Genomic DNA, 144179 nt, shown 5'->3' with positions numbered 1-144179 from the left:
AAAGCGTCAGCAGCGAGAAGACAATCGAAAGAGAAACACATAAAAGCTTAAGAAGTTGTTAATTATAAATGTGAAATTTATAGCGCCACTCTCGGCTAGAAAAATTCCTCAAATTGATCAAATTGGAGGGGGCTCTCTCTGTCTCGATGACAACCCGAAATCGAAATCAAAATCGAAATCTGGTTTCGTTTTGGGCCCAGGTTCGTCTTGATCAAAGTGTATTTTTAATGGCCAAAAGCCGAACAATTCGGATCGTAAAACATTTATTCAAATTATGACGAAGGCGATCGCAAAGATTTCGCTTTTCGACCGGTGGCCAAATTAATTAATGCCAAAAACTCACACTAAACCGAAGACCATTAAAACAAATACGTCTATATATGTGTCTGGCCAGATCTGTTTCGGTTTAAATAGCCGAATAGCGAGCATTAATTTCTAAACACCGCCAAGAGAAAGATCCGCCGCGAGTTTGGCACTTAAGACTAAAGGTTCGTAAATGGTCATCATTAGATAGAAATTTGTTCCAAGTATCGGGTTTTATGGGAGCTAGCAGGTTGCCCGCTAATGTGACAAATTTAAATAAGCTCAGACTGAAATTAGATCCAGACCGGATGAGCTTTGTTATCTAATACCCCAGTTAGTTCTACAGGTTAATGCTAAACTGCATTCTGGCATAACAAATCTATTTATGTACCTTAAACAAACTGCAAAAGAGCAACCCAAACAGCGGAAATTTGTGACCGCAAATTGACGATGAAAACTGTTTTCCATTTTATGGCTGGGATTAAGGGTTTCACTGGCAATATGGCATCAGCGCTTCCGGAAAAATAGTTAAACCGAAATGTAAAAAAAACAAAGAGCTGCCTGCAAAGTTATGAGCGGCAGAGTTAAGCTCTGCGGGATCAGTTGACAGACTGAACGGTAAATTAAGCAGCGCGAAACAGATGGGCAGTCTGGCAACCCTATAGAGGGGGACGAACCGGACAAAAGGGATTTCAGGATATTCCGATTCTTTATAGTTTGGGCTTGAAAAGTGCCTGCGAAAGTTTACGACTCTCTCTCTCTGGGAGCGGTTATTGCAGTTATTGGGTTCAGCAGTGCCGCGTTCTGGTTAATGGCAATAATCAATTTTAATTTAAGGCCACGATTTCGGACTAAATGTGAAGCCGGTTCAGTGTTGTCAACTTGCTGTAGACTTGGGTATACATTTCGATCAGCTCTTCGAGGTTTTTAATTTATCACTAAAGTCTATTTTGGTAGCATTGAGTCACCTTTTCGTGAATGAAGGTTACTTGGGGGGATATATCTGATAGTGACTGATTTTTATCAAATTTAGCAAGGCTGTTGACGGCCAAAGGGCACTCTATGTTGGGATCCAAAAATATTCTCTATACTCGTTGACTTATCAATGTTCATAAATGAATAAGTAAGTAACTTGTAAAACTTTCATTTTTCTTACAATAAGACTCTCTTTCAAACTGTGTAAACTTGTAATAGTTTGTTTGCAATATAAACAAGAATATATACATATATATCTGATCAGCAACTAAATCAAGTGCCGAGGATCATCAGCCACAAACATCCACATCCTCAATGCCAAGCGACGATGACAAGATGTCGAGTTTGTGCCGCGCCTGCGCGCCTTCTTGCAACTTCGTCAGTTTCCTTTTAGTCGCAGGTCTCTTTCTGGCTTCGATTTGGCTGGCTGGATAACTGACTGGCTGCTGGCTGGCTTTGTTCTTGGCCCGAGCGTTATTTATGTGCATCATTATAAAGTTGCCCATTTTATTGGGTCGCCCTCGAATAAATAAGGTTCAATAAAGTTGTTACTTTATATTGACACTCGCAGGCGGCAATCGCTCGTCACTTTCGGCGATCGAGTCCCTTCCTGTGGATCTCGGGCCTGCTGTTTGTTTATGGGAAAGTCTCGAGAAAGTATTTCCCCTTGTGCTGTGTGCGATGTGCGATGTCGTGTTTAGTGCGGTCGTAAAATCTGGAAATGTCTCCAATATGTTTGGCTTTTTATCAAAGCCCATCTGGTTACGCCCCAGAATCGGACCTGCTATGTAAGTCCGATTTTACGATCTTGTTCATTCGCCTCGGTCAAAACGAAACTCCGAAACGAAAATTGTGATATGATTTCATTTATTGCTCGGCTTTATGATGTGTTTCCCCCCTCCGGCTGTGTTTAGACCAGCCGATTACCATCTCAAGTTTATTTGGCTTGTTAACCAAAGTTGTCCAACACACAAAATCAAACATAAACATTTTATGGCAGATCAGTTATTCTTGAAAGTTAGATCTCAGTGCTAGAGACATAAAAGTGTCTTCGGCTCTCGAGTTCAGAATTAGCCTTTTATTGTTTCATCATTTATATGGTGGTTTATGGGTCTGAGAGTTAGTCACTCTGCATTAAGACATATCTGATCTATATTTTAACATTCTTTAAGAATGGTTAGGTAGGTCTCTGACCCAGGTTATACCACAACTATCAACTATAGGCATCGATTTCTAGTGTTAGTAAGCTAATTTGCCTCTTTTCAATACAAGAAATAAAGTAATAGAATAAAGTGCAATCTTTTTCCAAATACTCTTATTAGATTTTGTAAAATTTTTTGCCTTCCTTTTGATAGTGCAGGCGGTCACACTGCTAGTGTAACAAACAGTCACACTATCTCATCTATACACGCTTAGTTGTAAGCACAATGTATTCCAATTGTAATCCATGCACAAATCAGGCTAGGATAGAATAAGATAAAGGAACAAGAAACACTTCGTTTTGGACCACAGAAGAGAAAAGCATGTTCGTTAAGACGGCACAAACAAACATACAGTGGCTCCAAGCTTATTTCGTGCAAGAATAAATCGAAGTTTAAATTTGATACTGCTACTAAACCGTAGTAATGTTAAGAATGTCGCATATTATTAAAATAATAACAAAAGTTTTTACTAATATAAAAAACAAAATAATTTTTCTTACAAAAACTAAAAATTATGGCAATTCTGACGCACAAGCTTATTTCCTGCAAGCACTTTAACGGTTAATAACTCTAAACTAGGACTTTTAAATCTATTTTGTTCTCTTAATACTAGTAAAAAAATATTTACAAAAGCATATTTATAAGTTTTCGAGGCTGGGGGCACCCAAAAATTACGGATTAACGAGGATTTTCAAACTATTGCGCCACGAACAACTATTGAGAAAAGCGAATTAGTCCTTAAACATTAAATTAGTCCTTAAAAATTGTATTCGGAGCACCACGGCCCTTATCTGCCACCCGATTTTCGCAAAAAAAACCTTTCAGTTATTTAAGTATGTACATTTGTATGTTCATAAGTAATAAGTAAGTAACATTTTTTAGTTTCTTGTTTCCTAACCTAAACCTATGTACATATATTTTTGTGATGATCATGATTTTCCCTCAGATATTCGGGCTCTACAAAGTTAATCAACCTGACGTTCTTTGGGAAAATTCCCCGCAACATTTGGCCGACGAAAATACAAAAATATTTCACAATCTACTCTATTTTTCGTTGTCGGAAAGTATGCGGCAATAATAACTCAGATTTCGTGGTTGTTAATTTTTGACACCGCCATCAGCCGCAAACACAGCAATATTTTGGGGCGCGGGGCTGTGGCAGGGGCAGGGTCGGGGATTGTTTGTTTTAAATCAACGCCTAGCGCCGCCAATTATCGATGAAGCGATAAAGATACAAAGGAAAAACTATGAAGTAGTGACCCGATAATTATGACGTCAGCCCGTGTATGCGTTTGGGCTTGTGTGCTGCGGTTTTTTGGCTTTTTGGTCAAAGTGCAAATAGCGGCAGATGCAAATCCAGCCGAAACTCAGATCGGATTGCAGGAGATGTACATAGGTGAAAGCAGAGCTGTCTATAAGGAGAGGGGGTGGGAGGGCAGTGGGGCGCCAGCGGTGCGGCAATGGCTCAAAGGTGAAAGCGGCACGAAACCCTTTGATCACCGCTGACTGGCCTGACTGGCCTGACTGGCTAATTGGTCCGATTGTGGGCGCTGCCTCTTTGTAATTGATAACAGGCACATTGCTTTATATGGCATTTGCCAGCGGCACATCCATCAACGGTCTTAGCGCCTTAAATCACTTAATTTGCCTCGTTTTATGTTACGGGCTCTGCTGGTCTTTCGCTGACCAGTGGCCAGCCAAGCAAAGGCTTGCGGAAGGTTTTACCGCTGCTGACCGCTGCTGGCCGCTGCTGAGCGCTCTTTACCGCCAGCAAAGGCCCATTGATCGATTGTGAATTTGGCAATAGGGCCGTGCCGGCCGCGCACCAGCCGGGTTTTGACGGATTAATTCTCGATTCGGGCCTAAACCGCATTATGATGGATGATAGATGGATCACGGACGATCGCTCTTTCATTCACCGGTTCGGTTCGCCGTCGGTTGCTGAGCTTAACTTTTCGCCCGCTCGGAAAATTGATTGAGCCACGCGTTCACCTTTTAGCAGGTGATATCTCCGTAGAAATAATTCATTTCCACCTCCAGCACAGCCGCCCCACAAACTTGATTGATGTCTCAACAAAAGAAGCCAACGGCCAGGGGCAAGTGCGAACGGAGGTGAATTTATGAAATAAAATTAAGCAAATAAACTGTCTCGCTGTGACGCTGATGTATGAATGGGTTATTGTTTTAGGCTTCTGCCGTGATTTGTGGGCGAGCATATAAACAGGGAGCTTCTAAGTGGGTGGTGGCAGTGATCAATTGCCCTGGACTCGTACTCGTACTCGTACTGGTACTCATTCAAACGCAATTGCAATCGGATGTATTAGCCAATCGTTTGTTTATTGTTCTCTGGAGATTTATATTCTTTTGATACCTCTTTAGTTTAGGTTACTAGCTTGTTAAATATTATCTTTCCAATCTTAAGCATGGCTCGGTACCCCAATAACAGAGTCCCGGTGTCAACCTCACATCTACTTGAAAATTCCGCAGTGTTCACTGCAAGATACATTATCTCCCGATCCCGATCTCAATCCTCACATCAATATGGCCCGGCAATATAGAAAACATATTTCAAATTCAAGTCGATTTTCAATTGGCCGCCACGAGATGCGGATCGCGATGGGTGTTCCACCATTTCGATGGCGTTAATTGGCCCAAACAGAGGCCCACGGCCCCTGCGTGCCACCAATCTCCTCTGGAGAGTGCCGGCCAGGTAATGATTTCTGATCTGATTCCGCTCTTTATTTATTTTCACTCGCTTGCGAAAACAACAAACATGCAACATGTTTCAAGTTTTTTAGTTAGCTTCGAGTTTTATGCGCTTTTAATGGGCCACAGCTCTAGCCCTCCCCCCTCGAGGCTCTTGGAAATAACTTAAGAGCGGGCCATAAATACCAGAAGCATTGCTCATAAATCTTTCACTGATTTCGCCGGCCAGCGATTCAATTGGATGCTTAGGCGTTTTATTTTTCGATATTTGTTTTGATTTGAAGAGGCGCTGGCTGCGCGTCTCGGGATACCAAATACCATTTACCATCTAGCAGATACAGATACATATTCGGATATGTGTATCTGACTCCACTGAGATACAGCAACGAACTGGGGCAAATGGGTTTTCGCCCCCTCACAAATCAAAACATCTGTCAGTCAACGCTCGCGGCCTGACAACAATGTTGAGATACAAATTATCTAAATTGTATCTGCACAGAGCAAATGCATCTTGTGGATTTGTTTCTTTGTTTGTTTGTTTTCCACTCGGATTTGCCTGGCTTTTTGACTACATGCATCCCCCCTCGTTTGTCTGGCTTTCGTTGATTGGCCCAGCAGCACACTGGGTTTTCCATTTCCATTTTCCCGATCTCCAGCAATTACTCAGTGCTGGCACTTCAAGCCCGAGCGGGCTCCGTGGTGAGAGATTTCAATTTAAACATTAAACTGACAGATTTATCAGGTATTAGACGATACATGCGTCAACGCTGAGCCATCGCACTCTCGGCCCTGATATCGCTATATATCGCTATATGTCTGATTCCAGTTCTGAGTCCCGGGCCCCCGCAACCATCTGAAGAATGTGTAAAAGCCAAGTTGGCATTGAATGGCCTCAAAAGTCACACTGTTTAATGGCCTTCCGTAATGGCTGAGGGTGTGAATGAAGAGTGCTCTTCGTTCTCCCCCCGATCGTTATTCTCCAATGGCTTTCAGAATCTGATCATGTGCTTCTAATCGCTGCAAATTGCGAAGAGTGTTAATGAACAGTAGTATCATTCTTGTTACGTTTTTGAATGATTCATTATTTAGTCATATGGGTAAGTGCATTTTTATATCTCTGGATTAATCATCGTGAAAACATGAACATGTAAGTGTCGTTAATCTAAACAATAAAATGCATATTTGCTTAGAATTATTGGATAATATATATAAAATAGTTTGACCAGATTGTCAATGTCCGACAACCCTCAGCCAAGACTTCTTTGTCTTCTGTAGGATGATCACATCGCCTCTTCCAACTCATTTGTCTTCTAAAAATGTTTATCAAAATAAGTTATTATTATTATACACTTATCATTAGTACTTTTGTACACCTTCCAGTTATTTATATTACTGATTAATCTGGAACTTACCAAGAACTTAGTCTTAAGGGCAGGAAGTAAAAGTCTAGCAGCATTTTCTCGTAAGTACATACATATTGAGATTTTATCAATAAGTGAGGGTATGAATGGGTATTCATGACTAATTTTCCCACATGTTAGAGTTCATGGAAACAGTTTACCAAACGATCTGAAAACTTTGCGATAACAAGCTGATGTGTACAATAGGAAGCCCTAATAAAGCATTCAAGATTAGTATTGGAATTTCAGGAAACATAGAGAAACTTTTAATATTCAGTTTGTTTTAAGTCAATGTAGTTAGAATATGTTTTATATCTAAGTTAACCAAGGGAATATATATTTGCAAAGCTGAAATAAAATATGCATACTAAACCAGTATAAGGATTAACTACTTGAAAGAACCACTTCAGGCAGCCTTTGTAGGGGCAGTTACTTTCACCTAACCTTTGCAAACATTACGGCTAAATCGATCACAAGTGCCACCTCAGAGCAATGCCTCTGAGCTTTCGCGGGGCTGGATGGATCAAGTGGTTCGTCGACCCACTTTAGGTGGCTATCTGAATCTGTGAGCCGGTGAGCGCCTAGCCGCAATCGTCATCATCCATCAATCAAAAGCGCTGGCGGATGTCCAAATGACTGTCTCGCTGGCTGGCTCCTTTTCCCGTTGCGTGTGCTTGGATGACGCAGCGCACTTGCCCCTCCAACTGCCCCTCCCTCGGCCCACCACTTGTGGCGTAGGTTCGTGGCCTAATCAGTCGAAGGCCCTCCGACATTTGGCCAAATGTCGGGCGATCGATCAATCAGCCATCCATCAGTTGAAACATCACAAAAAGGGAGTTGAGTTGTTTTTCGGGGCGTTTTACTCTTTTTCCCCCCTTTGATTGATAGCTGGGCACTGCGACAAAGCTAAACGCAAATTTACTTGGCCGCATTCGTATCGATTTCGGTTTCAGTTTCAGTTTGGTTGCCTATCATTTCTATTTCTGAACATGTGTCTGAGATAATGGCCCACAAATCAAGGTGTCACCATTTGAGTGTCGGAACAGCCTACATTTGCTAATAAAAGGTTAATAGAAGTGAAGCTGCGTTATAATAAGTTACCTTAGTTGACTAGTTGATGGATAGAGGATATCTTACTTAAGATCAAAGAATACAGAGCTAAGTTTGCTTCCTTACCTAATTGAAAACTCATAAAGAAAGAAATCAAACTGCGAAATTCGATTTGTCACTCTTGACGTCCCATTCACAGCCAATAAAAATCCATAGAAAACTCATCAAATTATTCAATCAATTAAGTTCTTTATGCAATTTTTGATGGATAGTAGTTATCTACTCTTAATGAACATTAAGTCGGGAATACCAAATCGATTTTACATTATACATCAAAACATCAAACGAATGAAGCTCATTACTGATAATGATGACCCGGACGAGTGGTCAGGAATGGTGAATCGACTGACAGCAGTTGAAAATGTTGGTCAGAGCAAGCGGATGGTTACTGTACTATACGGGTAAAGTCGTGCAGTTTCAATCCTACAGATACTGCCAAGAAAGAAAGTGTTTCGTTCGCCACAGATTAGTTTACTACAAAATTTTCGTGTCTCTGGTGAAAATTGCACTTCTTTCGTTCGATATTTCCGCTGCTGGTATTGTGTTGTTATCGATTAAAGGACTGAAGTTGATGGACGGCTTCTCAATCTACTTGTTTCTGGGCTACTTCATTCTTGGACTGAGTCGGCTCTACACTTTAGTGGCTCTGACGTGTTTCAGCCAATTAGATTATTACCAAACGAGAATTAGGAATATTCTGAACAAAATATTGGAAATCTCCAGTGAGATGGAAAACTGTTACTTGGATGAAAAGCCCAGAAGGGAAACAACTTTTATGCTTCTTGTTCTCCTCATCTTGGTTTTTATTCGCCTGGCTTTGGATATATATCATAAATTTGTTAGTACCATGTTTTCCACGTTTACTCTGTACTACAACACGCTATTTAGTCTTTGCTATATAGCCTTGGGTGTCTACCAAGTTCAGCTGATTGAATGGAGAAGGAAGATCTCCTTCTTTCTAACTGAGTATATAGAAACCGATGGCTATCGCTCCAGAGTGGAAACTGAAAGATTGATAAGCTGCCTGGGTCTCAGTTTTCGCATTCTAGAGCTTCAACGGAGTTACCATAAACTCTGGAATACGTTCTCCCACATCTTTCCACTTTTGGTTTTGAACTTTTTAAACCTTTGGAATGCATCCTTGGTTTTTCATGCTGCAAGCACTTTCATTTTGTGTTTCTTGAGCGGTAAAAGGGAGAGATTGGAAAAGGAATTTCTAGATCAGCTTTACCTCTCGAGCCTGATTGCCACCAGAGAGGAGGTATTGGAGGCAACCGAGTGTACAATATTGGTGAGCTTATTAGATATTAGAAAATTTACAATTTATTAATTTAAAATATATATCCTAAAGGCCTTCGCTGCTGTCTTTAACCACAAATTTGAGTCATCGGGGAACCAAGTTCATCGAAAGTTGAACAGAAAATTCTTCTTTTACTTAAGCTACCAATTCGCAGTGTATTATTCGATTTACTTTTTCGTACTATTGATAAATCACAGCCTGAAGAGGCAGGTTAGTATAAGATATGCTAAAGACGACTAAACTGAGTTAATTTCCAATGTAAAGTATTACTAAGTAATGCCGCTTAGTGCTAAATTAAAGATTAATGCTGCGCCCTCGAAAACCTAAGTACTTAAATTTAATGACACGGAAAATGTTGCATAACTGTGTTGGGGGTTGTTAGGGGCCGATGAGAATAATTTCACATGTTGCAGGCATAAAATAAAATTTTATTTTATTCATTCCTCATTTCGGCCCCTTTTGTCCCACTTGAAATGCAAAAGGAACAATTTATGAAAATATAGAAAAACTGAAGGGTATCAGAGGGGGTTGGGGTGGAGAAACAAAGGCTAAACACCCACCTACCTGACTGATGGAATGAATAAAAGAGCGGGGAGAGAGCCTGCACACACAGCAGAAAACATAACTTTAAATTTGTATTACCACCCAGAGCCCAATGAGGAGCGGCAACAAAGGAAAGTCGGAATATTTTCCACTTTTTCCAACTCCCCTACGACCCACACACACCACCCACCACCCACTCACAACTCTCATTCGCTCTGCAAATGAAATGCTCAAGTGTGCATGGAATTTTGATTTTTGCCAAAATGCCCGCGCCGAGGAATTTTCCCCTCCACAGTTCCGTTCGTCATGTCGTTCGCTTGCAAATCAATTTAATGTCAGTCATTCCACTGCTAAGTGGGAAATTTTTTGAAATTTCATCAAAAATCCGTTGCCCCGGCTCTGCCCCTGCGTACGCTTTTCTGCTTTTCTCGAACATATGCTGCTCGGGGGAATTGGCTGCACTGAGGTACTTTTCCAGCGACGAGAAGACGCTTTTCGCATCTAAGCGAAACACATTTGAATGTAAATTTCCTCAGACGCCGTTGCATGTCCATGAATTCCATCCAGCCCTCCTGCCCCCAGGACCTTCCTTCTTATTTGCCCTCCACTCTATTCGGGCACGAAGGAAAACAAATATTGTATTAAAATGCTGGAAAGCAGCTAAAACGCATAATAGTAAAATTTTATGATATTGCCAGTGTGAGGAAAACACGTCAGGCAGTTAGTCAAATAACGCAGCAAAGAAATGTTGCTGCTGCTCGGGAAATGCGAAATGCGAGGGAAAAGCGCACACAGAAGGACAATGAAAATTTAGATGATGACAGACAGGAACAGACATACAGCAGCAGAGAGTTGAGCTGCGATATACTATTTGTATAAGCGAATACTTAGCTATTTATCTGGGAAAGTTTATCCAGATTGTGGGAGTAATGTGGAGTTGAACAGATTTTAGTAACGTTAAACATGTTACCCTTAAAGTAAGTAATTTTACCAACTAGTATGTCGTTAGTAAATATCGAAAAAGTTACAAATAATGTATACAATTATTTCCAATTATTAAATTCAATGAAATACTAAAAAGGTTTCGGTATTTGCTTCCTATGTCTGCGCTAATGACGAAAAAGATATACATAAGTAAATATATTATCCTTTACATTTGGAAAAATGTTTCAGAATTCTATCACTGATAGTTCCTGAGACCTCCACCTTCATACTTGGCTATTGATCCTGATAAAGAATATATGTACATACCCTATAGCAGGGGGGATCAACGCCTATGCTCTGAGTGCCCACGTATAAAGGCTCTCTCTTTGACCGCCCGCGGCACTATTCCTATTTTTCGTTCTCTCTCTCCTCTTTCCACCTCATTCCGTTACCAACTACAGTATATTTTGTTCTTGTTCTTTCCTGGATCATCTTCGAGCACTTGCACTGGAATTCATTCTCTCTAACTTCTGTTTGCATTTTACTGTTTATTTCGCAGTGGACCATTTGGGGTGAGAGTGAAATGAGTGATGAATTTGTAGGCGAAAAAAAGAGTTCTTCTTTCTTTCAGTGCACAGTTACAAACCAACACAAAAGCGTCCCTCAATATGTATGTACACGCTTTCTTCTACTTGTGTCAGTCAATGCTTTACCGTAAGACGAATTGGTGCGAATTTTACTCTACGATTGACGAGTATACATATCCTTGTAAGTTTCTAAACAGTGATTAATTATAATATTACATACTAGTATTTCTTAAGTAAATAATTTATCCAATGGTAAATTAATAAGTATATGTACTATTTCTAATGGAACTCTGTAAAATATATTTATTTGGATCAATCGAAGTCCTTTTTCCAAGGCTGTGCTGAACATATGTATAGTTCGATTCTCATATTATTTGCGTTCCATTGGGCAGGATGGTGTGAGGAGCAACGACCATGAAAATGGAATGCAATTGGGGATAGCGGAAAAAGGGTCGCTTGAGGGAAAATAAAGGGAAACACATCAAATAAAATCAAACGCAAAACAAGCGGGCAAACATTGTTTCAAATTGACCAGTGCCAAACGAAATACAAAACCATTTGAGGCACGAGGGGGCGTGGCAAATGTCCGCCAATTCAGGCGCAACTAATTCCCACACCCCCTCCCCCTTACCATAACACTACCTCCCTTCGATAAAGGAAAATCCAACAGCAGGGTCCCAACTATTTCAGGCAAAAGGGGGGCAAAGGGAGGGAAAGGGTTCCTTGCATTCGGTATTTTATTGGGCGAAAAATGATTTTTTATTTTCAATTTCCCGCCCTGTTCGAAATGGAAAGTAAAAGTACCGAGCTGGCCGAATGGCGAAACCAATTTGATTTTGAATACGTTATGAGGCGCAAAAATAAGAAGAAGAGAGTGTGAAAAAGTCCGGAAGAACAGTGAAAATAACACCAAAAATCGAACACGGCAAGAAAGCAACAATTGCCGGGCCGAAAAGGGTTTTCGAGTGGCAATTTTCTGATTGTTTGCCAGCCGCACTAAAAACTAATGATTTTTCATATGTTTGTTCAATGAATCGTACGGACATCAAGCCCCTCTCTACTCGTGCTAACCCCCCTTGGGGAGAAAGAGTTACGAGTGCATATAAATTGAGCGAAATGAAAATGTTTGTTCGAGCCAAAAACCCTTTTACATTAAGTACCAACAGATTAAAGGGTTTCCATTCGCTCTCAAAAACATTGCAAATTCAAAACTGTTTGGCTTCGTTGATTTTAATCTTTGCCATCAGCTGGTGCTTAGTTTTTTGGGACCTTAAGGAAGAGTATTTTGTTAGTTAAAGCCTGGAAAACCCCTCTACCCAGCTACAGAATTACAAAATCGAACAAAATGGCGACCATCAATAACAGCGAAACATGCAAATTCTGCGCGAAAAACAACTGGCCGAGCGGCTGAGTGGGAAAAATAATGGCATTTTCGGAATGGCGTCATAATGCATTTCACTGGGGGAAGGGTGAAGAGGCTGAAGGGCAACTGAGGGACTGACAGCCGACTGACTGCGTTCGATATTTTAATGGGCCAGACGTCATTTCGGGGTCCGCCATTTCGAGACTGGCTGCCACCAAAGCGCAAAATTTATGACAACATAACGAGCCAGACGATGGGCAGGGAATGGGGCAGGCCCAGAGATTCAGCTTGCATTAAATGCGACATTCAGAGTCGAAAATAACAATAATCATAATTAAGGATATGCATATGCACTGCCCAGGACATCCACCCCCGAGTTCTGCACGGAGAGAAAAGAGACTGACTTCGTTCTCTAAAGAATTCCCCTACACTTTTCCTAACTGAATATACCACCTTATCTTCATAATTCTATCTTCATCTTATTATATTTTAAATTTGAATATTACTTGGTATCAACTTATATATATTTTCACACAGTTATTTCTTCATTTTGTTTTTCTAAGTGTGACTTGATCCTCTCGCGGCAAGGTGGCGGCCAGGAGTGGGTGGCAAATCGATCCATTTACAACTGCGAAAGCGAATCCGAACATTCCGCACGAATGATGATGTCCCTGTCCTGCAATGTCCGCAGTCAGATATCATTGAATAATGACTGTTAATACCCTTCAATGTGCGCGGGCTCTGTCCCTGTCTCCGTCGCTCGTCCCGTCTCTTTCGTCCGCTCAGCAGCCTTCTCTTTCTGGGGCTGAGGCTGAGGCAGTGCCTCTCTGATTTCGCCCATTGCCAATCGGATCGGAATCTGCCATCGCACCGAAATGAAGTGGATTTCAATGCACTGCCCAGCCTTGTCAGCGTGGCCAGCCAGAAGGACGAAGGACATGGGCCGCCAGCACGGCGAGTGAGATAGCCCCCAACTGGTGGCTGGCAGGGGTTGTGAGGGTGAAATGGGCGAAAAGTGCGTGAAATAATATGCGAATTGTGCGAAAAGTTCGATAAAGCAAAGCCGAATATGAGGCATGAAGCATGCACCATTCAGCTGTCCATGGCTTCTCAGTTCAAGTGGTTAAATTACACTAGTTACCACACTATAGTCTTTGATTTGGTTGCTTAATTTGAGTACAAACTTAGAACAATAACGGAATAATATTAATAGAAAATAATGCGATCTTAAAGTTTTTAACTTTATATTTATGATAGGTGAACTCCCTGAATTAAGGCAGTTTCCGAACTACAATCTTTTACCATTTAGTTATCAATATCGATCGATGGGGTCTATCCAAATAAGTATTTAAGTAAACTAAAATTAAACTGCAACTCAAATCATGGCTTAAGGTAAAAAGCTTATCTACAGCAATGGCAGAATAGGGCTAATAGATGTGGCCAAATAGCTTCTAATTTTTGTATTCATTGAGTGATTCATTTGGTTCAGTATTATTTAATATTTTCCATTTTACACTTTAATACCTTTTAAAATCTTAGAATTCATAAATACAATCCTTACAACTACTTGAGTTTTTACCTTTGATAAGCCATTCATCGTTGGAGCTTCAATGATCAGACTTTCAGAACACGTTCCGTCGACTTAATCAGACTGACTAACAAAGGCGCTGGCGCGTTGTTTTCCTCAGTTTGCATACCAAAACACAACCCGAAATTGGTTAAATCAACCTTCATCAGAATGTGAAACATTTTACTTAAGCCCGGAGTGAAAGGAGAAATGTAAATTCGACAGCTTGCACCCAGACGCATCCAGAGCCCAACCTGACCATCATGATTGCACTTGTTCTCTTTTTGGTCCTCTGTTGGTTCTATTAGCAAGCTGGAAACTAAAAGCTGGACACTAAACTATTCATTGGATACCCTTTAGAGTTAAATCAGCTTTCTACAAGCTTAAACATATTCTGAATGCTTGTTGTATGTAATAATGAGTTACAAATATCTAAATGTATCTCTTCTTTTCTTTAAGACTTTGGAAGAGTATCTGAAAACGCATTCTGTATAGCAGCAATAGGTAAAGAGAGCTCAAACTCGAAAATTGGTTTTAATTAAATCGAATTGAGTTTTTTTGCGTTTTCCCCTTGCCACTCCTGCCACACTCCCCTCCCTGGCGTTGCCCTGGCTTCTCTTCATTTCGCACACCGCCTTTGCATGCGAATGAGGCAGCACTGGAATGAAGTGAAGTGAGTGAGTGAGTGAATCGCAACTGATGGCAGCAAGGGAAGTGGACAGGGACATAGCCATGGCCATGGACAGGATGCGGACACGAACGCATTTAACGCTGACGCTGCGAGTTTTATGTGCGCCATTGGAAGGCCCCGCAGTGGGCGCCACATAACCCCAACACTGGCCCTTTGATTGAAATGTTGGCTGTGGCACAGCAGCACTGAGGGAGGCGGAGGGAAGGAACATCAAAGCAGTTGAAACGTCGGCTGGTTGGCATTCTGTTTTTTCGTGCACATTGCACCAGAAAATGTTGCACCAACCACCAACCAGCAACCAGCCACCCACTCCACGTCGGTGGGTGATGTATGGTCGGTCAGTTTGCGGACACACAGTGGACACTTGGATTAACATGACGTAATTGATGCGGAAAGTGTTGAGTGTGTGGCAGCTGCCACGGCTTCTTCCTTTTTCCGCCGCTGACACTCTCGAAGGCCGCAAGAGCGTAGACGAAAATGGAAAAGAAAAACTTTATTCAAATTGATTTTCATCAGCTAATCCCAGGTGAGCCGCTCTTGGCCGGACAAAGTTCGGCTGATTTATCGTTATGCCTTCGTCGGGAGAAAACTGTTCAAAATTGCATGAAAAATATTAGTTCTTAACAAAAGGAAAATTTGCTTTAAGTGCTTAAGAGAATGTGATTTTCAGCCTACTCCCATTTGCCCGATAAAATAGAAACCTTTCGCATGTTGCAACACTTACTCTGCGGATTCGTTTCGTTGAACTTATCAAGAGCCTTTTCGATGGCCGACATTCGCACTTGCCGCTTACCCCTTGCATCCACCGTTCATGGCAGCATTTCGTGCTGTCGAGTGCACTCATCATACTTGCAATCCATGAGCCGGAGCCGGGCGGTGGGCTGGCTTTTTATTGATGCCCACCTGCCAGGGGGTGGGTTGCATTGCAAATTTTTGCAGCCGAACATGCAACGTGCATTTGGCAGTCGGAACAATATCCAGAAAAGGACGAAGGCCAGAATAGCGTGGGAGGGGCAGCCACAGACGCTGCCAATATTGACTGAGCCAGAGTTCTCGCTTCAGTTTCCCCTCTTTCTTCCCATGCAACCCACATGGGCGTGTGTGTTATCCTTGCATTGCGATGCGATGCGATGCGAGAGTATTTTTAATAAAATAAACCCAGAAATGTAATCAACATAAAGGATTTCACACAAGCACATATGAAATTTCTGCTGCTGATGCTAGCATGGAAACGCTTAACGAGATACCACGTAGATATCATTGACGACGTCCACCCACCTCACTCTGCCCCACTGAGCTGCACAGTGGTTCGAGAGATGGTACGCACTTGAGTTATCTTAAGGTTGAAGCTATGTATTAGTATAGGTTATGGTACAGTTAAAGCACTGACTGTTATTAGACTAAATAGTACAATAGTTTACCGGACAAGTATCCTGATTTTCCTCCCTAGACTGCCAGAACGCTTACCAAGGTGCAGCAAGCTTAGTCCACACATATCTATATGTACATATATATATTAGAAAAGAGCTGAAAATAATGAAGAAACCGAAGCGGAGAGCAAACCCTTTATGAAATGTTGTCCAAACTGAACGTCAATGCAGTCAGCTGTGTGTGCTCTTTGGTTGTGTGTATCTTTGAGATACATTTGCAATTATCGTGACTTGAGATGGCCTGACCGAGGAGCAGACAAGCCAAGCAGTACTCGTTCAATACAGCCCGGTGGGTCACATGTTGGTGACAGTTTATTAAATCGATTACTTTCGGTTTTTGATATTCTAAATAAACATATTTTTCCTCTGAAATCTGAAGGCGAATCCGAATGTGGAAAGGATTCGTCCTGGCCACTGACCACACACTGGGCAATCACATCGCTGTTGCCATTGTGCTCTGTGTAGCTGGCCATTGATGAGGTTCTCTGGTGAAAAATGCACAGACTCGTGATACAAAATCCACCGAGTGGCTTTCCTCGCACTCCCATTGTCTGGCCAGCCAGCAACAGCAGCAGCAGCCGCAGCAGCAGCAACGTTGAAAAGATTAGTTTATTGCTAATCAAAAAAGATGGCAAACATTTCGCATTTTGCATTAAATTGACTTTGAAATTGACAGCGTTCGGTAAATTGTTTGACTTTCCACTGCGAAATGCATTCACGGTGAGGTGGGAAGGAGGAGGTGTCAGGTGTGGCGTCCAGCTTTCCACACTTGTGCTTAGTTTGTGGTCATGTCTGCCCTTCTGATTCTGACAGCTGTTCGAGGCAAATGGAAGATGGCCTTTCGGCATTGAGGATGTTGGTTTTAATTTCAACTTGGATTTATTCTTGGTTAGACAGCATACATTCCATGTTAAGCTAGAAAAGTTATAGAAGGACGTACCACTTTAAATCGATTTAATATATAATAAGCCACCTTAAACCACCTCATAATTGCAGTCTATTAGCAGCAAACGATTGTAGCTGTCCCTGTGATAAGGTCCACATTTACTGATCTTCGGCGATCCCTTTGCCCAAGTGGCCACATGTGGTGCCTGGTACAGTGGTTGGCCATTGCATGTGGCTGACGTTGAGATGGCGGCGCTGCGATTGCGTGCTCATGATGTGAGAGGTGGCTTCCCCCGGCCCAGGCCCGGGCTCTCTCTGATGGCAAAACGCTTCTGGGTTGAGGCCGCAACAGCTAAAACAACAGCCGCAACAACCTCATCAGCAGGGGAACAAAAATTTACAAGCTCACAAACTAGAAAACAACACGTTCGGCCAAGTCCGGGCAATGTGCTTGGCCATAACTTAAACGATATTGTGAATAATTGCCAGAGCGCGGGCGCTCACCAATGACTGGCAGAGCCGCAGATATTTCTCCTGCTGGCGGCTAATCGACGGACATGCAACATTTTCAATCTCGTCGAAAGTAAGACCAATGCGAAATCAAAGCACTCCAGCTGACCCAGCGCCGAATAGCCCATAAATTGTCAGGCTTTATATGCCTGGAAACGAGAGAACACACTGACCAGGCGGAGGAGCTCATGAAGCCATCAGTGTCCGGCAATTGCATGTTCATCATAAAAACCATGGCGAGTCGAAGAACAAACAAATAAAGTGCAGTTGATGCTGTGATCTTCAGCTTTCCGCTGTTTAAATGCTGACTTCTGGAGGCGGTGACTTAAGGAACTTGAATTGGGAAAGCACGTTATGTAGTTTAAGATGTACGTATACTGTGAAAGGCGGATATATATATCCTATATATAGATATGATAATGAACTGAAATGATCTTCATTCTCACTCATTATTAGACTAACAATACTATTTATTTCTTTATTCTCACAAAATCAATTTGGCTGCGCAAATATGAGTAATTGCATATGAATATTTATAGGGCCATTGCCTCCCCCTAACATGTGTTTTATACTGGGTATCCACTTCAACATATAGCCAGGCAATCGTCTAATTGATTCTGTTTTGCAATTGTCTGGGGTCCCGTACTGCAGTTGAGCGGAATGTCAATGCTAATAATCATCGTGTAAATTGCCTCTGGAATTGAAACGGCTCTGTCTGGGACAGCTTTCATGTGGCTCGTGCCCTCAGTTATCTCCTGCTCCCTGGTAAGTGCGTAAGTTGCAACATTTGCCATCCATCAGTGAACCAAACTCAGCCGAGTGACATTTATGGTTGGCTGTTGTCACTAAACTGGTTCCTTTTCCAGGCCCAACGCTCTTTGGAGTAGGCCTTTGTGCGTAGGCTGGCTTGGCTTAGTTCCGTCTGGTTCACTTGTCACCTGAATTCCCTGTAGCTGCGCAGATATTTTCTCATAGTGTCAAAGTCCTAAATTATTCGCAAACTGGTTTCTCTTTTTCCCCCAGTCTTGTTAATAATGAAGCCTGTCAATGGCAAGTGACACTTGAGCTAATAACTGCAATTGCCTTTGCTGAGGCAAAAATGTTACCTGATGGAGTTGCAGACAGGGGACAGGAATTTGCTCGTGGTTAAGACTGTTAAATCGAATTTTTTAACAAAGAGTAAGAAATTATAGATGAGACATAAAAATCTCCTCAATCGACATTCGTTCCCCTGTTTAACTACAAGTCAGACATTTAATATTGATTAATTTTCGTGGCAAGCTCTCGACTCCGCTTAATAGCTTTCGGCGCTGAATGCGATGCAAAGAAAGATACTCGAGTTCGAGCGGAACGTACCGTAAATAAATACAAAACATAAATCAGAGAGCGAGAGAGAGGGCCAAAGGAGAGAGAGACCTCGGTAGAAAAAATTCATTGAAGAGAACATCCCCAATTGACGGTAAATCACTCAAGATGACATCTATCGATGGGCCCCGCCAGATAAGAAGTGTTTCGTCTCGTTTTCGCACTTTTACAAAATCAACTCGGGCCAGCGAGCAGGCCGAAGGAAGCGAAGGCGAGGAGGAAGGACCCCGAGAAGAAGAGCAGTGATACGTTCTGTGAGGAAGGGATTCGGGAAGGGGACATAATCATCAGGCCTGCCAACTTGACGTCATTGCAATTTAAAGCTCAACTTGGGCCGAGCAGCGCACTCGATACAGTAGAGACACCCCAAACAGGCCCCCGAAGTGTCGAAATCAAATCGAACCACCCGGGACTCAACGAAACCCAAACCTAATCCAATCCGACTCTCTGCTGTCTCTAGGATGGGCCAGCTTGAGGAAGCCCAATGACGTACTGGGGCCGAGACATGGTTGCTTCGAGTGACTTTGACATGGGAACAGTGGGCTGAATCATATTGGTATCGAATGAAATAGTTCTGAACTGAAAACATTCAGAATCAAAGATATCAAATCAGATCAAATCAAAACAAATTCAAGTTGAGGCTAGCAAATTATGAGCTTGGGAATTTTTATCAGATTTTATTTTCGTTGTCATATTTTATCATAATTTAAGATATCTACATTTATATCTTATCTCAGAGTAATAAAACCAAAAATGTGGGATAGATAAGTCAGCAGATTGACTTCAATTATCAGTAAACATTCTGAGAAGTGAAAAATAAGTCTTAGGAACTACGAACTTGAGTGAAAGCCAAGCAGAAGTTACTCGAAATGATAAAATTCAATTGCAGTTTATCCGCGCTCTTGCCCCACTGTACCCTCAAAACTTTTTGCTCGGCGTAGGAGAATACAATGAAATGAGTGATTTATTGGCTGCGGCAAATGAATTGAAGTTGATGGCGAAAGACGGTGCCGGGGAGTGAGAGTGAAAGAGGCATACATAGTACGAATAGAGAGTGAATAAGATGTGCCAGAGCTGACTGAGTGCCAGACTGACGCCATCTGAGCCAGAAAAAAAGGGAACAAACCTAAACATTAAATGTGGCAAAGTGGTTGGGAGAAAGGGAATCCGATCCAGACCGAAGGACCAACTTCGATAAGCGTGAAATAAAAGCAAAATGTCGTGAGGACCGTGATATATCACACGCAACATTAAATCAAACCCAAGGAATCGCCGAACCCGTAGGACAACAGCAGACCGTGAAGGTGATGGTCGAAGTTCCCCTTATTTCTTATTTATTTTTTCCTTTCTTCTGCTCTTCCCTGGGAGCTGTCACTTTGACAATTTACTGGCCAAGACGCCGAGGGAGTGGAGCAGCTAAGGTGGAGGAAAGGCATCCGTATAGTTGACTCTCACTTATCTGATGGATTCCTTGATATTTTCCGCACATGTTCTGTCGACAACAGTAACGAACTTTTCGTGTCTCTCCGCTTTTGAAAGCTCAGCAATCCTTGTGGGGGTGTTGGGTTGCAGGGGGCGGAGGAGCACAACCCTCGAAAGAGTGAACGAGAGCATGAATAATATTTATGAGGATGAAATGTTCCCAAATGCGACATAAATATGTCCACAGCACCCGCACATGAGACGAGTGCCAGCCAGAAATGCGTTGAAATGCCGAGCAGCATCAGGGTTTCAGGGTTTCTGGGTTTCAGGATTGGACCATCGCCAGGGGCGGGCGACCGAGGAGCGTTTTGAAAGCAATGGCAAATTATAAAGCTTTCCAGGCGTGTTCGGCGGGCATAAGTGCCAGAGCTGGGAATGAGGCGGATCACATGTGCAGTAATTAGGAACTGGATGCGGGGCGATATGGTCCTCATAAATTTGACTTTGGGTCCATAATGGGGCAGACATTTTGTTCAGCAGCCCTGGGGTAGTTCTACACTCCATTTATTCATTTTTACTTTAAACAGGAAAATGGGTTCTCTTTCTACCGAGGCAAAAGGACGATTTTGGCTATCTGGGAGTTACTTCCATCTTGCTGCTCAGACAGCAATCAATCACTTTTCAGGGGTTGATATAGAAGCACCCTTGACGAAAGGAAAACTACCCCTAAAAGTTGATGGATTGCTGTCATTAAAGACAGCCAAGATGCTGCACAAAATGGATGAAAACAAGTACTGAGTTTTCAAAAGGAAATGGAGTCGGCTGCGGGAAATGGCTGACCCCATTAGAATCGGGGAGCTAACCACTCTCTCCACTAGCCGAGTCACAGGAAACTCTTATAAAAATCAATCAAACATTCAAAGTGCCGCATGCAAATGACCAATTCGTTAATTGAAATGCCAATCAGGCGATTGCCAAGTATGAAAAATAAAACAAACTTAATCTGCAGTGAAGCATCGCTAAGTTGAATTCTAGGATTTAAGATGGAATAAAACACATATTTGTGGATTTTTATGCAGAAAACTATTAAAAAGTTATCTGAATACTAAATCAAACAATCGAGTTAGTACTTCTGTTAAGAAAGGTTTTAGTGATCTTCAAATCGATTAAAAGATGTTGTGATTGACGATTGACGGCGGTACAACTTAGCCAGGTCAGACTGTTAATATAAAATGCTGCGTTTTGCCGCATCATGTCAGAGATTGATAGCCAGTAGCCGGAGACTGGAGACTGAGGACTGGGGACTGAAGACTGGAGACTTGAAAGCCGCGCTTGCGTGAAAGGAAAAGCTGCGATGTGTCCGTCTGAATGTATACAGAAATGTGAGTGTGTTTGCGAACTCATTAGGCGGGCAAACGTAAATCATTTCGATATCGATTAAGAAATCCACCAAAAGCGGCAAATCCACCGCACGCAACGAAGACGCCGGGGATGGAGCTTCATGGAGCTGGAGCTGGTGCTGACGCTGAAGCTGGAGCTCGTGGGGCGACGGTGTGCACATCAATTAATGAATCTGTCGTACCGAGCGTAAATTTGTCGCCAGTGGGACGAGTATTCGCCGCCACTTATCCCCTCGACCGTGGTGGATCGGAAGTCTTAATGCCGATCGCAGATTGACTTGACCTGCTTGTCAATCAACTCCAATCATTTTGGCGGACATTGGAATTCGCTTCAGCTTTAGCTCCGACTTCGACTTCGACTTCTGATTCCACATGACTGGGCACACCTGTCATAATCAATCACAGCTCGCACCGCGATTTGAATGCATCAATTATCATTTCGAGCTGGACCCGTGTGAACGTTCTCTTGCAATACACCCCGCTCCCACTGGCCGCCTGCCTCGGCATTCGAGTTGTCACTATTGATGGACTCCGTCTCCGAACAGGTATCGAGAAAATTGAAATCTTGAACCGGTTGGAGTGTAATAGGTTACACAAAGTTTCAGCCTGGTAATTGATCTTAATCAACCCAGTCAGTGAGCAATGATGCAAGCGCGTTCTCAAAATTAAAACATTTTAGCACTCAATTTTACTAAAACGAGTCTTAGATGGCGTTATAAAGGCGAAGTCAGCTTAAGCTGAAAGGATTATCTTTGAGAAATGTTTAGATATCTTATTTAGGAAATAATAGTACCCATTTTTAATATTTAATACCTATGTAAATTTCGGGTTAGTTCTTAATGGAAATCTATTAGTTAAAAGATTTTAGAATCGAAATCTCTTATTGATACATTCATATATCAGGATATCATAAGAACTTATGGATATGTCCAAATTGAAGCCCAGCTCAGGACTGTCTCTGATTAGATTTTGATTCAGGACCCCGGGAGATATCTTGAAGGGACTTTAAGTATAATCTAAATAATATTGATACATAGTTTGATATTCTGCCAACTTATGTAAGCTGGTCTTCAAAATCTGCCAGCACAGATGTCAGAGAAGTAATTTCGAGCAGTTTATGCAGTTCCTTGGCACTTCTCCGCCCAATTCTTTCTTCGCTGCGGGTTGACAAGAAATTTATATTAATTTATTACAGTTCGGCTGACAGAGAATTAAGCGTCAGACAATTTATGGCTTTGTTTGCAGCGTATTAAGCGGGCAGAAGTGCGGGGAGGGGGCACGAAATCATTTATGTAAATATGCATATCAAGTACGCCGCCTCTTCGCCCGGCTCATCAATCGCTTAACGCTGAGTGAATTCATTTATTTAGCAGATATATCCACATACGAGGAATATCAGTCAAGATGTGATCTATCTTGTGCTCAGGCGACAAGGACAAGAGCTACCCGATTCCGGAGACAGAGACGGCATGAGGAGACATTTCAGCGACAGCAACATTTTGTCGCGACAGTTTTTTCCTTCTTTTTCGGCAGCGACTGTCGCCAACTGTTGGCATTCGTCCCGCTCCGACTGCTCGTCCCATCCCGCTCTAGCGAAAAAAGTTGTCGCTTGATTTGGGTACAGTCAAACGCCACTCAAAAGGCACAGACGCACACACACACTCGCTCTGGTAGTGGTAGCATCATCATCATTAGCAAAAGAGCTGTTGGCAGCCTTGTCGCAGCCTCCGCTGTCAAAAGTTGATTTACCGTTTTAATTTTAAGTTAAAAACCTGTCAAAAATAAATCATTCAATCCGCTCGTCTCCGCTCGCCAGCCTTCCTGCTCTTCCGTCTAGCTCTCGCCTCTCGCGTCTCTGTTGCCCTCTCTTTCTTCGCATATTTACGCATAGACAGTGACCTAGTTGCCAAACTCTTCCCGTCTCGCTCCTCTTGTTGCGCTCTCTGTTGCTGGCAATTCATTAAGGAGAATCTGCAGATGGAGATGGAGATGGTAATGGAGATGCCCCATCCCCCATGCTCATGTCGCGTATTCCCATTCATGAATCGGCGAATGGCCCGCTCTAAATTGAAGTCCTAGACGAGGCTGACACTCTTAAATTATGTCACTAATTCTGCGTCTGCGGATGCGGGGAGCCACATTTATGACTAAGAGCTTGGATCTTAGAAGCTTGTGGAAGTGTGCCAGCCTATATGAAAGACTTTACTGTAACAGTAACTCTTTTTTAACTACTTTCACCAGTTTTCAGTTTCAGAAGTAGATCCATTGCTTGATGGTAAGGTAAGGTTAGAACTTAACATTCTTTTGTAACTTTTCTATTTCAAAATATTGAAATCTTCAAAAAACTGTGCCCAGTTTCACCATATTTGACACACAGAAAGTACCCAATTCTTAAATACCAATCTTAGGAGATCCAAAAAATGCAAAAGAAGGTCATAAACCTATTACATTATTAAGAACTTCTTCAATTCAATGTCCGTTATCAAGATTACAAGTGCTAGTTTGTAAATATATATACAAATATATATATTTTTGGAAGTCACTAACAACGTTAAGATGGTAGCAACACAGTATCGTGGCTTATGGACATAAGTTTTACAATCTTCATCCTTCATGACCAATTCCTAAGAATTTCATTAAATAAAACCCCTTAATCTACGCATTAATGGCAAGTAATGGTAAGATCTTGGAAAGCAGTACAGTAGCTAGACTTTGGTTATTTATTAAAGTATCTTTAGTATAGTAGTAGAATATATGTATCTAAATTAACTAAAACTTTAAGTTAAAGTGTATAAGAAAAAACGATTGATACAATTCCTTATAAGCAATTTTGGTAAAGTGAATTCCGGGTAACATTATTTTTAAACTTTTCCAAGCTTGGCACTTAACTCTCTTAAGCATATTCATCTGCAAAGACCACCGAACTAGAAATCAATACCAAATTACAGGAAACCGCATTGAAACAACACCTTTCATACACCTTGCTAGATCTGTGGAGCCATTTGTAAGTAAACACTTTGGCACCACCAACCCACACACACCGAATGGAAAAGGGTGATCCAAAATTTGGATCGAGAGCAGCTCATAGCTCATGCTGACCCCGAACAAATTAACCATAAATTTGCATGCAGGGACACACAGGACTGTGGTGAGTGGATCATGCCAAGCCAGCCGGTGGGGATAATCTTAATTTGAAATCAAAAGTCACGATATGGGTATTTGCAGTATGTAGCCGAGGAGACTGGCGGCGAAATTGGATTAGAGGCACTCAGGTGATCTCTTGGCACAGCGAGATGGAAGATTCCGAGATGCATGGGAGAATAGCTGCAAGCTGCAAGCACGCGCGTGAAGAGACAACCAGCGACATCCAACAAGCAACAAGCAACAACCGAGAAACCACAAGCAGCGACAACGACGACAACAATCGAAAAATGAACGAGCAGCCGAGGTGAATAAATCAAACTGATTTATTGGCATCGACGACTGAGAAGCCCCCAAAGTCACTCGAGGAGACCAACGACAAGCCCGGAACAATGGCCGTATGGAAAAAGGGGTGCCAATGCGGTGGGAAGTCCACGCGTGACAAATCAACGGAGAGGTGTCCAGGGAGCGGAGTCACCAAGTCACCAGGAGACATGACATCCCAGCAACAGCTGCAGGATGCACTTGGCCAATTGGCTGGCGGAAATAAACCCGATGACTGATTAAATGACGACCACGGCTGGCAGTTTGATGGTGACACATCAGCAACCACTAAATGGCGGGGCTAAACTGGGTGACTGACGTGGGTTGGACATCTGACAAATGCCACTGATAAGTGATTTGCATAAGTAAGAGGCACTGGAGAGGCACTGAAGTGGCATTACACAATGCAAACAAGGAACAAATGATGCATTTAGCAGCTTATAAAATATGGTTTGTAATATGTTTATATCTGTAGTGATGCGAAAAGCGGGAAATATTTAGCCATAGTCTTGGGAATTATAATATGTTCAAAAAAGAATCGCGAATAAATTATGTGCCGAATATGTGTGTTAACAGAGTTAAGAAATATTTCCTTATTCCTGGGAAATGAATTTCGAGGTGTCAAATGAATATATGTTCATATGTATTTTTTGGTAATTATCATTATGATTTCTTCTATGGTTTTCTCAGGACTGTTAGAAGGTCGTTTTATATTAAGATATGTTCATATATATTTATTAACATTTAGAGATATCCAATCTATTTCTTTATATTGAGAATGAGAATGAGAAATTGATGATTAAACAGAAAATGGTATCTTCAAATGTCCCTTGTAATATTGTTTGATCTTAATGATCTAATTTGGATTACTTGAGGAACTGCTGTTAGGGACGGGCTTAGGTTAGAGAATCCAAAAATGAAGGACACGAGGAACGAAGGAGAGTAATCGAGCAGATCTGACAAAATCGGTTAGAATTAGATTTGAACATTGTGTTAAATAATGTAATTCAAATTTAAAACTATATGAAACCCCTACATATTGTACAAGTTAAACCATTCTCCAAAGAGATTCTAACTTCGTTCTATTACAGCCCAAACTCAATCTTCTCTTAACCTTATTTTTGTGGCATTTATGGGAAAATCATGAGGTTCCCTGCTGCACTTGCTCAAAGACCAGGATCTATCTGCACTTAGCTTCCAAAAAGTCCAAAGCCACACAGTCATGGCCATTCCCACTGTAGTTGAGATGGGGGCGTGTCATTGGTGAATCCATGACTTGGTAGAGGAGCATTTCGTTTTTGGCATTTATGGGTGCCACTAAATCTTGCTCACTCACTCAAATGTGTTTCGGAGCGGAGCTGGCCGGTCTGGTTTTTCGGTCCTGGCCAAAGGATGCTGCCGAAATTAGCTTAAAAACCGACAACAGAAACTTGGGAACCCCCAATGGCATACGCATAAATTCCCTCCGCTGTGCCACAACCCCTGGCCAAAAAATCAAAATCGAGTGCAACGTTTTACCAACTCAATCACCGACGTGGAGCCGGTGAGTTGGGTGGGCAAACCCCTGGCTCTGGTAATTATTTTGTGACGCCAAATGGGAGGCTAACAGTGAGGACCTTCCTCCGCCAGCCACAGGACTAGGCCCAGTCCTTTGACCGGGCAATCGAGTTTTTGGTGCAGCTGATGCCGCCACAGTCGACTCGTAAATATGCACGCATGTCCAGGCCCATGTTCAAGGGGTGGTGGCTGGGCTGGGCGATTTTCGGGGGACACTCGAGTGGCCAGGATTCCAGGGGCAGGCCGTACCGGGTGCAGCTATTTATGCGCTTTATGCATCGTGCGTGCCCTGCCCATTCGGCTGCCGTTGTGAAATCTGTGCGCCAGATAAATTCCAAACCCAAAAGGTTCATGAAAATGCAATTTTATTTTCTAAAAACACAGACGCACATTCCATCGTAAACGCAGTTGCCCGCCCGAACACATGCCGCCCACCGGATGCCAGACATCAGAAGGCCTCTTCCTGCCTGGTCGGGAGTTCGATTCGGATTGGATTGGGTTGGGTTCGGTATTGGGCTTGGGTAGGGTTGTTAGGGCGTGTGGTTGTTGGGCTGGACTGACCAACGTCGCCGTTGTCCAATCGGCTATGAAATGATGCGTTTTAGGCCATGACGACTAATCGGAAAAGTCGGTTTGGTATTGGGACAGTGGATGGGATCGAGCATAGGAGGGGATCAGGACAAAAATTAAGAGTGAGATCCATACTAAACTGAGCTCAAAACCTGTAAACTTCCTAAGATTATCGCTTCTATGTTTATTATAAATATTTTAATTTAAATGAGTAAAATATTTGATAATATCCCACCATTAAGTGCATCTTTTTAAGAAGAGAAAAAGAAGTCGTTAATAATATCACTTATCCTTCCAACTTGACCCACTGTGGCCCATTTGCTGTGGACGACGCAAAGTCACCAATTGTGTGCAACGCACTCGAACCATTTTTATGCTGGCCAGCACGCAACACGATTGACGATTGGAACAATCCTGTGAGCCACAGCACACACATGGGGTAGGCCAGGACACTCGGCTGGTCGGTGTGGCATGGCTGCTGCGTTGCAGGACTCCTAAATATCGGCAATCAATGACAGTCACTTGTCCAGCAAAATTAGATTTACTCCACGGAGCATTTTACGGCGTTTTATGGTCCCGGCACCAGGAGGGTGCGACAGAGTCGGGTGGCAGTAGAAGAGAAAGACAGCAACAGAGAGAGATCTAGATCTGGGAGCTGGACGGGGGAGAGGCAGGCAATCCCCAAATGGAGCAGCTGGAACAACTGCACAGCGCTTTGACCATAATTTCATCCTCGTCCTCAGCATAGTTGCAATATTTGCGAATTGAATTCGATTGGCTTGCTCGATGGTCGGATACGGATATCCAGAGCCAGGGAGAGGGATAATGGTGGGCCAGGATCTCCTTTGCAACGGGGAATTGCCGGGTGCATTGAAATTGAATTTGAATTGAAGCCAAGCCAGCCAGCGAAAAACAAAACACACTTCGTCTCCAGGAAAACTCCTTTGTAACGTTATGATTTCATTCGTTCGCTTACTTTTGTTCTTATGGCCACGAAAACTGCAGAAGTAGTTCCTACCTCTTATTAAGAAATACCATCCCGCGGGCCATCCTTTGAGGATGCTGAAATGTTGATCAAAGGAGTTCGTATTAGGTTTTAGCATTGCTTTGGCTCTGTGAAATAAAACATGTTGGATGAAGCCTGAAATGTCTCTTATTATTATTCCTTGATTTAAATTGGGTTTAACTTAGCTGTGTTGGTAGCAACCTTCTTGTATTTAATTAAATTTCTTTTTATACGAGGTGTGTTCAAAAAGTAAGGTGACTTTTCAAATTTCTCGGGCAACATATTTTCGATTATCGTTTTTTTTGTTTTGTTATATTGGTACACTCTTCCCTAACATCTGTACCAAGTTTCAATGGAACATCCTCTTTTGTTTGGTTGTGAGAGGCGTAAAGTTACAAGTTGTTTTGCGAGCTCGGCGATTTTTTGCTTTTTTCGGTCTTGGCTCGTTTGGGCTCTTCCATTGGGACGATTGGGCTTTGGTTTCGATATCATAACCATATACCCATGATTCGTCACCAGTTATGACCCTTTGAGTAAATCTGGGTCGTCGTTGACGTCATTCAACAGCTCTTGAGCGATGCTCATGCGACGGTTCTTTTGCTCAAAATTCAGCAATTTCGGAACAAACTTCGCTGACACACGACTCATACCCAAAACGTTTGAAAAAATTTCATGGCACGAGCCAAGCGATATACCGACATCTTCAGCAACTTCTCTGATAGTGATTCGACGATTTTCCAAAACAATTTTCGTCACTGCTTGAACGTTTTCATCAGTTGTTGACGTGCTTGGGCGTCCAGAGCGAGGCTGGTCATTGGCATCTTCCCGGCCATCTTGGAAGAGTTTGTACCACTTGTACACATTTTTTTTACTCAGAACAGTTTCACCGTATGCCACTGTCAACATTTCAAGTGTTTCAGAGCACTTAATTTTATTTTTTACACAAAATTTGATGAAAATCCTTTGATCCATATTTTTCGATAGCAAAAAATCGCCGAGCTCGCAAAACAACTTGTAACTTTACGCCTCTCACAACCAAACAAAAGAGGATGTTCCATTGAAACTTGGTACAGATGTTAGGGAAGAGTGTACCAATATAACAAAACAAAAAAAACGATAATCGAAAATATGTTGCCCGAGAAATTTGAAAAGTCACCTTACTTTTTGAACACACCTCGTATAATCATAGGAAGTTTCTGGATACTTTGGATGTATAATATACTGACCTTTTATTTAATTTAAAAGTGTCATTTCATTTTCACTTTCATCATACTGGAATTTTTAAATTAAAATCCTTCTTTTTGTTTGTTATTCTTCTCAATTGCCAATCACCTCCGTTTCCCCAAAAAAATTTAACAATTTGGCTTACATGTTTTGTTTTTCTTTTCGGGCAAACACTTTTTAATGGCCTGGGTCAGTAACAAGGGCTAACTGGAGTCCATCAGGCCCTCCTCAACCTCCTCCCCGAACAGCCTGGCTTCATCAACAGATTTTTGAAGCCCTGTGCCTGGGCTTCAGTGTTTCACAGAGCCCCATTTAAAATCACTTTGCGGCTTCGCCCTCGCCTCGTGTTGTGCATAAATAAGCGTTATATGGTGGGGTGGAGGGTGGAGGGTTAGCCGCGGTGCCACCTTTGGCCCCCCTGTAGGACGCACTTGCATGCCGTCATTTGCTTATCCTTTTGGACCAACTGTCGGCGTTGATTGATGGCAACTTTTGGCGCTTGCCAAAGACTAAGTGGCCCGATGTTTTCCTGCCCCGAATAACTTTATTGCCCTGGCTGCTGGCTGCTGGCTGGTGCTAAGTTATGACGTGTTAATAATGGCGCATAAACACACCAACTTGTGGGCGTCACCTGACCAAATTTAAATGACGGATGCGATGGCCGAAAGTGAAATCATTAAGCTGGGCCAGAGGCTATGATTCCCTGATTGATGGCAAATGGCGGAGTTCGCGTTGATTGAGTGATAAAATGAAGAAATTAACTTTTTATTATTCAACCTTGATTATATTAATTTATTTAATAATATTTCGAATTTTGGAAACATTAGCTTACCCCTTGAAAGTTCTATCAATGTGAAAATCCAATTACCATAACAATTTTCCCATTGCAAATTCTTGAACTTGCGGCAAAGTGAATTCCTTAGCTGAAGCTCACATGGAAGAAATTCCAACTAGCCGGGAAACGCCCACTAGTTCTTCCCCTCCTCATTCGACTCTGCAGTGAAGATCAGCGATGCATTTCCCAGTGATCGGCGATCACTAGTGAAGCTCTCGTGCCGTTGGGGCTATCAAAATATTTTAATCGCGGATTTTTGTGGTCGCCGGTTCATTGAGGCTGCCAAGAAGTTGTGAAGATTTATGAACATAATAATTACAAATTTGCTAATTGATTTATTGTCGAGTGTATAAACACCTTTCGCTTAATTTATGCCGCTGCCGCTGCCGTTGCTGTTGCCGTCTGTGCTTGAGTTTCTTTTGTATTTTCTTTAAATACCAGTTTGGAGTCAAAGAATTTATGCACTGGCGGAGCAACCTGTGAGCCGAAGCAATCAGGCCGACCATCGACCATCGAACATTGGGCGCGCTTTTTGGGATGGGATGATGTACGACGAATGTCCTGCCACAGTCGCACACACACACCCATACTGATGCCCAAACCGTTCATTATAAAGGAGTCAGGTCGTCAGGTGAGCTGAGCGAGAGAGACCGACAACCGCAGGCAATCACTGGCAACAGGCAACGCAAATTAATTATTAATCAACGGAGTACGCTCAGGGGAAGGAGCACCTGAAGGAGGTGGAGACTTCCCGCTCGATCTCCGATCCTCGAGCCGGGAGAGTGATTTATGCTCGCGAGCCCCCGCTCCCAGACCAAACCAATCTCAGGCCCTGGCCAAAACCAAAACCAAATCCAAAACTCAAGCCCATGCCCAAAACCCAAGCCCAACTGACAATGTTCCTGCCAAGATGGACGATGCCGATGATGACGACGACGATGGAGATGAAGACTAAGACCAAGACCAAGACCAAGACGAAGACTAAGACGAAGGCCAATGCAATCAAGCCTGGCCAACACTCACCAGAGGATCGCATATAAGTTAATACACTCAAGGAAAAATGTTCGTACTGATATTATGTGATTATGGTAAGTGGAAAACATATCTAAATTTATTACGATCAATAAACAGAATAAATAAATTATAGAAAATAAAAGTTTCAGTTTTATAACCACCGAATATACTAATATTTTTCCCTATGTGTCAAGCCTGCTGCAGGGCTTCCAGCGAGATAAGTCCACCGCTCTTTGGAGCCTTTTGGTTCCACCCATATCAGTCAGCCCCCAAGTACGTCAGTCAGTCAGCGAATGCGAGCGAATGAATGTTGTCTGTTTGTCCGGGAGTCAATCCGCTTGTCCCTTGGTCCCCCAGCCTGTCCAATGCACATGCAATGGCCTCGGCATCGCCTCCTGGGATTCTCGGTTCTCGGCGGGACGGAATCGGCATGCGATACCCGAGAGATGGGATGGGGTGGACTCCGAGCTGCAGCGCAGACACCGGGCGAATCAGAAATGCCAGAATTGAAATCGCATTTTAAATCATCTCTCGGCAGAGCTGCTCCTTCTCCGGCCTCCTCGTCCACATGATTCACAGTCACAATCGCCTCAAATCTCGAATAACAAATCGCATAATTACGGGGCAGCGGCTGTCCATTGCCTGCCCTCTCCCTCTCGCTCTTGCCCGCCGCCATCATTCCATCCCGCTCTAGTCTCCTTTTTCTGCCTGGCAGCCAAAAGAAGACGAAGGAGCAGCAGACTCGAGATGGCGATGCAGTGGAGATATGAAATATTTTAGCTAAATGGCAGCCAAAGAAATAAAAATGTGGGATTGAAGCGTATAAATCAGCAGCCACTCGCTCCCTCTCCCTCTCTAGCCCTCTTCCTTTCTCTTTCGCCCCACTGGAAGCTTCATTAATATGTGGCCGTGGATGTGCTGTATGTTGTGTGTGTGTGTTTGTGAAGCATAAAATCAACCTGAGGCGATAAATTGAAACGATTTTTGCACTGAACACGCAATTAGTTCTCCTCTAGTGCCCGTCTTCCCCCTCCTCCTGCTTCGCCATCTACCGCAGCCCTGGGTGCTCCTCGGGAGATTGAAAGAAGAATCTGAAATAAAAATGATTCCAATGACATCTGAGAAATTGTTTTGATTTGCCCGTGCAAAATGAGTGGTTCTGATCCCCTTTCCGATCCACCAATCTGATGGCTAATGATAATGGCACAGGAAATGTGTGGAACCTTATCTCAAGATTATGCCTCCGGGATCATTCCAAAGATATTTCTGTTCTGTGGATTGAACTTATGTCAGATTCATTTACCGATAATTATAGACAGTTGTTAACCTGTTTGGTTGACGCTCTAGCAGGTCGATTAGTCTGCAAGTAGCTATAATTAAATTTGAACAGAGAAACACTTGTTGATGAATGAAAACTGTATTTTACTTTAGAAAACACAGATTTTTGTATACATATTAACTTTTTAGTTCTTTTAACTCTTGCAGATTTTCGAAAATCATGAAAATACTTTCATCAAAAAGCCAAAGTGAAGGAATGTTGAGGTACTTAGATGCGTGCATACATATACATATGTATTTACATTCATATGTATGTATGATTGATAATGAGCTTGCTTACATGTGTACTTTAGTGTGCCCATGAACTTGATTTGACTAATAGCATTCTTCACCAGATAATGGTCATACTCCTCGTTGTTTTTGGTAGTCCCTTAAGTCAAATCACACACGTCAAAAGGAATACAAATTTTAAGGTATTTTGCATTATAACCTAAACTATAATAAGGTCAAAACGAAAAAAAAAACTTCATAATCATTAATTCAGACTTTGATTTCTCTATAAGTTTAAAATGCATTAATCTTTACAAGTACTCAATACGTATTTGCATGAACTATGCAAATACATTTTATTTAAAATTTTAAAAACTATTTTAACTTTGTGAATTAATAACATGTTTTTACGTTTCAGATATTCTCTCATCTAAACTCATTCGAATAGAATACGAACACAAAAGCACTCCAATATTCGAACATCACTCTCTCATTCGCACAACAACTTCGAATTTCGAACTGGCGTGAGAGCAGCATCGCGTCGTGTTGCCGTACGGTTGCTCGTGAAAAGTGCGCTGTGAACTAATAAGTATTATTTAATGTTAACGTGTTTTAATTCAAATACAATAAAACAACAAATCGTACTGAGAACAAATCAGCAACTTAAGCTATACCAAGAGAAGAATCATCAGTGAAAGCCATCGTTGCAGTTTGCAAGTTGCTTCTACAGGTGAGCATTATATACATATGTATAAACATATGTATGTATTTCTCATCATTGCCAAATAATCTTTGGGTTTTGTTTTGCGTTATAAGTAAAATAGTATCGCAGTCATATTTCGGAACGTTTTGAATACATTAAATGTTTGCATTTATTTGTTTAATTGAAGATTGTTTCATAGCTTGCCTGCATGCCGATGTACATCAGCTGTTTTGGTTTTTGCCAAGACCAAGGGCGTAGCCATGAAAAGGGGTCTTCGAAAATTAACTATGTTATCCTCTTGGTAAACATATTTAGATATTGAATATTCTTTAAGCTATAAATACATTATGTGATATTTTCACGAAGGAATTATTTGGTTTTTAAATATATGTTCTGCTCACCATTTTTATTTGGCGAACCCCCAAACAAACGCCACTGCCCAAAGCGTGTTTCGAAATTCGAATGAGAGAGAGCATATACCGGTTTGCGCTCTCCAATGCTTGAGTTATTTCGAAACTTCGTTGAGTAATTCGAAATTACTGAGTCAATAAAATTGCGGCCGTTAAAGATTTAAAATTCTCATATATTGTTTTATATATCATTAAAGGGTGTGTTGAAATGTTAAACGGAAATATATTTTTTAATTCTTCATCAGCACAATTCCTTACAGCAACGTAGCGGTTATTTATTAAAGATTTTAAATAAAAAATTAAAAATTTACAAAGAACATTTAAGTTTAAATAGTGCGTTCTATAAACACCATATAAGGCATATCAAAAATTATTGAAGTCGTTTTTTTAGTATTTGCATTTATCTTAAGCTCCAACAGCTAATATTTATTATATTTATTAGCTGATATTATTTATATTTAGAAAATTATAAAAACTTTAAGATTTTAATTTGTTTTATTGTTATTTTTTATTTTATATGTTAATGCATAATCTTAATCCTTTTAAACTTTTATAAAGATACACATTATAGTTTAAGGCTTTAAAAAATGTCCAACGTATGTTTACATTTCGCTAAAATTATTTGACAAAATAATTTCAGAGTTGTTGCTGTTGTTCAATTCAACTATATTTTAAGTTTTATCATTTAATTTTAGTTATTTGTATTTATTAATAGCCAACATTTTTATGAAAGACAATTCAAATCTAATGTTTGCAAAGTACTACTCATGTAGACAGTGGAGGGGCATACTCAAACTTTTCAAATACATATATTCTGGGTTAGCTGTAAAAGGCGGGTTGATATACCTATATATATGTGTCCCAATCAGCTGCTTTTCAAACCGTATGTAGATGCCGATGCCTGATAAACTTCCTTATTCCCTAATGAATATTTCTACTTCTGGTTACAAAATCTTTTTATAATGCGATTATCCTGCGTGTAATAGTAATTCTCATTTGATAAAATGTCGTAATTTTTAAATACCTTCCTAGTTTTACTTAATCACTTCAAAAACATAACAAAAAATGATTTAATCATTTCGACAATATTACCGTCAGTCCGAAAGATGTGGCCAGCATGTTATTTAGGAACTGTTTAGACTTAACTCCTACAATTTTATATATCCATTGTTATTTATGGGAGGAGTGGCAATTCTTTGAACCCTCACCGCAAGACAGATTTGAGAAGCAAAGGAAAAGAAAAGAGACAGCAAGCAAATATAACTCGTCTCGCTCGCTCCACGCGCTCCATCCGAATGTCAATCAATCACCTGTCAGATTGGCCACGCTCACTGGCCATCGGTTTTTACACAGCCATCGGGCGAATACCCACTCACATGGGAAAGATTCTTGAGAGCATCCGAAAGATACACACCACACACACAGGAACAACCATGGCTGTGGTTCGTTTGTTAGAAATGGTGGACTTTGATTCGATTGGATTGGATGAGGTGGCGTGACTTGGTTTGCTTTTTATGAAGGTTTTTAATCGTAGGAGAAGGCCAATGACCGATGGTGACTGCGTCCCTCTATAATCTTAGAACGAACTTAACTACGAGTTAGTATCTTAATATAACAAACACTTGTTTTAAACTTAAGATCGACATATTCTCAGATTAGTTTAGATTGAAGCACTTAAATTGAATTAATAAGGCAATTTTAAATATTTATCCAAGCTTTCTCCGGTTTTTATAACATTTAGAGATAACATCTCGTATCCACATCCACTGCCCATCAGAGCTCTTTTCCACGTGTCTCCCCCCGCCAAGGAACTTTTCTGTTTCAGCGCTTTTGTCTAGCTTTTCCTTTAGGCTCTTTTCTGTTTTCAAAATTTATCGAATTGCCAGGACAATGGCAATAGGAAAAGCGAGAAACGAGAAACGGGCAATGAAACAGAAGTGAAACACAAATAAATAAGGATAATAGCTAGGCTGCAAAAAGAAGAGGCCGTCAAATGCCTACGAAAAGGGGTGGTAAGGATGGTGGTGTTTCTTTTTGGGTGGGTGGATGGTTGGATGGATGGATGGGTAAGGGGGCGCCGCGCGAAAGGCAATTAAAAAATATTTAAACTGCCAACTGTAAGGGTCTTGGACCCGTTTCTGACTGACTGACTGGACTGACGCCTTAGAGGCAAAGTTGCTGCCTCTGGAAAGGAAAAGCTGGGGCTAAGGGAAATTTATGCATACTTTCCTCGCCTTAACTTGGCCGGGTCCCTGCTTCAGCTTTTGTTTTTTCCTTCAAAGTAATCGCTTTTCTTTTCTTTTTTTTTTTGCTGTTGTTTCCTTACAGACCAACCCACCCACCCACATTTCGTTTCCGACCCGTAACAAAATCAGTTTGAGTTGTGCGATTGTGTACGTGAGCATAACGGTTAAAATGGCCAAGAACTGGGGCCGCAGTCACAGTCCACCCCCAATGGCCACCCCCTGTCAGAATTGATTGATTGAATTGCCACTTTATGAAATTTGTGAGTCTTCGGAGATGTGCGGGGAAATTCGTGTTCTCGTCTTCGTCTTTCCTCTGGGGGTGGCTCTGCCCGGCTAGCGGGTCGGTGGGTGGTTTGTGCGGCTCTGCGAGGGTTGCTCCTGCTGATTTGTGTTTGTGTGCGCTTTGGCTAACAATTTGCAGCATAAAATACATAAAATTATGTGCAGCGCTGAGGCGGCCATTAAGCTTGATAGATTTATGACAGACAGCAGCCAAAGCGGTATCCAAAAACAAAGCGAAAGTATTAAGATAAAGCTGATTAAAATTGCAAAATGGTCCAAATGAGATTTGGCAGCGATGGGGAGGGAGGCAGCTCTGGAAAGTGTCAGCGATTTGACTTGAAGTGCCATACTTTGGATAGTCTTAGGGATTGTTAGAAGAACATTTTGTAGTTCAGTTTGTTGAAGATGTTTAAAGTTTACAATGTACTAAAAGTATTACATATATCTAAATATAAATTTAAGTACCTTTTAGGTGTTAGTCTTTCCTTTATCTCTTTTAATTTTGGAAGCCATGCCGAAAATAATTTCAATATAAAATCAATAAACCTTTATCCCTTTTTGGCCACCTACAGACCCTGTAGGCACCCTCCACTGCCCCTAGAAATCTGGTAATGAAAAAGGATCCAATTTGAATGCAAAACAGAGCAGAATAGAAGGCTTATTAGAATAGATTGCAGAAATTAAGAGCCGGACAAAGTAAATGAACCCATCCAGGGATAAAGGAATTGAATCGGAGTATCTGCCACCTACTACCACCCACTGCCCTGCTTGAGCTGCCAATTACAAAATGATTGAATGGTAATTTCAGCGAGAAAAGTTGGCTTCTGGCCTTTGTTTTTCTAGGTATAGGGTACAGAAGGCGGCTGCCTGCTCGGCTGCGTTTGTGGGTGAGTGGCATAAATTCCCATTATTTATGGGGGGCTGTAACTGTTTGTGATATTTTATTTCGCGCAAGGATAGCGAAGGATAATTTGCGCACCCAAAACAAACAGAGCCAGGCGAAAAAAAGAATGAAAATAAATAAAACCGAAACTTAACAAAGAAAAAGCGTCCTGAATGTTTGGAATTAATTGCCCAAGCTCCTCCGATCACAAACAGAAGAAGAAGCTAAGGGAAAGGGAGGAAAAAAATGTTTTAATTAATAAAATTGAATGTGTGCGAAAATTGAAAGGATTTTTCCGGCCCCTTCTTGGTGATGCTGTTGTTGTTGTTGTTGTTGCTGCTGCTGCCGCATTCATCTTCGACGCTCATTCGCAGGCTTCCCTCATTGGTCTCGTTTTGTATGCAAATGATTTATGCCAGAAAGTGTCCTGGCCGAAGAGTCGGGCCAAAAACTGGATTAGAGAGTGCCAGCGCCGGCTCATTTCGCTTCCACCCACCCGCCTAAACTTTTCCATCCATTGCAAATGAGCGGACATCGCCGGAAAACTTTTCCCCCCGCCCCCAGCTCTCGAGGTCGCCTACAATTTCTCAATTGCCAGAGGGGCATCTGTGTGAGTGAATGAGTGAGTGGGCGACGTGGGCTTTTTTAAATATTTACTTAACATCCTATTATCCCCACGCGGACGTGGACATAGACGAGGACGGGACGTGGACGCGGACGGGGACAAGCAGCGAACCACGGACCCCGGCTTGTATCAACATTTAAAACGATAAACTTGCCACACACACACACACAGAGACACCCGACCGAGAAAAATGCAAAAAGGACGAAGGACACGTCTTGTCTGTCACACCAAAATGTCACCGCGGGGTGAATTACTGGCAAACCGAGAGAGAAAAATGCTGAACAACAAAAATGCTTGTTTTCTAGGAAAAACAAAGTTGAGCGGGGAAATACCCTTTATGAGAATCGCAGAGAAATATATATAATAAAAATGTTAAAATATTCTTAATTTTTTTATAAATCAGTTTTCATATAAAATTCGTTATATTTACATACGTTTTAATTTCTTAAGAAAAAACTTAGTCATTTTTATATAAATGTCATGAAAAAAATGAATTATTCTTTTGTAAACTAAAAACATATATTGATCTAACTTTTCATTTAATAAATATTCTTTTATAGTTATACATATCTTTAAGAAATTAACACTTTTTACAGTTACTTGGACTATACAGACAGCTGTGTTCATTCAAATAGCAACGCTTATTATAAAAGAAAACAACATTTAGGCACACATTTTGAAAATAGTTTAATTTTTAACTTCTTCAATTTTATGTGATCAATTTTATTCTGATCTAGAGCAGAAATGCGTACATTGGTAAATATTGAAGTGGTCATAAATTAAGGCATTTTCGGTTTTAAAATATATAATTTAAATAAAAATATAAACTTAACTTTTAGTGTATTAAATGTTTTGGTCACTGAAAAAAAACGTTCACAGAAAGATTCCCCTAAAACAAAGGCGCTGCTCTATGTCTATGTGCGAGCAGGACGACATCAGAGCAGGACACGCGCTTCGCACACAAATACACACACAAGCAATGCGACACAAAACAAACGACAATGAGATAGACAGAGCATAGCAGACCAGACAGAGACACAGATAGGCGGGTGAAAAGGACAGAGTGAGGCATGGGAATGGGGGGTGGCAAGCGTGTGAGTGATTTATGGCGCTGCGAGTGACGAGGACGAACCAGAATTCTTCAGGATAATGCCGACATAACGAGATTGTTTTATGTACACATTTTCTCCTTGTTTGCGCCGTCGTTTCGTTGTCGTTGTTGGTTCTCGGGTCTGGATTTTTAGAATGGGGAGTGGAGGGTATGTAGGTGGAGTCGGATCCCGTTATGTGTACACATAATGACACTTTTCGCTGACTATTCCCATTCTGTTGTTGCTGGTGTTGCGCACTGCAAATAGGGGCGAGATATATGTATAAAGTCCATGTCTGTGTGTGTGTGTCAGTTTGTTCCTTATCAGTTTATATAACCTGACGGCGGCTGTGGGCGTACTTATGCCCCAAGGACCTTCAATCAAACCCGTAATCCTCATTCAGTGCGTTAATGAGCTTCTCATTAATTTGTCACCCACAAGGGCTCACCTGATATTTTGTTTATGTCCCCAAACCGACAGTCGAATCGAGGTCCTCGAAACTCTATTCAGCTTAAGTTGGATGCGGCTTGGATATAGATTTACCCAAATTAAGGCTTTGATTCGTGAATATCCTCGGCATGGATAGATGGGTTTACTGAATTAAGAATGTATGTCAGTTATAGATAATCCTTTATTCTATTATATTATGTTCTTAACAGAATCGTAAGTTAAGTCTTATATCTCGAGGAAGTTTCTGTTTCAACTTTACACATTCCGTTACTTTTCCAAATAAACTCTATACTTAACACCATTCTCCCTGCCAACCCAAAATAATTAATAAAAGAGAAATTAATAAAAACCAAAAACACAACCGAAATAAACAAATTCCATTTGTTAAGTGCACAATTTACGACTTTGTTTAGTTTTCTGGCCATTATTAGGATGGTAACAAGACGGAGATGCATGATTCATTTCATTCAGGGTTTTCTGCGTTCGTGTCCTTTCGGTCCTGTGTGATATATTCTTCATAATTTCTAATTTCCGGCTAAAAATAATTCTAAACATTAAGTAGAAATTATTTGAAAAACTTTTTGCTCCGACTGGGTGTTGTTGTAAATTTACAACTAATCTCAGAAGCCGAGCCAATGGAGTACCGAAGCGGGCAAGGAATACCCCTGTCGACCACCCCGCCCCTCTTTCTCAACCCCCTTCGACCGCCGACTTGCGTCGATACAAACAAATTCTCATTAATGGCGAAGAGAAGGCTAGAGCTGAGAGCTGAGCTAACCCAGAAATGGTACACTGTAAAAGAATTTCGGTGTTACCAAATACCTAGTTAGCTATATTTCATAGAAGGTTCATTAGAAGCAACATTATATAAGAAAATGCTTCTGTTTGATGCCAAAGATAACGGAAATTTTATTACCAAAAACACACTTTTTTGTTGACCCCCGGTATGAATTTCTCTCAGTGTGCCCAAAGCGAAATTTTCAGCATGTAAATGAGTCGGGCTTGGGTTATCAAGTGGGTGTGGGGGAGAAGGGGAGAGGTGGAAGTGGGAGGTGCTTGTTAGCCGGGGGGTTGGTGGCGAACAAAATATGATTTTGACAGAAAACAACAAAACAAAATCCATAATTCAGGATAAAACATAATTCCACACAGCAACAGGAGCGATAGAGAGGGAGAGAGAAGGCCACATCCCACACAGATGCACAATAAAAAGGAAAAGTCTGGATGGAAAGCGGCGAAAAAACAACAACATTATGAATTACGGTAGAATGGCGGGAAAAGGCAAATGAGCAACAGCAATGGGTGGGGAAGGGGTGGTGTAAAGGGGCTGGTTCGGGGTGAGTAAGGAGCAGTTACAGTTATTTATTAAATCCCTTTACGCATTTTCATAATAATTTCACAAAATATTTTAAATGCGACGGCGACGCTGGTCGGGTGGTTTTTCTTTTTTAGGGCTTTCCTCTCCGGGAAAAGATGTCTGCCTGCCATCGGGTGATTCATGTCAGTGCCTGGCTGTTTGTATCATTAAACTTTTATGCCAGAAAGCAGAACACTTGGAGAATATAGGAGCAGCGGCGGCAAACAGCACTCATCATAAACAGGACAAACGAGCGTGAATTTAATCCCTTTTGGCACACAGAAATCATATTTTTCCCGCGCTCAGCGAAAAAAATAAAGCAAAGAAAACAAAGGGAAATGGAAAAGGAGTTGGGGAAAGCAATGCAAATTCTTTGGGCTTCGGCTGTGGTGACTAAAACACTTTCTTAACAAAAGTGTAACTTATTCTAATGCTACTTTATTACGACCTTTGTTGATAGATTATTGGGAGTGCTATCATAACACAGAGAATTCAGCAACCTTTGGCCGAGATGTTTTTTAATTTCAATTGAAAGTGTTCCATATTTTCCAAAAATTCTTTATAGAGCTTTGATACTATACCATCGCCTAGTTCTAGAAATTGTTAAACCCAATGAAACCCATTGTAGGGCATTTCGAGACGAAATACGCAGGAGGCGGAGTGAAAATGAAAATGACAGCACGAAAAATAATTCTAATCTCCTCATGAATATTCCTTTTGCATTTTCATTTTGCAAAGAGCGCCCGGGCAAAGCGTAAACCATCAACAAAAAGGACAACACCAGGAGCGGAGTTGCAGGATGGTTAGGGGGGTTTTGGGGCTGATGCGTAAGCTGAAGAAATACGACAACGTCACTGCGGGAAAGGGGGGTCGGGAAGTCGGAATCAGGGTGAAGCAGTTGGCTAAATGTACAATGGGAAAAAATATATATACTGCCCGGCAGCCGTTTGTTATTTTATTTTATTCGAGCTCTCTACCAACGGCTCCACTGCACTGAAAAGAAAAACATTCCTCAATTTAACTGAATCTTTATCCTGGAATCCTTCTAACAACGATTTAAAAAAGTACGTACTGCAGAAGGTGTTGTAATCCTTAAAGTGAAGTAAAAAGTTTCTCAGTGCCGCAGCTCTTTGCCCCTCCGTGGACAGTGTCCGTGTTCCCATCCATCCCCCTGCCTTCACTCCCGTGTCCGGCATTTCACTGATGGGCAGTCGTCGTTCAAGTGCCGCAGTTGCCAGCTTCGTCGTCATCCTCGCTTTGGGTCGGCCATGGACGCCATCGAAATTATAAACTTGGCTGCTAAAGAAGGTTAAGTGATAAATTAACGCTGCTGCCCCACGGTCTCTGCCAGACATCTTTTTGATTCTGGCTAGGATTGGAGTGGACTAGAACTCCGGACGCGGATGGGAATGCTTTATGCACGAGTGGACCTTTTAGTTTATTGTTATTTTCCAAAGGAGTTGGGCTAAAAAAGGAGCTCAGCTTGAATCGAATAATTACGAAAAGTGGCCCAGAAATTAAACAAGTTCTCGTAAGGGCTGTTCTTAATGACCGTTTCGGTAGGATATGAAGTGGATTTGATTAAAACCAGTTCATAGAAAAAGAAATGGAATACGTGAATGTCCTTGATGGACAGCAATGAATATGGGCTTTTTGGTAAAGACTTCGTTTTAGGTAACTAATAAATCACGTGGGCTTTTTTAATTCTGCTTTTTCCCCCTGTAAAACATTCTTATCAAACTTATCTCGTTGAAAAAAGGATGACGATATTTGCATATCCAAACTGAACCTTCGACTTACGATTGGGTAAATCCAATACTTACCGATTTTACACATGATTTTTAAAATTTTTAGTCGACAGAAATAAGCAAAATGTGCGAGTGCAGTATGCGCTGTTGTTTCTTTTCTAGCTTGATATTCTTCTCTTTGGTTTACTACTACAACGACGTGATGGTCGACTACCTGTTCTTCGAGGAGCACCACCTGGTGGAGAGATACTTCGTGGACACCAAGGGCTGTCGCATGCTGACCCTGGTACCCAATGATCGCGATGTGGTGTATCTGTGGCGCGGCCTTCGCCGGGACCTTTGTGCCAGCGAACTGAACCTGACCTCTTTCAGCAACTGTGACTACAACTACTTGAGGACAGAGGTGGACATGGAGTTCGTACGGTCAAGGTACAAAGTCGAGAACTTGGAGAGCTTCAAGTGCCAGTATCACGCAGTGGAGCGGGGCACAGATTTTGACAATAGGAATTTGTACAGCCGGGAGTTTCCCCTCCTTACGGATGGCAATAACACAATTGAACCCCATGCGGAATATCATAAGGGCCGAGTGCTTCCAGAACGGCACGAGCATCTATAACGGAGTTCACTTCTACGTCCATCCAGCCGACGAATGGCTGCGGAATACCAAGGGTCTCCCTCCTCCAAAGTTGGCCTCCGATGACGGCAGTTTGTCCGTGCTGATCGTGGGCCTCGACTCCATGTCCCAATTGCACTTCCGCCGGACCATGCCTCGCACAGCCAACTTCCTCTTATCCCTGCCTCACGTGGAACTTAAGGGCTTCACTAGCATAGGGAATGACACCTTCAACAATCTGATGCCGCTACTGAGTGGACTTAGTGGATCCGAGATGAAGGAATTTTCCTGTAACTTAAGCAGTCTGGATAGCTGCCCCTTTATATGGAAGCTATTCCAGCAGGCTGGCTACGAAACAGCTCTGGGCGAGGACAATATTGATAAGAGTCTCTTTACGAAGGGATTTAAAGATCCACCCACGGACTTCTATCTCCGACCTGCCCTGCTCGAAATGTGGCTGAAAACGCGAAAGGATCAACTATTCGGAACCCACTGCAACGAGAAGGATAACTATGCGATGGTGCTAAGGGAGTTCCTATTAAAGCTGCTTCCCCATCACAGCACCCACAGGTTCTTTACGTTCCTTTGGTGGACGCAGGGCATCGATCACCTGTTTAACTACGGCCGAAAGCTGGACAAGCCGTTTTTAAAGATGTTCAAGGCCTTAGCACAGAATGACCTGCTGAAGGAAACACTGCTGCTGGTGGTTTCCAATCACGGCTTGAATACGGGGCCAATCTCCGACACAACGCAGGGAAAAGTGGAGGAGAGTCTGCCTCTGGCCGTGCTCTGCTATCCAAGGTGGTTGGAGGAGCAATATCCCCAGGCCATCGCCAATTTAAAAATCAACAACCGACGACTGGTCACGACATTCGATCTGCATGCCACTCTCCTGGACTTACCCCACATGACGTCTCTGGAGAATGAGCAATTGCAGCAACGCAGTGCGGATCTGTGGGCCTTGAAGGGGAATATTCCACGAGGAATAAGTCTGTTCCTACCCATACCAGAGAAAAGGGACTGTTCTCTGGCGCAGATCCCTACCGAGTATTGCCTCTGCCAGCAACATAGAAAAGTCTCCAGTTTAGATGGACACGTTCTGCGGGGCGCCCGCCTTATCCTCCGGAACATCAACAAGATCATTCGCACACATACTCCACCTTGCAAGACACTATATCTGGATTGGGTGCTGACTGCCGACAAGTGGAGTCGCATGGCAGATGACATCCAGTCGGAGTTCAGGGTGAGATTGCTGACCACTCCTGGCAAGGGTCAGTTCGAAGGAGTCGTGAGGTTTACGGGCTTTAAGCTGGCCCTATACGGGCCCATTAAACGGGTCAATGGTTACGGAAATGACTCGTCCTGCATTCAGAACTACCTGATAGAAATGTATTGTTTTTGTCCTTGAAATAAATTTATACATATATGTAATGACTTGAATTTGTACATCAAAATCTGAAAATCGATTATGGCTTCCTCCTTAATCCCAGATCCTTTATAGGCCACGCCCGATGTGGCTTAATTATCCCCATAAACATTACTCGGTTCCTCGGGATGACATCATTAGCCCATCTGGATGAGCATGGGCGAGCTTGAGTCAAGCTGCCAATAGATTCCTGCCCATCCATTTGCACACACACACACACACCCGTACACCAGTACAAACGAATCCACATCATATGTTCCTCGGCGGCAGGACGAATGCCAGGCGTTGGGTTTAATCTGATGATTTATAGAAAATTTAGGTCGCCATATAGTCGCATTAATTACGCCTCATAATGAGTGATTTATGCGAGAGCTCGGCTCGGCGTCTAACTCAAGCCTGCATTATTCCTTCCCCCGGCCATCGCATCCTCGCTCACATCCACATCCACATCACATCCTGCCGCCATGATAAGAAATGTTTTGCCAACGCGAACGCCAACGCCTGCGGCCAGAAAGTCACATTAGCACAAATGCCCGTAATTATGCTTTTTATGATGCCACTCACCCCCTGCTCCCTCTCTTTTTGATGCCACATCCAGGCCAGGACCTTATCAGCCCAATGTGTGTGTGTTTGGGTCTTTGGCTGCTGACTCTCCATAAATGTGTAAAAATTTTACGTCTTTTTAATTCCACTTTTATGTGCAGGCAGCGTCAATCACACAAATATTTATAGTTCCTTTATATTGTATTTTCCTGACTGATTTATGGACCTCCTGGCCAACCTCTCCTGTCCCGTCCTGCCTTGTGGTCCTGGCTATGACGTGGCGTGATTTATGCCTGATTGACAACTGCGGGGCTCAAATGTTAAGATGAACAAACATTTGTTGATTGTTAAGAAGGTCTGCTCCTGGTGGGTGGTAACGTTTGGCGGCTTTCTTGAATTCTTTGCTTCTTAAGCTTACTTTTTAAAGTTCATTTGCTGTTAAGTTAATTCTAAGTTAGAGAACCCTCTAAACATGTACTATAGTTTTCTATAAGTTTTAATAGCTATTACCTTGTTTAAACTTTATAATATAGAAAGGGTGCTCAACGCCTACGCCCTGAGTGCTCATTTGTTTTCTTTTTTTTTAAGCGCTCGCGGTGCTATTCCACTAACAATTTTTTGTTTTTCTCTTTCCACCTCATTCCATCACCAACTACAGTATATTTTGTTCTTGTCGTTTCCTGGATCATCTTCGAGCACTTGCACTGGAATTCATTCTTCTCTAACTTCTGTGTGCACTTTACTCTTTATTTCGCAGTGGACCATTTGGCGTGAGAGTAAAATGAGTGATGGATTTGTAGGCGAAGAATACTGTTCTTCTCTCTCTCTCAGTGCACAGTGGCAAACCAATACAAAAGCTTCACTAGATATGAGCACGCTTTTTTGTATTTGTGTTAGTAAATGGTTTACAGTAAGACGAATTTGAGCATCCCTGCTTTATATACTAAAGGATACTCACTTTTTTGGTAAAGCACGTATTTTGAATTTATAATTTATAAACCGTTAAATCGAATGCTAACTATGTATTTTATTGCCATCGCAACAAAAAAAAGAAAGATGGGTTAAGGATAACGGAGTTTTAAGCCAATCGTATGCCTAAAACAGCACTAATCAAAACCAAACAATTAAAAATATTCCCTAAAACTGACTTGTAATATCCATTCTAATATCGCTAATTCATTTTAATAAGCTTGCATATAGCTGGCAGCTCGTAAAAGCGAAAACACTTCCCATCCCGCTCCTCGAAGAGTCGTTGGAGTCGTAAATTCAGTAAACGCGCTTAAGTGATTTTCACACTAAAAACCAGCGGGTCACTTGGACTCGAGTTGACTATTTCAAATGGTTCTTTCTCGCTGGCAGGCGAAACATAAAACTTAATTTTATGTACACATAACGCGTACCAAGTCGGCGGAACAGAGTTCAACAATTAAAGAACAATAAAAGTCACTTTGATGCCGTTCTCCTTTGTGGTTTGGCTCGGCTTGGTTGATTGTCCGCCGGCGGAGCGTTTAATGGCCATCATCATCGACAATTTTTTGACAACTGACAAGAGCGGGTCAGCCAGCGGCGGAGTCGACAAATCTGTCACGCCCGTTTGGCGGGACTCAGAGCACCTGGACCTGGACCTGGACAGGGTCTCTGGTTGTTTGGCCTTGTTTACTGTCAAATAATGGCAGCCTCGTAAAATCTTTAATTTTATGAGCGGAGCGCCTTAAAAACGCATCGTAAAATCTATGACCAGCGCGAGGACCTCAGCTGTCTGTTTATTTAATTATGCATTTTTGTTCTGTGATCAGAAAAGAAATCCCGGGTTATGGAGGAGTCGCTGTCATTTGTCTTGGCCCACAATTAAATGGAAACCCACTCGGCCGACGCCCACTTGATGCAAATGCATGATACTAATCAAAATTTATGGCACTCGGCAATTTAGGCGTCTTACAAGAGGAAACCCCCAAAAACAAGTGGAAGGTGAACTCTGAGCGGTCTCAACAAATTGGGAAATTTACGATCGGAAGGATGGGAGGAGGAGGGATCGACTCATCCGATCCCACGCGTCAAAAACAAAGCAAACGGAAGCGCCGCAGCCATTGGAGAGTCACCCGGAGTCACGAGAGTCGATGCATTAATGGGAGCCACTTAACAGGGATTTATCACCTCCGCCCACAGAGCGGTTGTGGTGCCATAAAGATCGCCCGAGTGCAAGGAGCCCAGCGGATGAAGTCCCTCTGATGGATGCACCGAGTTGGGAATGGGCTGGGGTCTAACTGCGCAAATTCTAATTGATGGATATATTGATAGGCTCTTCGGGTCTTTTATCGCTTTCGAATTGGATGCGGGTTCTGTGGGCGCGGATGCTTCTGGGCAAGATCATCACAATAACTCTGGGGTTAGCCAAGAGAAAATACGAAAATTTTAGTTTTTAACGCAATAACAATATACTCATACTATATTCCTTTTTATAAAAAAAGAATTGAGGTAAAAGTTTTTAATGTCTTTACAATACAAGTACTAGACTTTGTATGTATTTAAATATGGTATCTTTCAAATAGTGATCTAAGATTTCTGAAAGTAAATAGATAGATCTTCTCGAGATATGCGAGATCGCAATTTATAAAATTCTTATTTAACCAAAAGTTGTTAAGTTTTCAAGTCCAAAGATCGGATTCCAACTATTTTATAGGCTGTCTTAATCGTTAAAACTATTTAACGGATAAACATACAATCGATTATCGGTTACTTTCTTGGAAATAAATAGTAAGTTTAGACGTCGTCATAAGAGCTTAAAATGTTAGATAATCCATTCAACATTCTGTGAGTTGGATTACTTTCTCGTAAGTATGCCTAATAAAACAAATTCGAATTATTTTATTTAGATTTTACTTTACTTTACAAAAATTAACGTACAAAAAGCATAGTAGTTTCTATTTCCTGTCAAAGAAGGACTTCAAAAACATGGTTTCCCAGTATGGCCTTCCATTTAATCTTTAAAATAAGCTCATTTATAATAAGATCATGATGATTTTCATAGGCTTTTCCATAAAGTGACGTCAATAATTAAGTTGTGATTACGACTCAAAGAGTCAAAGTCACCGCCTGGCTAAATGTATTGCCAGTGAAAATAAATAAATGCATTTCCTGGCCGTCTCCTAAACATCTAGCGGATGAGCCAGTCGGAAAGATTAAGGAAGGGAATAACAACAAATTCCATATCATATTTACGGCCAATAATCGGCCGGGCAGAGCGAGACAGATAGAGAAGAGGCAAAAGCAATCAGAACACTAAATCTGATGTACGCCACTAATTGCGCATAGATTACCAGATGCATGAGCGATATTGCAGGCGAGGCCGCCCAATGCCCATCGCTATCCATAGTATCCATAGTACCCAGAGGAAGCTGGCCAGGAAGGGAGTGCGGATGCGTGTTGGCCAGGAAACGAGTCCTCGTCGGCAGCGGGCGACAGCTCAATGAGAAATTGCGACAGAGACAACTCTATTTGGCCAAAGCGCAGAGGCCCAGCCCGGGCGGGAGAGTTGGGATCGCCGAGACCGAGACCGTTGCTTATTTATTTCGAATTGACCCATTTGGTAATATTCATAATTTAAGTGCGCACGAAAGCCGCCTCGTCTGCTGGTCGTTTCTTGTTGGCCACAAAAAGCTGCATAAATTCTCGCTGGCCAGATCAGTTTTTTAGTGTGGTGCCATTTGAGTTTATTTGCGATGGTTGCGCTGTCATAAGTTGCCGCCAAATTGTTGCATTGTACCTGCTGCGAGTTGCTGGGAAATCAGAGTTAAAGATCCCACTCGGCCAGCTTGTAACTCAGAAATCATTAAAAAGTGCGAGATACTTTATGAATTCGTCGTGGGCCGAGATCGGAGTGGCTCCGATCAGAGGGAGCGCGAGCGGCGTGAAGTATGCCCATTAAAATGTACGATCATCCTCGGCTTAAATGCAAACTAGTCTGATCTGAACCCCTGTGCCCCCCTTTCCTTCAATGAGCTGTGGAACTGCTGAACTGCCCGCTGAATTATTGTTAACGATTTGCAGTTAATTCCAGCCATACGTTTTCTGTTCGATTTCATGGCTTGTCTGGTATTGACTTTATTTTGAGTGCTAATGGCTCGATCAGTCGATCAAGGATGCGTTTTGAAATGGGTTTACTGAGTGATATTTCTGGGCATTTCTTATTATAAGATTTAATAATTTGAAAGATATATATATAGATCTGCTCCCTTTAGCATTGCAATCTCTTGATAAGTCCCTGTAAAAGCTAAAGAGACTTTCGAGCGAAACAAAGAACTAATTACCATCATTATCGGGCTAATGCAATCGATTAGCATATTCCCGTTTACGATGACCAATAACTTACAACGCCGAATTTATTATTATGGGCATCTCTTGATTTCTCCTCGTCAGCTGCCAGGCATTTTTAATTTCCAATTGAATTTCCCCCTCACTGTTTTACAATCGCCGGCAGATGCCACTCTCGGGATGACTCCGACATCCGGAGCCGGGGACCAGGGATCAGGGATCTGGGTTGGTCGGTTCCTACCTGTTGAGTGCTGCGCGATTCGCGCTGGACGGAACGGTCATCAGGTTTATGTGGCATATAATTTTTTTATTTTGTCCGTTCGTAAAAGAGTAGTCGTAAAATTTTTTGATGACGTTTGTCAAGCTGCCAGGCCGGCCTGCTTGGCAATGAATTTTTGCAGTTTTTACCATTAAATCGATATATTTATGACACCCCACTTAAGCTCCATCAAATTAAGTATTTTAAGGCGATTTGACCTGTTTTTGTTTTTTGGTTTATTTTAAGAACTTAGTTGGCTCCAGCAGATGGAAATCGCCGCGAATGATGACTGTAAAAATTTAATTGTGGCCAATTAAAGTTTCAATTTAAATTTAAAAATATGATTTAATTAATAAAAGCATTCCTGAGATCTAAGAGGGATACATATTGGACTTCATGTACTATTTTATATCTCGTGGCACGATGATTTTATTTGAATGTAACGGCCGTTGTGTGCCTCTCGTTTCTAGTTCAATGTCTCGTTTCAAGTTAGTCGTCTCTCTTCTAGTTGGTTCTTAGCTCGTTACCTTCTCATGTTATGCTAGTAAGAGAACGAAGATATCATTTTAACGAGATGTAAAAGGTAAGTGTGACAAAGCTATATTCCTGTACGTCGTCCCTTGAGTTGCTTAGTAAGTGAGAGTGAATGAGATGACGATAGTGATGCAGGCATAGCTGAATTACTTGTCTCAAAAAATAAAAGAGGAAGCGAAGAAAGAGAACAGTCATTCAGAAAGCAAGTCAATAGGAACAAGCTCAAGGGAACTCTTCAAAAAGACAATCATGAACCTTAACATCAACACCGACGAAATGAACGAGGGTGTAAGCCCAGATCCGACAGATGTATACTATAACATTTTGTAATATCTAAATAGAATAGAAGAAATCGAACCTTTTCCTTTGTTTTAATATTAAAACTTTTATATTCGTCTATTTCGTAAAAAATTAATAAAAATATTATAATATAATATGTCAAAAATTAGAACAAAGATTTGCATGTCAGCTCAGTTGGTCGTCCTTTCGTTTGCCGACCGTTTGGGGTGCGACATTAAATGCCATGTTGTACAGGATCCCCACATATTTGCCGCTCCAACTGACGGCGACGGGTTGAACACACAAACACACACTAGTACGCGCCCGTTCGACCCCCTCCCTCTGCGAATGTGTGTGCGTTATTTCGCGCTTGTGGTACTAAATTGGGTGATAACTCCTTTTTAATGGCTGCGCTTTGGCTGGCTGGTGTTGTTGCTGCTGTTGCCGCTGTTCTAAGTTTTATTTTTATTTGTCTCGCTAAAACTCAATTTTCGAATCAAACAACCACGAGGATTTCTCGTGGCCTCCATTGGCATCCGCCCGTCCGTATGGCATCCTCCTCGATTGCGTTGTTCAGTGTTTGCTGATGATGCCCTCGAACAACAAGAACAGCAACAACGTGTGGCAACAGCAACAACATTGTCATGTTATTTGTTGTTCTGCCATTGCCCCATTGCTTTTATTGTTGTTGATGACGCAGAGGCTGACGATGATTCCAGCATGGATTCCCTTGGATCGGGATTGGGTTTGGAGTTGGGCTAGGGTCGGGGATTGGATCGTCGTCGTCGTTGTCACAAATGCAAATAATGGGACAATTGTGCTTTGCAGGATTTTAACTGCTTTTATTATTTAATTCCTCAATAGAGTCATGCTGGAAATTAACATATGCGTATTGCTGTGGCCAGAGACTCATTCACACGAAACATGAATGTGTATCTTGCTTTAGTTTCTCTGAATTCCCATTTAACTTTCTATTTTATAGAAGCAATAAAACTTATAATACCCCTTGAACGGAAGTTGAAATATTTCACAAAATATACTTCATTTTGATGTTAATTTAAACACTAATTAGCAAAGACATCAAAGTGTCACCTCCCCTTTAGCCTTAACTTGCCCCATAAAAAGTGGCTGAAGTCTAAAGCCAATAAATAAGGCGCTGCATGTGCTGCTGCTAGCACGTTAATTGTTAAACAAATGTTCGTTTATCACTCACAGAAACAACAATTGGGGTGGCAGGGGGTGTGGCCAATATGGTCCTGGTTTGTTAGACGGATGAAGGCGGCAATCGCGGATGTTTGGCATGGACCATCGCCCATATAAGCCCTATCGCACATCCCGCATTCCCACATGGATCCATATCATCCGGGCGTGGAAGCAGTAATGGGAATGGGAATGGGGCTCTGCATTGGAATTGTTATGTTTTTCGTATTTAACCTCAGACATGGGCCTCGTTTGTATAAATTCCCGCCAACTGCTGCCAGCGATTGTTGTTGCTGCAATTGTGCGCTGAAATTATTAACAACCGAGACGACAACACAGCAGCAGCAACAGCAACACCAGCGGCACAGCAGCAACATCAGAGTTGCTGGCGTCAACGTCGACTTCGACGCATCGTTCATCGCGCTCACATATGGCGGAAATGACACTTTTACATTTAGCATCGTGAAAGGGCCGGAAAGGGACAGCAGGATACGGAAAGAGGCAGAGACAGAGGCAGAGACAGAAACAGAGACTGAGTCAGAGGCAGCGGGTTACACGGACGCAACACAGACGCCATAAACTTCATTTCTGACAGGCCGCAACACACAGGACAACCGGCTAACAGGCGGATACGTAACGTGGAGCAGCTCGGAAAACGGGACGCGGCCATGTCAACGCTGCGGTGGGCATGACTGTTGCTGTGACGCAAGGGTTGAGGGCTCGGGTCGACGACTGGTGGACGGGGGTGGATCTCCGGCTAATGAATAAAGCGGGCTTGAAATATTACCCCGCCGGAGTCGAGGGCCAGTTCATTTTGTGCAGCTTCCATGAAGAGGCGAGGGCTGAAGAGCTTAGCCACCAGACTGGATCACCACAAATCATCCAGTTGCGGTCTTTCCAAGGGCTATCTGAATGCAGTAAAGAAAACAAAACTGAACTATCCAAAACATCGAATGGGAAGTATACAGATTAGATATCGTGGAGGAGATCTAAGAATTTTCTTCATATTTCCAGAGGAAGAGGGGATAACTATTGAAGCAGTTTAAAATAGTATTTAAGGACTTTTTTATGCCACTATCCTTAACTTCTCCAGTTAAAAACAAAATCTGTCCTGTTTTTCTACAGATTACCATGAACACAGACGATCTGGAGGACACTCATTTGTGCATCAAGTGCAATGCCACAATAGTCGGACTCGCAAAGTACATTGAGCACCGGAAGCGGAACTGTCTTCTGACGGAGAAGCAAGTTGCGGCGCCAGCAACAGATGGACCGGCTACAACCTCCACTCCCTCTCAGGTTTCCCCGCCGATCATCAGTAGCAGCAACTTGGACCACACCTACGATAGCTTTCACTTTGCTGAACCGGAGGCTCCAAGTAGCTACCTCCGCAAAACGGCTGCCAGTCATGGTGGAAAGACCTCCAAGTCCCTGACGGAAGCCTACGACCTACCATATGAACTGGGAGCTGATCTGTTCTTCTCTTCGCTGCAACTGCAAAGCGTATCCACTGGTGGAAAGACGGGATCAGTGGCACGACAGGAGAGAAGCAAAGATGAGTCCTGGACAGCGCCCGGTGGCGACCCTTTGCTGAAGGCAGTAAGGGATCACGAGGAGGCGGTGTTTAAACCTCTCAACTTTGATCATGATTCTCCAGAAGCAAGTGAAGAGGAGGAGGAGGACGAAGAGCACGATGAATTTGATGGAGAAGATGATGAGGAGGATTACGATGTAAGGCGTCATTCACCACCCACTGTGCCAGCCACCCACACAGGTGGTAAGTGGAAACCGGAGCACCGTCCCCACCTACGACACCAGCATATAGAACGCCTCTCGCCAAGTTGGGATGAGCCTCCGGAAGAGACGTACACCCATCCTCCAGAGGATCATACAAAGGGGAAGTGGGTTCCAGGTAGCAAGCAGTTGGAGTATCGCGAGAACATAGATCTGACCAGGCTGGAGCAACCTGGAGCCAGTTATTGGTGCAACATCTGCTGCCGGCGACTGAAGAGTCGCATGAACTACGAGCAACATTTGCGGAGTGGCTATCATGTGAAAAGGGCCGATGCGGAATGCCAGCTGGAGCAGGCTACTCTGGGAAAGCAGCTCACCCTGAGCAAGGACTTCGCGGTGGAAACAAATCCGGACGAGACAGTAACGAAGCCCCCGAAACGTCCAAGGAGAGCCAATCTTCTGCGATGCGATCTCTGCCGGCACACGATGGCCAGGCACTTGATGGGCAAGCACTTGATCTCCCACTACCATTACAGGAGGCTGCAGCAGCAGAGTCGCCTGAAGAGGAAAACTTGCCTGCAGGAAATCCTCAGCCACATGGCCAGCATAGTGAGGCAGTCTCCTTTTCAGTGCCTGCCCTGCAGATTCTACGCCAACACTGAGAAGGCCTTTCTCCATCACTGGCAGTCCCAGGAGCACTTGCAACTTACAAGAAGGCTGGGTGGGTCTTTTTGGTGCAGTTATTGCCAGTTCGAGTGCACCACCAACGACTCCATGTGGCTTCACTTGCTGCATCCCTCTCATAAAGAAGTTATCTTGGCCCTGAACAGATCGGTTCCCATATGTATAGCCCAAAGAAGGCGTCTCCAGTGCGCCACTTGCGGAAAGGGCTTTCTCTACAACTTCCAACTACGCCGTCACTTCGCCTCGGAGCATCCTGACCATCCGCCTTCGGGAACTGCAGCCGACGAGTACCAGAGTAGGTTTCGATGTGGCCTGTGTGGTGCTCCACAGAAATCCCGCTTGGCTCTCCAGCGTCATGAAAAGCACAAGCACCACTTTGCCAGGTATTACTGTGCCATCTGTCGATTGGAGTTCAATACCCCTTTGGAGGCGCGCCGCCACCGCAGCTTGATGCAACATAGACTTAAGGCTAGACCGAAAAAGTCCACCTCAGAGCCGGAAAAAGAAATAGAGCATATGCTAAGGGAAGTCCTACAGGAGCCAGCTTCTAACCCACCCGCCAAGAGGAGCAAAAATCTCAACTCCAAATGCACGAATTGTCAGAAAACCTTTGACTCCCCTCAGAGCTTAGCCCAACACCGATCTGAAGTGCACTCAGCAGATAATCACCTATGCCTGAGCTGCGGAACAAGCTTTCAGTCTGCCCAGGCACTCGGAAGGCACACGCGGAGCTGTCAGCCCCTGGCCAGCACCTCATCTTGCGCCAATCCATCTGCAGCACAAAAGAAACCCATCTACTCCTGTGATCAATGTAGCTTTAAGTCTCAATATGAGTCCGATCTGGTCTATCACCGCATATTCCACACACGATCCGGGACGATTGGGAAGAACGAGCTTCTCCAGTGCCCCTTGTGCCCTAAGAGCTTCAAGAAGCACTCCCTGAGGGCTCATCTAAGAAATCACACCGATGAAAAGATTTTCGAGTGCACTCAGTGCCACCAAAAGTTTGCCAGAAGGCACAACCTGAAGAACCACATGGCCACCATGCACTCCAAAAAAGAGGATCAGGACAAGGCCACGCTGGCTAAGAAACAAGTTGAGGATCAGCCCAAGCCCAAGTTTCAGTGTGGAACCTGTGGGAAAATACTGGCCAAAAAGTGAGTAACACATGCTAAGTTCTCAATTAAATCGCAGTACTTTCAAGTTTTTAGACCCTCCTCTAACTTATTTTCATGTCCGTGTAATTTTGAAAACGGAACAAAGACCGCTAATTAGAAACTCGGAATAGCCCCGAGCTTTCAACTGGCTACAACAGAAGCGTGTGCCTTATGAAAACGTCATGCAATTTATTGTAGTCCCCGAAAATCGCCCAAATAGTTTGGCATTATAAAAGTCTCAAATAAACAACAAGAAAGCCGGAAAAAATGGCGGTTTGGGAATTCCTGCAAATGAAGTCCATGCACGCGCACGGATTGTGTGTTGCATTAATTAAAAATTCCAAGCTGCAGCATGTGAGAATAAGTAACCGAAATAATACAACAAAATATAACTCATTAAGTGCTGGGCATTCCGGCCAAAAAACGCGGGCATGTTGAGGACACCCCCATATGCGGACTGCAGCCACAAAGTATGCAATGCACTCGCAAATCAAGCCTGCGGCTATTCCACCGAAAACTGCAATTTCCCCATTCCGGAAAATAAATATTTTTACGGATAAACAAAGATACGAGCAGAAAAGACAACAGTTGGGTTTTGTGCCCGTTTGCAATTCCGTATTCTTCCCTTTAGGGACCACCAAAAACATTATTAGAATGTCCACTTCTAACGCGATATTTTAGTAAATGTTTTTCGGTATGTTGTATTTTGACATTGCAAAATACATTTTGGGTTGATTTTAATTTTTGGGTGTAAACTCATTTTTCTATGTTAGAATAATATAATAATTAGTTGAATTGGATAAGAAATTCAAATGGATTTATCTTTATTTAGTATTTAAAGAGTTAAAAGTTAAAGCATACTTTCTAGCACCGTTACGGATTTTAAACCATCGAGTACATGAGGAGGAGTAGTTAAGGTGATTCTGATTAACAACTCATAGCTACCTAAAGGTACATACTTTTCTTTGTTTATGCTAACCATCCGGAAAATGGATCTTTTTTGATATTGATACGGATTTTCCAACCCAAAATGGCAATCACCATACTATCGCTTCATAGATTTTGGACGCCTTTCCCACTCTTCCAATACATTCCCCCCTGCCACATCCCAAAGAAACCCATTAGCACTGGCAGATCCAAATCGCATCGTCCAATTCCGTTGCTCCTCATAACTACTCATAACTTGCGAAGTTTTTTCCACTTCACGTTCGCCTCTGCCAACTAATTCCTTAAGCAAACATTAAGTTGAATTGCAATCGGGACTGAGATGGAAACGGGGACTGGAACTAAGTCTGAGACTGAGACTCGTCGCTGGGGCAGAGAATTTTCCACTTTTCAAGTGATTATTTGAAAAATTTATTAAAATGCTCATTTGAAGTTATTGTTGTGCTCGCTTGATGTAGATACTTTGCTTTTACGACTAACGAGACCAAGTGGCCAGCAAAGCTGCCGGAGAGTGGCGCGGAGTGGAGTAGCTGGCTGAGTAAAGGAAAACTTTGAGTACGCCTTAGTCCCAGGACACGCGAGGGGGCGACGAGGCCGGCGAGGACGACGACATCGTCAGTCATGTCAACAGCGGAGCGCTACACACGCTTCCGGAATTCCAGACTCCAGCTAACTCAACTTTTACGGTCGCTTCTTTTAGCTGGCATCTCGTCGAGTTGGAAGTGATAGAGATGGCAAAACGAAGCGGCTTTCGGGTTTATATCTTCGATATAACTGTATCGATTAAGATTGCAATTTGATAGTTGACTACTAGTTAAGATGTGGGTGTAATACCATACTCCATAAAACTAAAAAGGAGTAAAATGCGGCTTGACTAATAAATAGAACTGAGAAGAGTAACCAAATTAAATACAAATCTTTAAGACGATCTTCAAGTAATTGCTAATCGTTCGAAATACAAATCTTTTTTAGTTAAATTAGTGGAAAACTTATCATATCTGAGTTAAGCAAGTAGTCAGAAAGAACTAAATTTTCTTATTAGTTGATTTAATTCTACTGTTGTTTCAGTAATAAAAGCGAACTTAGTTCTTTGGTCGTGTCACGTTTCCATCGCCGACTGATGTCCTTTGCGGATACTTTCGCCAGCGCTGAGGACGAGTCGGGATGGGTCCTCCTTCTGCAGGAGGCAGCGGCTGAAGTTTGAGGCGTCCGCTGACGACGTCGTCGCCATCGCAGCGTCGGGCAATTCACTTTTATTGAAATGGCGTGCAATGTTCTGTTGGCTGCCTCTGCGAGTCGGAGTCGGATTCGGATTTGGATTCGGTTTCATCTGCTGTCTCTCGCCATCTTGCTCTGGCCAGTGCCTTTTCCGATCCGTCTGCATTTGCCAGCCGCCCCTTCTCCCCCGTGGTAGCTGTTGTTTTTCTTGGGTTGGTCCGTTCTCCTTTTTCCTTTTGGTTTATTTTATTTTGTATTTTAAGTCATTCCTATGGTGCATCATTCGTTTGCCGGCAGTTGATTCTGTTGATGGCACAAAGTGCAGTGCAATTCATTTTAATGGTCGCCGTCGTCCTCCAGTGATCTCGGCTCCATGCCCCATGCTGCATGCCCACCCCCACGTTCCATCACTTGAGAGTCAATTTCACAAACTTGATTTTCCATTTCCAATGACGCCGGGCCGGTCTATCGGAGGATTTAGGGATTCCACTGCCACATCGCATTCATTCATTTTTATGAATCTGCGAAATTGAGTCGGACATTGTTCGGTTTGTGGTCGGCTGGCACTGGAACGTGTTGTTCGAATCCTCAGTCTTATGTCTCAGTCCCAATCACCCATCTCACTTCGGGCTCTGGCTGTTGTTGATGGCCATTGGCAAGTGTTTTGAGCTGCCTTTTTCTGTTTTCCGTTGCCGGCAAGTTTGGGTTGTGTTTTTGTTTGGCCGAACTAGTTGTCTACCCCATCTCATGAGCGTCATATCAGAGTGCTAGCTCTCCCTGGGAACTCCATGTAGTAGTTTTGAAGGAAAATTGTAGGGAGATTGATTATATAAACGAAGATGGCTAAACCCATAATCTGAAGGAGTTATTTCAATAGAAGTTGGCCAAATTTAACAATATATATTGCGAGTAAAATTTATTAAAACCCCTCGTATCTAAAGTCACTGCAACGACATGTTTTTCTCTTCTGTTGTCCAAAACGAAGTGTTCTTTACTTCTTTTTCTTATTCTATCCTAGCCTAATTTCTTCTTGTATTAGTGTAATTTGCTGATCGTGCGAAGAGGACACACATAGTGCTCGTTAGCTTGATCTTTATGCAACAGTAAGGGAGAGGAATACATTGCGCTTACAACTAAGTGTGTATAGATTAGTTAATGTGACTGTTTGTTACAGATGCTAGAGTGACCGCCTGCTGCGAATAATAAATGAATCGTTAGATGGAAGTCTTTTGACTCAAAAGATAAATATTTCCTGGAAATGCTTTTGGTTTTTAAATGAATACTTTCATCCCTTTCAAAAATATGCAAATAAATGGAAACCATAACCCTTCAAGAACCTATTACTGGGTAAACAGGAGGACGTTCACAAGAATGTCACATAGAAAACCCACAATTACCGCCTTCTTACCGACAATCCGCACATCCATGTTGCATATCCATATGCGGAGGCGTCGCATTCAAATCCCATTGCCCGTGCCATAAAGCTAATCCAAATAGACGGGCAGAGTGGAACATTAAAAACTTCAAGTTAAGACCCGACCAGGCATTAATAACAACGACAAAGCCAAACAAAGTCAAGAAAGTACACACACGTATCGCTGAAAGGGGTTACAAGGAGGTTGGGGGTGGGCTGTTAGACAAGTGCAAGGGTGACATTTAACGGTAATTTCCTGCAACGATTTTTGTTTCGCTCAAGTTTGCCAGATAAGCGCCAAGGAGTCGTCCAAATGAAGGAATAGAAAGGAAGGTATCCCTGGCACTTCCCTAATTACACATGGTATATAAATGTTGCCACGCCCCCACGCAAGCAGATAGGTGGGCGGTCGGCGTTGGGTGGTTGTCTGGTTGGCTGGTGCGGTGCAACAACTAATTTCACATGCAGCACGGGCCAAGGCATCAAAATCCGGCTAATGTCGCGCCAGCGAGGAACAACTCTCAACTTCAGTGGGCCAGGACAAGAGGCAAGACAAGACAAGACTTACGTACCAATTACATGAGCACAGCTAAGAGGAGGTGATGTGGAGGTGGTTGGGTGTCCACTAGTGATGCCACAAGCACTTTGTGTTCGGGTTGCTTGTCGAACCTTGAGAAGGCAATGCACTTGGGCTCAGAATATACTTCTTACGAATTATTTGGGTTTTTGCAATACAAATGTCAAACTTAAATGGCAATATAGTTATACACATCACCTGTGGATCAATAAGATGATTTATTATTTAAGAAGTTATTAAGCCCTTCATGTGACTGACATCACTGCCAGGTCTCTTATAGTCCCGTCACTTAGATTACACTTAAGCAGAAAATTTGATAAATTTAAAAAGTTTTCTATATGTTGCTAATTGAAAGTTTTACAATATGTAAACTAAATCGAGAAACAAATATATTTAAGAGACGGCTTGGTTAGTGTTGCGTCTGTTTAAAAAGTCAACTCTTAAGTATTCTTAAAATATGTTTACGTGGAGAGCTGCTTTGAATTAGTAAGGCACTCATTTACTTTCTGTAAAAACTTAGTTTGAATTCAATTCAATTTTATGAATATACTTCTGGTTGTATTCGTAAGGCTGTAATTATCAAGATTAAAGGGAAATGTGAATTATAAAGCCATAATTGATAAAACTTACATAAGGGGAGAGTTAGTTTATTTTCACTGGCAAAAATTCCAAGACCATATTGCACGATACTGAAAATGTAGGCTGTTTTGGGGAAAACGCCATATTGGCAGCACTGGTGTATGCCCACATCCTGGTGACTGACACCGGAAGCCGTCTGCAAGGGGGCTGACTTGACTAACGCCCGCGGCACAGAAGTTTGCGCCCAAAAGACAAGACAAGACAAGAAAGACGCTGTCATAAATATTTATGCGAGTTTGGGGAACAACAATGCGAGCGCACCAGGGCAAACATTCAGCTGCTCCAAACTACACATGCGATTGTCTAAGACAGCCAAAGACAGGAGTCCTTCTTGGGGCTGAGAGGCCACCAACCGCCAACCATCCGCCCATCCACCCATCCGCCTATCCGCCCATCCTGCATCCTTGTGCAGCTGACAATGAGCAGCAGGATACATTTTGCACCTGCCGCACCCGCGACATGTTTGCTCAGCGTTTTCGGTGGCAAAAGCGGCAGAGGAGGGACAGAGGGGCGGAGCATCCGTAGAGGGAACGAGCATCCCTCTAATGGATGGCGTGCAAAAGTTGACACAACACCCGGACAGAGCCAACAGCTCCGTCCTGGCCTGCAGCTGCTGCACTCCGGCTTCTCCTTTCCGAGGGGGTGCTGATGACAGCTCAGCCCTAGCCCATTCCACAGCTTGGAACAGCGTTGAAAAGGGCAAAGTTTTCATCGCAAGGCGTTTTCGTCAACTAATCGGCAACGAAGCTGCTGCCAGGAGACGCCAGGATATGCTATCCTATCACAACATCCTAGCATTGAAGGGATCCCTGTGAATTCTCTTGGCGTTTCCCGTCTGAACAGCTTCTGGAAATTAAGCCTGGTTATGTGACTGACTCGAAAATATGGTTAATATCCGCATTGCTTAGATGCTGACACCTAATGTTTAAATTATTTTAAAAGAACTAGGCTTAGGGGAAATATTTATTGTTTATTAATAAGTTCCTATACCTGCCGATGGAGAATGGAAATAGAGATTCCAAACTGTTGTAATCACAGCCAGTAAACACAAACTTAAGGAAAATATTTGTGCAATTTTCAAACAGATAATGGATGTTATGTGGTAACAGGATGACGATTTCTTAGGCAAGCTGTCTTTGACTTTCATAAAATGTGAATTGGAATTGTTTCGAGAAGAACAACAAGCTGCTTCAAATTAGCCCAAGTCTGCTGCAATTTAATTTAGGGAGTAATGTGGCCTGGTCTGGGCTTATGAACATATCTGCCTCCCCTCTCCGGGCAGAGAGGCAAACGTATTAGCGAGACAGACTGTTATAGCTGGAGAAACTCAAGAACTTGCCGGAGAAGACGAAGTCTGGAAAATGCATTTGAGGAAATAAAAGTTAATGTTGGAGGTGAAAATACAACTGGGAGCTGGGAAAACGAACCGAGCGAAAGATAATTTTGTTGTTCACTGTTGGTAGTTTTGTTGGCGTTGTTGTTGTTGTTGTTGCATCTAATTCGCTTTGCTTTCTTTCAGCATTATGTTGCTTCTTGTTTGTTGGTGTTCCTGTTGTCCCGATTCCGTTGTTGTTGCTACCATTATCCCGGGCAACGGTAGCAACAGAAACAAGAACAATTTACGGCAACTCCTGCAGGTAAAATGGCATCCTTTTGTCAAGTCCTGCAATACCTTCAAGGAGCGGCTGTCTCCCACCCATCTGCTCCATTTACCGCCGCCCGCTACCCTCTCAGTTTTCCTGGCTTTTCCCTTCTCGTCATCCTGTTCTGTCGCTGTCGCTGTCTTTGTCATTGTCGTTGCTATTCAAACTCCATACAAAGTGACATTTCACATATCAACGACGCCCCCATCTCGACCCCCCTCTCCTCCTCGACTCCGCGATGGCATCATTAGAAATGCATGACAATGTTGTCTTACCCCCATTCTCCAGACTGGCCACGCCCCATAGCCCTTAATGCCACCTCCACCTCTACACCCCCGAGTCCGCTGCTCGGTGCTTGTCTCGTAACAGGAATTTAGATTAAAGATTGAAACTTTGTTAATGTCGCGCATTATTAAGAAGAATCTTTTCCTCCTTGAATGCCAAATGAGCTAAGCAAATTACCGATGCTTTGTGGAAATAAAGAGTGGCTAAGAACTGAGAATTTCAGAAATCTTATTCGGAAAAAAGGATTTGCCAAGGACAATTAACTTGAGAAACCCTATTATACAGATCAGAACCAGAAGGGTATTGCCTCGATGCATATCTAATGCGTAAAATTATATTGACAATTTCTTAGTTAGCTTTTCTGTTTCTTTAACAAAAGTTTTTTTTATTTAAACATAATTATTTAAACTTTATAAGTGGTGTAGCATATAAAAGCCTTTCTTAGGGATGGCCTTAGCGATTGCCACCAATGGCCCGATGCACCATCCACTTTCTGGGATCGTTGCGCATTATATCTCCTCACAAAATCATCAGCCGTTTCCTATGAGGAATTTGGAGTTGCCAATTCGGTCTTAGTTTAATCATGGACTGATGGGTTCCCAAATACAGCGACCACCTCAAGGCCCTTAGCGACAAAGTTTTCATCTCTTTGGTAGTGTCCTATTCCCAGGAGACATCCAAGCACAACCAGAAGTCAGCTTAGAATATTTAATATGTCATTAAGTCAGCTCTTCTTTACTTTTTGGCCATAGCTGTCCTTAACTTCAATGCGGAGCTCATCGTCAATCTTGATGTTTCGCTAAGAACAGATCTCTTGAAATGTATAAATTGGGAATTCAACTCCTCCATATTTATAGGCGTTCTAATCTATGTTATCATCTTCCGATTCTGGCTAATATTTGAACTAAACGGAAACTTTTTTGTATTTATACCCGTTACTCGTAGAGTAAATGGGTATACTAGATTCGTTGAAAAGTATTTAACAGATAGAAGGAAGCGTTTCCGACCCTATAAAGTATATATATTCTTAATCAGGATCAATAGCGAAGTCGATTGAGCCATGTCCGTCTGTCCGTCCGTCCGTCCGTATGAACGCTGAGATCTCAGGAACTATAACAGATACAAAGCTGAGATTAAGCATAAAGATTCTTGAGGTCTCTGGACAGCGCAAGTTTATTTCATCATCCTGCCACGCCCACTCTAACGCCCACAAATCACGAAAAACTAAAATCGCAGAAATCTCGAGAACTATTAGAGCTAGAGGGTTGAATTTCAGTAGAATGTTAGCGCATCTTATAGTGGTACTCTTATCCGGCCACACCCACCCATTCGCCCACCAAGCTTAAAAGACGGTTTTCGCATTTTGTAGAAAAGCTTATATCTCGGGGACTTTACGTGATAGAAAGTTCCACTCTAACGCCCACAAATAATATACATAGTAAGTATATAGTAATAGTATATAGTAATATTATAGAGTATGTTTTCGTTTGAACTTGTATAACATATTTTTGTCAATATCTATCGATTTACCAAAGAATTTTCAAATCGGAACATTATTTGGCTATTTATGAAGAAATTTAAGTTAAAAGGCCCCACATGGGCAGTGACGTCAATATCAGTTCTCCGACAACAGGTGGCGCTTCAGGAATTTCCACTAGCAAAATCAATATTTTAAAATTGTGTAAAACAGTAACGTGTATATTTTAGTCGAGTGCCGACTATAGCGTTTCCTCTTGTTTATTTTTTGTTAACGAATTTAAAACGTAATAATCTAGAATTGGAAAGATAAGGACGACATTTTTAACGAACTGTTTTTCCTTATTAACCATTTTATGTAATTTTCCCAATCAAGCATTAATAGGGCCTATTTTAAGATTCTTAATAAATTAAACAGCCTGGAGAACGTATGGAACTTCCACATAATAAGTATGGCTGAGATGGGGAAAACAAAGGAAAGCGATAAGAAACGATTACCAAAAACACGTTATTTGTTAACTTTTCCTATTTGCACCAAAGCTGTGGGTTGAACGTGGAACTAAGGCATATCTATATCTTTGCTTGCTTGTGGGCGTTAGAAGGGATGTTAAGCTAGCTGTCTAGCCTTTAAAGTTGCTGAGTTCTCAGCGTTTATAGGAACATGGCTAGTTGTCCATATGGATATGAATATATGATTTTGATTAATGGTCCCAAGAACCCTTTCATTAACCTTTTACATAAGCAGTTACATAAAACAAGGCATGGAAAAGCATATCCTAAGTATAATTTACAAAATCAGGTGAGCTTTAAGTTCCTTCAATGTCCTTCAGGGGACTTTTGTAAATGTGATAACCTCCAAAGAAAGTTGGCGACTAAATCAATGACACAGCCACTTGAATTGACAACTAAGTCTGTCCTGGCTTATTTAAATCCCAATGCTGCTCCATTACCAAGAACTCCCTGGGAAACAGGCCAAACACGAAGGGGAACCCTCAGCTGTTTCGATTAATTAGCATCCGTAATTGATGTGCAGAAAAGTTTTGCCTAGCAGAGTTTGCATTTGCATTTGCGGGTCCTTTTGACTGAGCTGCGGCTGGACAAACGTGGACAAGGCCTGGAACTGGTATGGTCGGATTTTGGATTTGGATTTGGATGTGAACGTGGACGTGCCTCGTGTCTTTGCCGTCCATGAAACGTGACTTTGGTGCGAATTACTTTTGCCTTGATTTAATGTAATTAAAAATTTTCCAATTCATGCAAAAAAAGACGTACTGCAGGGGTTTTAAAAATGTGACAGAGTTTTTGTCATGGTCCACATCGAGATACACTAGCTTAATTTTCGCGTTTTAACTTTTCCAGGTATTCCCTGAAACTACATGAGCTCAGTCACTCGAAGACAGTGGAGCGACGGTACCGCTGCCATTTGGAGGACTGCTCGTATGCAGGTCTGACCCCGGAGAGCCTCAAAACCCACCTGATCTCCCACGCTCAGGGCAGGCACAAGTGTGAGCAGGACAACTGCAGCTATGTGGGAAAGAGTGAGCTGCACCTGAAAAGGTGAGTAATATTGGTAACCCTAGGGTGGTTAGTCTTAGTTAACCGTCTGATAGGTGGGTATAATAAAACTTAAAAGGAATTGCTTTTACATACTCCGAATCTCACATATCTCAGAACATATATATCTCGAAATAATGATTAAAGTTTCTGAAATCTATCTGTAAGATTTACTCCGCCTAATTAGTCCTATTGATATCCCCAAAGGGTAAGAACTCCTCGAGGGAGAGGTCTGCCAGGTGCCTGACAATTTTGTTAGCCTAATACTAATCAACAAAATGCTAATCAGGACTTGCAACGAGGCCAAGACAATTGCAGGTAACAAAATAAACGAGCGACATTTTCCCCACGAATTTGAATTTCTTGCAGGACAAAAAGAAATGCAGGCAAAAGAGCAACAAGAGCGAAAATGTCATCCATAATTGCAGACTTTGAACGGCAATTGCATAAATTGATGAAAACAACAAGAAGCACAGAGGCAGCTCGGAGGGGACCGGAGGAGTGGGGATAAGTTGGAGGAGGACAGTCGCCAGAGTCGCCGCTCGATCCTCACAAAATCGTGACTTATCGATCGCCTTTGATATGCGCATTGAATTCTTGTAATATTTCTACCGCCCCCTTCGGCTCTCTTCGATCCCGGCGATCAGTTCAGGGCCAAATTGCCGGCAATATGGTAGTGCCACTGTTGGCCAGCCACTGTGCAGCTGTCCGCCCCAAGAAAAAAGCGAAATAAAGCGAAACAGAGATCCAGTCTCGGTTGTAAGTGGCTTTGGATGTGGATGTCGATGGGGATGTGGACGTGGACGAGGAGGATCGTCGTCGTCGATTCCCTGTTCGCTTTGATGGGGACGACATTTGGCTTCTTTTGTACTCCGCCGTTGGTTAGTTGGTCTGTTGGCTTGCTCGTTGCTGATTTGAATGCTGGAGCAGTGGGATGGATAATGGCTAATACCCCACATCACCTTAACCTTTGGCTCGCTGTCTTTTGTCTTCTTGGGCGGGGTAAGGTTGCCTGTAACTGAATAGATTTTATACATTGTGGAGGGTATTGGAAATGCGATTATATATGGATTAGATGAAGTGTAGACGTTATGCATGAGAACTTCCTTAGCTAGAATACAATCAAGCGACTACTAAATAGCTTAAGCTAAGGTGCCGCTTATGCAGAGTGAATTATTATTATATCAGAGTATTTTATGGGAATAGTTATTGATTAAATGAATATTGTTTTAAGTAAGAATCGGTAATCAAGACTAATTGTAAAATATATATATTGTAAATTGATGATATTATTATTATTATATTTCTTACTGTATATACCTTACTTTCGAAACATGTCAGTGAAGAAAAGGAGTGGATTTGTGGCCAAAAAGGAGTTAATCACAGCAAAACATAGAAAAGAAAAGAAATTTAAAATATATTTATGAAAATGTAAACCAAAACGAAAAGACTGAGAGACCTGGCTATTAGATATTATACTTAACTAAGTCCCTTCTCCTCTCCCTTTAAGGAAGTTGTATCGGGCTTCAATATATGCCCTCTTCTGGAGAAAGACCTGGCTGACATTCCTCAAATATATCTCTGTAAATCTGCAAATCCAAGCCATTACTTTTCTTAATGAATTCACTCAGCAAAGCAAAAGTAAATCAAAAGGAAAACAAAAGACTTCGCCTCATTAAAAGTACGCAAAGTTGACCTCAGCCGAAAATCAGGGCTTGCATAAATCTTGCCCAGAAATCCAGGCTCTGGGCAGGGAGCTGCTGTGATGGGCTTAACTCACATCCGAGATCTTCAATTAGCTATCAAAAGGCAGCGCTGCTGATCCAGGAATTTCAAAGCGCATCCAAAAAGGCGTTCGGCTGGCTGCGCGGCCTCGATTCGCGAATCGCGATTCGCCAGTTTGTCGGCATTCGACACACAGAGATACATGTACATGCTGAGGGGGCGGGGGCTGGGGCTGAATGAGGCTGGAAAACCTCCTACAACTGGCGGGACGATCTTGAAGCTCCATTACTTGCCGCTAATTAAGCCTACCGAGTCGCGCATGAGCCGCGTCCGTCTGTTTCGCCTGGGTCTGGAACTTCAGCCTTCAGTTTGTCCAGTCGAAGCTTGAGATTTCACACAGATTCCGATTCCGGCGGCCCGAGCCCACAAAAAAACATTGGCAATTAATTGTGAGTCTTCGGTTTGGACAGTAGCTGATAAGTGGAGTGGACAACACACACACAAGCGCACGCTCGCGGAGAGACTCCTTCAGCTGGCTTCTGGGGGAAAAGCTCCAGGAGCATTGGGCATAATTGAAGGCGCGTAACTGAAATCGTGTGAGTGAGGTGACCTCCCTCTTCCTGGTGGGGCATATCGGCTTTATGGGGGTGATCATTAATGGAAGTGGATAGGAAAATAATTTAACAATCAACTTAAGGTATAAATATAAATATATTTTATATTTCAAAAGTTCGTAAAATACGCGGTATAAACCTTTAAGTCTAGAGTATAAATAAAATAACCTATAGTTATGCGTACTTTGTTATATAATTAGGATGTTTCTAAGTATATGTTTCCGATCTCAGCTTTTTATAATAAAATACTTTGAGGATTAATACTACTATTATGCAATCCCAAACTTCCGAGCACGATCGAAGCTCACTGGCTAGTCGTCTAGACCAGATCGTTCGATTGCCCAATATTGGTTTCCCGCTCTTAACCCAAAAACTGATCGCCATCTAAGCAAAGCCCGGATTGGCCAAGTCAGCCTTTTCTCCTTCTCTGGCCGAAAGGCAATTGGCAATTGCCAACTTACTCGTATTTTGATTTCGAGCGTGCGATTCGAATGCGAAATTAGCAATTAGTTCTGACTGCGGTGGCGGGACAAGCCGCCACTGGAATTTACCGCCTAATCAAGCGTTGAGATTTTAAATATGGCTTCGCTCAAGCTTCGTTTCCTCTCCTCTGTTTTTTCTGCAGGCACCTAAAGTCGGCCCATTCTGGGAAGGAGAGTGGTGCGGAGTGGTTCTCGTGCGATCAGTGCGAGTTCAGGGCTCGCATCAAGGGCCATCTCCGCCGGCACTCGCTGCGCCACTCGGGCCAGAAGCCTCACCAGTGCCCTCACTGCGACTTCCAGTGCAGCACCATTGACAACCTGCGCAAGCACGTCATCAAGACGGGCAAGCACCCCGGCAAGTTCATCTATGAGTGCGCCAAGTGCTCCGAGCAGGCAGCCAGCGAGATCTTCAAGAGCAATAGCTTCAAGGAGTACCAGAAGCACCTGGCCACTCACAAAGCAGACTGAAGGTAAGTTTTCTTTTGAGCACACTGTCTAAATATCCAGCTTTTAAAGTTAATGCACGACTTACAGGTTAGATTAGTCTAGCGGTAAAGGCAATTATTATTAGTCTGATTCTGCTAGAATGATAGGTTAAATATGGAGAGACTCTTAATTTAACGACATGTATCTCTGATGATCTATTCAACGTGATAAAAATGTTGTAATTTTATTAAGATTAAAATTCGAATATCTTCTTTCATGTGATTGTTTCCATTTAGACTGACCTTTGTCTATCAGGCTACCTTCGATACCTCAATCATATCTTAACCAAATATGGTTTCTAAGTCCAGAAAAGATATTAGTTCCCAGTTTTAATTTATGCTTTATACAGAGCAGACTTCTCTACTCTCGTACTATAATAGCGAAAAGTTTATTTTCAGCAACAATCCAATAGGAAAAATGAGCTAAAAAGTTCGTGTTTATCGGCATAATTTTCATTAATGTTTTTAAATATATTTTTTTTTTATTTTAGTATACCCCCCACGCTGGAGAGGAGCCTCACTAGCGGAACGATTCCTACTTCGGAGTAATAGGCCCAATATAACCCATAAACGTCATAAGAATATTGTCAATTGAAAGAACCACAAATTTATTGTAAAACTTGTTTGTAATTTCTCCTAATTTTTTCAGTACTTCTCCCAGGGGTTTTAAGGCTTTCATATCTATTATTTGTAACAAATTTATTTTAATATACAAACAAAAGTTACAAAAACATCCTTTTCTAAATTTTCATTTATTTTTCTCAGCGTTTCAATGTGTGAAATCAATGTCGGAAGCGTGAATTGTATTTGTTTTTTATGTATGTAATGTGGTTCTACTGCAACTGTAGCAAACGAGCCGTTGACTGTTCAGTTCGAAAGTTGTCGAACGTTACAGAAGAGGTTTTGAAAGAGCCTTCAAGGTTTAACAGAAATTACAGCTAGTGGTGGAAATGAAGTTCTCGCAGCACAATATGTAGAATACAAATGGAAATCTTTTAATGATCCGCCGGCCACCAAATCCCCATTCAATCTAGTGCCTTCCGCACCAGAGGCGTCCTCTTATAAGGCGTCGGATATCGAGGTACCGAATCCGAAGGTTTGCTTGATGCTGTGCCAGTAGTATCGGTACCAGTTTGTCTTCATCGCATCGTATTCGGAGGAGGGGATCCCGGTCTGCTTGAGCGACATCATTGTGCTTGAAGACTGCAAGGAGAAATGGTAATATTTAGTACAACACTGACTAGTTCTGTGGAGTTAATACCTATGAAGGCCTTTAGCATATAAGATTGGACATATTAGCATCTTACTGTGTTTCCTTTTCTACAGTCTTTGAGGACGTGGAGTTGTATATTATTTTTTTAACTATAGGCATTTACTAAGCAAACTACAAATTTGAAGCATTCGGAATCATTATTTTCAGATCGTCGGCCTCCTTTTGCTCATTATAGAACAGTCAATAAACAGGTCCAATAACAATTACTTAATTAACCAGTATCGAGATAATATGTCTTTACATAGTGCTAAAACTAAAAAATGATTCAAATATATATAGATTTGGCTGTGGCCTCATAACCTTAATTTGTCGAACTTCAACCATTAGTAGGAAGATAGGTATTGACAAAATAGATATTTTCCGTTTCAACACACATATGGGTGCGTCAAAGACGGCGATAGAAGGATTTGACTAGATCGACTTGCCATATGATCTCCATCAAGAATATTCGAAAACGCCAGCCTTTTACATATTTATCTTATTTTGAATGTCAAATTTCGGGAGGAAACAAACTGATCTATAAAACAAAATTCAAACCAACTTGGTTCAAAGACATAAAAAGTTGCAATAATGCAAATTTTAAAATAAATTTACGTATCGTAGGTTCTTTCGTTGAGGTTAGTTTGAATAACGTTTTGATTTGTACGTTAATGCTAAAAGAAGAGGTGAAAATAGAAGAAAAACCTAAAGTGAATTCTGTCAAAGTCCGAAGTCAACAACCCCTAATATTCCGCTTTGTTATTATACGATGGGTTCTGGGTTCAGTTGGCCTGGTAACTTACAGTTTCCTCCAGCTCTATGACAACATTCGAGTAGTGACCAGATGACCAGTTTTTCAGACGCCAGCTCTGCTGGATCTTCTTTTCAGGCACGAGTTCCTCGAATTTTCCAAGCACATTGCCTCCATAAAGAACGAATCTTAAATGAGGGCAAAAGTTGAATAAAGTTTCATTACAGTACGATGATAAGCCTGGGAATCCAGAAAAGAGTCCAAGGGAAGTAGAATACTCACTCGCCACCACGCACAGCATCAACCTTGGCGGGGGCCCGCGTGAAGGCAGTGACCATATCCGGCTTAGTAAGGGCGTTATACAGGTCGTTAGCGCTGCAGTGGAACTCCTCGGTCATCGAGAGGGTGCGTACGTCCAGTTTGCAACCGACGCTTGAGTTGTTGCCCTTTGGCGCCGACAATGAGGTGTTTGAGGCGGCTTTCTGGGCGGCATTCCGGACATTGTTGGAATCCTTGGCATTTGCCACAGCGTTTCCTGCGCCGGTCTCATCGCCCTTCTTTGGTAGGATTAGGTTCTTGGAGTACTCTTCCTTCAGTTCGCGGATGTACGCGCCCAGCTGCTTGCGTACGCGGTCGCGGCCCAGGTTGTACATGAACTGCTTGAGGGTCTCCGACTCGTCATTAGACTCATCGATGGTCACCGTGATCTCCACGTCCGCCAGGTCGTTCTCCTCAGACAGATTAGGAATGGTCAGCTTGCCCTTGTGGCTCAGTTTGCTGTTCTTGAGCAGCTTACCAGACCACTTAAGCACTAGCTCCCACTCGTAAAAGAATATGAGCTTGCCTTTGCGATTGTTGACTGTGGCTTCGCCGGAACACTTGTCCACGGCATCCACAACGCACTCGATGTCGCTATGCTCTGCGTTTTGATAGGTTTACTTTTAGGTTAGGATGGTTTGACAGGTGTCTTGGAGGTACTTGCCTATCTTGAAGTCTTGGAAAAGTTGATGGAGGCGGTCCTTGGACCAGGGCGTGGCGTTCTTTTCCGTCCAATGCCAGTTGTTCACATTGGTAGCGTCGGGGCGCTCTTCCACAATCCAGCGCGGATCTCCTTCTCCCCACTTGGCCATGGCTTAATCCGGGTTAACTGGCTACGTTTGTATGAAGGGCTGGGTGATGGGGGTGCGATTCTAATCCGGCAGTGCTTGCTTTAGCTAATTCCGAGAATTCACGCTGGCCTGCGAGTGGAATTTTCTAGAATTCTGCGGTTTAATATAGGGATGTAAAAATTATCGATGCCAGTGCACACATATGTTGGCGGCGTTGCCACCTATCGTTTATTTCATGTGCCGCTTAGGAATCGTATATCTGCGGTAGATTGTGTTTTATTGGACGTTTTGTCAATTAACTTATGGTCAAAATACTTTTGAAAAAGTGAATTTTCCTACGGTTTATATATTTTTTCAGTAATTTTATTTTTGGACTGTGGTATTTTTGGTATTTTATTTATAAAGTTTTTGAACATATGTCCACAGAGTTGCCATTCCGAAAAAGTTTAAAATATTAATTTTGAAATATTAAATAGCAATTGTTTCTCTTTTTTTCAGCCAAATATTTAACAATGATGATTTTCTTATCTTTATTTTATTAATGTTAAACACGGCTTAACAGTTAGGGTCAGCTTTTGTCAGCTTACTTCCATTTTGACTCCACATTTGAAAGGGTTACACGGATTGGCAAAAACAAAATTTGTTTTTGATTTTAATAAATTGAAACCAAGTCGGTCAGATCAATTTCTTTAAGATTTACGCTTTGAAGTTTTATTTTTCAGGTCACATATCCCATTCGAACGCATTGACAAATTTATCGAAGCTTTTTCAATTGGAATTTTCTAATTGTTTAAAATAAAATATTATCAGCAAAAAGGCAATATGTTTATAGTAAAAGGTATAAATAAGATTCCTTATCCATGGAAATCGAAGACGAATTAACGGCTATTTTATGCTAGTGGAATCAAGATATTTAATATAGTGCTGACATGTAATGGATTTTGCAACGGTTAGCTTCAGTAAGCTTGCCCTCGGCATTTTACCGATTGTATTTTTTGGTATTTAAGAAATATCCGATTGACCATGCATCGCTATTCAGCACATCCCTAGTGGAGAGTTGAAAGAAAATGGCGATAGAATTTTTTGGTGTTGATTTGTTTATTATCCGCTCACCTTAGAATTGTTCAATGAAAAGCTTCCGAATTTAGCCAACTGCTGGCAAATAATGTACAACTAGACTGTGTGTCGTGTCCGCGAGTGAGTGTGTGTGTTTGTTCAGTGGCGCCATGATGATTAGCGCGATGGACAATTTCGACAACAGATCTTACGGAGCCATTTCAAAGGGGCGCAGTGAATTTTCGATGCCAGGTAAACATCAGATTCGCTGAAGGATTATGGCCCAGCCTATAAACACGATGTGCAGCATATTATATACAGTAAAACGAATGGGCGAGTCCCCAACAAGAAGTGAAGCGAAGCAACAAGCAACCTACTTGCGATTGTGTGTCTGTGTGTAGGTGTGCAGTGCGTGCGTGCCTGTGTGTGTGTGTTCTCATTTTCTGGCCTTCAATCGAATTTAATCCGCAGTTCCGAAATGACGCTAATAAGTCAATTTGCACAATTAGACACCCATTGTGCTTTGGCCAGCGAAAGGAGAAGCGAAGAAGCGCTAACAAACCTAAATTGTTTATTGATTAGGCCAAGCTTCTGACTACGTCACAAGCAGCTGCCGTCCTGCTCTCGCGCAGCGAATGCAGCTCTCAGTGAGTGTATGTGTATGAGTGTGGGTGTGTTTACATGCGTGTGCCTGGAATGCTGCTTTCATCATTCTTGTTGTTGTTTTTGTGTTTGCTGCTGCTGTTGCGTTCCAAATCACTAAATAAAATTCAAAAGAAAGAAATTATAAATGTTACGTTTATCTTCTTGCAGAACTAACTCCGGAGCAGCAAAAGCTGCTGATTGAGCTGCGCCGAAAGAGGCAAGAACTTTTACTCGAAATACAGGTGAGTGACCAACAGAAAGCTGTGATGTCTTAACATACAGAATGAAATACAGTGAAATATCAGTAATTCAAACAAAGTATTTGCCAAGTAAACATACACATTTGAGCAGATAAGATATTTGATAACTAGAAGAACTCGAGTCAAAGTATTTCACTTTTTGTTTAAAATAAATATAACATATTTTTCTTGTAAATAAACCTTAATAACCTTAACCTTTTTATAATTTAATTTTCCGGTGAGAAATAAAAATATTAAACCAATTTCGAGTTACGAAATTTGAATTTTGGAATTTTGGACTGTAACATAAAAAATTGTTATTAAGGGGAAAGAAGGAGAAATGCGGTTTTCATGAGTTTATGTAATGAGTTCTGTTTGGGCGGTTAATAGCTTGTTGTCTGGGATAAAAGTTGCCATAAAAGGCGCCAGCATATGCAATTAACCGCCGAAATTATCGTTCTCTATTCCAGATTTTGAACTCTAGAGTATATAGTAAGCGAGTTTAATTAATTAAATTATTGATGTAGAATTAAAAACAATTTATTCACAATTCTCCTTGACTGAAATAAGGATTAAATGGTTTTAATAAATCATCTTTGGAAATGCCAAAAAGCGTAACTCCAAGACTTTTTTAATGAAGGTATTAATGTAATTAATATTTTAAATAATTAATAACACTAATAAGAAAATGTTTTTAATAAGAAAAAACCAAATTATATCCCTGCTGGGTATGCATTTACAACATCATCTGATATTGTACATCTTCACCTTACATTTGCTGAATCATCCGATTCGTTTGGGAGACCTTCACCTTTTTCCAAGCAAATGTCAGTTTGCTCACCTCTGCACACCTGTACAATCTTCTCCTTTTTCGATAGCTCCTATTCTCTTTCAACATTGCTTTACTGTCCGTTGTTCTTGAGGTCTAAGGCTTGAGGCTAATTAGTATGTTCACATTTCGCTTTGACCAATTTGCTTGGATCGGCTTTATTGTTGCAAATTTATTTGATCGTTTTCGATGGATTTTCGCGCTTCTTCTTTATCTTCTATTGTCGTTGACATTTCCTCATTGACATTCTGCTCTGCTTGGCCACAAATCAAACAAAAGTATGCCTAATGAACAGTGTAATAAAAAAGTACCGTTATTGTGGAGTGTGGCCACTCTACGTTATGTGTGTATGTATTTCTTAGTGTTGCTGCAGAGCTCATCTTTGAACTTTTTCTGTTGACATTTGCTTATCGCCGTTTGCTATTCTCTTTGTTTGTGTTTTGGCTTGCCGAAATATAAAGAAAAAACAACGTGGGAGCCTCTTGAATTTAAAGCCTGAGAAAAGGGTAGCTGTAAATGAAAAATCTGGTTGACAGGAGGGGATTTCAGAGAAAAGAGTTTTTTAATTTATATAAAAAACTTTTTTAACTAACAAAAAAAGTTTTCCATATTTTAATTTCTTAAGACTTATGCCTAATTATGAATCTTTCGATTCGGTAAATAAGTAAAATTGTTGCTAATGACCTATACTTAAATATAGTAGCATAATATACTTTTAATAATTTGTTTTAAAAACTTGTTTATTCAACGGTAAAAAGATTCAAATCCATCAGTAAGGTACGGTTATAAAGAACATCAGAGAAAGAAAATAATGAAAAATATTTCCCCGAAATTTGATCCCTTACGCCCTCAAAAAGTCCTGCCCTCCTGTACTCTCTGGGTTTCGCTCCTGTGTCCCGACCTCGTGCAGAATATTCCAGTTTTCGCTCTCATAACTCATATGGATCGTAAATCTGCGCGGCTCTCTCTTAGTCATCGATGACGTTTCGCGGGAGTAAGAAACCTACGTTCCTCGCTCGTCCGTCCCGCGAACACACGCAGAGCGTTTTCAAGTTGTTTTCGGGTGCTCGACTGTTAAATTTGGTTATAAGTACAAACAAATATACTATTTTTTTGGTTAACTGCGTGTGCGTGTGTGTGTGCCAAGAAACGTGATCAAAAGCCAGCAAATTGTTATTTATTGTTTGATAAGCTGTTGTCTTTGTTACTGTAGTGCTATGTACAAGTTCCTATATCGAAAGATTCTAAACAAAAATAAAGCTAAGGTGAGTGTGTAAGCAAGAACGTGATTCATACAATACGTGTTATCAGACTCGTAAGGAACTTATGAATGAAAAATCGAACTATTCTGGAAATACTTAGGAAGGTTAAGAATTCGAAAAAGTGTGCTAGGCTAATCGGCTTAAGGTAACTGATAAGACTCTAAATGGATCTAGGTCAGTGACAACGGGCATTTGTTTAAACTATTGTTAAAGGGACAATATGCTATTAAAGATTAACTAAAAGTAAGCGAGTCAGTACAATTTCGCTAATTTTGTGAGCAGTATTCGTTTTTATAGTTCTCTATATTTTCCACAAAATTTCGCTGATTCCTCAAAATTTCCGCTGCGGCTTATTACGCATAATGTGGCCTGCATTTTCTGGGTGGCTTCCCTAGCCCTAACTAACCTATCTCGCTGTATTATTGCTACCTGGCGGGGCAATTGACACCTCGGCCCTTCGCTTCTCTCTCTCCTCTCAATGGCTACCTGAAATTATTGTGCCCTTTACCGCAGTGCATAAATTACCAAATCGCTTCCCTGTTTATTCGCTCCTGGTTGCTGGTTTCTGGTGTCTGGTTTTAGTTTCAATTTTTCGGCAATTAGCTGGGTTCAACTTTCGGGTTAAGTTGGGTCAAGTTTTCGGGTGCTGTGCAGTTGAATTTGCTTTGTTAGCAGCGGCAATAAATTTCACAGAAGCCGACAGGACAGACCTTGTTTGGGTATTCACAACAATTATAACTCCTCGTTCTTGATACCAGGACTTAGGATTTCTTTAAAGTGAGAACTAGGATTTCCTTAAGAATGGTAAATGTAAAACCCTCTATACTAATTTGTATGCTTAAAATTTAAAATCAACAATGATTGACTCAAAACAAAAGAGAGACAAAAGAGAGTTTATGGTAAATAACTTTTACTATAAAAGCCCCTCTATAATGTCTGGCTTATTTTATTCAGTGGATAATAGTTAATGTATTAAAAAACAGTGAGCCTCCAAAAGTAAATGTCTCTTATATCCAGTTCTTGGTGATTTAAAAAAAAAGTAGCTAAACTGTTGACATAGTAGCACTGTTATTCAACTGTAAATGCGCTAGCCCGAAAGTATGCTTTAAAACACATTCAATACTCAGATTCTGGGATACATTAGTTTGTTCAAAAGTCTTGCGGTATTTTTGCTAGTTGGCGCTGAAAGTGCGTAGTTCTTGTTTTATTCGTCGCATCATACCATCATTGTAACCAATTTTATACCGCAAGACTTCTGGGCAACCTAATATTTTCAATACTTCGCCTGGGTATACCGCATTTAACTTATCTGGCATTCCATTGTTATTAACTTTCCAATCATTTGTACAAAAATTCCTCGGAAATTCCTTGAGCATATCTCGGCAATTAGCCATCCGGCGTGCACTCAGCCAATATATAGTATAATTGTTTTGATATGGATGAATCATGGCTGACGTACTCTCAGTTATCGGATTGAGATTCCGGCGTCACTTCGCTGGCCCCTGAAATCGTCTTGTGATTTGTTGCGTTGCTATATTCTGCCAGTATTTCCTAGTTTTCTTCTGTTCGCCTAGCGGATAAGATAAAGCCTCCGGGCTTCTCGCTAATCACGCTCTCTTGCGATGGGCAGCTGGGCTCAAGCGTTGATAATTTGTTGTTCTTGCTGAAATATACAAGTTTTGGATAGCACACACAATCAGAATGTTCCGTTGAACTTTCGTTTCCATTTTATTAGAGCTCGCTTCTCCTTCTTGTTCGTCGTTATTTGCTGCTGTTTATTGTTGTTTGCTTTATGAGATTGCGCGAATGTTTAGTCATCTGATCCGCGAATGTCTCCTCGCCGACTCTCCCTTTCAGAGTTTCTCTTACTGAATGCTCTTTGATTTGCTTGTTGCTCTGTCCCATCAGAAATGCTAATAGAAAAGTTTGGGGTCTTTTTGCCTCATTAAGTTGTTTAAAATGCTACACACCCCCAGCTTTAAATTATGATTTATGACAACAACAAGGGCAGAACAGTAACTTTCCAACACAACAATGTTCAAAGAGGAAAACTTATTGAAAGCGCACTTGAAGTGCAAATTTGTTCTTTGATTTATGATGTCTGCTTTGAGGTTATGGCCGAGCAGGACGAGACAGAACGGAGGGGAAGGGGACAAGGAACGGGTGGCAACAATGGCCATTGCACTGGCCATTACTCTGCCCTTTCCCTCCCTCAGTTTATTTCCTACCTCCCTACCATCTGCGAACAATGGCCAGGAAAACTAATCGAAGTCAGCCCAACCAACAAAAAAAAAAAACACAGAAACAAATGGAACTGGAAGGGACACCCAATGCAGTTTATGGCGTCTGCATGTAAATGGCTTCGCTGCGCTCTCACGTGTTTCAATTTCATGTGTTTATGCAAAATCAGGAGCAGGCCAAATGATAATGACTTCCTCCCGTGCCAATGGCCCATTTCAAGTTTTGCGACTCATTTGTGGAAGCTAAGTTTGCATTTGTTGCAACAAATGTTAAAAACTAATTTTCAATACAACAAGTTGTTAAACAGGAATATATGATGTAAGGCACTTGTACAGCAATTGTATCATCCGTTATCCTTGTTGTTTTTAAATTTAAAAAGCAACGACCTCTTTATTAATAATACTAACAGTTAACTGCGGGCAAAAGGAACGTCTGCTAAGTGCAGTAAAAACTTTGGGCTCTTTGCGTTCTGCCTGACAAATACGTTGTATCGGAAAGATACCTGTGAGTTTAAGAGAACGCCAGCTGCGCTCTTTCGCTCTCTTAGAGCCACTTGTTGTGAGAGTCCGGCAGTCAGCTGTGCCCCGTTCGGGTATCTCTCGGAGTCGCGCGATACTATCGCTCACTCTGAGTCGGACAACCCACACAACATGTTGAGGTGACGGATACGGAATCGTCGGAGTGCGCGGCCTTTCAACTGAAACTGAATCGAATTTTTGTTTCGCGTTTTCGTTCGCATTCTTCCCGCTTTTCGAGTGCCAAATATTTGATAAAATGAAAATACAAAAAGTGAAATGAAATAGAAATTTTGGCGCACAGCTTGAATTATTTTTGGTGATGGAAAATCCCAAGAGTTTAACTGCAAAATGAAATAATAATAATATTTAAAAATATACTTTGGTTTACTTTGTGATTTCATTTTCTTCGCTGGCCATGTGCAAAGATTAAGTTGGCCGAAATCAAAGAGTTTGAAGACGACCGTTTAATTCAACTGATAAGCTGTTGTCTTATCAAATCTGTGTGTGTGTGTGTCTGTGTCGATAGTGCAAAAAAGAAAAAGAAAATAAAAAGAATACAATCAAACTGCAAAACGGCAATTAGGTTCTCCCAGAAGCTGCGAAGTGGAAACAAAGCGTAATAAGTTGGGAGGAAATCAGCCATTTGGATCATCGGAATATTCCATGTAAATATGCATTAAGATTGCTCATTTCCCGCTCTATATCTTGTCCATGCAATTTACAAGTACAAAACAACGCGCGTCATTTGCACTTCAGTTACTCATAATGAGCATTATAAATAGATATAGGTCCTCCCCTTATACAGACAGTTCCCAAAGTCAACGTTGAACAATGTATCTATCTTTTCACACCGCCTATCTGTTGATAAAAGGTAGCTGCAATCCGTGACGTCAGGGCGGTGCTGTCGATTTATTTACCTTTATCAATAATTGTCAGACTTTGCTTAAATTATCAATATATAATATAGACTGTTTGTTTTGCTCGTCGCTCTGACGGCAGCCGGATTCTCCGCCAGGCGCGTTCTTTTCCGACTTTTTATTTGTTTAAATTGCCATATGAGTAATAAACATTTATGGACACGCTAGTCAATTTTGTTAGTCGATTCCTCTGTTGCCAATTGGCCGGGGAATACACTTCTATGAGCGCACTTTTAATTGTTTTGAGAAAATAATTAACTGGAGTGTGGTTGAGTGTGGGTGTGTGATGTTACCGCGTGATTTGGCCGGATCGAGAGATTTTCTAGAGTGATTTTCCTTGATTACGAAATTGGTAGAGCGGCAGGTTGTTATTGATCGGTTAATTATGATTTATATACAATCTGTATCTATAAGGAGGTAGAAGTGGTTCTTACAAACACGGTATGGGTGGGGTTTAACTTTGTTTTGTACACAAAAATAGAATAGACAAATAGCTTTCTACTTTTGATTTTAATAAATGCTGTAAAGGGACTCTTTCTGCGACAGATATCAAATTCTGTTTCACCCATCTCTCTCCGCAACCCCAACTAATAATCGTTTAACTTTGCGAAAACAATCAACTTTTTCCTATAAATAAACCAAACAGTAGATAAATTTTATGCCCAGCGAGCCCAACAACATCCCGCTGGTCGCTGGTGTATTTGCCAAAAGCGAAAAAGAAAAGGATAAAATATCCGAAACAAATCATTCTATAGAAAAGGTCGGGCACAGACACAGCTCGGTGAGCATTCAGACAGAGCATGTCCGACCAGTTCTAACCTTCAGACCACTAAACAGTTTTTTTTTGGTTCCTAATATCGCCAGCTCAGAGTTGGTCTGAAATAAATTTGAACCAAGTTTACTGCGTCAAATCGAAATGGCTCGAATGATGGGGGTGGAGGATAAGGGAAAGTGAAGGAGGGAAAGGATTCCGACTGACGTTGGCACGCCATTGCAGTAGTTTGACAACTCTGCTCCCGTTCCGAATCCTCTTCCTGTGCCCATTAGTCGAGGTGGGCGGATGGTGTGCGGTATATTTTATCAGGCGAGCGAACAATAAACACAACAGCCACAATTGCCGTGGCGGAGCAATTGAAAAATGGGTGTGTAGTAACTCACTTAACTCAACTCCACTGCAAACCACTCCACTCCGATCCGATCCGCAGCCGCTACTGCACCCCGCGCGTCAACCTGCTGCGCGACTTTTTAGCATATTTTAAGCGCGCCTGCCAATGAAACATGCCAAAAACACACAAAACTACAGGTCAGGCAGGAAACTGGGAGTGGGGCCCATGAAAGGCCCCGAGTGTTGCCAACATTTTCCTTCTTCTCGCGCTGATGGTGCCAAGAATGCAAATGGCGCGCGCTGCCAGTTCGTCGCTGTTTCGGGCCACTGTACAGTGCTGAGTCTACGATGAGGTATCCTGCAGTTCCGCCGAACGCTTGGCCCCCAAAGGCCGGGAATGTTTGTGCATTGTGAGACGACTGTATTTCGAGTGTCGCCGAATAAAAAGCGAACAAAAATCAATACTTGCCACTTGGGCTGACACTGGAATTATGCGTTGAATTTGCTCTTTTATTGCGCCACTTGGCTGCCGCACAAAAACCGTATTGGATGACAACTTTCGCAGCATTTTGTGGCTGTGGAAAGTACTTGAAATGTTATTTGATTAAAAGGGCGATGCCTTGGAATTGGATTCGTCGGAAGGAGCACATCTATCCTTTTGACTGGGAGGCTTTGGTTTCCCAAACCAATTTAGTTGGGCTTGGTTAAGGCAAGAATGTACGCTAATCTTATCTCCGCTTTAATGGTAACAACTAAATTCTTTTTACTACGACTGAATGCGGGAAGTTCATCATAAAAAGGTTTCTCGATATCTAATCTGTTGGAATAAGCCATTAAAACATTTTATATTGAAACAATCATTAGTTTAAATAGATGAAGTCAGTATTAAAGAATAATATGCAAAAGTTGGTTATGCGTTTCTCCTGGGTGAACCGTCAGCTGGCGGAGATTGGCCGATGATTAGAAAAATCAACAAACCCAGTGATTAAACCAAATTGACAGGCGAATGAACGGCGAGTTTGTAGAGTCAGTGGAGCCGCAACCAAACGACACAAGATATTGCAACAAGTATAGTGAGTGGAACGAAAAAGTAAAGAAAAGCAGCAGCAATTGCGGTTAATCAGGGGATAATAACCTCTGGCTATGACGGGAGGGGAGATGGAAAGAAGCCACTAAAACAACATCAAAGTGCCACACGGACAAACCGCGACTACACCCATAGTAAAAATCCATCCAGTTGGGTAGCGGCGACGATGGCGATGGCGATGATGATGATGAAACGACAGCCACAGCAGCCAGAGAGAGAGAGAGAGAGAGGGGAAGAGTTGAGTGCATCGGAGGGCAAATGCATGATTGGAATATTTTTTGTGTTTGTGTTGTCAACCAAGGGGAAGAGCAGTTCATGCCACAGCGGATGCGTTCATTTAAGTTATGGCACAAGGGTCATCCGACTGCCGTGCAAGAATTTCCCGCTGACCAGCCGGTCGAGTGGAGATGTATTCTCTATAGTTTCTTTTCCCCCACCCCGAAATGATCGCATTCATTTTCGCGGGCCTTTTCGAGTTTTGCGGAAATTAATGCGAAATTGGGCTCATACCGCACTGGACATTTTTAGACCAGACAGCGCCCTGTTTCAGCTGCAACTGCACCGAGAGCAAGAAAAACCGGGTATTAATTGTCAACAAACATGCGCAACGCGTGCGTCCCATGCTTAATGCCCTGTCCCGGGTCGCCGAGCGCCTTGCATGTGCGAAAATAATTGCATTTTACCATTAACATTTAATGCAAATGCACGTCAGTGGCAGTCGGCCGCAGTCATTGGACCCCACCCATGGTCGCTTTTCTAAAATGTCCATTAGCCGAGTCAGCTAGAAAACGGTTGGCCACGTGTGGCTTGGCTGTAATCGGTTCGGTTTGAAGGACGTTAGCGGGTAGGGAGTGGCTTCGGCGGATATAATCAACGGCAGGTGCAAAAAGGGTAACGCTATTGCCTGGTAACCGCAAAATTTCCTGTCCCGACTAAACGCTTTTGCTAAAGCTAAGTGCGAAAGCGTTTGTTAACTTTATTTTCTATGCATTCTAAACAGTGAAGAATTTCAATTCAATGCAGCTTACATTGTTATATCCTTTTTGGTCTACTAAAATAAATTCTATAAAATACGTGACAACTAAATAGGAATGATCAGAATTTAAAGTACTCCAACCTTTGCTATGAAACTAAAACGATATTCATTATCTTAAGAGGAATCTGCGACACTAAAAACAGAATTACTTGGCTCGTTTCCTTTACGGGCAATTAAAACCATTTATTCCACAGTAGAAATGAGGCTAATTCTGCTTCCCATCGCATTGAGAATGCCTTTGTAAACATGAAACCTTTCTTAATAACGTGTAATTTTGACTGACTCGGTCTGTGGAGACGCGTCAGATTTATATGGAAAGAAAACCTTGGGCAAGTGTTCTGAAAACTTGATATTTTTGCACGAGCCAGCAACTTTTTGCGTTTTGGCGTTCAAAGGAAATCTAATATTTTCAGCTTACAATTACCCAAAACTAATGTCTGAGATCGAAACCGAAAGAGTCACGACACCCATTCTATCTGAGTAGCAGGGCGTGTGTGTAATTCAAATGATTTTCTTCATTTGCGTTACAAAATTGGTATCATTACTGTGGTCAGAGTCAAAAATGGCCAGCGAAAGAGCCCTTGTATGGGTGACTTTGAGCCCAGTTATCTTCCACATCTCCGCTAATTCTGGCATCAAAACAACAACCAATTTACACTTAGTTGCGGTTGGGCAAACGGCGTTAATGTTCTTGGGCCTTCCCTTCACAGACACTGCGCATTTCCGAATCAATTAAAGCGTCGCCAATCGTTGCACTTTCTGTGTGGGGCGATCGAAAAAATGCGCAACAAGCACAAACATTCGAGTGCCAGAAAACTGCGTTTGTTTTCGTTTTCACCTTGTGAGATGAGCTTCCGAAGCAGATAATTAATAATCGTGGAAATTATTAGACTACCCGGAACTAGTAAGCACAACCGATGAGAACTTCATCGCCTCTGCGGCTTTATGACACACCTTTGCTGATTTATGGCCTCATAAGTTGAGAGTTTTTCAAACGAATGATTGCGATAATAAGGGAAGTATTTTCTAGATCGTGCCTGGACCTAGACTAACGCTGAGCCCAGGACCATTAAAGTGGCACTCTCTGGGCCGCTTCATGCTAAAAACAATTAGAGTGCGGCAGGGTGCCTCTTCATATTCTCCACATTTCATAAATCTATAAAATAGAAAAAGCCAACAAAAGCCATTAAAGCGGGCATAATTAATTTAATAGCCCCCGGACATGGCACGTAACCTAGTCCCTCCTGCTTACCTCTGCCCCAGTCGCTAGGAGCAGAGGGAGACCTCCTCTCCGACTGCATGACTTGAACAATACGGCCAGAGACTTAGATACTTTGTGTATGCATCTATGGCCACAGTGCGCCTCGGCTTGGCCAGACAATGAAACCGAACCATGTTACATATTCTCCCAGTTTTGAAGGGCAAGGCGAGGCAGCTCCTCAGAGCAGGCGTCGGAACACGGCTAATTGCCTCCGTCGCCAGTCGGGTTGGAATTCTAGCTAGGGGGCGGAGTTGGATGGGTGGTGCACTATTGAAAATGAAATGCAACTGCCGAGCATAAAATTTAGAAAATATAATGTTGTAATAAAAGGAGGGAAGCACTATCGATGTAATATAGCAAGGATAGCTACGGTTCATGAGTCACTTTGGCAGCCAGAGGGTTGCAATACTCTCCCTGAAAGTGTGTAAGACTAATGGAGGCAAAGAAGATTTTTAAGGTTTCGGTTGAAATTTAGAATCTTAAGAGTGCCTCTTGTGGCAAACAGTTTGGTGTAGTCAAAGTACCTTAGGTGCTGCCATAAACTATCAAAACAGACCCAAAGTGCAGTCGGTTTCGGGTAGTAAACGTGGCGAATGGCAGCAACCACCATATGGGGCTAAGAGTTCCGACCACCGACCGCCGACCCCCGCATGAGAACAGCTGCTGGCGGGCAGCGGAAAATGCTAATTATACCAAAAACCGATAGCAAAGCCATTTTATTACATTCAACCCGACTTCCTTTCGCGTGCCAGGCCAAAGGAGAGGGCCAGGAGGGAGTGGAGTCCGGGTTCCTCCTTATATAAATATATTTTGCATGCATATGGCGCTAGAAGCAGTTTTCAAGGGTTCCAATTTCAAATGCGCATATGAGAAGCGCAGAAACTAAAATAAAACAAAATAAATAAATTCGAAAACCAATAAAAATGTTTGCAGAGGCAGAGGCTGTCCTAGCCCTAACCCTTGGCCGGGCAATCTAGGCCCTACCGATGTCTCATTTAAGTTCGCTTGGTGCCCTGTCAGGGTGTGTCACATCGTCTTTGTCAACTCGAACGAACGAAGATCAATGAGTGAGTTTCCCAATGCCAGTTCCCTTTACTTTTCCAGCCGGTGGAAATTGAAACAGACGCCTGAAAACTTCGTCCCTGGGCCATTGTAAACAATTAAAGCAGCTTCTGCTGCTCTTGTTGTTGACAGTTGTTGTTTGTTGGCGTTGTTACTGCCACCGCTGTTGTCGTTGCCATTAAATTAATTTATTGCAATTTTTGTTGTTTTCTGCTCCATGTTTTTTGTTTGACCAGCTCACATACACACTCTCCCTGGACTGAGTGCTGTTGTGGAATTTGTTACCCCTAACTTGGCGGTTTTTGTGGCCATTTTCTACGCCTGCTTTGCTTAATTTTATTTACTTGTCTATTTGGGTAGTGCTAAGTGTAGGGTCTCAAGAGCAGATTGACAAAACTGAATAGAGCAATTAGGGTTGGCGAATAGCAAATTGCCAAATCGAAGCAATTCAATCAAAGGTCACGGCAGGGGCAATCACAGAGTCATTGATAGCCTCAAGGAGACTCCAATAGAGAATTCAAACAGGTTACTCTTTTGAGTAGTTTTTGGCTTTTTGATTGATGATTTGAAAAATAACCATCGGTAAATGTATGTGTGATGCCATATCTTGAGTTTGTAAACTCAAAAGGCGTCCACTGTTCGATGTACTCCTTCCCGAAGCGCTGGCACTGTGTCAACTTCCGCTCGTGTCGTAATCCACTTACTCCACAGTATGTGCTCATGTGCCAGCCCCTTCCCGCCGGTCACTGTGTACCCCAGTTTATGGTACTTTAAGAACCGCTAATATCTCTATATGCAGTTCACTTATCGTCTCCGGATTGGGAGTCAGCTCGCTTTGGGCTGCAGTTGCTGCTCGTAAAATGTAGTTGCAATTTTCTTTATCTACTTTCTGATTTATGCAGACAAGGCGAGGCACTTTGTGATTGGAGCTCCTGTGGCCAGGCCCTGGGCATTCGGTCGGGGGTCTTGGGCCTGGGTCCGTTCCAGTGAGTGCGTGTGTCATAAACACGAGGGCAAACAGAACATGAGTCACTGGAGTTGCGAATGCGAAAGCAATGTATCTTGGGCCTGTCTAGGCCTATCTAGGCAATTTCATCTAAACTGCAGTGCGCCAGAGGAGTGACAGAAGTCTGCAGATGCAAATGGGCCACACAACACCACCAAGACAATGACGGGTACTCAAACTGGGAAAACTGGGGGACAGTCGAGTGATAGAGATGACAAACGGTCCCTCAAACTGCACCCATCCTAGACCATTTTGGAATGCAACAAGTTGTTTGTCTAACTGTACTTGTTTCTTTGTTTTTTTCGCGTTTGATTAGCTCATTTGCAGCTTTCCGCTTTCTGCGTTCTGGGTTCTCATCTCCATTTGCTTGGAAATTATGCAGAAATGTTTCCTACAGATACTTGACACAACTTTTCGACTGGCGCGTAATTAGCTTTTACATGAAACTGGTTTTCGCCTTCAAAGCCTGTGGCATTCTTCTCGATTCCGTTGACCCCTTCGCTTGATTATGCATTTCTGCCTCCCGTTGCTCAATTATATAAATGCTGTGTTTCGCCGCGCCTTGGCAATTGTCTTTTGCCTGATGTCTTGTTACATAGTTTCTCTGGGCTGTGTTGCATACAGTTGCGACAGTTCCATTAAAGTTACACATTCGATTTGAACTCTTGGCAGTGCAAACACGTATCAGCCTCCTCTCATTAATAGTCCGCGTATGAATCACTCCAATTGTTGATTCACCCGGACTAATGTGACTTCGTCGATACGAATGCAAAATACTATGAAAGTGTAGCGGAGAAAGGTGCTGCCAAGGGGGACTGATGAAGGGGAAACTGGAGCAGATGGAGGAGGCTTTTAGTAAACCCCTCGCTGAATCGCTGTTTGTGTGTCAAGGGTTTTGCTGAAGGCTTTCCAGCGTCTCGCTAAACGCCGCGCTCTTCATTCTGAAAGTCCTCGATTTTGAAGTATCACTGTAAATGGTTTGCCATTAAGCCGAAGAAAGGAAGAACAGATGCTTGAGGAGCCAAAGCAAGTTCGAAACAAGCCAAGAAAATGGAAAAAAAGCCTTTTGTGATGCGGGCACTATTATAGATCAAACAGAAATTGGTCAGAATGATACAAAGATGGCTACTTTATGGGAAAAGTATTTATGGTAGCTTCGTAATGACTGTTTAGGGAAACTTATACTTCTCAGTATGGAACGATATTACACTTTATTACAATTCCAATTATGTTTGGCATTATTTTGATTTAATTAATGTTATCTAAACTTCGTCTGTGCCCTGGCTTAGTCATCTTACCTGACTTAATTCCCATTTCAGCATGTAAATAATATCAGAAAAGCAAGTGTAAATTGTTCTTTATTTACCTGGCAACTGGCTGGCTATGTCCACAGACACTTTCAAGCAGCCAAATGCCAACTCAATTTAAAACGCAAACATGCTTTGGGAATCCAATGAGAGGAAATAGTTGGGGTCCAAGAACTCTGGCAGGCGAGGCGGACATCTCTTTTTAGAAGCTCGCTCTTTGTTTTTTTCTTTAAAAATAGAGCCAACCTGGGCGAATAAAATCCAATTTAGAGAAGTATTATATTTTATGGGATGCTGAGAGGGTTTCTATAGCTTGTTATTTATGTCGCAGCAGATCTAAAGTGGCATTAATCCAGTGGACTCCTGAGTATCTGCGCCTCATCCAACCGCAGGGCTACACACACCAAAATCACTCATGTAAACCTCATAAATTAGCCCCACAAAATGCGAGCCCCCAACATTTTATGAATTGGCCGAGTATATCGTGTGGGTCCAGATGAGGGCATAGCCCCAGAAAGGTGGCAAAATCTATACAGAACTTGTGAAGAATTTAAAATGCTCTGTTTGCACGTGGGAACCTACAATTTGTGCTACTTCGGTCAATATACTGTGCATTGTTGTCTCGTAATTCCCACATGCGGTTTCAGTGGCCAGATCGTATATCTATATAGTTCAGTTCAGATATATAAGGCCGCTCTGCTAGCTCAGAACAAGTAGCCTTCTCTGCTAACTTAGTAAACAGCGGCGCAACGCACTGTACCAACTTATAGCGATGATCAGTCCATCTCGGAATGTTGACTCACTTGTAGGCGTACAAATTGAGCTAATTAAAGGCACATTTTAGACTGAACAACAGCCAAAGTAAATGTTTTTGCAACATCTTAGATCGGCGGTACATCATCTTTATTTATTTATTTATTTGCAACACAAGGAGAGATCTCCGCACGAGCTTAGCTCGCTTTTGTCAATAAAATAAACAAACGGAAACAGAAATGAAAAAGAATAAATCAAAATAACAACGCTCGCCAAAATGTTGTGCCAAAGCAAAGCAGAAATTAACAATATTTATGTTCATAACGTCAAAGTGAAATTTTTGATCTTTCCACTTGTAGTGTTCTTGAAAATCAGCTGAAAATTAATAAAGAAAGAAGAAATTCTCGACTGTCTGCTGTTTGTGCTCAAGAGTATTAATATTAATTAAGAGAAGAGCTGAGTAATGTCTGGGCCAAGGCATTGGAATTTCACTTTACGCAAAATGTGTCGTGAGTCACTTTGAAAACATCTAGCTAGAAACGAGTGTTGCACTTTGCCAGGCGAATGGCCTTCGAGCACTTCTGATCATCTATCATAGATGTGCGTCAATATGGTGAATGCTTTGGATAATACCCAGATCGATATTGCTATCGCTTCGATAAGGGTGTTCGAGATGGGACAGAGATGGGACATGGCCAGACCAAATGGCAGCCGAAAACGTTATCTAACGTGATTTCCCACAGGAAAACTCGCCACTCGGGTCTGCCAGTCACTGTTGGTCTTAGCAGGTCATAATAATCTCTGACACACTAAATGAGTTTTCAAATCCGAAACATATGTCAGCGGAGTGTATAAAAATAAAGATCCGAGGCGAAGGAAAACCGAAAACCGAACTGCAACGGAATCGAATGCACCCGTAACGAGCTGTCAAAAGTGGAACGGTTGCCTAGGAAAGCAAGGGAAATCTAGCCGAGATGTGCATGGGATGCATAAACAAAGATACAGAAGTATCTGCGACGTAATTTCGAGAACAACTTAAGAATGCATTTCAGTTATTAACACACCACAAGGAAACGCTAGGCAGGAGAAGACAGAACCAAGAAGAGGTCGTGTCGACAGCCATTTTCAAGGACCTGCAGTGCACGCATATGTTGACGTTGACTTTGAAAAAGGCAATGGACTTTCGGTTTCGTGTTTTGGGTTGGCCCAGCCCGACTGCCATAAAATTTCCAATTTATAAACAAGCCAAGAGTAAAAGTAAGCAAAAGAAGCGCGTGTCTATCTCTGCAAGCAGCAGCCAAAAAACATTGTGTAGAAAAAACATTCTTAGGAAGCAGCAGCGACAGACAGAGAGTCAGACAAAAGAACCAAGAATAGACGGAAAGTGCCAGCGTTTCATGGCGACAAAGAGGGAAGCTAGTTGGTGGCGGTAGGGGGAAAGAGGGAAGAGCGGGAAAAGTGGGAAAAGAAACCCGGTGCGGATATCTCTTGCGCGTTCAAATCACGTCGGCCAAAGCATTCGCAGACATCTCACGTCTCGTTGGCAAAAGGGAAGAGGGCAATGGGAAAAGGAGCGGGGATCGGGGATCTAGCCAGACTACAATTATGTGGTCCTTGCCGTGTCTCGACTCTTTGTCTTGGCCTCACTTTCAAATGCAAAAATGGAAAGTGTTTGCCCAAAAATAACCCGAAGAAGCTGTTTTTCTGTTTTTTACTCCGGAATTCCGATTTGTGGTTTAAGTTAAGTCATCCCGAATTCGCATGGTATATGTTCTTGACATTAGTCAACGAAAAACCCTTTCTTCATACTAAATAATATTTTCAAATGTTCTTATCAGCAGTTTGTATGTGGGAAGGTTTGGAGCTGTGGTACAGTTTCAAACCAAAACATGTTTATCGGTTGGTATTTCTCAGAGCTTAGTTTTTATCAGAGCTGACTGCCGAACGAAAGGCATTCAGACTTGCTATCGTCTTTGGACTTTGAGCTGTGGTTAATCAAATGAAATTGAAATTGCCTTGCCCAATGCTAATTCTTCCAAGCAGTCGTTCCCAGTAAAACAACATTATTATGCCTGTTTACCATTTTGCGTTTGTTATTCGGAAACTGGTTATTGTGGGCCAGATATTGGAATTTAAATAATTTAAATTCACATTTAACACCATTTTGGATGAAAACAATCGGATAACCGGTTGATAGAATTATTAGTGCTTAGGCCTAATGGAGTTCCGCTTGCTCTAGATAAAGATTTGCCTAGCCATTTGGTGTGGGTTTCGGTTTTAGTTAATTGAGCTCGCCTGGGCTTGAAGTTCATTTACTAATTAGTTTTGCTGGCAGCTGACGGAAACTTTTTCACGGACTGCCGAAAGTTTTGGCCGAAAAGGGCAAGAAATTCAACTTTTCGAGGGAAAACTTAAAAATTCCATTTGAGTTCCTGTTAAAGTTGGAAGATTTGAAAACTTTCCAGAAAGGGCGAACTGTGAACCAGAATAAATCTGAAATATTCTTCATAAATTCAACATGGCTTTGTGCAATTTGCTTTGAAGTTTTGCCATGTCACTCTATTCACATCAGTCAATCAATCAATCAATCCGTCAAATTCATATTCAAGTAAACTGTCAGTCAATTGGGAAAATTGAATTTCCATTGCGTAGCCAACGAACCAACGAACCCTCTCACCTTGACCCAAAACGCGCGCCAGTGCGAAATGCCAGTGCATAAAAGTAAAAGTGAGCAGACTTAGAACGTATCCGCCAGATACAACAGCAATTAGCTGCCTGAAATTGAGGCCGAGAGCGAAATGCACAATTAGCAAATTGACGCCAGTAAACAGAGGCGGAAAAGCCGATCAATAAACATTGGTAAAATACGATGCCACCAGCGAACCTCTGTTGTTTTCGCTTGGGAGCTGCCATAAAAGTAGGTGCACCTGTTGCTACCTTGCGGATACTCCGACAGGCAAACAAAGTATCTGGGTAGCTGTTTGAGGGGCGCATCTGTTTAGTATGCAGGGCGCATTTAACTAACATTTTAGTAAACAGCAGAAATTCCTTCCAAACGTGTGAGCGAAGTATAAATTTCTGTTGTCTTCGAAACGCCAAGCTGGCGTCACCAACAAAATTGTACAATGGCCACAACACTATCTAATTACGTTGGAAAATACACGGTCGAAGCCCTTTCTAGACGGCATTCTAATGAGCTGTGGGAAATGTCTGCCAAAAAAGAATTAACCAAATAGGGCCAGCACGTCGTTGCTGTGGGAGACGAAAGAGCTCCGGAAATCCAGGTATCTTCGCCAGGCTGCGGATTGTAGATACACGTACCCTCATATCCATCTCTGATTGTATTCGCCTTGCCTTTGTCCAGCTTTCTTCTGTCTGCTGTGTTCTGACTAGAAACAAAAGGCATTTAATTAAAAACACATTTATTTTAGATATTCTGTTGGCGGACATCATTGTTTGTTGGCGGTGCCGTCGAAGTGGGCCAACGAACTTGCGTTCTTAATGGTTCACCGAGCGGAGAAATATATAGCGCGGGAATGTGATTTATGGGGATATACAGATATATACCTACTTATTAGAGTGGTTTTGATGTTTAGCTCGTGTTTGTTTCTAGTCTAGAGTCAATCAACTGAGATTAGGTTCTATCTTTCATTTACTAGTGTTACGGTTGTACGAAGTTCATGCACTTTTCTTCTTGCAAAATGGTTAACAATATTTCATAATCCAAGGTACTCACCTACGCCTTCCTCCAGATGGCGCTTTGTGCTGAGTATGTGACTTTTCAGGCGGAAACCAGAGTGGAAGCAAAATAAATCATGCCCGGCAAGGGCAGACGAAATCTTTCACCATTTGTGACTTGAGCATAAGAAATGACCAAATGCCATTTTACATATCATAAACAAATGCCAAATACAAATAAAATATTGAAATGGGAGGTCCAGCTGCTACTGTTCGCTGCCCCAGGGGCGGTTGGCTAGACTCTACGTAATACGTATATAGATGTCTGAATATATCCATCTGTATCTCTATGGACATTGCTCATTACGCTTATGGATGACAAGGCAGCCGAGTTTGTTTACTATTATCTATTTGCTCTGCCTCTATTTTGTTTAGTTTTGTTTCTGTTTGCGCTCCTCCTCGTCCTTATGCTCCTAGTTTCAGCTGCTGCCTCAGAATTGGCCAGTATTTATGTGGCAAAAAACTTCCGAAAACAAAAAGATCCAAACTAAAGTGAGCACTGCCATATCACCCCTTCTCCCACATGCCAGGCACGAAATTTGCATCTCTCTCGATTTAGCAAAATGACGTAACTATCCGAAAACCGAAATGTACATCCTACATATGGCGAGGTTGTGCACGGCAGCAGCCCCACTCTCATCGGCATCTCGGCGATTGTAAAGTGTTTTTTGTTTAATATGGCAATTTTTAGATTTCTTTCTGCGTGTTTTTACGAGCGTTGAGGCCGGACAAGTTTTGATCATTAGCGAAATAGTTTTTGCGCCTCCGTTTTCGAGGAGATAATTCCGCGCTCTGAAAATGGAAATTCTTTAAAAGGCTTCCCCCCGCCAAGAGGAATGAAGTCATATTCCCTAAATATTATTCTAATTTCACTTTTTCCGCTCGCCAGACCAAGCTAAGACTCTTAGTTTCAGCTGTAGCGAAATGGAAAATCCCCTTAGCATGTATTGCACAGACAGTCAATAACAATCGGAGCCAAAGTGTTCACACTTTCCATCAACGAAAGCCATTGACCCGAAGCCGAGATACATAGATACACAGATACTTTTAATGCTGGGACAAAAAGAAGGGAAACTGTCGCAATTGGAGAGTGAGAGAGGAAAGCTTGCGTTTAATTGCATTTTGCTGGCGAAAAGTAAAAGTCACTTATGGGAAAACTCAAATCCACCCAGACGATGTCGACAATGAAGGTCTTTCCCAGCAGCCCTCCTCTCTCCTTTCTACCCCTTCCCAAGTCCCAGACGGTACTTTCTGTATTATCTCCGCTTTATACAAGCATGTATTTCGGTCTAGGGCATTGTTTATGTGTCTGATTTTCTAATTGGTTTTCGTCGGTCTGAAAGCGCAGTTGCCAATCCCAGACAAAAGGGTTAAGAGAGCGCGTTGGCCGAGAAAAAGGCGTTCGCCAGCAGTTTTCAATTGTTTGGTTGCAAAGTGTAAAGTGTAGATTAAATTGTCAAGATAAATGGCGCAAGACACGCCCCATTCTGGTGCTACAGCTACTGTGTGTCGGAGTCTTTTATTCTCCGTTGTTTTCCCCCATTTATCACTGGCTAAGACTTTTGGGAAACTCGCAAGAAGGGGTTAAGACCTACACGCCATTACGTTTTCATAGCCAAAGCGCATTTCCTGCCCACAGGTAGCAATCACAGTCGCAGCTTTGATGGGCGATGGGACACTTCAAGTTGTCGGTGCTCGTATCTTTATCTGTATCTATATCTGAGGGATCTGCATTTATCTCTCGTCTTTGTCTGTCTGTGTACTCTGCTCATTTGACTGCGTGTGTGAGTGTCGGCTTCATCAGATTGATTGATAGTTTGTTTACAAATTTAATTTCATTTTACTTGTTTTCCTTCTTCAGCCTTTCTGCTTTCCCCTCCCTCCGAAGAATGCCTCACCTGTGTGTTCTGCCCGCCCCTCGGTCCTCGGGGGCCAGTGTGTTTGTCTTTTGCCTCAATGTTTCCCAACTTGGCTGGTCGCGCCTTTATGTGGTCGCCGCCTCGTCTCCTCTTGGCTATTTAATACAAAGGGAACAGAAACAAACGCTTCTCTACGACCACACCGACATTGGGACCCGGGCGGGAATCATATTAAATGCAATCCATTTGAATGTTCGCTCATTTGTGCAATCCAATCACGTAGGCACCGTAAAAAGGATGCCAAAAACTCTTTCAAAGACTTCATTTGCCTCGCCTAATGTGAGGGCGTGGCAAGGCAAAAACCGAGGCAATTGTTGGCCATAACAGAACTTCTCCTTGGGGACTTTGTCATTTGCTCGGTTACCAAGTCCCAGATGGGACATTAGGGAGTCGTGCGCTTCGTTCGCAGGTCGTGGACCAGAAACAATTTCACATTGATTAAAGTAAATATTGTTGGCGGAACTCGGGAAGGTCGATTTATTAAAAATCAAAGCGAATTCCTAAATAACTTTAGGTAAATAATGCGACCCTAATTAACGTCCAAAGTATTTTAAGGGCAATTTCGAAGAAATTTCCATCGCCCCTCGCAGCTTCCTAACTCCTTTTGATTCTCGATAATTCTTGATTTTTTACAAGTTTTCATTGACAAAAATTGTATTAAATGTGAGGGATTTGTCGCGCATTTCCGTTGACACCTCGAACGTCTTTTAAGGCCTCTTTCCCGTCCTTCCCTTCCTTTCCGTTTTGTTTACTTTGTGGGGTGGGCACATTATCTTTTTTTTTTTTATCTTTTCTTTTTTCCTTTAACCACCCCACAAAAACCCCCAAATAATGTCATAAATTTTCAAAATCTTCGTTTCGTTAAACTTTTGCATATGCTTGAGTGAGTTTTTCGTGCTTGCTAAGTATCAGAGCTCCAACCCCAATTAGATTCTTGACGCCCTTGTTCCAAATTCAATTCCCGAGCTTTATCGTGCTGACTTCCTTCCTGTTTGCTGGAAAGGAAAATAATGCACACAGCAAACATTAGACACCAAGTGCAAAAGGGGCCAGAAAGAAATCTCAATAAATCACAAGACAAAGGAATGGATGTAGCCCCATTCCTACGCCCAGATCCTGATCCTGAACAGGTCCTGGGCTGCGTTCTGTGTTGATTCAACGCTTTAAACCGCAAGTCGACAAATCACACACGGAAGTGTCCTTTTGTTCGTCGCGTCTGCATGTCCTGGGATTAGGGAACGCCATCACCTTGTTAACCTGCAGGCCATTAGCGTAATTCGTTTTGTGTCTCCGTTCGCTGGCATGGGAAACCCGAAAAATGTTGCGACGCCAGACAAATTCAATTCTGAGGTTATGCCGCCATCCTGACACTTCCTGCTCACCGCTTTGTAGGGTTTCACACTGCACTCACCACGCCGCTCTTGGCGAAGACAGCCTTAATAAGCTAATTAATTTATGGGTTTCTGAAGAGATCCCCGAAAAGACGACGCTTTGTACTTGTAAATTGCCTGTCTCAAGAGGTTGCAGCCCGAAGATCTCCCCCAACTAAGACCTCTACAATTTTCAGTTAGCCAGCATGGAGAGTCCCGTCTGATTGCACCAATCCGAACGCACCGAGAGAGTGAAACTTGTTTCCCAGGAAGTGAGCAATCGACCAAGAAGGATGGCCTCGCTGCACCAGAAACGTCCCAGCATCAGTAACTGGTTCTCCTCGCTTCGGCGGCAGCCCAAAAATAAGAAGAGCTCCTCCGCCTTGGGAGGCAGTGGCAGCTTTGGCAGCAAGCAGCAGCTGCAGAGGAGCTGCTTCGACCTTTCCTCGACGGCGGTGGGTGTGGGTGGCGGAGTGAATGTGGGCGTGGGTGTGGGGTACTCTGGAGCCGGATCGCCTGGAAGTCGACGAAGCAACAGTACTTTTTACATCAACCCCCTGAATGCATCCTCTGCTGGTGTCAAGGACGATCGCCGTCGTCTGGTGGAAGCGGGCAGCAGTAGTGGCAGCAGCTTGAGCAGCGTTTGCACTCGCTGCTTTTGCAACCTTCTCGTGAAAAGCGAGGCAAGCAAAGAGCCCACGCCCCTGCCCACGCCGAAACCAGCACTCAAGGTTACCCTTAAACCTCCCGCCAAACCCCGCTCCCCCTCTCTGGCGCCCTACACCAGCGTGGCCACGTATAACATCACCAGCCTATCGCCGGAAAGCCCACCGCCTGCCAGCCCAGCGCCCGCCAGTCCAACGCCAGTCAATCCCACATTGAGCACTGAAACCGTGAGCTGCAGCGATGTGACACGTAAGGTTACTCCTGCAACGGCTGCCCTGCGAGGAACCCAACACGGAGCTCTTTAACAAGAGATCGGAGTTCACGCGCATCAACACCACGACGACAACGAGGACTCTGATTGTGTCCCGACCAGTGGAGCTGCTACTGAATGAGAAGGGAGAAATAATCTCAAGGCGGTCACCCCGCAAAACGCGCTCCAACTCTTTGGGTTGCATGCTGGACGTGGACAGTGAAACGGAAATGGGCTTGGGATTCAAATATGGGAATGGGCATGGACAATCCCGGACTGCAGCTGGAAACGGATCCCAGTTCGGATCTGAGTTCCCCGCTCACACCCGATACCGGCGATCTGCGCTTCATCGACGACAGCTCCAATTCGCAGAGTGAATCCGAGAGAAACTCGATCAGCCACAACAACAACAACAATAATAATGTGACCCACAATAACAACAACAGCAACGGCAGTAGCAAGCGGGGCAGCCAGCAATCCAATCTCTGCGAGAGTTGTCGCACGCTCCTCGAGCGAAACCGCAGCAATGCGGAGCAGAGCGGCAATCTGGTCATCCTCAGGCGGCCGGGAAAGGTATGCAAAGTGGGCAGGAATGCGGTGCAATGCAACTGCATTCTACGAATTCCGAGGGGCGTGGCTTTTGCTGCTTCTTTGGAGTTTAAGTCATTTCCTGTTCCGGTGCACTGTAATGCATCAAGGTTCGATAAGGAGTCAGGAATTTTTCATAAAGAGAGTTAAATTGAATTAAGATTAAGTTCCGGTGAACGCACAACATCGCCGTCACGTTCTGTATTAGTTTGAGTTTCTGAACAACGAAATGGAACTGAATTATGAATAATATTTCAAATTTACCTTGAAGGCAATCGTAAAGCCCTTATTACATTTTATTCACTTTATGTTGAATATTTTTATTCAATTTGCAACCTTTGGGGTTTTCTGTATAGCTTATAGTAAGTTCTGTTCAGCTCAAAACTTAATTCGATTTCCGATGAAATCGCGATGTCAATTCCCAATTCAATTTGGGGTTTCTTAAGTTATTCTCTGCCATATTATACCCAAAGCTTGCTCAGGTGGACTCCCCCATCATTTGCATTTAATTTCCCTGCGATTCGAGGAATTTGTATTGAGCAGACTGGAACCGGTTCTGACCACTGGCGACACCTGTTGCCGCTTCTGTGTTTTACAGAGCGGCCGTTCTCACACTCATCAGCAAGTCACTTTTACCTGTCGCTGTATCTGAAGAATTCCAAGCCTCGCTTCGGGTTTATTTTTAGGTTTGTGACGCTCATTAACTTTGTCTCCCTGCCACTCGCTCTTCTCTCTCAAAAATCAGGAACCTCTTGGGCCTTGTTAATAATTGTCGCTTTTAGCCGACTCTTGAATCGAGAACCTGTTCAGCGATTAAAGTTTTCCTGTGGTCTTATGTAAGTTTCTATGGTTTTATGGGGCGTAGCTTGGTAGCTGCAGGCTATCACTGGTTTGTTGACCGATGTATTGATTGGGAAATTTGGATAATTTACATAATTTCTTTGTTCAAAAGTTTGTTAAAGGATGGTGCTTTATGGAAATTAAAGGGGCAGCGGAAGTGCCGTGGAACATGGGTAATGAAAATTGATGGTTAAAACTTTTAACGATCGAAATAGATATTGAAAAACCAGTAACAAGTGGAGGCAACTTTTTGTATGAAATCTTTGAAATATAGCTTAAATATAACTATGAACTATTAACTATTAACTATTAACTAATAAAAAGCTGTCAATTTGCTGGTTACTATTATCTGCTTCTCTGTAACACGCATTGAGCATTTAAATTCCTCAAAATCATTGAAAGTCAATGAAATACATTAGTCTTGTCACCGTTGGATCTATATTCGACAAGCCGCTGAAATAATTTACTCGGCGAATCCGGATTCAATAGGAATTTCAATTTCGATAGACTCGAGGGAAGGTCCCAGTGATCTCATCGAGAATCTCAACGATCTTAGCAACTGCATGTTTAAGCAGTCACATGCGTGTAGCCCACTACAGTGCTTGGACAATTTGTCAATTGTATTTTATGGCGCTTAATTAACATTTCTCCCTTCGCTTCTGTGTCACATACACAGTTCCTCCCTCCCTTAGCCGAGTCAGAAGGTCACTCTGCTGTGGGCCTGGGCTGCGGCTGGGAATAAGTGCGGGGCAATTGATATGTTCCGGTCTCGTGGCTTTCGCATCATTCATGCGTCAACTCAGCACTGTAGTAGCTCACAGATACACGATACTTTCCGCACACTCTTCAAGGGACTAGGGGCAACCTCGCTCGTTCCGCTTCTTTAAGCACCACATCAAATTGACATTCTTATTTCGGAATGACCCTTGAACGAGAGGGCCCCGTGGCCATACCATACCCATTTCTTGAAGAACAGTATCCATAGGCGATGTCTCCGGTTCAGTGTCAGGTAGTTCGTTAATTCAATTAAATCAACTTTGCATTGAGTTTTATTATTCTGCTCTATTTCCCCCTTTGTATTTTTAGCTTAGAGCGGGCAATTTGAAAATGGTTTCAAGTGAGTCTATGTCGTCGTTGTCGTTTTTATATTTGGCGCCAGTCGACAGGCGACACGGCACTGAGGAAATGCAAATTACCAGACTTTCAACTCGCCAGTGCATAGAATTTATGGGATTTCTTTCATTTTAAATATCACACGCAGTTTAAACAGCAGCCAGCCTAGTCGCTTGAACTTTTCATTAACTTGGAATTGTTGAGTGCGAACTGCATATTTGCATATGTATTTATAGTAGCAGTTGTTGCAGGCATTTCCTTAACTTATTTTTAAGTTCCCAGCTGTGTAAAGTACACAAGGAGTAACCTTTGCATTTCCTAATCTCTCGTTGCAGCAAATCAAAGATGAGTTGTGCGAGGTTGTCTCGGAGATGGAGGCGCTCGACGTGCCCGAAGACTGCAAGCATTCCAACAAGGATAAACAGATGTCCATTGGCCGCAAGAAGTTCAATATGGACCCGAAAAAAGGTGAGTGAATGGCTAAAATTAAAATAACGAACCTTTCAGAAAGTTATTGCTCGACTGGTGGGGTCTGTAATTTCCTCATGACTCACTGCGAATCAATATGCAAATATGCGAGTACATTGCTCCAGCCTTGGTGCAATTTAAGAGGTTCTTCCCGTGCAATCAGACAGACAGATATTCCCAGCTCCTCTGCAGCTTATTTGGCAATCAGAAAGGGAGTGTCGCTCGAAGTCGGGAAATGTAAACTTTGCAGATGCGATGATTTAAACGAATTTCCAATGACAGCGGGCGACACCCCGAAGGGGCGACAATGAAGTCAGACAAAATGCTTTATAATTGAGCTGATGAGAGAAGGGACAGACGACACCACGAAAATGGTGTGCAGAGGGAAATTCACACCAAAATCTCCACGAATCCACGGAGCGTGCCCCGGCGCCATAAAGCAAAATTACCATGCAAAATTGGCAAAGAGTGGGAATTGGCTGGAGCGCGAAAGAATGGAGGGACTCGTGGACACGTTCTACGAAGGATAATTTCGGCGTTAATTAAATAACGTAATGAGTTCGAACCAAAAATGCAGCGAATGCAGTCAGGCCGGGGACTGGCTATGTGGGTGAGGGGCGAGCGTTCACTATCTTGAAATTCTGACAAATATGACAGTTCGTTGACATCTGAAGTACGTGCGAGTGCGTTCCGCCTTCCCCCAAAGTTTGGAACCCCGGGAATACTCAATTGTTTAATTTAATGGAAATGTCAATTTCGAAACATTACCGAGAACTTGACAGGGGAGGATGTTATAGGGGCATCAGCCCGCTAGCTGAAAGACAATCCCAGAACCAGGATGGAGAAAACAGGGGTGCGAAGTATTTATACAGCAGATAGACATAAATGGATGCACCCATTGACAGTATTTAGAGATTGTAAAGATATTCGTGATAATTGGATTAATTACTTTTCAATGGAAAACGTTCTGTAAGAGATTTAAAGCAGAAATTTGAAAGTCAACTTTTCTGTTTTGCAATCGAAAAACCAGGGAGCTAAATATACACCTTCAACTTCAGATTCTGATAGCACTTTAGAGCACCCACATTGGGTGACCCACATGTCAACATGTTTGCCTGTTACCCGTGTCTGGAACATCTAAATTTCTCCACCCAAGATATGGTGGAATTCCAAAAGCCTCCCATCGCCCCACTCGTTTAAAGCCAATCAAATATTACCGTCAACCTCTCTTGGCCATAAATTATCGTCGGCAAGTCGAAATTAGGCCACGCAGCTTCCCACAAAAGACAGCACATCCTGCCCAGCTTTCCGGATATCTATGGGGCGCACAATAAAAATGCTAATCCAAAGTGGGAGGCTCGGGAGGTGCATGGTGCCATAGATGGCGGAATAACAAAAGCCAAATCGAATCCCGGCCAGAGACAAGATGTTTTGTCGTCGCTTATTAAAAAACTTCCAGAAGAGAATGTGCCACCGGGTGGCAAGAGCGGCGGTGGTGTCACCGTCATTTGTCGCTTTATCGGCCGATTATCAGCAATATACGCAAACAGATCCACACACGAACACTCAAATTAATGGCACACAAATGTGCCATCCATAACGCTCAAACGATGCCCCTAGAGGGAGGGCTTGGGAGGAGTGGGCGCTGCCAACTTGGCGATGTTAATCGCGCGTGAAGCTTCCGAAGTCACGCAAAACTTTCTGCTTAGCAGCAGTGAGGAAGACAGGAGCGGATTTCATCGTAGAGAGACCTGCATCAAACAGAGGGGCTTAGCACGGTTTTAGCCCTGTGCTGCCAGCCCTCATTTTACCCACTTCCTGCAGCTGATTTGTCATTATCGCCGTCATTTGTGTTATTGGAGTTTCCCCGCTGTCATAGTGGTCTTCAATCTGAAAATCCAATCTGTGGGTCTTATGTTATTGTACTGGCGCCACCTGGCGGGAGGTAGCAGAAGCATTTACCACAGAAATTCGTTTTACTTCTTTTGATAGATTTTTGTTTGCATTTAATAATTCTAGTTAGGTCCTATTTTGATTGCGTGTGTCTGGCTCGCGTTTGCCAGTGGTAGAGCTTCTTCATTGATTGGCAAATAATGACATCGTTATTATGGGGCGCTCCCTCTTTATTCTGCCTTGTTTTTCCTCATTTCTTCTTTATTGAGATTGCTGCGGTTTATGTTGCGGGTCGCTGACTTTGAAAGCATGCATATATGGTTATATTATATGATTTGATTTTATTCCTTGTTCTTTGTTTAACTGGCGTGTCGTCTTGCTTTTCCGAGCATATTCTTAGTGATTACGTAAAGTGGTAAAACTCATATCTTAATATTCCAAAGCTAACATTACTCTCTGTTCTGTTCCAGGCATTGAGTATCTCGTAGAGAACAGACTGCTCCGCCACGATCCCCAGGATGTGGCACACTTCCTTTACAAGGGCGAGGGGCTGAACAAAACGGCCATTGGTAAGTTATCCTAACCAGAAGTCATTAAACTGACCTTGCTTTTATGGCCACCGCCAAAGTGAAAAGCAAAACATAAAAAAATCAATTATACGCACTGCGAACATACATTTTAATGGCCATTCCCTTTTCCAGGCGATTACCTCGGCGAAAAGAACGATTTTAATGAGGATGTGCTGAAGGCCTTCGTGGCGCTCCACGACTTCACCAATCTCATTCTAGTGCAAGCCCTCAGGTAGGTTTCCGCCACCCTCTTCTAATTACCACTATCACTAATGGCTTTCCCAATCACCCACGTTTCACTTTCCACAGACAATTTCTGTGGTCGTTTCGCTTGCCCGGCGAGGCGCAAAAGATCGATCGCATGATGGAGACCTTCGCACAGCGCTATTGCCAACTGAATCCGGATATATTCACCAACACGGATACCTGCTACGTGCTCAGCTTCGCCATTATAATGCTCAATACATCGCTGCACAATCCATCGGTTAGTACAGAGGGAACAGAAGGGGTCCTAAGAGGGAGGATTGTTAACAGTTAGTTTAAGTTAGTAATCGTGGAACATTTTTCATATCTTAAGTACGTGTAAGTATCTTGACGTCTTGACGTTATCGTTGAGTTCCTCGACATCTCTATCTTTAACCGGATGTTGCGGGCACAAGACAGGAAGTTGATGCTGATGCCAAAACCAAAAATTAGAAAAACTAAAGAAGACGAGTGCCCCGGATCTGTCCTTCAACTTTGAAATTAGATTCTTATTCGCAATTATCGCGATCGCAGCTATTTACTTCCGCACTTTCTGTGCCGACAGCCATTTGGGCGTGCGTCCGACCGATCTTTAGAGGAATTACTAACTGATGAGGTGGCTATAAATAGGGAAGTGTGGGGAAATTCAATGCGAACTCTTGAATGAATAATTAGAATACAGAAATAGCTATCTATATATATATATATATAGTTTTATGGTCAATATAATATGCTAATCCATGACTCTCCTCTGATTTCGACAGGTTAAAGACAAACCTACCGTTGAGCAATTCATATCGATGAATCGTGGCATCAACAACGGCGGAGATTTGCCCCGCGGCCTGCTGGAATCCCTCTATGAGTCCATTCGAACGGAGCCATTCAAAATACCCCAGGACGATGGCAATGATCTGATGCACACCTTCTTCAATCCCGACAAGGAGGGCTGGCTATGGAAGCAGGGCGGCAGGTGAGTTTACATCTAATTGGATATGCTGTTGCTTGACTAACGACCTGTTTTTATTTTTACCTAGATACAAATCGTGGAAACGACGTTGGTTTATTCTGAACGACAATTGCCTATACTATTTTGAATACACCACCGATAAGGAGCCGCGTGGCATTATACCGCTGGAGAACATATCAGTGCGCGAGATCCACGATCGCAGCAAACCGCACTGCTTTGAGCTGTTTGCCACTGGCGGAGCTGACATCATCAAGGCATGCAAGACTGACTCCGAGGGCAAGGTAACCAGTTCGCTATAAAAAGTGCGCATTAATTGCTAATTAAATTGTTTTTTTTTTCTATTTCAGGTGGTAGAGGGCAAGCATACGGTGTACCGCATGTCCGCTGCTACGGAGGAAGACCAGCAAGAGTGGATCAAACGCCTGACGCAGTCCATAAGCCACAATCCGTTCTATGACATCCTAGTACAAAGAAAGAAAAAGGCGCTCAGCAAGAGTTAATATTAGGTCTGAGCTGGGCGCAACTTTTGTCTTGGATCTCAGTGAAACTTTGCTACGCGTGTGTGGCTGCTCTCTCCCCGTATAAAAACGAATGCATATGCATATACCTAAATTATATATTTAATCGTTGTGAGTGTGTGAGAATTCCCATGTTGAACCAATGCCTGTACTTCGTTCACCTTGAGGTTTGTTCCGATCCCCAACTATGTCTTTGAATTCTGTTTGATTGACTCGAAACAAGCCATCACACGCCGACGCACTTCGAACCACAAACTTTGTCTCTATTGTTGTGATATAATTTATTTACATTAAGCATAACCGATATGAATGATATGAGAAATAACTACAATAACTGAAAATTGCATCAATAAGAAATACACATTTATACACATTTTCATTAGTGCAAATTTTTGTTTAGTTTCATTATAGTCTTAAGTTTACGAATATGTCTTCGGATTAGCGTTTACCACCTAAATTGTCCCACCACCCGCTATTATAGATGTCCTTAGTGCTATTGAACATATCCCAGCCGCCAAACACTGTTGCAGCGCTGTAGCTTATGTAAATGATTGTTTAATGCAAACGAGAACAGCATTCAAAATGTTGATTGGCAATTATTGTAAAACCAACTACATTAAATAGGTGCAAGCCAAAACCGCCTTGCTAACAACGAATGAAAACTAAAATGTGAAGAAAGTGTAACTGTTGAACTAACAGATCCCAAACAAAGATGCATTTAGACTGCGAGCAGATTTGACACAGAGATTTTGGAACAGACAAACATAGTTTATATTTAACCAAAGATCTGTTTAAACTATCACTTCAAAATGCCAACCCAATTAACACCTCTTTATAAGTTTAATGTATTTGTCAATCGGAGAGTGTTTTGGAAATGCGTTTCATGTAAAGTCTGTTGATTGAAATAGTGAGAATAGTGAAACGAGCCAACCGCAAAGTGTTCCAGCCAGAGTTGAAGTCACATACAATAGATTTTGGAAGAAGTATTGTAAACAGAAATTGTAAAAATAAATGAAAAGTACTCAGTTGCCAGCATTAATCTTATGATAGCCATAAGATGCTGAAGTATGTTTGTAAAAGTAGATTGTGTGTTAAGCCTCTGTGATATCGACGATGGAAAAGAGGTCCCAGCAGATTCGATGTGGTTTGTTTTGTTTCGAAATTGAGGGATGAACTCCTCCGTCGCATCACAATTAATTGTCATCTATCCAACTTGCCTTGATTGCCACTGCTAACTGGCATCCTAGCGTATTTCTTGAATTTTCAATTTGGGACCAGCCTGTCGTATAAGTTGACTTAAAACAGCAGTCCCAAATCATTATGCAATATTAAAAATAATTTAGCTAGCTCTGTATATCTGTATAACTCTCTCTGTATTACCCAACATATATGGATGTATTATATCTATCGAATGTACATAAATACAAATTGAATAATAGAGAACTCAATTCGATGAGGTTATGTTCTACGAAATGTTTCTCCTATTTGGTCAGTAAATTCTTTAGTTTAGGCTTAGATTACGCCTGTGAATATGTGCGTTTTAGCATTTCTAATAGACAGAAATAGATAGTTTGTATATATTGTCAGGATAACTTGATGTTAAATGAATAAGTTTGCCAGTAAATAATAGTGTACTTTAGTGTTTTGTATCGCTTTAACATTAACGTGAACAGATAATTATATAAATCTATATTAAAAATAAAATAAATATTATATAACTTTTATTACAAAATCAAATTAATGTGTTTGTATATTTTATTACCTCTTTATTAATTAATAATGTAATTATATAAGTCGATATAACAAAAACTATCAAACAGTATGGGTAGTGACTTCACCGTCAGTTGAGAAATATACCTAAGTGCACGGTCTATCCAATAGATGGCTCTATAAGTGATGACGTCATTTGTCGCTTATTTTAATTTAATAGATAAACGTATGTACATATGATGAGCGCGCCACTCGACACCTTTGCTTTTTGTCACAGAGTTTAACCCATAAAGAAAGAATTTAAGTTCAAATATTGCTGAAAACTTCCTCCTTAACTTGATATTTTAAAAAAATTCTTAGAAAAAGCGTTTTTATGTCAAACTGTTTAACAAAACAAAAGTAATCCAATGTAACGGGTAGTAAAACATTGTTAAGTAATGAAAGTCATGTCATAACACCATCAAAAAAGGGTAATTTTTAAAATCCTAATTTGCATAGATCGTTCAATGATATTGGTGTATTACAAGCGTTCGGATGCATTCGACATTAATATGTATCTGCCTTGGTTTGTGTATACATATTTAATTTTAAGCAGGTTACGCTGAGAGAATTTGTTGAATGAAATGCTAAAAATATTTAACCAGAACATTTTCATACTAAGCTGGTTCTTCGGACAAACTCGTATCTCTGTAAAGAATTCCTTGTGTCGCAACACTCGCGAAAAGCAAACGCCCATTTTGTCAGTATTTAATATTTATTCCACATTTGTTTTTATGTCTTACAATGCTTCGCAGCTGTTCATATCCTTGCTGTATTAAGGGACTTGGAGCGTATGTATGGATGAGGGGCTGCGTTAAGGTGTTAACATGTCTGTTAGCGTCGGTGTGTTTAACATTGGTTACGGTTGCATTTACTTTTATGTTAATTTATGTTAATAACTTTCACTTAACAGCTTACATATTTATTTACGCTTTTAACACTGGCGGGCCTCTCTGCCTCGCTTCGTTTTTCTTTGTCAATGCAAATATTTAAACTATAGTCAGCAGCTAACACGCTGCAGTGTTTATTTATCCTTTAAGTTTATGTTAATGTTTATAAAACAATTTGTCCATAAAAAACTAATTACAAATAGGCGTACATATTAATCCCACATAGTTCTTCCTTCATTAAATTACATGGTTGGCCATCAAATGAAATGTTGATTTCGTGAAGAGTTCGATTTATTTACAATATCCTTAGTGGTAACTTGGTAAATTGATAAATGCAAAAGGAAAGTAAACTCAGTGCTATGAACTGGCGATGGAAAGTCAAAGGTGCATCTCGATTCTGCTATATGTACATATTAATATTCTGCTTTCTTCACATTGGGTAACAGTGCGGATTTGTAATTTGTTATCATGCGTGTTGGGCCTTGTGATTTCAGCTGATTAATTTAGGTTTAATGCTATTCGGAGATATTTACTAAAATATTTCAACTACTTTTTGTGGGCCATTCGAGTCAGTAACAAATGGAATCCTCGATCATTATTTGCTAGGTTAATTTAGCCTAAACCCTAATTTCCTTCTTTCTTCGCCAACTTCTTATGTATTTATTTTTGACCCAAGATTGTACGGCATGCATACTCTTGAGTGAATTGAGGCGTAGGAAAAGTCATCAGCTGAGTGTTTCAGATTCATAATTCATAATGTTTAGAGGTTTTAGTTGCTTAAAGCAAAGCTGTTGCCATTGATCTCTTCGCACCTCAAAATCAGTGGCCAAACATCACTGACTTCTTGCCTGTTGATTGCTTGGCCATGAAAAACCTGCCTAGGACAGACCTATCAACATTTAGGCCTACTCCAGATTCAAATGTCATGCCACATTCTTCATTTTTCGCATTGTAGCTACGTTAATGTTTTATAAATCATACATTCGTGTCAAATCGAACAAATATATCTAACTAGTGCTTGCCTCGACTCAATGCTAAAAGGAATTCATGTTAATGTTGGTGCGGCTGGCAATACATACATATGGATAAGTTTTACTTTATATCTTGCTATAGTTCGTTAGATTTACGGTACTTAGAGTAATTGCTTGCAGAATTCGTAATTTCTCGCTCATTTGGTAGGCCGCAGCGGAGTTAGTGGAATAGATATTGGTTGGGTTGCTGCTGGGGCTGCTGGCAGGATCCGCAGCACTTCTCCTTGTAGCGGTGCAGTCGACACAGGCCCATGGCGCGGGCATTCCGGCAGTAGCGAGAGGAATCGCGACAGTGCAGGGGCCCCGAGGACGACACTGCGGATGTGAAAACGGTAAAGTTAGCGGTAGATCCACATCGTATATCCTACTGTACATATGTACTGAACAGAAAGCTGCAATCTAATTGAGAAAAGTTTAATTTGATTTAAAGTATGGGAATTCTTTAAATTTATAGAAATCATTTTTTATTTAAATTAATCTATTTGAGGCTTAGAATAAAGCATTTGGATTAGACAATACATATGTAATTGTTTGGACAGCTTTCAAACTGATTTGAGTATCCCTTAGGCTGTTTTCCATCAATACTCACACTTGGCCTGGCAAGGCGGACTTTTGCAGACCTTCATAACCGCGGGGCGTGGCTGGTGCTTGCACACGTTGCCCGCCGGACGGCGACTGCCGTACCAGACGCACTGTAGGATGCGGTACTTGATGCCCTGACGTCCGCACGGCGCATTGCACTGCAGGGAAGAGGAAATTCATTAATGTTTAATACTGCTAAAAAGCGATTCAGGACCTACCTCGGACCAGGACTCCACGCGCCACACACCCTTGCACCGCTCATTGTAGCATTCCTGCCGCATGGCCGGCCGCTCGTATTCGTCGCAGGCGCTTCCCTCGGTGCCGTTCTCATAGCGGCAAGTCACCTCGCGGCGCTGCACGGCCGTATTCCTTCCGTGGCAGCGAGACCGATGGCAGGGCGACCACTCGGCCTTGCTCCACTGCGGACAGGCCTCGTTGCCGCAGCTCTGGAACAAGTCGGGCAGCTCCAGGCCGTGGGCGGAGCACTCTGAATTATCCACGACATCGTTTTCGGTGTCGTCGTCACTGCTGCCGGAGCTCCTGTCCTTTGCCACTCTCTGGCAGCTCACCGTGCGTCGCTTGGGGAGTAAAGGAAAAAAGTGAGTAAGATTCCTTTATTGTATCCCGCGGAAGGGGGAATGGGGACCCTTGGCTGTTAAAATATTTAATCCTGCTCTTGATTTTATGGGCCCTTTGGAGGCGACTCCCACAGTCCTGTGCAATCGGCTAATTATTACATAAATGTCGTTTGCTGCCTTGGGAGGTACTTCCCTTTCTCTTTTATGGCATTCCGTTTGCCTTTGGCGATAAAGCATCAGGCAAAGAGGCAATCCCTTGTTTAAAATATATCGGTTAAATATAACCGATAACATATAATATAGGAAATGTAAAAAGAACTAAAATGCAACAACAGCCTGCAATGATTTTGAGGCGAATGGCTACCTTTGAGGTGCTCAGAACATATCAAATAGTCGTACTATTCGAGGTCTTACAGTACTCCCTTTTACTGAACATATTTAACTATTATTTAGTTATTCTAACTTAAAATAATATAACTAGCTTTAACGAAGGAGATTAATCAATTACCCGCCCACTCGGATCCTTGGTTATCGAACTCCTCAACAAGTTTCCACCTCCCATTGACTGATTCTATGTTTATTAATCAGGGTGGACCCTATTCTCGTCCTAACAGTACATAAGCACCCACTCCACTCACCTGCAAACCGCTGCCAGCTGCTCCACATTCCTGCGAGCACTTGGACCACTCGCCCAGCATCCATTTGTAGACGAAGCCGCCGCTCTCGAGGCTCGGCACAGCCGTTGTCGTGGTTGCCGCTGCTGTTTCCCATCGAGCGTGCGGCATGTGTGGCGGGAAGTCCTCCGCTTCTGCATCGGCTTTGGGTTGCCCCTTCGATTCCGTCTCCGGGTCCTGGTTCGAGGGCAAATCGGTACGAGTGGGTCCTGCCTCTGTGTGCCGCTCCTTGGCCAGCGCACGCATGGGCTCGTCCTGTTCGAAGTGGGTGCCTTCTAAATCGACGCCGTATTTAAGCGCCTCGCCTTGTAATAAGTGCTGGCCACGCGAGTCCTTGAAGCGCTGCAGCGGCCATAGCAACTGTGGACGGGAGATTCGTTAGCATCGCCGTTGGAACATCCACCTACGAGTATGCATCTCGGGGTCAAGCCAGCTGTGCTTGTTGTTCGATATGCCAGGCCAGACTCAGTGCTCAACGGCCACTGCGCTTCCGTTTCCGCTTTCCCGACGACCATCAATCTACAGAGGCACATGCATAGCTGAATGTGTAGGGGTGGGTGGTTAGATGTTTGGCTGGGCAGGGGGTGGTGGAAAGGTGGGATGTTTCATGCATGAACACTCGAATTGCCCTCATCAATTGCTTCATGTTGACTGACTACGAACTGCGAAATCCGATTAGTCTCCGAACACACGATGCTGTTCGTACTCCCACCCACGTCCGCCCTCTAATTTCCCCTTTGTGTGAGCCCCCGAAATTTGACTACCAAATGCAGCAGTGGGTTTTTCGGCCGAAAGTACTCTGTCAGCGAGCTAACCCGGTTTGTTAAATCCACCTAGATTAGAGTGCTGGTGGTGCTATCAAATTCCCACTGTCTATAAGGGGAAGGATAGATGTTTTCATCCTTGCTTGTTAATGAAATAAGTTCCATAGGACATTGCTCGGCGTTTTCGAAGTACAGATGACTGAGCTTATTTCCCTTATTCCACTCAGTTGAATCTTCGAACCGAAACCCACACGAACGACATCGTAAATTCCATTTTTGGAAGCTCGTAAAGTTTCATAATTTCGTGTGTGGCACGAATCTCCAACCTATATCCCAAAAATTGTCGTTTGCACTGTGACTCCGTTGGTAGTCTTCCTCACCTCTCCCCTCTCTGAACTCATTGTCAAACACTATGGTCCTTGCAACGTCAACGTCAGCTCTCTGGTCGTTTGCATTTACAGCTGCCCAGAGCCGATGCCGCAGCATTGTGTGGGTGGGCCTGGTGGGTTGGGGGGTCTGGTTGGTCTGAGGCACACAAAGATGATTTCCCAAGAGCCACTTGAAACCGACAAATGCGCCTGCATAGTTTCTGTTGTTGCTGCATTGTTGGCTGCATCTGCTGCGCTTTTATTTGCCGCACCCCTTTGTCATTTGTTGGCCAACAAGAGGAGCGACAATGACAATGACGCCTCCGCCAACGCCCCCATTGCCTTTTATTGTTGTCACACCGCAATCGGAATCGTTGCCTGTTCTTCCTGTCCCTGCCACTGCTTGGCTCTTGTCAATATTGCAGCATTTCGCAGTGGCTGCCAGTATTGGAATTTTCGGGTCTTTCGGGTGTTTGTCCTCCTATGAGTGCCATGCGTTCCGCCTGTGCAACTGTAATTAGCACAGAGTTCTTGCCCTGATTTTGCCCAACGAGGTAGCCAGATTATTGTTACAAAATGTTATGGCCATTTTGAAGATACATGGAGCGGAAGTGCGGTTGCAGTTTCCGCCTGAATAAATACAAGTTCGTTTTAATCAGAGAGCTCTTATCCTGGAAGAGAAGTGAGAGGTTGTTGGGTGTGTAAAGTTAGTACCTTATTTCAGAAGGTAGTTCAAGTTCTAGTGATTTTCTGCCATAGCTGGTTTATGGCCCGATGGTAATTTTATAGACCATAGAACATCACAAATTTTGTGTACACCTCATAAATATGCGCATTAATATCTCCGCCTTCGACTGTTAATTATGTGCTAAGGCTCCAACGACTTCTAGTCGCCATCTCCGTTGCCGTCTCCGTCTCCGTTCCAGGATTTAACTGCATTCAATATATACAGCACAGACTCATTAGCAACTTTGGCATATACCAACAGCCAGCATTGGGCCACGCACATCGTTAAATTCTCACGCCTGACAGGCGGACCCAGCTCTGGCGGAGACAGACCCTAGCCGAACCGAGCTGAAGTAAACCCAACCCAACCCGTAGCAGTGCAGTTTTCGACTCAGATGTATGTCATTTCATTTAATTTAAGTTTAAATGTTGCCAGCAGCTTGCGCTCTCTGCGAATAAATGAAAACAAGCCTTGCTGCCAGAGAGGAAAACAAATGCGGCAAATGGCATGGAGTTTAAGTGGAGCGCGGCTAAAATGCTAAAATACTGAAATGCCTCGGAGGCTGAACTCGGCGGATGCTGCATCCTACATCCTACATCCTGCATCCTGCTCCCCATCCTGCCATTAATAAATAGTTGCAATCAAAATTAAAAGCCAGCAAATGCCTGCGCTTTTCACTTGTTTTAAATCATTTACGCCCGACATGACGAATATGTGGCACCAGCAGGACAGCCGCCAAAAGGGGCGTGGCATGGTGTAAGGGACCCTCTGGCTCTTAAATTTATTATCGCGCTTTAGCGCCCTGAGGTCAAAAACCCGACCGAAGCCCAGCCATATTTGATGTTTTGCCAAATAAAAAGAAATTAGTTGTTCGGAGTGGGCATGGCCTAATATAATTAATAGGCCAAAAGCTGGGCCATAAATTATGGCCGCCAAAAGACGGGGCCAGCCTGCAGTTACTTAGCTAATTAGGAATGCGCAAAGCCAACTACACCGAACTAACTAGAGCCGTTCGATGATGACTACGATGAAAATGCATTATCCTGCTCGGACAATTATTTGTATTCTGAAAGCTAATCAATGAGAGGATTCAGGTGCCGGGCCAGAAGCCATGGAAATCCGCAACCCAGAGGAGGAATTCTGGCTTTATTAGCAGAAGGATGCCTGCCCAGGACTGCTAATGAGCAGCTCTAGGAATCCCGCAGGCAACAATGCAATTAAACATGAAATGGCCAGGATTTGCATTCACAGATCTCCAAGGGGGGCGTGCAGAGGGAAGGTTCATAAAAGACAGGATATTATTGAATGAAACGGACGTTTACTGCCTCCGTAAGGAGTTCAACACTTTGGCCGGGAAATGAGGGGATGGCTTCGCAGATCGAATTCCATTGTGACCAGATGGATGGTGGGTTAAGAGATGGAGAGAAGGATAGGTCCTTGTGAGAAATTTAATTGGCTCATTAGCTTGAGGATGCTAATAATCCCCTTGGCCTATCGGATTTCTATGCGGAATTCAGTTCATCTGTGAATGGATTACCTTTTTCCTTTATTTCTTCAACACCAACTCAAGTTTATGCCTTCACAATATTAATATAAATCTTAAAATGTTTAACTCTCTTGATTTTCTAATAAACTTGCGTTAAGTTGCGGATCCTTTCCGCCTGCGTAGATAAATTTCTTCCCGATTCCCTAATTACCAAATGCAAATCTCACTTCGGCCACAAACATATTTCAAGTTTGTGTGACTTATTAGGCCAGACCTTGATCATATCAGCTCATGCAATAACTCTGGAGCTAACCAAGACATTATCTCATAAATATTGCACTTAATTTGCTTGTCAACATCCTCGCCTGCAAAACTGCACATGAAAGTGGGAATTTCCACGCATTTCACAAAGGCCAATAAAGTGCGACTTTAAGTCGCTTTCATGGGGAGCAAATGAAATGCAAATGCATTAAATATTTACCAATTATGAGAAATGGCTATTATGACCAGCCAGGCGCAAAAAGAGATGGACTGGAGGAGGGTGCGGGCGGCGCAGAAAGTTAATCAAAGCGCCGCAAACTTTCGACCCAAATTGTTTTATTGTCAACCGCCCCGCCTCACCACGCCCACAAATATTCCGACAGCCGGCATATGGGATAGTTTGAGTGCGTATCTGACGGCTTTTTAACCACTGCATATTTTTAGTGGCTTTCGTGCTGGTGGCTGGCCACGGGAATGTGCTGCAAAAATGCCGGCAAAATTAGTTATAATCGCCCTCTCTGTTTGGCTGATTGTATCTCCGCTCCGAGCACTACTCCAAGTTGCTGGGCGGCTGTGGGGCATACAATTTTCCGGTAACTAGCTTTGATAAATGCCGCCCGAAAGTGTCGCCGTATCACAGAACCCACCAGCATCCGCAGGACTGCACTCAAAGTTCCCGACTGGGATTGGGATTGGTATTGGGTTTGGACTAGTCTGCCGGACCGTGCGACTTGCCTGGCCTGGCATCATAAATTATTTTTGCCTAATCTGCATACTGCGATGGGAGCGTCTACTCAACTCTGCCAGCAGTTGAGCTTTCGGTCGGTTTGTGTGGTAATATTTCGACCTGCCCTTTCCCCGGATTTCGTGGAGGAGGTTACTCGGCGGATGAAGAGCACTTCTGCAGGACAGCACAGCACAGTACGAGTGGAAAGAACTCTTCCGGCCGCTTACTGTCAGTAAAAATGTTATGCATTGAGCTTGACTATTTCTATTACATTTTAACTTAAAAAATTGGTAGTTCTGGGGAGTTAACTCGTTTCTGATTTGAAACTGAAATCCCCTTTCCAGTAACATTCAAAGCAATGTTTTGCCTATTTAGTAATACGATGACCTCATTTCGTTTGATATATACTTTAACCATGCAAAAATACTTGTTTTGTTATTTTAAAATACACAACGGTGTCCACCAACATTCTCTCTGAGCTGTGTCCACAAATCAGCTCCTGCATTCGTGTTCCGTTTTATGGATAAACTTTCCCCACGCTTAGGTTCAGCTGCCCAACTAGACTCGACGGTTTCATTCATTTTTTATTGCATTATAAATTTCAGCTGAAAACTACGACCACTGCAAGAACACATCCTCTCGAAAATTGTGTGCTTTTCAGGTGCAGAGACGACAAACCCATTGACTGATAGCTGAGTTCTAAGCCCAAATTGTTGGCATTATTCAAATAAGTTTTATGTGGTGTTCAGGGAGATGGGCAAAGTTGCTGTTGGGGAGCTGGGAAAAGCTCTGTTGGGTCGCGGAAAAAAGGATGCGCAAAAAAAGTTTTAGAAAGTTTTCGAACTTTTGTGTGTGAAAATAATTTCCATACATTTTCGAATATTTTTCGGACGGTTGGAGTGGAGACGGCACTTACTCAGCCGGCATATCGAACAACCTTTGGCTAAAGGCTCTTCGGGTAGAGATATAATTAATTAGTGATTATTTCGTATTTAATAACTAGTTTTTGTAAAATATAAATAGTTTATAAGATGAAATAAAACCATGCTTAGGACAAACAATGGAAGACCAATTCAGGCAAAACCAACTCTTAAAATAAAAGTAAATGAAAGGCATGACAGGTTTCATGACCTCAAAAAGTAAAGTGTGCTTTAAGATCGTGTTTTGCAGATAAATTAAACTCCAGAAATATTTACTATCGCTAATCTGTTCTAGTTGAAAATGTGTAGCCCAAAAAAAGATTAAAAATTTGCATAAAACTGCACAGAAAATATTTACATGGCTGCAGCTTGCAATCCGATTGATTGACAATTTGATTTATCGTAATTCGATTTTAACTACTTTTTTGTATTTTATCTTAGCTGTTTTGTGTTTGGCACTTAAAATCATTTGCATATGCTATTTATTTTGAAAGGGATTTCGTAGCACAGATAATTAATGTGGAACTGCAGGAATTAGGCTGGTGACATAGCACTATTAATAACGATTAAATGTTAAGTTTGATAAAACGATTTAAAATGCGTTTGCGAGCACAAAAAAGCTTCTTAATTTGGTGGCAGGCAAATCTGAATGCAAATCTCCATAAAGCTTGCTAAAATATTATAAGTTGACTTTCACGTATTTTAGATAGGATATTCCTTTTAGCTTTTAGACCAATGGTTTGCCAATTCACAGAGTGTAAAATGCATACAAAAAGCCGAAAAAAATGTCTTTGATGGCGCGCAAAAAGTTGCCCGAGGGCGAGTACCAGGAGAAAGGGAAATTTAATACAGAATTTTTAATTAAATATTGCGCGATGCCAATTTCTTGCTCAGGGGTGGGGGTGGCTTTATCAGGTAAACTATTTACGCGCCGAGAAAGGAATGGAAAGTGTTTAATGTGTAGTGGAGTCAGGCAAAAGTGTGGTATTTATTGGAAAGGTTTACCTACGTTGCATTCGTTTGGGTTATATCAGAATTGGTTCCCGTGTTGGTGTTTAGTTTGAATGTTGTTCGTGTGGTACAATATATTTCAGAGGGCCCCCGAACAAACCGAACAGTAAAGAAAAATATTGATGTCGGAATATGTGAAAAGAAAGACAGAGTTTTTAAATCATCGGTGGGGGAGAGATATTTGACTAGTCTTCACCTGTAAAAGTCATGCAGTAGAAATGATAAAAATGACAGAAAACCATGCAAAGCCTTTAAAATGGCAAATGACTGAAATTATAAAAAGGAATGCCTTAATTCTTAATTAGCTAATATTAACGGTTGCAATGATAACGGTAATCAGTTAGTCTTACTGTGAGTTGCAAAATAAACTTGAGAGCTCACCCAGATTAATCACTCCCTTAACATATCATTTTCAAATTCTTTTTTTCATGTTAACTCTCATTTTGAATCACAATTCAACCATCAGCCTTAAAGTTGAAATATATAATGCCTTATGTGCAGGATAAGGTTTTCTGCTCCCCAGTTCCTGTCCAAGCCAAGCCTCGTTTTATCTCCTAATAAGTTGTCAGCTTGTTCAGGCCAACTTAAGCAAGACCACCGCAAATCCCACAAAGATGCCAAACAATGAAACATGCAAAACAAACAAAGATAAAACAGCGAACATGTGTACTGAGACAAAGCCGGGCTTACAGGTCTCTAACCGATGCGCCCAATTTTCAGCATCAGTATGCTCTGTCATTTGACAAATTGCAACTGCTGCTCGGCAAAGAGAGACAATCAAATTGGGCTGAAGACAAATATGCACACGTTGCCCCATTTATATGCAGCACTTTGCCAATTTGCACGGCCCACGCCCACTCCGAGTGCACTAATTACACGCATGCAAGGCAAGATTCGTGGATGAGAGTGTGAGTGCCCCTCGGCAGAGCCAGAATTAATGAAATGAAAGCAAACAAATCAAAAAGCCACCGAGATCAGGAAGTGGCAAAAGGAGTGCGGGCATCCAAGGAGAAAGAAAGGAGTGAACTTAAATAAAAACAATCGAACGGAAAACCAGAGGCCTGGCCGAAATGAAGGGTCGAACGAAGAGAGGATGCATTAAAGATGCGTCTCACCTGGAGATTGCTGAGCAGGGCCTGGAAATAGGGCATGGCCAGCAGAGTCCTGGTGCGACTACTCCCGCTGCTGGCGCTCGCCGGCTGTGGAACCCTGTCCTCGGAGTGCACTAATTGCGAGTGCTGCCGATGCACGCCCGCGCACGCAGATAGAGGTGTTTGGGATCGGGATTGGGTTGGGTTAAGGAAGAAATATGGCGAAAATAGTTATTAAGTGTGACGTTATTTATTAGCAATATGTTGTTTTGGCTTAAAGTTATGGTTATGCTGATGTGGATATGGCGTAATATATTATGGGAGATTGTGCTGGGGCGACAGATGAAGTTTGGTGGCTTCGGTGGTGTTAGTGGGAGCGGGGAGATTCTGGAGAGCAATTAAAACGTTTCAACCTGAAAGCGAATGCATTTAAGTCGGGCTGTTTAATATGACATGTTTTCGGCTTGCAAAAGTATTAGATGTCAGTATCAAGTTTTGAATAAACCTGTTATTATGTTATGTTAAGGTTAGAGAGTTAGTTATCGCCGTAAACCGAATTATTAGAACTAAAGTTGACTGTCAGTAGGAATGACCTAACACGTTGTTTCAACATTGTTTCATCCGAGCTCCAACTTTCTTTGGGCATGACAACATTTTGCAATATCGAATAAAAACTCACAATTCCTGCCTTCAACTACAACTCAATCAAGGTATTTACGCTAATTCTTGGCTGCCTTTTCACCAGAGAACGGGATAACCGCAATGTGACCCGCAAAACAGCACCCAGAGTCATTCGCCAGACAAACAGCAATTTGGCCAGGTAGTGTTGGCCCGGGCAACTGAAGGAAGATTCGAATCCTTATTACTTGCCTCCCTGAAACAAGGACAAAAGGAGACCATTTCTGCCAGGGTATGCCTCATCTATTGTTGTTTACGAAGGAACTGTTTGAGTCTTGGTTTACTTTCTCTCTGCTCCAATCCACTCTGCTCGGCTTAGCTGTGTCCGCTCCTCTCCGGCAGACAACAGTACGTATACGTATACGTATACGTAATTTCATTCTAAAGAACATTATATGTTTGGCCAGTGGAAAAAGATAGAGAGAGGAGCAAACAAAGCGGAACGGGAGACGGGAGAGGCAGATACAAATCTAAACTGCCAACAGTTGGCACAGATATTTATTCTGTTGATATGAGGCAACCCGAAAGAAATGGGCAAAGCCAAGTGGAAAAACTATCAAATTACGGAGATGTTGACATAGTAAAGGGACCAAGGGAGCGACTGAGACCGCAAATCCAATACACAACGAAATTGTGTAAACTCCGAAAGGACAGCGTCGGACAACGGCACTCGCACTGGCAATCCGCCCGCTCCCGCACGTCTCCGGAACATATTTAAAACGTAAGCCCGACGTAGGCAACGACGTTGATCGAGTGGGACAATCATAACTGAACCGAACACTACTCACATCGTCCTCCATAATGCTGCTATCCGCATGCTGAATGCCGTCCGACTTGGGTCTCCGATTCCGTTCCCTGCCATTCTGCAACCGCTCCGACTGCTGCTGCCTGCGACGTGTGCCCTGCTGCTGCGTCGACCTGCAAATACGAGGAAGGGTAAAGGGGCATTAAAATCAAAGGTCTTATATTAGGCCAGCATTCCAGCTCCGTTTCGGACCTGGAAGATGTCAAATGCAGATTTCCGTTCCCACACCCACAAAGACCTGTCGAGTGCCACTTCGTGGCGGCCTTTCTTGCCCCTGCCACACCTTTTACCATGCCCAACACTTTGGAGGCGTTGTAAATTTCATTTTTTAAGCGTCATTGGTGGAAAGAGCTTGTTTGAGGTGTCTTTGAATATACTCATGCAGCCTCATGCACAGCCAAGCAAGTTTCCCTGCAGGTTCAAAGACACTTATTTGGTTCCCTTAAAGGCTTCACTTAGTTCATTTTACCCGCAGGAGTTTTCCTACTACAAAAGGCATATCATTTTTGAGTACATCTATCAAGCTACAAAGTCTGATTTTTCGGAGTTGGTAACAGCGCCTATCTTCTGTAAAATTACACTAATTAATTTGGTGTTTTCCCTGTTTATTTTAAGTGTCAAACTCACATTGGAGAAAGCATACCAACGAAGGACAATGCCCTACCTTCCAAGCGTACTTTCAAGTTATAATTTCAAACTAAATCATATAAATTGAAAGCCAAATATTGCAATTTATTTCTTTTGCGACCCTTATAAACGAAATTCATCACTCAATTTGTGTTTTCCTCAGCACTTATATTCCCACAAATTTGCTTTATATTTGCACATACGAGTACTTGCGTTGCAGTTCACTTCCAGACGCCTGTTTAAGTTCCCTTTTAAGGAAACATAAATAATAATTTAAAAGTGATGCATTATAACAATATATCAAAATACACACCAAAGGGCGGTCAAAGAACCAAAATCCAGCCCACTAAGCAGAGGCCCTTTCGGTCCTTTTCGGAAATATTTGCATATTTCCTGCAGAAAATTGACAGAAATGATTCCCTGTGCGTGTGTGCATCTTTTTTGCCAATAAAAGTAAAGAAAAACCCGTTGGATGCAACCATTTCTCAGCCGCAAAGATATAAAATATGTATTTGAAATATTTAAAATGCGATCAAACACGAGCCCCCACCTGCCTGCCACGTGCACTGCGTTACATTTTGGCATTTCGTTTCCACACCGTGGAAGCCAAAAGTTGTGACACGCTTTTCGCATTCAACGAACACGTTGATGATGCATTTGAAAACCAGAAATACCACCGTAAATTTGAAAACGTTGCCATGCCCCCTGCCTTTTTGGGAATGTTGGAAAGCCTGCGGCTTTGGGAAAATGCATTCTGCTATTGGCTGTTTGCTGTTTACTTTAAACCATTTGCGTTAAGCAGCTGGAACATGGGGACAAGGGGGTCTACATATGGAATTGTTGTCTCTATACAGGAACATATATAAATTGCCCTTCTACCTATGCAGGAGCCACTGTAATTTTTGGCATGTTAAACTCCTGACCCAACCCGTAACCCAAATTGCGAAATAAGCCGCGCACACGTGTGCGTGGGTATGCAGTTTGGGGGAGGGTTTCGGAAGGGTTGCCTGGCAAAGGGGTTGGTTGTGAAGAGGCTACTCAATAGTGTTAAACATTGAAGAGCTTTCCAGAGAAAGCGTGAGAACTGAAGATGCAGAGCGAATGTACTGCGCAAATGATTTTCAACGACTTAAGAACTCCCTAAAATGGCATCCAAAATAGATAACATCAGATAAAGTTTATATATTCAGGGAACACCGTCTTAAGGCATTTGATTGGTTCAATGAAAGCAACAAAGTGCGTGCCTAGCCCAGCTTACCCTTGACTGGCGAAAGGATATTCAGCCACGTGAACATAAAGTGTCAGAGCCAACTTCTGTTAGTGGTTCCGCCTCAAGAGGGGCGGATTTAAGCAAGGTGAGCCAACTAAGTAACCATAAAATTTACTTAGAGTTTGTTTTGTTTTTATTATTTGTTGCTTTTGCTGCTTGAGGGCATAAAACTTTAATGCAAGGGAAAGGCAAATACACAAACACAAACGGAAACCCAGCCAGGAAAGCAGAACAAGGGAAAAGGTGTGCTGGATGTAACACTCAGGCAGCGACTAACGGTGATAACACGCATACGCAGCGTTGGCAGTTGTAGTAGCGGGTTGCCGGAGGAGAGAGGAAAAGGCTAGATAAAGACATGACAGGGGGCGGACGGAAGAAGGAAGTGCATAACTGACCAGTACTAAGCGGTTGCCACTGCACCGCAGCAGTAAAGGCGCGAATGCTGCTTACTCCCCGCTGTTCCCCAGCGGAAGTGCCAGTTCGACTCAAGAAAAAGAAGAAAATACAAGGAAGCACAAGCCGGTAATAACGGGACAGCTAAGGCACTCTCCATCTAAATGGCCAGAGTAGGAGGGAGGGGGAACCCAGTCAGAGATTAGGTTAGAGCTAGGATGTTGTTAAGCTGATGCTGCAACGTCGGTAAGGGAAAATGCAAAGTGCCCGAGCAAAACTGTCCATTTGCTCTATCACTGGGAAATGAGGGATGTGAAAATGGACTTTACAAGTTACTTTATAAGCGGAAGCGCCATTTGCAAATAAAGTACTAACGAAAGTGATTTCCGGAACTTGTCGCCAATTTGTTGTCAATGAATATGCCTTACAATCATATAGGTTTATTTCAAGAAGCATCGTTAAAAAAATAAAGGAGCCAACCCTCTAAAGTAGATAAGTTTTCTAATTAAAAACTATGTTGGCTCTTCTTTCTCACCGTTCCCATTTGGTAAAGCCAATCTAAGATAAGTAATAATAATAATATTTTTGATAAATCAGTAAAAAGATTCAGGGTATGTCAAAACAAGGAAAATTACGCTTAAAAGCAGAAAAATCATTTTCTAATTGCGAAAAGGAAATATTAATAGGAGTGTTGCACCAACTCCTTCCTTTACACTTTTAAGTCAAATGCTTCTATTCATGACATTCTAAACGGTCTTCCCTGCTTTATGTTGATTTCCAAATTAGAGGAAACTAAACATTTTTGGAATTCGAAAAAATGCATATTTAGTTGTGAACATTCTGATTTCCAAGAGACTTATCTGGCATTCAACATTCAGTATCGTTGTCTATGTTTCTTAAGTTTATACAGAATATAAGCAATCTTTTTTACGCGATTTATGGAAATGCGAAATAAGTTTGTAGAGCCAAAGAACAAAAAAGTATGTTGCATAAACAGATCGATCAAAAATCATTTTACTTCCAACCTGAAATCATTTCAATGGACCGGCCCAGGCACTTGATTTATTTTCCTAAATAACCAGACTCTAACCCCATCACGATAATGCAAAAGTAACGCCCCACACTAAACCCGTCCAATCTGCGAGTGCTCAAAAGTCAGAGGCTTAGCTTGGAAACTTTTCGGAGAAGGTCGCACGGCAGGCCGCTTACTTACCCATTAGCGGGGCCATCAGTTCCACCTCCACCGGAAATGCCTGTCGCACCCACCGACGTCATGTCCGCCGAGGTGAGAGCCTCCGTGCCGCTTCGCTCACGCACCAGCCGATCTGGGAAAATCAGGAAGGGGAGAAGAAGTTGTTAAGACGAACAGGCTCATTAGGGACATGAAAGAGCTGGGCAACCATTTTTTAAATTTAAGGTACAAGCCAAAATTATAATGTTTCATAAAAAGTATTCCTAAGAGTTGGCTCGATATCCCTGTTGCACTAATTACCCACCTGCCTCCTGACGCTCAAGCTCCTCTGCGTGCTGACCCGGCTTAGCCTTCACCTCGATGCTTATTTCTGCGGAGCTCAGTCCGGCGTGGCAAGAGTAGACTCCGGCATCGCGGAACGTGATATCGAGAATGCGAAGAGCACCCTTTTTCGACACTTTGAACTTCCGCGAGCGCTGAAGCGGCTTGTGGTCCTTGCTCCACTTGATCTTGGTGCGGTTATACCGCTTCACGGGGCACTTGATTTTCACTTGGGTGCCGAAGAACACCACACCGGCCCCTCCCACTTTCAGCGTTATCTTGGTCTTCTTGGGGTCGTGCTGGATGTGCGTTGAGTTGCTGACCTGGATGACCGGCTTGGGATCTTCCGGCGGACAGGGTTTCACGTTGCAGGGCTTTTTATCCGCCGGCTTGGCACTCGGGCACATCGACTCTGGTCGCTCGATCTTGTGCTCCTGGGCCATAATCTGCTTGCACTCCACCTTGCGATCCTTGAAACCATACCCGCAGGTGTGGGAGCACTTGGCCCACTCACCTACCTCCCAGCGAACGGGGCAGTCGAGAACGTTGCAGTACTGTCGATCTGCTGGCGGTGGCTGCGGGCACATACTGTTCGGGACCACCATAGTGTTGTCACCACCGCGGGTAACCTCGTGGATACACTGCACCTCGCGGGTCTTGATGCCAATGCCGCAGCTCTTAGAGCAGGGCGTGTAGTCCGAGTAGTTCCATCTGGGAGGGCAGGGTCGGTCGTTGCAAGTACGCACCCTCGCCTCCGGCTTGCTGTCCGGGGTACATAGGAAGGGTGACACCACCCTACCATTGTCCTCCCGCACGCAGTTTATCAACAGCTCCTCGACACCTCCGAGACAGGAGGCACTGCAGGAAGTGTAGCCCTGTTCACGCCAGACGTAAGTCTTTCCCGGCTCCGAAACACCCACTTTAATGGAGTCCCTGGGGTACTGGTCGTCGAAGGGGTTAGAGGTCAGAATGCATTGATCCTCCACACATCGCTCGACCTCGTCGTGCGGTTTCTTGCCCTCACACAGCGAATCATTCACGGTGGCCACTGTCCTGGTGTATTCCAGGAAGATCTTGCAGTTGTACGACCGCCGGCGTATTCCCTCGCCGCAGGTAACGCTACATGGTGACCAGTCTGTGTCCTTGATGTAGCTGTGGATTAAAAGAACACATTTTGTTCACTCTTTTATAGTTTTGATTAATTAATATTAATTTAGTATTAGCTAACTTAAAGCTTAAATGTTCCAGAAGAAATATATTTGTCGGGGCCCTTCTATCTCCCAATGAAAATATTTATTAAATTTAAACCGCTAACCCACAGAGCATTCACAATTGCGCCACTGGACAAACAAAGCCAGCACCCACACACGGCGTGATCCATGGGCAATTTGCACGTTTACCCGCACGAACGCAAATCGAATCAACTAAACCTTGTGTCAGCGCAAAAACCATCGTTCTGCACCACCCCTCTCAGCTGCCCACCCCCTGTCGACCATTCATCTGTAGCTAAGCAAATTCCATGCAACAATACACTGGAACCCACCACGTTCTACACACTGCATTTCATTTGATGCCAGGACTCATATTTATTGGAGCCCTCTGCGCTCGGCCCTCAAAAGTATGCTACGCGAATGAATCGTGCGGGAACCCGAGTGAACGCCCGCATGGCCTCCACTTTGTGTCGTTTCTGGTGGACAGGCTCTGTAGTGCCCTCGCATTGTTTTGTGGCCTGAAGTGGTTTTTATGGCCACGATGACATTCCATGGAATGGACTCGGGGCCAGAGGTTGACAAGTCCGCTGGACGGGAGCCTTTCTACCCTTTATTGATTTGTAGTCAAATCGAGAAAGACGCATTAAAGTGGCGCCAAATGGCCGCAAACATCTTACCACGATTTTCTAAGTAGGTCAACTCGCTGGCTACACAGCGAAAAATGATATGTGTGAAGAGAAGCCATTACAGAAATGTAGAAAAATTCCTCAGAATTTGTATTTCTTTTGTGCTTTTTTCAGTGGAGCTGCTGATTTCATAACCAGCGCCCCGAGTAGGCCAGGCGCGTGTTCAAAACATTGTTTGCTTGTATCTTTCTCCTTTTTTTGTTTGTCTGCTTGGCCCGCTGCCATCGCCATCTCTTCAGGGCCTTTATTGCTGCCTCATCGGCATCGCCATCGGCATCGGCAACGGAGGCCAAGGTTCTGGTGGCGGCATCAAGACGCGACTTTATGGCGGCGCCAGGCTCAAATAGTTTCAGCTTAGTGGGCATCGCAACAACAAGCAATCGAAAGAAAAGTAAAGAAAAGATAAGTTGAATGTCTTTTTAGCATAATAAAAAGCGGCATTTCGATGTTCCGTGGCCATCGGTCCATTAGGTCCAAGAAAAAGGCTTTTTTTTGGGTCAATGCTCGACAAATTGGGTTGGGAAATATAGTTCTTTTTTGATTAGTTAGTCCAGCTGAAAAATCAACTCAATAATAAATACTACTGATTGCTGAGCAACGTTTGAGGTTTTCGAATCTATATACTAACAGTAGGTTGTGGATTACTTCTCCCTCCTAAGTAGTTCCACCGAAGTCAGAGATCTTTAAGCAAATGATTTCCTTAACCTTGGAAATGACCAGAACCAGGCCCACACAGGCACTTGAGTAAGTGAGAAACCAGGATCAGAGGATAGGGACTCCCAATCAGAGCTGTAATTTATTATTTCGGCTAAGTATTCCCCACGCGCCAATTACCCGATAAAAGCACTTGGCTGTGGCCACTCGATACTAATGATTTCATTTAGATTCATTTCCCTGGTTTCGCTGGCTAATTAAAGTGTGTGTATACCTAAAAGGTGCTTTCCTGGGAAGTGAGCCCTCTAGTTGATGTGTTTGACCGGGCTTATCGGTGGAGTTTTATATCGTTTCCCAATAACAATGAAATGGGCACGTCAAAGCGGCACTTTAATTGTCATTAGGAGCACTTCACCGAACTTACAGTCTCCTCCAATTCCGAGTCGATACTTTCCCCCACTCCCTGCCAAGGATGTGGGTTTGTGAGTTTGTCTAATAGCCTTAATTTTAGGTGTCGACAGCGCTCAAGGACATTATGATGAGTCATGGAGAGGGGCACTGTTGGCTGGTGTGTTGGCCAAGTGCTCCAGCCAAGTCGAGTCGAGTGGCAGCCAAGAGGGCGAAGGAGCGCCCGGCGACGCACTAAAGTTGAAATATGTCAAGCACTGGCTTCAGGGCGAGATAAGGCGAGAGAAGTGGTTGGAGGAGCCAGCGCCTCCGGCTGCCATCAAGATACGGAGCTTGAGTCAAAAGCCCTGGAAGGCTTAGTAGTGTGTCGTGTCCTACGGGACACGGCTAACCACACCGAGGCGTGCCATCAATTAGGCAGTGACAATAATTATTGAAATATCCAACAAGCTTAGCAATACGACATACTTGAGGGCGGAATGGAAGAACAGAAAACAGAGTACAAAATAATGTTCTCTGAAGGCATTCTATAATGGGAAAATCTTTTCATGATGCTATTAAAAGAAGACTTAAGGACTTACCTTGAAGAAATACTATACAAACTTAAACAAAATCGCTACTTAAATATTAAGTAGAAATAAGTATTTCCTCGATGACATTAGTAATGCAATCTTAGAAACATCTCCTGAGCTTTGCGTTTAGATTGCCGAGCTACTTACGTGGGATCCAATGCAGATCCATCTGTTCCGCCGCCTCCCCGATTGTAATTGTGGTTCGAGCTTCCACTCATGAGTCGCATGGTCCGGGGTTCGTCTGGGGCTTCCTGGTTCAGTCGACTTTGCGTGCGATGGGAGTAGCGCAGTGGCTGATCGGCGTAGGAGGAGCCCTCGCCGTCATCGGTATCCTGGCCCGATTCCAGGTCATCAATGTCCTCGGCCTCATCATCGACGTCCTCATCGTCGTCGTCGTCATCCACATCCGAGGTGTCCATCTGACGCTCCGAACGCTAAAATGGAATTTGAATTTTCATTCCAGCGAAAAGCGCCAGCAAACTGTGACTGACTTACCTCGTTTAGCGATCGGCTGCTGCCCACGATGATGGTGCCACCGCCTTTGTTCGCCGATCCACCTCCTCCGCCGCAGTGGATGCCGGTGGAGCACTGCTGCATGCTGCCGGGCTTTGTGAGCGGATCACACTTGGCGCTCAGGCTGCCGTCTGTCGACTTGCACTCGACGCCCCGCATCTGGATTCCCTGGCCGCAGGAAACCGAGCACTGTGGGTTAGGAGAGAGCGGGGGAATATCCGTGAGCATTATAAATTATTTCAATACGCTCTGCCGTCATAAAAAGGGATTTGTTTGCAAAAAGGATGAGCCGCAACATGACAAAGTACGCTGCTTCTTCAAGTGATGCGGCTAAAACACAAAAAGGCAAGCCCAACTGAGACTCTCGAGCCCCCATCGCATACAACCCCGTTCAACCCCTTCGCTGAGCCACATGCCACTCGCGCTCTCCCGCGTACAAATGCAAATTCTCATATTGTTTGCGTTTTGTCGTGCCACGAGGCGTATGTGTAACGTCGCAGCTCCAACTCCATTGTTTATTGGTTTAAATCCCACTGCATCCCCATCTCCTTCCCCGCATTTGATGGCGCTTAATTTTTGTGGCACACATATTTTATTAATGGACATAAACGTTAACGTGTTTTTTAATAGGCTCGCTTGGCTCTCGCTTTTTCCCCATTTCCCGTTTCATCTCATAAGCATTATGAGAATTCATTTAAAACGTGGATGGACCTGCTGAAAGGTCCTGCGGTTGCGTTCTCACACAAAAGAGTTTGCAAACAAAAACAGCTCTGCTAGGGGAAAACGGCAAGGAGGTTTAATTATATTTGTGAAGTTCATTAAGTTGTTAATAGGCTGACGTTAAGTAGTTTCCACTCATTTTTTCGCTTTCGAAAAAGTTAAAACTGAAAAGGCCTCAGAGGTACTTTTTAATTATGTTTTGCGAATTCCATTAGCCCTGCAGTGCAAGACAGTCAATTGGCTAACAAAAGTTACAGAGCATAATTCTATGGCAATGCAGGACTCTCGCTGAAGGAAGACAATCAATACACTAACAAAGTGTCCTTAGGGCGTAAGGCTAAGGATATCAAGAGCTGGTTGACGAATAAATAATAGTCAGAATTTCTGTTACCAGATCTAATTAAATCTGTCCCCTTCATCCTCCAACTTATTTTAATAAAGTCTATGGCTATGGCTCATCTCCAACCTAGGATTCCACACATTCCTCTCCAACTTCACCCCCAATCTAAACCCTCCAAAAATACCTTCTAAGCCGCCCCAAAACGTTAAGTAACACCCAGACGAAAAAACTTAAGACAATTCAATTAAGCAACACGTAAACTTGACACCCCGGGCGGGCGTCCTAAGTCCCCGCACATACACGAACCGAACCGAGGGTTGGGGCAACATTAATAAAGTTGCAGTTTAAATGAACAGCAACCAGAGTGGAAATTCAGTGTGAGTTGGGCACTTCAATCGGGAGGGGAACTGCTCCTAGGTGGTGCGGGAACTGGTGACCAGACAAACTTAAGCAGCCACGCCGTCGACACCGCCACCAAGTTGATTAAGTTGTATGTCTAGGGCTATTGCCATAAGAAAGGGGGGTGTCTCAGTCCTACTCCAAGTCTCAGTCTCAGTCGAAGTCGCAGTCTAGCGGCTAGCAGCTTATTACGAGCCACCAAGCAAAGTAACTTCAAATGCGGAAAAAACCAACAAGGAAGGAAATAAACTACCTCTATTCGAATTATTAATGCTCTAACAAATTGTCAATAAACCAAATAACTGTTAAGGAGAAAGACATCGTTACTTTTCAGTTCATTTGTAATTTCATTGCTAAGCTTGCATTCTGAGCTAAGGTTGTAACTTAGTTCTTTGGACTACTAAAAGCAATGAAATATGCCATATAACTACAGACTACAGGCGTAGGCATTTCCACGGTTTTTATACCGCCATTCAGACTTCCAGTCAGAGTCCTGAAACCGAACTGAACAAAAGGCTTTTTGTAGGGGATATGCCCCTGACCAACTGGGGGCAGACAAACAGCAGCTAGCGGCAACCCAGACATTTAGCTAAGTATACACAAAGGGCCCAGACACAGTCTCGTCAACAAGCAAGGTACAACGTGCAACGTGCACCTCGCAACGTCTGCGTCTGGGTATCCACTTCTTTCAGGTTGCAGCACAGAGAGTGCACGTTTATTACACGACTTGCTGGAAAGTGGGCTGAGGTGCTAAAGTACTTACACCGGTCCAGTCCTCCACCTCCCAATGCGGACACTCCTCGATAATGCAGGTCTCCTGGGTAGGCGGCTTGGGTGTGCGGCACATGATATCGGCAACCTGTTGGAGAGGGAGGAGGAGGTGTGAGAAAACATGGCAATAATGTGTTGAGCTCCTCCCTATTTCCGTATGCAAAATTAGTGGCGCTTTAGGGGGGCGGCACCGGAGGTTCTTTTCGGCCAGCACTACCATTATCCTCCCAGCCACTTCGCCATAACACTCACCCTCGTCTTGATGGCGTTTGACTCCTCTGCACAGACTACCATCCGCTCACGGTAGCCGTGGCCACAGAGCCGGCTGCAGGTGCTCCAGTCGTCGGTTATCCAGCTGAGAATGTACAGAGGTTGAATGCAAGTGGTCAGTGGGCGTTCTCCGGGAATTAGCAGAACAGAAAATAAATGAATAGTTGCCAAAAGCAATGAGCGGTTTGGGCGAAAACAAAAAAGCAATTTCACACGCTCTGCCCTGAAATATGTTCGACCTAAAGTGCATGCGGTTGGGTGTGAAAAAGGGAGACGACCCAGGGCAAGGGCAGGACTACAAAGGAATGCTACTGTTATTGGCTGTAAAATAGTTCAGCGGTGGTAAATCGCTGGCATCACTCGAGAAGATGCATGTTGCAGCTTGAAGGGCGAGTAAACTGCAACGCAGAAAATTAATCGCGCGGAATTTAAGGCAGCACTAAATGCATTTTCTTCCATCCTTAAATATCGGTGAAAAACTAAAACAAAAGACTTTAAAAGTTAATACCTGAAGTTGGCTTTGCAGATTAATTTTTGTGAAAGCATTTCGTTGAAATCCCGACCAGGCGAAACCAATAAATAATCCTTAGCTGACCATCTTTGACCCCGCGAACTCCCTCCGTTGGCACAACAATTCATCATCGAAATGCTGTAGCCTCTATTGTCTACCTTGGCCTATCTCCCTTGGTTTAGTTGGAGTCCCTGGGGGGAGGTACAATCCCTCAGACAGACAAAATCAAAAACATAATTGATGTCTACGCCTGAAGGAGAAGTCGCAAAGCTGCGAACGGCGATAAACATAAAGACGGACAACGAGAACAGAATCCTCCACAGCAAACGGAGATTAGGATTCGACGAAGGAGAGCCTGGCATGGAGACAATCGCCAAATTGGCGTAAACTTTTGGCTCACTTCGGTTCCGGTTCGCTCTGGTTTTTGGTTTTCGGTTGTGGTTTTGGTTTGGGCTTGCAAAATGTCACCGAACGATAAATAAGAGTGAGGGTGCCAGCTCCGAAAAAGGACGAAGGCCGCAGGAGGAAGGACGAGACAGGCAGCATGCCCCAGCCGTGCTCGACTCCTTGGCGATAATAGTGTGCCTGGGATGGCAATCAAAACGTGCGCACGATAACCGACGCCATTTAAATTGATAGCTGGCCAGGTGGGGCACGGCATCCGAGTTTCCACTGAGAGAAAGTTTTAGGTGCCGTTCTAAGGGAAACTTAACTTAAAAAAAGGAAAACCAATAATCTTGCCGGCATTACAGGTTTGATTAAGTTGAACACATTTCCTCGTCTTAATTATTCCTATTATTGTTTGAACTATTTCTATTAACCCATATCACACCAATGTTTTTCCCAGTTTAGTGCGGTTGCTGAGGGGCCATGGGGATGTGACGTTTGGTGGGGCAGGGCGGTGGACTGGCCTGCGGGTAACTTAGGCAACTGAGGGGGCTCCGCAGATACGAGTACTTACCGCGGCGGACAGCTGTGTGTATTACATTGCTCCACCGACGCCTCCGGGCGATTAGTAAGGCTGCAGAGCGTATCATCGACATCGGCGTTGGTTAGGCGATTCCTGCATATTGGACGGGACATTTTGTAACCTGAGGCGGAGAAACGAGAGTCCAGAGAGAGAAGAGCAATGTTAGTAGACACCTTGGGAATCGCATTCGACTGCCAGACGACAGCTAAATTGTCGTCCTTTTGTTTTTCCTTAATTTTTGACCTTTTTCTGCACTTTAAAATCAATAAAAGTCAGGAGCTCGTAAAATGGTGCGGTGGAAGGGGGATGGCAAGGACACTGCCTCTGCAACTTTAATGTCACTTAAGGTACTTGAGACAGTCGCAGCACGACGACCAAGCAGTGTCCTGCTTAACCCATTGTTTCCTAAGGTCTAAGTGAAAGTGTCAATAAGAAAGTTCAAAATGGAAAAGTAGAAAGTGTTGGGTAATATCCTCCATAAGCATTGTTTAAACATGTTCCTAATAGTTATAGGAAAATAATATTAATAGGTCATTAAAATCAAAGGATAGCTGTCGATTTATTTAGGAAAACCATTTGGTAAACTAAGGCCTGGCTCATGAGCTGCAGAAAATCCCAGAAGAAAGGGGAAAATCAATTTGTCAGATGTAATGGGTTAAGTGTCAACTGCTAGCTGGGGAACATCTTGGGCATCAGACCAAGTCGAAGGGACTTAAAGGAAAGAACCCAAAAGCGCAACCGGAAATTGGCAGATGGCAAAATGCAGCCAGCAAAGGATGAGGACCCAAGTGGGTGGAGCTGATAGGGAGGGGAAGGGCAGGAAAGGAGTGGCGCAATGCATAACGTCATAACGATCTGTCAGTTTGAAAAATCGTTGCAAGCTTCTAACCCTCGGATGCGCTCTGGTGTCCTTGCCTCCGATTTCGGGATAAATACTCCCTCGGTGAGCAGCTGTGACGCTGATTTTGCAGCTATTGAATTTCGCTTATAAGCTCCATTGCCGAGTGTGTGGGTGAGTGCCATGGCAATGTCATCGCCATCTCATCCTTGCTCCTTCTTATCTCCCGCTGACTGCGTATTCATGACACAATTGGCTTAAGGCAATTGGTAATATCCTCTCATAGCATTTACGTCAATTGTCGTGGCCCAAAGAAAAGTCATCTCCAGCGTCAGACTGCATTGTGGTGGGTGGGCCGGAGGAATTGGGGCATTACCCAACGGATTTTAAGGGCTCAAAGTTTACAGCAGGCAGTGGCTAGAGCTCCAAGGAACGCCGAATCCCTGTCAGTTTTCATCATCCATTCTTATTCCTGACTTCAGCCGAGCTTGTACTCTTTATTGATAAATTATTAAGAGCCGGAATTGTTAATGGGACAGGCCAGCGGGGGATTTATTTACTTTCTACGTATATTCGTGACCCACTTTATAGTTGTATCTTTTATACTCCTTGCCTAAACCAATCATCGAAATGCAATAGTAATGTCTAGAGAATTAAGGGAAAATAAATTTGAATTTGTTTACCTAAGAAGAAAGAACGCTTTTCTTTGCTATCTCAGGCATAACTATCTGAATGCAACCTCTTTCATGTCATCAATAACGTAGTTTAAACACCATCTCCAATGACTACTGCTTCCTTATATATTACACATTCTAGCCTTCAGAAAACCTCTCCATCCGAGTATGCTGGGGACCATTTGTCAATACCAATAGAAATGGATATAAAACAACAAACAAAATAAGGATTAAGTGTTTCCGATTCCGAACAAGCTCGATAAGACAGCTGGTAGAGTGCAGTTGGAAGAGCAGTCGAAAAAACTGAGAGGGCAAGTAAGTGCAGCAGACAGTTGGAACTCCTGTCACGTACTCGAGAACTGCAGTTGTCCAACTGCGAAACTGGCCAACCGAATATGTATAATTGAGCATAATTGATTTCGTGAAATGTGTGCAATTATATGCCCCAAGAGGGGCACTGGGTGGTGGTCATGAGTAAAAGCATTTCGGTGTCCCCTGCAAAAAACCCCACTGCTAAATCGGTTTGGCAGAGCCGACCCTCACAGGTGACCATCAATTTGGGGGTGGACCAGTCGCTGGGAAGTGCCCCAAAGAGACCCTGGGCTGGGCACTGCAGTGCACTTGACATTTAACTGACATCTAAAAACTAAGCACAGACAGACACATTGAAATGTAATTACAGCCGGGTCAGACCAGCATTGAGTAGGTCATTGGGGTTAGGCGACCGCCCTAAGCGATACTGCAATTAAAACCGGAGGAGGAAGCTAGAAATTGATTTTGCGATTTGTCGCTGGATAATTCCTGAGTAAACGTCTGGTCAGAAGGTCCTCCAGCCACTACGGCTGGAGTCGACTGGCACTCGGCCAAAGTAAGGGACAAGTTATCTCTGACAGGCTAATGGACGGGAAAAAAGCCGAACCAAATAAAGTTTAAAAATTTATGGGACTCTTGAACGCAAGCTCAATAAAAGCATTCCGAACTAGTTTGCCTAGGTTTGAGACTGATTCATGTCTAAAATTTGCTTTTTATGATAATAATAATATTCCTCTGTTAAGGGAAATATATTTTATGGGTAAGCAAATGCAAAAATAAGTCGGAAAAGGGTAAGCAAGAAACTTTAACCATATTCGCATCTTAAATTCCCACTAATTACTCCCCGGGAACAACAAAGCATCAATATAAAATATTAATTACAGTTCCTGCCAGCTCCTGTTGAAATGATTCCTCAGCTCCTTTGCGTAAGTTCACTTAAAAACGAACCACCTTCACCTGATGAACTTCCCGAGCAAGTTTTAGGGTGAGAACACCCTCAGCCATTAGTTTTTATGGGTGCATATGCTCTTCAACGCCGAGCTTTATAACCTTATGCCTCATCATGCTGCACCCCAAGACCAAACTTTTGGCTGAGCCCCGAAGAGGTAACGTGGCAGTCCAATTTATGACCTGAGCGCAACATGAAACTTAACCTTAGCCTGACTTCAAGCTAATCGACAAACTTTAGTTTCAAATATATTATGCCCCCGGACTATTAATCATATACAGGTAGCAACAAAGGTGTACGAAAGGAAAACACAGTTTTCAGCAACCACTTTCCTTGGGGATGGGGGATTGAGGATTGGGCATCTGGTAGCTGCTGCCACTCGATTACCATGCAAACATTCAATCGAAACAAATTCCAATTCAATGAAAATAAATGAGCACGACAAATAGCTGACTCCTCCACGCTCACACATGCGAATTTTGTCGGAAAAATATATTCGACTGTAGTTTCGGGGGAGGGGAAATGAGCAGGAGGGATTACAAACGGCAGCCAAACACGCCACGAGCTCCTCGGGCCTCCAATTCCAATGTTCTTGACATATTCCACTTGTTTATTTACCCTAAGGATAGCGAAGACAGGCGCTCATCGGTTAGAACAGAGTGGCTACACTGAGAAAATGGGGTCTTCTTGTTGCCTAAATAGTTTCTAATAGCTTCTTGGTCTTACTTAACCTTCCATAGGTCTTCCCTTAGCTATATACTAGATAATACTCTAAAGTGTCCATGAGCTCCTTTCGAATATATTTCTTTCAGTGCAGGAGGTGGCAGGTATCAAAAGGGATGAACTTACCACTGCCGCAGGTGGCAGAGCACTGCGACATCGGTGCCATCTCCCAGTAATAGAGCGGTTGGGAGCACGAGTTGCCATCGCCGCCGCACACTCCGCATCCGTCGATTTTCTTTGTGGAGCCGATTTTCAGATCGCAGCCAACGCGCTAGAAAGAGATGACAAACCGCTGGCGTTAGAATGCGATAGACATAGTAAAAGACCAAAAGCAAATAAAAATGGCTGCGTAAATAAAGTGTAAATCAACTGTTAGCGGTATCAATACCGTAACACACAAACACAATGTCAATCGTAAATAAAATATGGAAATCAAAGAGAAAGGATCCGTTACATAAGCTTAGGCAGAGACTTGATGGGAGTACCAAAAGTGGGTCACCGCGTGCCTTGGCACATATATCTCGTATGTTTTTGTTTGTGATTGATTTTCCACTAGAGTTCATGGCCATTCGCGGTATAAATCCCATTTGTAGTTTGGGAAACAAACGCCAGATAGCTTGATATGCGATGGTTGGTTAAAAAATGTGCATTCAGTCGGGTGTATCTGTTCTTGGACAAGGTTATTTCATGGCAAAAGTTGAAGTGAAATCCTTACATAATTTTTTCTATTACGTAGATCAGCTAAGTTGCCATCGAAATTGAAAGTCTATCCTTAACATAAACAGAGGGAACCAACTCAGGATATGTGCCGTCACAATTTGGATCTGCGATGTTTTACTCTTTTCGGGCAGCTTCCTGTTTGTCGGCTGACTTGTGTGTGTAAGCCGCAAGACAAACAAGCAAAGTTGAGGCCCGCGGCTCGCATAACAAACCGCCAAGCTGGCAGAGAGCCTTTTGATTTATTTATAGCAGATATATACATAATGTCTATATACAAACATATACGAATCCACATTGAGAATGCCTCCGGCGGCCGCTGCTCCGCATCTTCTGCTTGGCGACAAATAAAACACAGCGTAAACCGCATGACATATTGGCGTTTATTACAACAAATTGGGGTGACGATTTGGCGGCATTACAGAGCAGCAAGGAACTAGGCAAAACTCGGATAAGATGCCGAGCTCCCTCACCAGAGCACACACGTCTTTGGCTACGTATATACCAAGTCGCTGGAACTGAAACTGAACCGAAACTCAAACAGTCGACTCGACGAGAAAACCCCTAGGCTGGGCCCAAGTTTGTCGGCGCTGCTACGTCTGTCGCCAACTTCGTTCGACATTATTGTAGTTGTAATCCTGCCAAGCCGAGTCTGACATAGCTGGCACTCCATGGTGCCGAGGGGTGCCCCGACACCTTCTCGAGGGCTTGCGCCTGAATGCGCCTAAACGAATTCAGAGGTCCTACTTCTGCTCACATGAATTCCAATTATTTAAATAATTTATGTTGAAACCCATTAATACAAACCATCAATTATATTTTACATACAAAAAATAAAACAATTCAATTATTTAAACAATTTGAAAATTTAATTTCTGGGAGCCAAAGGCTATTGATTTTATGGTTTACTAAAATAATTTAGGTTGCAAAAAATGTATTTGTAGATAGGAGTGTAGTTACATATATCTTATTTAAACAGACTTAAGTAAAGTTAATAAGAAAATTCAAGTTTTTAATCGCGAAATTCAATCTTTGTGGGGCCCCTCGGCACCCATGTCAACATATCGTAGCATACTTTGCAGCGCATTTCGCGCGGAACTTCCTGCCGTGAGCCAGGGAGGAGTTCTTGCAACTCGACTCGGCGTTGCCCTGGGGCACGCTTTATTGGCATTTCAATAGTTGACTTTTGATGGCAGCAGCAGGGCAACTGAGACACCTGCATGCCCCGCCCGCCCCTATTCAGCCACCCACTTTATGATTTATTTATGCGCCCGAGCATAATGATACAAAGGCGCTTGTGTTATGCAATCTACATACATATACATATGCTTAACGGTCTCCCGACGGGCTGCCGAGCGTAAGTAGCTTTTTCTTTTGCCCCTTCGGGTTTTTGGCAGTGCCCAAGTCTACATTCACGGCCCCCTCCCCACCAACAAAATTGTGGACGTAATTTATCATCTTTCCCCACTCCGATGGGAGCAGTTGGAGTGGAAGGGAAGGCTCGAACAGGAAGGAAGTATAGGAAGGAAACTTCCACCCACCCCACAGCTGCTATCCCCAAGCTTGCCTAAATAGGACTCACCTGACATTTTCCTTGGATGCACATATCCAGGCTGCCGGAACGACAGCGGGTTCCATCTTGGACCCTCGCCGACAGTTGCACAATGACGCTCTGCTCGTCGTAGTGCTCCGCCTCCTCGGCATTCCCGCCCCCCGCCTCGCGGGAAATGTCTTCGACGAGATGCGCCGGATGTCCCCTGTGAATGGATAATATTTTTTGAGAAACTGTTACTCATGAATTTAACGGAAAAGGCGATTGCTGCGGCACCTGCTTTAACAATTGTCGACAATCAAGAATATTAAGATTAATACTATTATTAAATAAAGTTCATAAAATGTCTTAATGAGATTGAACGGACTATTCCTGATAGCAATAAGCGAGCAATGTAACGAAAAGGCTAGCTATTAAAGATCTAGCATTCTGAATAATCCCCTCAATCTTTCAAATTAAGAAGTTTTATTCCTCCCACATTCCCCTGCGAATGACTCCAGCAAGCAACTCCCCTTCCGGCATTAGCAACTAAATTGCAGAAACTTAAAGCTTAGCAAATGATTTATTTCGCCCGCATATGTATGCGAAAAAACAAGGCAAGTTTGAGAAAAAAGTCCGAGCGGATTAACCGCAGAAGCTGGAAACCGCAGAGTCGTAACCCAAACACGGCTGCCACTAATTTTAACCGCAAAAAGGGGAAAAATGGCAGGGAAAAAATGGCAAAGGAACAAACAGCTTTTTTATTGTCACAGAACCAGGAACCGGAACGGGAATCAGCACCAGCCAAACCACAGGACTTAAATGGGAGCCACTTCAAGCAACACCGCACGGCTGGCCGAGCGCAGGCCATGATGAATAATGAGCGCACATCCGACTGGACCAGCTGCACCATAGTCCGATTAGGTGTAACCATGATTTCACTATGCAACAAGCAACACTTGCAGAAATATTCTCTGACTTACGGTCATTTAAATTAATTCGGAACTACAGAGATTAAACATGATCGCTCCTAGTTCTTAGTATATGAACAGTAAGAAGTTTAAGAAACAAAATTTGAAACTTTTGAAGAATTAAGTGCTTTGTATTCCCAAAGGATTTCAACATTTTAACCCAGTTGAAGTTTCTTTCAGTGTCACCCCCAGCCCAACAGTCACACTTACCGGCATGTGAGCGCACAGGGCTCGACGTAATCGTAGTGCGGTGTCCACTTGTACAGGGTGCCGTCGTAGGGGACATCGTTGTAGGCGGCACATTGGCTGGAGCGGAAGTCCTGCTGCTCCGGACACGGCTGCATGTTGCAGATGCGATATCGGGCGCTCTCGCCACGGCAACTGCCCGGGTTTCCGCACCTACGCATCTGTTGCATGATGCCTCCATCGCAGGTGCGCGAGCAGGTCGACCAGTCCGACCAGGCCGACCACTGGCCGGTTCCACTGCCTCCTCCTCCTCCGCCTCCCGAAGTCTGACCTTTCGCTCTCTTCTGTTGCTGCAAATTGGCAGTTGCATTTGTGGGCTTATTGTTCCGTGCTGTGCCGAATGCAAAGCCCAGGCTACTTACTTCCAGTTCATTTTCTAAATCGGATGCTGTGTTCCATGTGTCGTCGAATGCTTGACTCGCATTTAGCTTCTTCGCCCAGGCAGCCCTTATATCCAATAGGCACAAAGTGGTCTGAAAGCAGGTGAGGTAACAGGAGATTAGTTAAAGCTGTTCTGATGAAGCTGGTTGGGGCTAGCATGTGCATTTTGATTAATATCGATTCAATCAATACGCTTAAAAGAATCTTCAAGAAAGCAAAAACATCAATGTTAAATGCCTGAAACCACAAATTAATTTCCCACTCAATAGCTCCTTCATCAGAGCCACTTACAAAACTATCAAGTTCGTGGCATAGTGCCTGCCTTGGGCCCAATAACGCGATGCAAAGTATGTCACATATTTGACATTTGGGGTTCAAGCCCCAGAGCAAGCTCCCACATTGATATAAATTGTTTTCACTCGCACGCGCCGTTCCCGTTAGTCACGTTAACAATTTGCATTTCGGCTTCCTGCCTTTGGTTTTCCTGTTTTTCATATCGAAGGCCCATTAACCCTGAGACACGCATCACGTCTATATACGTACATACGTAGAAAGGACAGGAGTTGAAAGCAATCTCGACACTACACTGAGAGAGAACTTTGTTGGTATAAGGATTGCCATTAAAGGTCTATATAAATCTGCAATAGGCCTGATGAAACTGTAAGATCTCAAGCATGAATAGTTTTTCCAGTGTGCTGGAGCGAAGGTGTTCATTCCACACGTTGTCTGCTCCTGATGTTGCCACAGCTTTATGGCGTGTCGCGATATGTCCACGTGCTTCAATTTACCGAAAACTACTCACATAGTAAGAGCAACTACACGCAATCACGGCCTGAACTGCTGAACTGCTGCGACTTAACAAGGTTGTAAGAGTTTATCACAGGAAGCGGGCTCTTAAAACTGCTGAGTACTTCACAAAATGAACTTGGTGCTGATTTCATGTTTTTTACTGATTCGGGTTACTTTTAAGCTAAATAAATTAATTACATTTAAGCCATCAATTAAAGCCTTGTTATACCGATACAATCCGTGTGTTTTTTAAGCTGCTCAACTATTTTGTAGATACACCAAATATATTTCTTATTCATTGTTTATTATATATTATATATCTTACATTATTCTATGGCAACAGAAAGTTGAAATTCGGAAAAGCCCCTATCAGCCGATCTGACACTGTTATCTCTTAAAGAACTCCCACTATTTATACGCACATTGAAACCAACTTTAGAGTCCCCAAGGCAAGCAAGAATATTTAGTAAGCCAAAGCTATTATCGGTGCTCACTTAATCGCTGCAACATATCTGCCACATCTGCTGCCATCTTGGGGGCAAGACAGAACAAACTGAGAACAACGCGTAAGGCCAACCAACTAGGCGGCTTAACAACTTTCTGTCTAATCCAAGGGGTAAGTTCCTGTGAACTCCCTCTTCTGGCTGGGGCGCAATCTTTGAGGCAAATCAGCGCCAAATGGACCAGAGCCAATGTAAAAGCTAGTCAACAGCCACAAACAAATCCCAGCGAGTGTGTGGCCAGAGGGGGGCGTGAGCTTGTAAACCATCCGGAACGGAAGCTCATACCGTATAGATTGTCTCCTGCATGAAACATGACCTGGCCCAAAGAATCGGCCACCACGCCACACAAGCTGGCTAACTCACACCAGCATTTGATGGCAGTTTGGATAGAATGGAATAAGCAGTAAAGGATATGTAAAGCCAACAAGATGGAATTCCCGATAAAGCAAGTGCAGAGCAATAAAAGTCTGCACAAAGAGCAAAAACCAAGCAAAGCCAACGGAGAACTCTTAACGAAATCGGCGTAAAATCTCATATGTCCATCCATGCGGTTAGGAAAAGCTACTAAATTACTATTTAAGTATCTATTACCACGTTCCAAGTGTTGCCACTGGTCAGACGGGTGGTCTGCGTGTTTCCTTAATGGAAATGTTGAAGCCTGGGCGACCCTTGTGCAAGCACTAGAAAAACAAACAACGAACCCACCGAAGGCTTAGCCCTGGCCTCGTCCACAACGACGACAGGTGTATACCCTACCCCTCCATAGGTCAGGAAACCGGTATTTGTGACTATGCGGTCGGTTTGAGTTGGGAAACATCAGCAAACACCATCGGACTAGGCAAGCACATTTTGCGATTCCGGTAATTATTTATTTATGAGTTGAAACAGTTTCAATAACTCACTTTTGCCATTCTGTCCCACCGTCTTCCACCCTGGCATACGTCAAATGTCGAGTCCTTCGGGCTTGTGGGCTTTCTCATCATCGTGGCAGGAAGTCATTGTAGGTAGTTAGTTAATGCACAGTGGTGCGAAAATGATGAATTTATGGGTCCGCCAGGAACTTGAACTGGTGTGATGCCTGATGGTATTTGTCACATAAATAGGGAATGAGTGCAGGCGGTTGATGTCGATCTTACTGTTTGAGATGTTAAAAATAAAGTTTCTTACCATTAAATCTATTAAGGAACCCCATCAAACTGATTTCAACTTTACAGCTACTAGAACTAGACCATGGAATAGTTAGTAAACTATATATGACTGTGTTGAGATCATCCTTCTTTTATTGCTCCACAGCCCACTGTGCCAGCCAGATGTCAGGCCAAAACAGACAGTCAAGTCTATTTCGAAAGACAGTCGGAGCCACTACAGTACATCAGACAGGCGAAACGCCAGGCAATTTTTGCATAAATTCTGGGGCACGGCTGGTTCGGTCGGGGTTGAACGGGAAGCATCCCTCCAGGATGCTGCTGCTGAATGCCGAAGCGTGAGTGAGTCCAACATACGATTAGACTGTCAAAGATAACGAAGGGGAGCGGAGTCGTGGGCCTTGTTCAGGTAAGCGCTGTTCCGTCAGTTGATTGTATTGTAACTGAGAGAGCTACGGATGGAGTGCCAGTATGTGTGTGTGTACCTTCAGCTGGATAATGTGTCTGAAGCGTCACGTCAGTTATTTATTCAAAGCGACAGCGACAGGCGGCGCAAAACGTCAATGAGCTAAAATTTCCGTATGCGAAGGTTGCACAGGTTGCTGCCGCAAAGGAAATGGAGAGTCCAAGGGGCGGGATCGGGGTCGTACGGCTGGTATTATGGCTAGGACGAAGTCAAACCGGTGTCGCTGTAGCCACATCAGCTACAGTTACAGCAGCAACCGAAACGTTGACATGACAAGGAATAGATGGATGGATGGTTGAACTGGGTTCTGGGCTTTTGGGTCTTGGAATTGATGGGATTGCTCCGGTTCGTTTCCGCTCTGTTCTGTTTTCGACTTCGGGGGCCTGTCTAACCTGTCCGATTGTCTAGGCCTGTCTATCCATTTGACTGACATTACTTTGTCATTAATTTTCGAAGGCAACACTTAACGCATATGGAAGCAAAGGTCAAGTGTCGTAGTCCGCATCCCTCCAAAAATAAAACTCCAAACTTACGTAAAAATCCCAATGACGCACTTACGAAAGAGAGGGTGAACCAACTCAGGCATCGCGTCTGCCCGTCTCCGTCTATAATGCCATTTAACGACTGTAAGTGGCCAAGGGCTTAGCCTTTGTTAACTGTTTCCGGCTTTACATGCAGTCTGTCTCGACTCTGGAATCCATATGGCTTCACTTTGACCTCCAACTCTGCACTGGACACTGCAGACGGATTTGCTTAGGTCGACCTGGATTGTGTTGCCACGGAAGGAGACGTGCTGCGAAGTGAGGGTTCCACGTGATGCTGAATATCTCCAATTTGTGGTAGGTTTATCTCGCACTTACAATCTATATGAACATATTTATTCAAGAATAATGTCATTTTAATGACATTTTACTGGAATGCATAGTAAGCTTAGTATTTTGTTACATGAAACGAATATCTTAAAATGCTTTGTACATTCGATAGAACATAAATTTATTGGCAATGAGCTGACCCCTAACCCCTGTCTGGTATCTAGTGTGCATTTCTAAGCTTAGGGATTACGTAAAATTTATCATTGGCAAAAAGTAGATCCATAAAGAAAAGCGTAAACCAAAAACTTTTACTTGATTGCTGCTAAAAACATTTGCGAAGCCCAAATAAAAAGCAGGAATAAAAAGCAAAGTAAATAAATAAAAAAGTGAAACAAAAATATTGATATGTGCCAAAAACTTTGTCAATAAATATCATCGATGGCTTGATGGGTTATAGAAGCCATATAACGCAGAGTGCATGAGGCGTCGCTCTGCAGGATCAACTTTTGTTTTTCTGGGTCCTTTGCATGTCGGAAAGTCATTAACTCAAAAACGGTATCGAAATGAAATTGAAATAAAATGCACGACATGCCGAATGTTAACCCGTCAGAGAGAGTGGTGTGTGGTGGTGCTGGAATGGACCTGGCCACCGGGTTAAAGACAGCCTGCAAAGGCGACGAGTGTTGTCGCCAGATAACCGGCTAGCCAGATAGCCAGATAGCCAGAAACAGAACCAGAGACAGACACAGGATTACATGAGAGTGTTACAAATTTGATGCCTGTTCTACACGTTCAAACAGTGCGATAAAAACAGAGGTCGGGTGGGTGGGAAGTGTGGAAGAGGCAGCAGTACTGAAACGGAATGCCGGAGCAGAGGTTGTTCCTATTCCGGAGTTGGTACGTGATATTTGCACAAAGGGCGGGCATTTCAAGTGGCAAATGGCACGGCCGTCCCTCTTCCCCTCCGTCCTACCAAATATGCAAAGAGGGAGCGAGCAGGCAGAGTGCAACTTCGTGAAATTGAGTTTTCATGTAGACCGTTTCAATTTATTAATTGCTCGTGGAAATGCTAAGAGGGGAAAGTAGTGGAACTGCTGAGCCAACTCAAAATGTTTAGGTTCCATAAGAACATAATCCGGTACAGTTTGAAATTTTAAAACTGAGTTTGATTTATTAAGTAGATTTGTTTATAGTTTATAAAATGTATTACACATTAAACTATTTAGTTACTTTATTAAGGGTAGGTAATCTGTTAAAGAATGCTCACAGATGATGTCGCGGGTCGAAAGCGATATCTATAGTTCAAGTTTAGTATGTTTTATACCACATTTCGGTGTTATGCCTGATGGAGTAATGGGTAGAGCTGTAAGCAATTCTACTTTTTGAGAATCGATTCTTTTCTATTCAAGTCTTAAAAAGATTGATTAAATCGATTTAAAATCGAAAACGAAAAAAAAAATTTTAATGAAAAAGTCACTTTTTGTTAAGGAAAGCATCGATTTTACAGTTGCAAACAAAAGTAAAATTCGTTAAAAAAATTGTTTGAGATCAATGTTTCTGGTTATTTACTCTGCGGTTGGTGACTATGAATCCAGCGCGGACAACAATCTACATTATTTATTTGAAAAACGAACATAGTTATCAATCTCTCTTTTTTTCCTCAGCACCAACACACACTGGAAGTGATTAATATTATATTTGTTAGTTTACTTGAGTTATATTTTTTAAAATCATTTTTTCGCTTACTTAATTTTTTTTTTAGGTGAGAAAATTTGTCGACGAATTGTCCCAAAAAAAAGAATCGATTTTTTGCTCATCCAAAAAGATCGATTAAGTCGACTTAAAAAACGAATTGTTTACAGCTCTAGTAATGGGCACTCTAGAAACTTGTAAAACCGCGATCGTGTCGTTTGACATCGTGTGGTGTGGGAGGTTATACTGCGGTAAGAGGCTTCTGAATTAAGCATGTTGTATATTTAACATTTTATTTCCCCCGCAGAATAAAATATAGTTTACGTAACTCAACAGGGGTGTTGTCAACAGGGTTGTCAATGACGCGTCCGCGTATATTGTAGACAACTTCCACGCCAGGGACGACACATGGGTTAACTACAACACCAACAAACATAAAGGTTTTTATAGAAACAAGATTACAAGTGGTGTGAGCAAAAACATTTCAGCCGAACTAACATTCATACTTAACAATCCTCCAGACCCTTTATCATTCGGATTCCCAAATACCCGTCTGAAAGCCCCCACCACTCAACCACTTACCGATGTCATTAATCATCTCTGCAAATGCTAGAGCTCCAGCTTTGACTCGCCAACTTCTTGAAGTGCTCTTAGAGAACACTCACCGCAAAAACTTGTCAACTACGCCTAGGCCATTAACACGCCCGCACACAACGAGACAAACACGCCAGCAACTCCAGCTACGCCAAAGTCTAACAAACAAATATCGGCCAGGACCGACGGACAGACAAATAGTGGCGAAAAGTAGAGGCTAACGGCACACGCAAAACCCAAAACCTTGGGGCCAAAGTCGAACTGCAAGCGTCGGAGCCATAAGCAGGACATTTCCCAGCAAAAATGAACAGGCAGAATAAAAAGATATGTACTTAAAGACGCCAGAAAATACCATGCAAAATGACAAAAAAAATATTTACTACACGTAACAATAAATCCACTCGAGGAGCAGGCGAACAACAGGCGAAGCTTGCACAAAGGCCCCGAAAGAATGGGCCGGAGAACAGGAGGACGGGGAAATGGGAGCGAGGTTGGCACCCTGCTCCCATTCACAACAAAAAAGCCTTTCACGTCACAAGCCGACGAAGAACCCTTTTCCCTTTGGCCGGGAACTGGAACATTTCATTCAACCTCTTCGACAAATTGATTCAAAGATTAAATCTTGACGGAAACGCAATGAATCGCACAAGGACGAAGGAAAAATCAGAGCAGGGAGCCGAAATCAACTTACACTGCCACTTTACTTTTTTGAGGTGATTAAATTTGCCATAAATTATTATTGGACTTTGGCTCTAAGAGGAGCAGCTGCAGGTGTTTTGGGTCGCAGGCCTGAAACTAATTACCTGACACCAAAGCGGTATCAAAATAATCCAGAACAATGTCCAAAAGAGCTTTCCGTGGCGGGCTTACCGTCTAAAATTGGATGGCTGCCATTTGGAATTTCAATTCCTGGCTGCGGTTCCTTAGTTTTCCTGTTTTCCCCCAATTGTTGTTTTTGCTTTTGTGGCTGGTGTACCATTGATGTTTCACACAAATGTGACGCCAAATGTCCATTGACATCGTTCTCTGGCTGCCCGCCCCCCAGTCAACATTAAAATTAATTACCACAAATGGACAACTCTCATTACTGAAACTTCTTTCTTTCTCCTATTTACTATATAGAGAGTTTTCTGCTAGTACATAAGCTGTATACAATATATAGAAACCATGACTATTGTTATTATGAGGAATGCCAAACGGAGCGGGGATTGCAGGAAAAAGGAATGTGGAATAATACTGGCAACATGACCGTGGGCTGCTCCTTCGAACTTACGAACAAGTCGCAAAAGTAAATCATTAATTTGTAGCTTTTTCGCCTGTCACCGCAGATTGAATGGAGCATAACCGAAGCATAGGGCAGCTGAATCAATTAAAAACTTTCAAGGGTTTCTTTCAATTAAAACTGCCTTCTTCTTCAGTACTGTACACTTTACGACAACAATCATGGGCCACACAAAAATGTTTGGTTAAACTTACCGAACAAAGCATTGTTTATATTGCAAATGGAAAACAGGAACTGCATTGTATTCTAACACATGCCTAATGATAAGACGATATTTTACAATATTGTACATAATAAATATTAACGTTTTGA

At 42.9% G+C, this 144179-nt stretch overlaps 5 protein-coding genes across 5 annotated transcripts; 3 read left to right on the top strand and 2 right to left on the bottom strand.

Moving 5' to 3' along the window:
• The first annotated feature begins 33548 nt into the window (after positions 1 to 33548).
• On the top strand, positions 33549 to 68480 carry LOC108114770 (zinc finger protein 160). Its single transcript, XM_017225881.2, has 4 exons — positions 33549 to 33632; positions 52988 to 55437; positions 64994 to 65191; positions 68153 to 68480. The coding sequence occupies exons 2-4, from the start codon at positions 52994 to 52996 to the stop codon at positions 68475 to 68477; spliced, it is 2967 nt and encodes a 988-aa protein (XP_017081370.2). The 5' UTR covers positions 33549 to 33632; positions 52988 to 52993; the 3' UTR covers positions 68478 to 68480.
• On the top strand, positions 42822 to 44741 carry LOC108114771. The gene is given in 2 exon segments (XM_017225882.2): positions 42822 to 43268; positions 43270 to 44741. Coding segments are annotated over 2 exon segments (1896 nt in total). The 3' UTR covers positions 44719 to 44741.
• A 747-nt stretch (positions 68481 to 69227) lies between the features above and the next one.
• On the bottom strand, positions 69228 to 71908 carry LOC108114872 (activator of 90 kDa heat shock protein ATPase homolog 1). Its single transcript, XM_017226025.2, has 4 exons — positions 71480 to 71908; positions 70780 to 71416; positions 70550 to 70685; positions 69228 to 69697 (listed from the first exon to the last, which is right to left on the bottom strand). Exons 1-4 carry the CDS (start codon positions 71625 to 71627, stop codon positions 69554 to 69556), a joined length of 1065 nt encoding a protein of 354 aa, XP_017081514.1. The 5' UTR covers positions 71628 to 71908; the 3' UTR covers positions 69228 to 69553.
• A 6584-nt stretch (positions 71909 to 78492) lies between these two features.
• Positions 78493 to 103461, top strand: LOC108114826. The gene is given in 11 exon segments (XM_041819286.1): positions 78493 to 79061; positions 95155 to 95882; positions 95884 to 96103; positions 96141 to 96446; positions 98750 to 98882; positions 101246 to 101344; positions 101477 to 101576; positions 101654 to 101828; positions 102352 to 102557; positions 102622 to 102835; positions 102902 to 103461. Coding segments are annotated over 10 exon segments (2238 nt in total). The 5' UTR covers positions 78493 to 79061; positions 95155 to 95250; the 3' UTR covers positions 103055 to 103461.
• Positions 103462 to 105522: 2061 nt separating this feature from the next.
• On the bottom strand, positions 105523 to 138787 carry LOC108114824 (protein madd-4). Its single transcript, XM_041819277.1, has 18 exons — positions 138779 to 138787; positions 136566 to 136676; positions 136168 to 136493; positions 135038 to 135212; positions 132865 to 133009; positions 129234 to 129363; positions 127744 to 127846; positions 127484 to 127579; positions 125244 to 125450; positions 124896 to 125182; positions 121201 to 122369; positions 120918 to 121029; positions 117398 to 117527; positions 115956 to 116078; positions 108541 to 108936; positions 107543 to 107902; positions 107332 to 107482; positions 105523 to 107057 (listed from the first exon to the last, which is right to left on the bottom strand). The coding sequence occupies exons 1-18, from the start codon at positions 138785 to 138787 to the stop codon at positions 106903 to 106905; spliced, it is 4185 nt and encodes a 1394-aa protein (XP_041675211.1). The 3' UTR covers positions 105523 to 106902.
• Between the last annotated feature and the right edge of the window lie 5392 nt (positions 138788 to 144179).

This window comes from Drosophila eugracilis, unplaced genomic scaffold, assembly GCF_018153835.1.
Source record: "Drosophila eugracilis isolate 14026-0451.02 unplaced genomic scaffold, ASM1815383v1 contig_513, whole genome shotgun sequence".
Lineage (NCBI taxonomy): Eukaryota > Metazoa > Arthropoda > Insecta > Diptera > Drosophilidae > Drosophila > Drosophila eugracilis.
This window is presented reverse-complemented; position numbering and strand designations above follow the sequence as displayed.

What these genes read in the sequence shown, in the direction of transcription:
- LOC108114872 (XM_017226025.2), bottom strand. Translation starts at nt 71,627, where the DNA reads ATGGCCAAGTGGGGAGAAGGAGATCCGCGCTGGATTGTGGAAGAGCGC. An exon ending in GATGCTGTGCGTGGTGGCGA is followed by an intron (nt 70,686 to 70,779) that starts GTGAGTATTCTA and finishes CCCTCATTTAAG; the next exon opens with ATTCGTTCTTTATGGAGGCA. An exon ending in TCATAGAGCTGGAGGAAACT is followed by an intron (nt 69,698 to 70,549) that starts GTAAGTTACCAG and finishes TTCTCCTTGCAG; the next exon opens with TCTTCAAGCACAATGATGTC.
- LOC108114770 (XM_017225881.2), top strand. Translation starts at nt 52,994, where the DNA reads ATGAACACAGACGATCTGGAGGACACTCATTTGTGCATCAAGTGCAAT. An exon ending in GGGAAAATACTGGCCAAAAA is followed by an intron (nt 55,438 to 64,993) that starts GTGAGTAACACA and finishes TAACTTTTCCAG; the next exon opens with GTATTCCCTGAAACTACATG. An exon ending in AGTGAGCTGCACCTGAAAAG is followed by an intron (nt 65,192 to 68,152) that starts GTGAGTAATATT and finishes TTTTTTCTGCAG; the next exon opens with GCACCTAAAGTCGGCCCATT.
- LOC108114824 (XM_041819277.1), bottom strand. An exon ending in CAAACGCCATCAAGACGAGG is followed by an intron (nt 127,580 to 127,743) that starts GTGAGTGTTATG and finishes CCTCTCCAACAG; the next exon opens with GTTGCCGATATCATGTGCCG. An exon ending in GGATCTGCATTGGATCCCAC is followed by an intron (nt 122,370 to 124,895) that starts GTAAGTAGCTCG and finishes TTTAATCCACAG; the next exon opens with CTACATCAAGGACACAGACT.